This window comes from Tinamus guttatus, unplaced genomic scaffold (genome assembly GCF_059628265.1).
Source record: "Tinamus guttatus ecotype Peru unplaced genomic scaffold, ASM5962826v1 Tinamus_guttatus_pri_ptg000004l, whole genome shotgun sequence".
NCBI lineage: Eukaryota > Metazoa > Chordata > Aves > Tinamiformes > Tinamidae > Tinamus > Tinamus guttatus.
This window is the reverse complement of record NW_028288538.1, coordinates 10,860,074-11,004,252: the sequence shown is the minus strand read 5'-3', so window position 1 is coordinate 11,004,252 and position 144,179 is coordinate 10,860,074. Positions and strand designations below refer to the sequence as shown.

Sequence of the window (144,179 nt, the reverse complement as noted above, 5' to 3'; positions counted from 1 at the left end):
TCTTCCTTCTTCGTTTTTCTTTGCCTACAGCTACAGCTAAATTTGACATGCCGTATTATTATGTTGTCCTAGTTCACTGTAAGTTTATAATGTTACCTGAAACTGCAGTCTTTATTTGAAACTGCTGGCAAAAGTGATTGTGCATCATGCATTTCACTCCAGTGAGACAGTGATGCACAAAATGCACCCAGTCATTTGAAAAATAAGTTGATAACAAATATATTTTATCGTATTTATTTCTAATGCTGTTGCAACTGTGAGTTTTCAACTAACCAGGATGGGCCAGTCAAATTCCATTTCAAAGACTGCTGCAGCATTGTGAACATGACCAAAACAAAGATATAATGCTAATTTTAACTATCAAATGGTCGCTCTTGTTCAAAAGATTGAGCAGTGTTTATGCAAATTCAGTCCTCACTTATGCTCCTTGACAGGTTACTGGTTGCAGATGTTCAATCAAAGCAAAATTTTCACTCTTACTGATACATCTGTGAGCCTGGCTCCATAACTCCAAATTATTTGAATTATAAGATACCCAAGTCCTGCACAATCGTCCCAGTATCTTCACAGAAAAGGTTGTAAGAGTTCATCCTTTTGAAATTCTTTTGTTTTCATGTCATTGTCGAATCATAGCTCAAATTGAGTTTATAAAAATGTTCTCCTGAGGCTTGGGGAAAATGGATGTAAAATTTGCAGTGTTTTACTCCATTTTTTTTTCCACTTGTGTTTTTTTTGTTTTGAGCCTGATTTCCCAAGCACAACTGAATCAAAGAAGGGCAGGCAAAAATGAAACATCCTGTGGACCCCATGAAATATCTGACCTCCAATGGATCCAAACTGCCAGATTTCCCCATGTGAGCTGTAATGCAGCTGCGCAGAATCAAAGGTGAAATCTGCAACAACTGGAGAAGTTTAGAGGGTGCAAATAATGTAGTATTTCTGCATGTGATCAGCTAATTGCCTTCCCAAAAAGGGAAAAAAAAGCTACAAAACGTGGATCTTTGTGCGCGGCTGGGCGTTGCGCCCCGGTGTTACCTCAGTGGTGGCGGCTGCAGGCGCCGCCCCGGGAGTCCCCTGGCCCGGCCCTGCTGTGAGGCGGCCGCCCGAGGCGCTGCTCGCGCCAGCGCCCAGGGCTGTGCTGGGCCAGCGGCACCCACTGCCAGCCAGGGACCTGCCGTGGTCAAACCACGCTCCCTTGGAATGCGCCAATTAGGGCCATTTCAGTCTTTCAAGTGACAGAAAGTGTTTTCAAAATGATGGTTCTTAAATCTGAAACTCTTTTTTGGAACCCCCAAAAGCTTTAACAAAGCATAGGCCAAATATGTAGGATTCACCCTAACCCGTTCACAGGGGTAGATGAGGAGGTGAGCAGTGCAGATGTAAACAGTGCACCCAGGGACAGAGGAGCTGCTTCATCTTCCTGCTCTTCTGTGCTGCGCTCAGGCACGGGGTCCTTTGGTGCTACTGCCATATACTGGGTAAATACTAATGGAAATAGCAATATTGTGCTTCATTGTCCATGTAGAAATGGAGGATTCTGTACTTGCTTAAAGAAATATATACCGAAATAGATCTTAGAGGCAATCTTATTGTATGGTTGAAGGGCTAAATACCTCCCTCTTTGGTATTTTTCTAGAGTATTTTCTGTGAAGGCAATAGAGATGTTACTACTGTAGCTAGGGGACCACTTGACTTGGACATTGCAGGCATCCAGGCATGGAATGAATGGAAGCATTATGACTCTGAGCTCAATTAGCGGAGTATTTTAGTATCCTTATGTCTAATTAAGAGTCCAAGTAACACACAGAGCTGATTGAACTTCTCTGTTTCAAAATGCAGAAAAACTAATTAAACTAAAGAAAATGTCAACTTTTTTTATTAACACTTCTCTTGCCCCCCATTATGTTAATAAGCACTTCCCTTTTTCAAATTTGAAGGATCAAAACAACCAAAGAATGAGCTGTTTCACAATTTCATAGTTTTTCATTCTTTTAAATGCAGAACTCTAGATCTCTAGAAATGAACTTACACTTCCAATCATAATTTAAGTTCTTCTGCCCAAGGCATAGGAAGGTAAGAATCAATAGTGATTGCAAACCATAACTTGGGTCATCTTGGCTTCAGCAGCTCCTTTCAGCTCTTCCTGCTAGAGAAAATCTTTGGTACTCAAAGATCACATAATGAAATCCTATCCAATAAAGTCAGGTGCACTTACTAGAAACAGGATTTAGCATCTATATTTAGCATGTATTTAGCCCTGTTTCTAGTAAATGCATCCTGTATCTGTGGGGGTCTGTTTGTAAACTTTGTTTTTGATTTTAATCTAACTTGCTGGAGACAGTGTCCAAGTTGTAAAGAACCTGTTAAGCATTGCCAATCCTGTTAGCGTCCTTGTGATGGGCACAGGCGCAGCAAGAGCCATCAGACAACAGGCAGCAAGGCAAGCTCTAGTCTTCCTAAGTAATTCTGCCTACAAAAGTGTTGGCCAATCTTTTCATCCTCGCTTTGCAAGTGCTGTGGTACCTTTGTCTTCAGAAACATGTTAACTGTCACTGCCTGAAACATCACGCTGAGCCTTGTCATGTCCGTTTATATGAGACTGATTGTGTAGTACTAATCTACAGGCTTTGAAACTGATTCACTTCCTAAATTCAGTTGGAGACTGAAAAGTGCTTGATAAATCCCTAGAGTGCTTTAACTTAGAGGAATTCTTTTGCAACCGAAGCAAACAGGATTAGTACACAGGGCCTCCTGTAAGGGAGCTCTAGATCCCTCTTGCACTGGCAGAACCCTTGTCATTTTTCCTTCCATTGGCACCTCTTGATCTGAAAGGTAAAGAGATCAATAGGTTTCTAATAGCATCTTTTAACCTGGCCCTAATAAAATATCTGTTGATCTGTGTGTATTACAAGACCGTGCTTCAGGGCCTTCCACTTCAGCTGTAAAACATGTTCTGGACAACATTTTCTGATAGGAAAATGTGCTGAAGTCAGGGGAAGGCTTTTTGATCAACTCCAGCAGCTTTGGATCAGCTTGTAAAATGTACTCCCTTGTGTTTTCTTCCTTTTTCTTGTTTTTGTTTGTCCAGATTCTAGGTCCTTCACTAATATTCTACTATTAAAAAGTTATGGATAAGTCAAATCTCAGATGATCACTCCAATTATGGATTTTCACATAGTCTGACTCTTGTAAATATTTTAAATGACTACTTTAAAGATGAAACTCTATAAACTGTTAAAGGTTAAATAATCTAAATAAGCTTTTGGTCCTTAGGCAGGTATTTCACTTGCATGCATATGAGGGGTTCCTATGTCTAAGCATAGCACAAAAAAGGGTAAAGGAAGGGGTATGTCTAGGCAGAACACTAATCATGCCGAGAATGGCTCAGGGGCAAAAGTAGCTTAGGAGAGACGCTTCTCAGCAGAGCTCCTTAGCTCAGGTGCAGCAATATCCTCCCAAAGACCCACCAGCAGTGAGCTCAGGTGGTCCTCCATGGTACTGCCCTGTGGGGGGAAGATACGCCTAGAGAGCGCCAGGAATTCAGAGGCAGTTCTGCCCTGAGCCTTCCCTGCTCCTTCGCCGAGGTGTCTGGCCCCTCGCTTAGTGCTCTGCCTCCAGCAAACTCAGTGGGTTCTGGCAGCAGAGCGGAGCATTCGTGTCTGGGCCTTAGGCTTCCTCCTACCGGTATCGTCTGAGTGCTTTGCAAGTGAGAGCAAATGCTTTGGCTTCCAATGTTTTTCAAATCATGTTTAGCACGGAGCAAAAGCATCTTTGACAACTCTACAGAGTCAATTTTGAGATACAATGGACTCTAACATTGCTGTAGTTTACAGAGTATGTTGTTGAAGAACTGCCTGCCTGGATGTTAACGTGGCAGATTTTAAGAGGCTATAAACCTCTCAAATACAAACAGTACTAATGAAAAAAATAGTTATTTTGAGCTTTTTCCTGTTTTTGTAAGGGGAAACCCTGCAAAGATGGCAAATGTGTATGTTTAATTTTTCCGTCACTTCATAGAAAGGCAGCAAAACATACAGAAGAGAAACCTTTCTCTCTGCCTGATATCCCAAATGTACTTTGAGTTACCAATCCCATTTAAGAGGCTGCTGGAACTGCTTTGTACAGTGAGAAAGTGCTGAAACAGAAGAGCATTGAGCAGAATATGCAATGACTTTGTCACGATTATAAGCATCAAACACAGGGTTTTCAGACACAATCCTTTATCCTGCAGATGCTTCAGCTCAGTGTGTTCATCAGCACATTGCCCCAGGAAATTGCCTTCCTGATCAAAAGTGTCTATGTGTGCTCCCCTTCCATGTAGCCTATGCAGTCTTTCCAAGACAACTACTAGTTTGACTATACGGGAGCCAGCAGAATTGCGAAGAGCAGCTGAAACGTGGCAGTAGTGCACCTTGACTCGTTAGAGATGCTGCATCTATAATAAGCAAAAATTTTCCTTGTTTCAAGTAACATTAAGCACTGATGATGTGTGTAAGAATGAAACCTGTGCCTCTTCGTTTAATGCTCTCCCTTGGGAAACCAGTGCCTTTTGAGATATTGGGTTATTCTCAAATAGTCATGGTAGCATTTATTTTTTCCTTTCAATTTGCTGAATATAAAATCAGTCAGTGAGTAATAATTCTCTCAGTACTATAGACATGGGGCCAAATTCTCTTCTGGCATTCTGTCTTTCACTTCAGTGAAATCATCACGGAAGAAAATTTATTGTCTGTATTGTCTCTTTTGCTAGAACAAACTGTGACCACTGTGTAAAGCTGGCTGTGTCGTTTGTTTCTTTCTTTACTAGACTAGACTAGACTAGACTAGAAAGAAACTTCCTTCTTCTCTGAAGTAATTAGTGAATTTGTACCTTTTCTTTTTCAGATGATCACCATTTTGAGTTTTGAAGATAATGAGCATCAGCAGCTCCTGTGGGCTTCAGCGACAGCAGGGAGGACTTGTCACTACGAATCTGTCGGTGAGTGAGTACTCAAAAACGGAGTTTCAAAATATCTGTGTTCTAAGGAGCTGTTTAGCCTTTCTTGTGCACCCATCTTCTAGATACAGACTGTTTCCCCTGAATCTGATGGTTAAGAACTGAACAGTTGGGCCTGGGCTCACCCCCTTAGCTCTGGGCATTTACCTGAGACATCAGGTTCATCGTTCAGTGGCACCCCAGATTAGTGCAACATCAGTGAAATGACTTTACTTTCATTCTGTGTCAGGGAAAATGGATTTATAGCAAGGAAACACAAGGAGGTGCACAGGCTGGACCAGTGCGTCCGTAGCTTCTGCAGAGAGTGCAGTGGAAATGCAGGATGATTGAGTCCTCCCAAGTGTCCTCATATAACGTTCTTCCAACCCAGCTAAGCAACCTGAGGGAAAATTAAGGAAGCAGAGTATTTCTTTGTCTTGCCAGAGGGAAAGGAGGGCTATTGTGTGATTTGCCAGCCTGATGTTTCCTAGAGCAGCTACATGTGGCCATAATTCAATCTAGTGCTCACTCATTAGTTCTACAAAGCATTTGCACTTTTATTCTGAAATTGGATTTGGTAAATCTGACATGTTCTACTGTGGACCAGAAGGGAAGTTCATTACAGAAATTGCAAGAGTAAGGCATTTTGAGCTCGTAACAAACCTTTGGATTTTGTTAATCAGGTACATTTGTCATTAACGCTGATGATAAACATTTGACAAGTAATCAGGGAGGAATATGATTTACTGCTGCAATCTGGGCTTGTGCTGTTAATAACAATAATAGTATTTGGCACTGGTGTATCCAGTGTGAGCAAAGGACAGGACAGGCTTCCCAAGCACTAGCTGGGTCAGTGTGATTTTTGAGCCCTGTTGAGGAGGGTTTGCCAGGGACAGGCCTGCTGGGATCAATAGGGCATGGAAAAACATGAGCAGAGACTTGGTGCAAGTTTGTCATTGTGTTTGAGGATGGATTACTGGGCTTGATAGGATTTCTCCCATTTTATTTCTCTCAGATGGATTTAATTTAAGATTTTGAGCTTTTCAATGCCGTGCTGTTAAGGGATTTATTTTTTGAAGAGAAATTTGAGTAGAATTCTGTCTAAACCACGTTGGAAATTTTATCTTCATCTTCTCACTAGCAGAATCGTACACATATAAGGTAGCACTTTCCTTTTTTTTTTTCTTATCACCAAAGTTACCTGTTTTCTTTTAAAAGTAACGAAGGTTTTTCGTTATAAGAACAAAAACCCACAAACCTGAAACATTTGTTTTGCTTGTGGATCCCACTCCCTCCTGTAGTAATTGAAGTTTAGCTGTTCAAACTTGCACTATTTTCAGAGGTGGGAAGGGAGAATCAGGAGAGAGGCATTTCCAAAACCTGTGCCCTTTTCAAGACTCTACTGTCTTGGACATTTATATGTGAGACTTTATTGCAGACCTATCTTTGGTCCAGATATGTAGCTATTTGCAGTGAAAATAATTCCCATGAGGTCTTTTTCTGTACTTCTGTGTGGTTGTTTCTTTTCCTATAGTTAATCTACCAAGAATCAATACGGGTTCCTTTCTAACTCAGGCATGCGAAGGGCCAGACAAGGTTAAGACCAGTCCAACTGGCAGCAGAGCAGCTTTCCCGTTAAACAGATGTGAATCCCTCCCACACAGGAGGGTCCTCCCGGACAGAAGTGAATATTCCCTGCCTGCTGCCTTGGTGCAGTGTTTGTTTTTATGGGTGGTTGCTTAACTGCTGAGGCTGAGACCCGCGTGTCCTGCTGGGGAAACGGGATGGGGCTCTGAGGAGAGCAGAGGTTAAGTGCCATTTTGGTGTTTTTATTCAATTTGATTCTTAGCTTTTCAAAACTGCTGCCCAGCCCTTTTCTGGAATCTTTCCAATAGCTACATCATTGCAAAGAACTATCTCCAGCATTTTATTCATATTTTTACTACTTTAAAATTTGTTTTCTTTTCAAATATACCTGTCTGGAATGAAAATCCTATTTCTGTAATGTGTTTGAGTGTTTTTCATTTTGTGTGGATACAAGGCTTAGGCTCTCTTTTCATCCATTCTATTACAAGTTTATAAAATATTTGATTGATAGATTTTATTACTGTGGTTACTCCTGTTTTATACTGTAGATTTACTTGTGAGAGTTGTATCAAGCTCTGTCCTCATTCAGCCTACTTTGTTTATTACTGTTTATTGTTTCTGTTTTTCCCACCGCTTGCTTTAAAAACAAGCGTGCCACAACTAAGGAGCTTCTCATGTCTGTAAATCCACTCCGTTCAGTCCTGCCACCTGACAGAGTGAAGAACCTTGTGTACTGGAACACTGAGAAATTTTATTGCCTATAAGAGTTCAGAAATTAAAATTAAGGAGAAAGGTTCCGTCTTATGACAGGGCTTTTTTTTTCCCCCCCATAATTTTCAAAACTCTTTATTTAAAAAGAAAAAAAAAAACACTCTTACAGGGCGAGTCACAGTGATTTGCTTGCGTGCTGCAGGCTGATTTCAGATGCTTATTCGATCAGTCTGCTTCTAATGACACTAGAAATGCTGTAATGGATGGAACATTCCTGGCCAGCTCTAAATTGGATTAGATGGTTTACTAATGTAATACAGGCAAGCCAAATCAGCCTGTGATGCTGTGGGGATGAATCTGTAGGGAATATTTGATCTCTAATGCCCATGTGCTAGTTGAAGTGCAGTCATATCTTTTGATTTAATAAACCATTTTTCTATTTCCCAGTGGTATATGTGTGTTTGAGCTGGATGAGCTAATTGGTAGAATTACCCATTTTAACAGAAACTTCGTAACTTACTGCTAAATGGAAGGATCCCAAATACTTCAGTCTTAAAAGATTTGGCTGTTGTTCACATGTTCTTTCTTTGATAGTGTAAGTGCTAAGGACCATACTAGGATTTGGTCTTCTCTGTTAAGAGAACAAATTAGTGATGCTGGTGTATATTGTGAAGCATTTCTTCAGTACTGAACTGAGAATGCCTATCTGTGCAAGCCCAGTATATTAGATCTGATCCATCATGTGATTCCATGAAAAATTAGGCCTTGCTATGCAGACATTACAAATTAAAGCTAAAATAATGATATCCTTATATATGGGAAAAGGATTTTAGATCTTTTTCATGGATTTAAAGATTTTGCTATTACTATTATTTCTGTCATTCCATGTCCTCTTTGTAGTATTCAGATCTATTTTTGAGAAGTTCTTTGAAAAGAAATACCATAAAAACAGTAAGTCTCCTACAATTTTTTCCGAAAGCCTTTTCCAAGAAGCAGCATAGACAAAAAGCATGAGAGTATTTGTTGGTCTGCCAGATGTTTTGCATGACTTCTGCAGTCTCCATGTATCTGCTATCCTCCTACTGTGCACCACTCTGCATCACAGCTCGATTCTTGGTTTGCTGGTTTGGTTAGCATGGGTTTTCAGGTACTTTGCTTCAAATGACAATCTATCAAATATATAAAACAACAAAAATCATGCCATGTCTTTAGATTCCCAACTGCCAAGGTGGCTAGAGAAGTTTGATTTTCTGACTGCTACCTCGAAAATTGTACTTCCCACCAAATCACTGAGCATTGCTATGTTGGCCAGGAGGGAGCTTGGCATTTTATGTTACGTCCAAAGTGTTCTTGCTTGCTAGAGTTACTGTGTTCTTCATTAGACCAAGCATCTTCAGCTCACAGGTTTAAAACAGAATATTTTTCCCTGGTATTAAGATGTGTAGATCTTTCCTTTAGGTTCCTTTGAAAGTCTTGTCACACTTGTAGTGGGCCTCATAATGTACCTTGCAATGTTAGATCTTTATGTACCTTGCAATGTTAGATAGCTCTACTCCTCACTTTGGCCTGGTATAGCCACTCCACGATGGTCAGGGCACACAAGGAGACCGAACAGCAGGGAAACCCTGAAAGAAATCATTTCCTTGGCTAGTTTGGTGAGTAGTGACATTTTTTTTCATCAGGGAACTTTCTGATAGACACGACCAGCTGTCCCTCAACTTCTGCTACTAGCTATAAAACTTGCCCAGCTCTAGTAAGACACTTGTGATGATAAATCAAGCTGGGGGGGTGCTGGGTGCGTTGCTTGTTGTGCTTGTGCTGGTAGGAGGGGACTCCTTTCTCAGTACAACAGTGTGAGCTGTACCCAAGTGCTTTCGTGCGAGGCCACAGAGCGAGTGTCGTGTCTGAGCAGAGCTTTGCGTTGGTTCGTGCCCGTGCCTGGAGCAATGCCAGCCGCTCCGTCCCGAGGAAGTGCAGCCGAGCTGCTGAGTGCTGGGAATTTGACACTGAAGGGCATAAATCCTGCAGCGTTGCGACTGTGCTGTGAATTTTAGTATTAGAGTTAGTCAATTTAGAAGAGGAATATAGTTAGAAGATGTATAATCTCTGGAAACTTTAGGAAAATTGAACTGTGTGCAAATGGTACTTGCCTGCTGAAACTAAACTTTTAATAACTCCTGTATTGTTGATTATTAGTTAACATTTACACAGCATTATTAGATACAGTCCTGAAATAACTATGTTCGACTTTTAAATAATGAAGAATAACCAAAGTATTAAAAAAGGAGTAATGTTATGGGGTAAGAGTATATTAATATAATTTGGTCTGTTGACATATCTCTATGTAGAGCCAACATTCCTGGTACTGTGGAAGAAAAGAGGCTACAACACTGTGGGACCTTTGTGCCCCGGCTGTATGAAGCTCCAGGGGTCTGACTAGCTCTTGGCACTTAGGATCTGCTGAAGAGATCCTTCATAACATGTCCATCCAATTCATAAACATGTCCATCCAATTATTTATCCCATGTGCAGTGTTGATAAGCATATGATGAATATATTTGCTTAGCTTGATATGTAGCAATTTGCAAATTGTAACCACTCGGAGTGGAAGTGAAAAGAACCACAGGAGAGGAAGTGTTAAAGTAACTCCAAGTGCCCCAACAATACCTAGACCTTGTGTAGTCACCTCAGACTTGGACACTTTGATCTGTCTCTTATGTTTCCAGCAAGATGTTATTTGGAGGACACATTTAGCTTGTGAGCATCTGGGTTATCCCAGGCTCAAAAAGAAAGATTGTTTATTTTGGACAGAGATAGAGATGTACTAGATTTCCAGTGTGAAATAAAAGTAGTAGTATTGAAAATGTACCTGCATACACAGGTGTATGTGTATAAAAGATATTAACTTCAAATTTGGGGATAATTTCCCCATTTTCTGTTCAGCTGTCCAAACTCCTGGCATACTCCGTGCCTTCTAAAGACCCTGCATATAAACTCACCCTGCCTTTTCCTACAACTGCAGCAAGTCATGCGAAATTGGGCAGTGAGACTGCTGCTCACTGGTGCAAGCACACAGGCTACTGGAAATCTAACTTTTCTCTGTTCAAACCTTGCAACTTCTCCCAAAGACACTTGGCTGCACTGATGAAGAGCTACAACAAATAGTTTCAAAAACGTTTCCAGAGATTTTCTGATGTCATTTAGAGCCACGTAAAGGTAGAGTCAGTAAAGAGCAGCAAATAAGCAGTCTGTCACTACAGCTCCAGTGCCAGGAGCATCTGCACAGCACTCCTGAGAGCACTACAACATGCATTACCAAGCCCACCCTGTGTTGCGCCAGAGAGAAGGGATAACTGTAGCATGATGATGATGACTTGAAACAGCACAAAAATAATGTTCTGGTTTTGTATTCCACCACTTTCCTTGACTTTCAGAAGCAACCATTTCATAAAAGTCATATTTGCTTTCCTGTGATTTACAATTATTGAAATTTTAATAAGGATTGTGCAGTGACTCCAGACATCACACACTGTCAGTGAGGAATTATAACTTTATTGCAGCACACACTGACAGCCAACTCATAAAAATGAATGACATTCTATATCATAACATCTCGTAGGCTGTTCAGCATGTTAATAGCTCACTTCATCTTTCTTTAGCATAATGAGGCAGACAGTGTACCAATATTCAACATGAAAATGAAGATTAAGAAAATTTGAATTGAAGCAAGAAAGTAACATTTAGAAGAGATTCAGACAACATTCAGATAAAAAGTTTCAATTAAAGTACTGTTAGGGAGTCTTTTATCACTGAAGCAAAGCTTTGTTCCTAAAGACCAACTCTTACTACAAAAAATGTCTGTTTCCAGCTGTACTTGGCTTTTGAAATGCTACTTCTGACAGGATCTATTGTCTTTATCTTATCCCTGATGATAATACTTTCTTTATAGGTTCAATTGTATCAAGTTAGATTGATTTATAATAAGATATTATTTAATGGTAGATCAAATTAACAATGGAAGCAATATTTAGGAAAGAGGGAGGACATTTTTCAGAGTATCTCACAGCTGACTTTTATTTATGTTATTCTGTAAATAGACAAAAACATTTGGTACCCAATCTACAAACTCTTGCAATGTAAAGCATTGATTAGAAGTATAAATGTCTCTGAAAGCGGTACTCATAGATCTACTTCTGCTCCAAGAGATGCAGTTACAATAGGAATATTATCATCCAGAAATACTACTTAAACATAAACTTAAGTATAAAACAAAACCTCATGGCTGATCATCTGTCAGTTTGTATTGCAGATTTTGTTTATCATTTATTGGCAGCTCTCTCTATACACCTACCTAAACATGGGCAAAACTGTCCATACACTGCCCCAAATCCAAGTATTATTGTTAATTTATAGGAGCCCTTGTTTAGATACCGCTGCAGACTCGCTATAGTCAAGTATGAAGGTCTCTCTCCACCTTGACCTCAAATCAGCCAAATGCAACGCCTTACATGAGTAAAATAATGCAGTAAAATTATGCACTTAAAGGTGCTGCCGGCTTTACTTTTGATGATGATTGACTACAAACTCTCAGTTCAGTTTCGTAAAGGTTTCTGTCTCCAGCTCCAAAAGAGTCAATATTAAAGCCAAGTTTTGGAAAATTCCTAAAACAAAATGTTTACTGTTACATTTTCAAAATATATATACTTTTGAAACCAAGTTTTATGAGTTATCTATTGCAGCTTCAGAGCTAAATACAGCATCCCTGTTGCAGAAATATCTGTTGGAGTGGAATTGTGTCCAGCCACCTGGATAGAGAACAGTAGGTTGATAGCCCTTTCCGCAGCAGGACAGTGGATTTGGTCATTTATCACTCTGGAGGAGGCTTTGCAGTGGATTCTCCATGCGAGAAATGCCAGATGAGAACAGCCCTCATTCATCCTAGAATAGCAGGTGACTAACCACCTGCTTTGGGGCCAGCAGTGACCTGTGGTGAAGGTTGGTGGTGCCCCAAGGCACCAGGCTCACCCAGCTGGGCTGTCGCTACAAAGAGCCCTCTGCTGTTAAGTGGCCCCAGACCCAGGATAAAGCTTTTTTTTTTTTTTTTTTTTTTTTTGTCCTCCAAATCCCAATGTTAAAAAGCACTATTCAATCCTTAGTCTTCAGGCTTCTTTTTTCCCAATATTCAAAGCAAAAAAAGGATTTCTTCTGAGCACTCCCATAATTTGTGACACCCGGAGCGTTGTCAGCAGGCACTGGGATGCACAACGTAATCGTCCCCTCCTGGAGACACTACTTCTGACACATCCACATTTCAGCTTATTTAATTGAATGCTTTGTACCTGTTCCAAGTGCAGAGAAATCAGCACCATATGTTCCAGCTAAAGGAGACTCTCTTCGTGATCTGTGCTCTCTGCGGAGCCCTGAGTGCCCATATTTAATCATGCTCCTTTGTTTGTCTGAACTGCTTTGGCCACGGCTTTTTTCAACCTTTTGCTTTTTTGTTCCTCCTTCAGCCTCCTCCTCAGTTTCTGCCATTTGGGGTTTCTATCACCAACCAACCATTCATTCTGATTTGTTAAGTAATGGCCTAAGCTGATCCCTGATTTGATTCTTCACTCATTAAGACTTTTCATTATGGGCGATTCTGAAATTTATGCTGATGCTTTGGAACATTCACTCTTACAAAGGTTTAATGATTTGTTGAATCTCCTTAGTTTATCACATTATGTTAATTTTCTTTCTTGCAAAATGGGCCATACATTAGATTTGGGTATGTTACTTAATCTTCATTGTTGTAATATACTGCTTTTTTTTCCCCTTCTCATTCATTTCCTCATTATGGACTAACTGAAGGTTTCTCTCCCTTTCCCTGCTTCTCCTGGGGCTCAGCTGTGCTGCAGGTTCTTGCTCCGGGCACACGAGACCTTTGAAATCGATGAGGCTCCGTGAAGCCGGTTCTCACTGAGCCGGAGCCTGGGAGCTGTCCCTGCCCAGGAGCATCCCCTGCCGCTCCTCTGCTCCGCGCCGCCTCCTGCCCCCAGCCCCAGGGCTTTCTGCCTGCAGTCCCTTGCCCTTTAGTCACTTGTGTCACTGCACTGTCAAGTACAAAGTGGCTGTGTTGATACTGTATTTTTCCATGAAATACTGAACTCACTTCTCTGTATTTAACAAATAGAAAAGCTTAGACTACATCACTCTCTTCTGATGGTTTTTACCACACTTCCAATCTTTCTTTTTTGTTTCCACAGGCAACTTTGTTCACTGATCTCATTATGATGAGATTAAAGTTATGATTCAGAAAAATACTTCTCTTCAATTCTTTACCCTTGTTTGCCTTGTTTTAAGTAGGCTGCATCAACTCCTAAGGCAAATCATCCTTCTGCTGAATGCTTCTTTTCACTGAAGGTCAGCTCCTAACTTGCTAGAATATACCAGCAATTACTTTTAGAATTAAGAAAACTTGGATAGTCTGACTAAGCGCAGTGAGTTTTAATCCAGTCTCTAGCATTCCTTTTATTTCCCTGGCAGTTGAGAAGGTGGTGGTGAAATAGCATTTGCGGCTGCTTCATGTATTTGATTTTATCAGTAAGTTTCAGTTCCAGATCCGATCACTCACTGGAAAAGCTCAGAAGTAGTTCCCTGCTGGACTGGCGAGTCTCATTTATTCCTATGTCATAAATGAGTTTCCCATAGGATGGGAGGTCTGATGTGGATAAGAACTCCCTTAAAGTTGTCTGTCTCTCTATAGGGTTTAGGTAATGGCGTCTCGTGCCCACAGTGCAGACCTGCTCTACAGCAGAAATTATTTGGGTGAAACCAATGCCCGTGGGATGGATCCAAGCACCAGTTGCGTCATTTGAGGACTGCTGTGAACTCGCAAGTGGTAAAAATAGTAAATGCAGGGCAGTAGGGATAAAATTGCACAGTTTGATCCATTTGCACCAATTCATAGAGTTTTAAACTTCTAAACTGGTAGTTTGTGGCCACAGAATTTCTTTACCTGGTGTTTCTTTTTACCGGTTTATAAAATCCCTTTCCTTTGTGATCCAGATGTCTGACATTCTTTTTCTGCTTACTGGGGTTTTGCTCTGGCTTATGGAGTTTTGTTCATCTGTCTTCTGCTATTATTTAGCTAATGTCATTTGTGTGAGGATTTACTATTGTAAACTGCTGAATGCCATTTGTGGTCCCTTTTTATTTTGCATTTCCAGACTTCCCCCAGGTAACATTATTCATATGCATTGTTTGTGGTGTCATTGCTATGCAGAAATGCTCAAATACGCTTTACAGCCTTCACAGATCTTGAGAAGCCATTGATGTTTTTCATAATTATCTAAGGGATACTTAGTAATAGATGGCTTCAAATTCCTTTATACCTACTGGGTAAAGTACAGTCAAGCTGTTACTGAATTTCTGGATTTCCAAGAGTATTTAGGGTGAGAATGGCAGCTTTCTCCACCTTTTTTTTTTTTTTCTCTCTCTCTTTTAAATACTGTACTTGTTACTAACAGTATCTTCAGGTAATCTGGACTTTTTAGCCTGATCTTATATCTCAATGTACAAGAACCTTGTTTATATTTTTTGTATAATCTTTTTTAATAAGAAAATTCTCCTGCTTTGTATGTGTGTGTGTTTTTTATATATGTATATATGTATAATATATGTCTTTATATGTTTGTGTATATATATTTATGTGTGTGTGTATACATTTATATATAGAAAGCAGAAGGAGAATTTATATATGAATGAAATCCCTAGGAAATGTCTGAATTCTTGTATGATTGATGTAGTCTGTTCATGATTACTTTGGTTTAGTGCTGAGCTATTTCCAGGTTGTTTTTCCATTGTTTCTACTTCTCAGAGGATTGGAGATCCACAAAGAACAGGAGAAATTAAACAAGCTTATCATTAATAAAGCTTTTCAAACGCTAAAGCTGCTCTCAGCAGTACAGCTCAACATACAGAGGCAGAGAGTAAGAGATGGTGTCCCACAGACATCTCCCATGCCTCTTTTAAAGAACCAGTGCCTTCACAAGCTTCTGAAAAATCATCTGCAAAGCAGGAGGAATTTGGAGACAACATTAGTAGTGTATTTCCTTACTACTGGCTTTGATGGGGAGGAAGTGGTTGTGCCATCTCGGATCCGCTCTTCCAGTGGCAGCTAGGTAGAGAAGAGCAGGAGTTTTCAGGCAGTAATTAGTACTCAAGCACTGGGGTGTAGCGGTACCTTTTATGGAGGAGAAAAAGGACTGATGAATTTACAAGGAATTTGAGCTCATGCTGCCAATACTTGTGATTGATGCTACACTTGTGATCGTGTACACGATGCGCTCAGCACTGGGGTATATTGGCCAGGAGGACATGGGAGCTCCAGCATCGGAGGTTTCCAAGAACAGGTGAGACAGGAACTTGCCAGTGGTTGTTTATTTAGGTCAAATGCATCTTGCCTTCCAGATGCAGCTGAGATAGGTGACCTCAGAAAGTCATTTCTAGCACCACCTTCTGAATTCCTATGGCTGTGTTTGTTAAAGTATGAAACTGGCTTTGAGGATCAGGAGGGATTATCGTTGCATTTCCTATCAGTTAGAGATGCTGTACTTTCACGATAGGAGAGTTCTTCTTAATCCAAAACTCAGCTGTATCTTTTGCTACCTAGTTTATAAAATCTGCTGTTTCACCTGTGTGAGCACCATGAAAGGTTTTCCAGGCTACTCAGGACAGCATCTAGGAATATCTCAAATTAGCTAGCCCCTTACATTTTAATTATTTTTAGTGATGTGCCAGGTAATTGCATTCATGGTTGAAGTGTGTATAAGGACAGTGAATGATTTATACTGTCAGAGTAATGGCATTGAAACATTAGCAAGGATAATGTATGATGTTGTAGGTCACTTATTTTAACTCTCATAAAAAAAAAAAAGGGAGAATCTGATACGACTGTCTGACAAACCCTCCTTCACTGTGTCTGTACCTTTCCTTGGAACCGTTCAAGGATACCTAAGTCTTATTTTAGGCTCTTCATTTAATATCATGTTGTCATCTTCAAAAACATTGGATAAGACTTCAACTGCCTGCCTTCCCATTGCCTTCTCTTTTTCCTTCTCTTTCCTGGGAGGTCAAAGCTCTCCATGTTTCCATTAAAAAGAACATTTAAGTACAGAGGAAAGAGGGTCTTATATTTATTTTAAAGACACAATTTTCTTTAGAAAGCTAACCCAAAAGCATTTGGCATGGGTAAGGGCCGATCAGATGTGCTTTAATGAGGAATATCTAAGAACAGAAAGGGAGGGCCAGATAATTACATCAAGTCAGTTATAGATATCTAAACTGCATGTACTGCCTGAAAGAACTTCAGACTAATTTTCCCAGTTTTAAAAGGATGAATGTCCGTGTCTGTCCATGTCTCTCTTCTCATGTGTGAAACAGAAGTAATAGTATTTTCTTTCCCAACATGGTGTTGCGAATCCCAATTAAATGCTTTGATTGTATCAGCATTCATGTTCCGTTCTGCTGGTCTAGTTCCAGTGTAAAATCGACACTTCTGCAACAGCAGATTTGGACTCCGTGGCGTTATGAGACTCCTAATAGCCATAAGTCAAATCATAGTTAATCTCGCTTAGGGATTTGTGCTTAGAAAATGTGACTTTGTGCGGCTTCTGAGATCTAAAGCCACTGTTGTCCACAGTCTAAGATGGGAGACATGTGAGACTAAACACCTGCTGAATTATTGTTGATTAACAAGTGCAAACTCTGTTGTGCTGACAAAGCATTAGAATAGCCTGGAACTGAAAATGGTTTATAGACGGACAAAAAAGGCTTTTGTGGGTTGATGCAAGGGAGTCTTATGCTGCCCTTTTTAAGCTAGACACAGTAAGTCTGCAGTAAGGAGTGTTGTTATGAGTCTTGTACTGTAAAATATGTCTTTTTGATTCAGGGCACATATTCAATGTTTTGTTCATATATTTCTTCAACTACTTTGGTTTAAATCATTCTTACCTGAATGGAACACATCCTACAAACCAGAACACAATGGGTGTTAAATATTGACTTTTCAATGAGAAAGACATATTCATTATCCAACTGCAATTACTCCATCTTAAATGTACATAAGGAAACAGAATCTAAATGCTAGAGAATTCCTCTAGAAAAGTAAGTTTTATAGATCAGTAAGATGAGTAATGCTCTTCTGACTCTGCTTGCTCTTGCTTCTGCTGCTGTCAATTATCTGAAGTTAGTTACCACCTTTCCATTATAGCTTAAATAACTTTATAATCTAATTTATAATTGTTGTGCACAACAAACTGTTCTAAAAGCCACTATTACAGGTTTTCTAGAGCTGGCATTACATTTTCTAATTTCCTTATACCAGGTGAAGTCATCAAATAAATAGTAAAAGCGGGCCTTGAAAAGAATTTTTCCTCCTCTTTATTTAGAAGTTCAGAAATTACATGGAACATGTATTACTTCAGTACTGAAAGTGCTGATTTATATTTCTTCCTTTTTAAGGGAAATTTTAATATAGGACAATTTCAAAACTTGTTGGGCTAATTCTTTATTAAATTCCCACTAGGCAAATCAGCCTGGAGAGCAGACAACCTCTAAGCCAGTGTTAGGACTCCTCACATCCTGAGCTGTCTGAAGCCTAAAGTAGGACAAAAGCCACAGACCTAATTTATAGCAGCAGAAATATCCTGCTAGGCTGAACTGAGGTCTCCGAGGTACCGCGTGTGCTGCCGCCCTCGCTGCCGCCCGGTGCCCATTTGTGGGTGCTGAACTCGGCTATCGCAGCTTCACGTGGCCAGCTGAGTCTGCAGCTGGCACAGGGGACTCCCCCAAGACCGAGCATCGTGTCAGTTCCATATATTCTGAGCCAAATCTGGACGTGTTTTAGTTTAGCTTCAGTTATGGTTCATCTCCAACTGGAGCTGTTCTGTTTCAACATCATGGTTCAGATGTAGTCCTGACTAGAGAAAGAAGTAATCATTGAGACCAGTTTTGGCTTGGGCTTGGTTTGATTCTCACACTCACACAGATCTGCTCTAGCTCCCAAATGTTTGTGTCCATCCTGCCTTCTTGCAACTAATAAATATTCATTGCATCATGTCCCATGCTTCTGGCTAGGGCATTTACCTGGAATATTGCCCCTGTTCTGCCTAATCCAAAGCAGAGACATCGCCTGGGTCTCATCTGAGTATCTCGGCCACTGACCAGTTGACTACTCAGATGTTTCCTGCTGGTTTTTTCTGGAACAGATGGTCCACACCCAACTTTAGAAACCTTTCAAATGACAAAATAACCTAGCAAATATCCTTTACCATGTTAAACCTTCAGCCACACCAGTGACTCGATATTCAGAACCCCCTCTACCCTTGCAGACCGCTGAGAGGAGGACAAGCGTGTCTCGCATCACGAGAATAATTGCTACCCTTGGATCCCTCCAGAAGCGCTTTCCTTAAGATCATTATTTCCACCCTATTTTAAGTGGGCCTGAGGCTGTGACCTTCTGTTGAGAATCCTTTCTGGGATAAATTAGCAACGGAAAAATCTAGGTTTGATTAAAAGATACAGAGCTGAGTCACTTCAGGAAAGTGGCAATGCTCGTGTTTTGCAGTCGTCTCCTTTGGCATCCTACCGGCAGTAGTCAAGTTGGTGGGGGGGAAAGGGAGAAGAGGCCTTTGGGAGGATGAGCTTTTTAGTTATGTGAAGCAGCAGTTATATTTCTGATGCTTTAGATACCAGTTTTCAGCTTAGTGGAGCTGAAAGTTTTTATTTTTACAGCTTTCCACTCTACTTAGCCTCTTGCCAAGTCATAAAACCTAAGGTACTGCAATATTTAGCCTACTCATGTCTATACACAGGGCTTACATCTGCAATATCCAATATGAAGGTGGCTTTGCCTGACTCCTACTTAAGCAGACACTTGAAGATCCCTGCAATAAGGGAATATAAGGAGAATCAGTCATTGTGTAGCTGCTTGAGAAGCTGTAACACATTTCTGCTACATCCAGGCATCCTTAAATGCTGATTATTCCTGACTGCCAGCGTGGCCTTTTGTAGCCACAGGTATCAGATATAATTGAGAACATCCATCAGAGATCTCTGAATTCTGCCACAGCACTAAGCCACGCAGATCCATATTAACCCTGATAGAAAAGAAAAAAGTGATGGAACAGTTTTCTACTGGAAAATGCAGATTTAATTTAATCAAAACCTTTCAGAGGAATTTATTTGCTTTATCAATATTTTTTTGTGATAGTACAATTTGGACTGAAACAGGAGGCAAGCCATTTCATTTTGATTTCATGTAATAGCATATAGTCATTTAAAAGTAAGAACAAAATGGTATTGAAATTAAATGAAAGGTATTACTGAGACAAACTGTTTTGCCAAAGTTATTTGATGTTTTTCTAAAACATTCCTTCAGAAATTTTAATTCATAGGAAGATCCACATTTTTGCCATGTCATTTTGATTCAGGACGAAAGAAAATTTCAGAGTGGTGCTAGGTGTTTGCAGAAGTTCTACATTTTAAAATTGGTAGTAAAGAGCTCTGTAATATATTCTGAATTTCAGTGAAAATTGTGACAAAACTATCCCCAAAGAGTCAAGCTTTTCAGCGTGTTTGATGTGTTTTTTTAGTGCGAGTGCCGCACATTACGGACGGGCTCGCTTTCCGCAGGGATTCCGCAGCTCGGGCGGTAGGTGCAGGTTAGCGGCAGCAACGGCCGGGCCGCGCCAGGCCGAGGCAGGGGCCGCGGCGGCTCCCAGGAGCCCTCATTCTGCCGCCGTCGGGACATGGGCGCTGTGGGCGCTGTGGGAGCTGCCGTGGCCAGAGCCAGGAGGCTCCTGCACGGCGACAGGCTCCGCGTTCGCTCCCCGCTCCCAGGACGTCCCTGCAGCGGAGCGGGAGCCTGCAGGGGCAAAGGCGGCCCCGGGCTTGGTGGTGTGCTGTAGCAGTCGTGTATCTAAAAGACCCCTCGGTGGCATTAACCGTAGGTGGCATTAAATGCTTTTTCACCTCATGGATCACCAAAAAAAATGGACATTGGGTCAACCTTGGAAGTCTCAATTCAATTTCCCTCTGATTATATGGCTGCTCTCCTTGTTATGCTGCAAGTGAAGAGAGTATCAGCTGGTACTTGAAATCAGGAAGATAATGATTAACATGTCAATATTTTTTTCTACAGTATGGATTTTAATATGGGCATATTAACCAACATACAGGCAGAGGCTTTGCTCGCATATGCTATTCTGATCAGACACAACATCTAAGAACAACAAAGCAAGGGTTTTCAGTCCAAGAATGGAGTCGGTCAGAAGAGGCAAGCTCTATTTTACAGCAATCACTACATCTCAATAATAGTAAAGGTCAGCTCTATAAAAGTCCATCCAATCCAAGCCTTGCAAAAATGTATCAGTCACGACCATAACTGTTCCGTTGTAAATAAAGCTAAAATAAAATTTGTATATTCACCATATAGACTTTCAGTTTTAAAAACTGAATAATAATTCTCATGTCTCTTATGTCTGCATTTTTAAGCTAGCACCTCTAAATCTAGGGAGGTGCTAATCCACCTGATTTAACTTATGGAAAATTAGGTCTTTTTATTCTTTTGCTGCAAGTGAATCACTAGCCACTTTTTAGGAAATGTCCTTGCATTACAAGCTGTGATACACAGGAAATAAATCAAGGGAGCAGTAGGCAAAGTTCCTGCGTTATGCTGTTCTTGATCGCTGAGAGGAAGGGGACGAGTTTCAATTCCAGCAGTAGCGAAATATGCTGGAAATAAATTTTAAATAATACTGTGGTCAGCAGCAGCATTAAAAAGCCCTGAAAGGTGAATGTCACCTGCACCAAAAAGCACCATTAAAAAAGCAATAATTTCCGTTTGTGAATATCACAAATGCAAGCAGCAAGGGAAGGAGTGGTTCAAGATAAGCGCATCCCTCCAAATACTTGGAAAATGGCAAAAGACTGTCCCAAAACTATTCATTTTTGAGGATTCTGTGTCTTTCCAAGATTCAAAGGGTTTAAAAGGTCAGGAAAAGATAGTCATTAATGTGAACTGCTTTGTTTAGGTTTCTATATTTTTACTGATATTTCTCCCTAAATGCTTGGGTGCTATTGCTAAAATAAACAGGACTTCGAAAAGATATCATCTCTCTGCATCCCACCAGTCACAGAGCTCCGAACAGAATTACAGCACATTTTAGTTCAGATCAGATTATATGTGGAACTGCATAACCCAGGTTATATCTTCCTTCCCTGGAGCACTCACATCTGCACAGCTGGAAAGGGGACATCTACGGGAAAAAAAAAGGCTGCATTTCAGTCCCTGCAAAGCAGCAGACTTTTTATTCAAAGTAGTTGCTGAAACTTTAATCTTGACTTGATTGTGTCAAGGTATCTTTTATTTGTGAATATTCCAACATTCAGCCTTTGATGTTACCTTTGAGCAAAGCCTTATCAGTTCCTGAAAATAGCTTCAGAGAATATATTTTTTCTATTGTATTAGCCCTGCTTGAAAAGAAACTAATTGACCTACTGTAATAATAGGTTTGACTTTAAAGTTTGATCCTAACTTACAGGGATTTGCATCTCTTAGTTCTGTCTTTTGAACACTTAATCAAGGTATATTTTTCAACCTCTAAAAAGCTTTTAGCTCGTGTGTGTGTGTGTGTGGACAGTCCTAATGCACCCTGTCATTTTATTCACTAGGCTCCACAGCTGTGAAATGTGATTCCTTCATGTTTTACAACCTCAAAATGCTTTCTATTTTTAGGTGAAAATGAAAAATCCATTTGTCTTATTTAGCTTTTAAAATATTTATTTTATAGTATTTTGTATTCTTTGTGCTTTTGCCCTGGGGCATTTGTACAAAACATGCTTTAAAATGTGCACGTGATTGATTTAATTTTTGAGGCTCCCTCTTAAACAGCAGGGAAGCGATAGGGCTGTATTAGAGAAATAAAATATTTGCCTTGCAAAGAAGAAGAAAGGTGATATTGAAAAGAAGAACATGATGGGACTTCAAAAAGGACGTGTAAGATTCTTGTCTGGAGCTCGGCCAGCTCTTCCAGGGGAGAATCTCATCCAATATTTTTCTGTATTCTGTAACCTGCATGAGCTATAAAAAGTCAGGCCAACAGCATTTTATTGCCCATACATCTGACTGCCTAACTGGAGAAATATGATGATTTATATGACCAGGATGCAGAAACAGATTCTCTATTTGCAGTATCTCCCAGACTTCCACTCTATAGGCCAGCGTAGTGCAACATGTCAAGTCAAAGGATGGAAAACTTCCCTCCCAGAGGAAGACGCTGGCTGCGCTTTTGAAGGCTGGTTGGGCTCCTCGGGCTCCCGCTCACACGAGCAGGTCTCACGCGGGAATGGGAGCGCTGCGCTCTGCAGCCGCAGGCCAGAGCAACCTCGCTCCGTTTTTGCACAGTCAAAATTCTCCCTTCAGTTAAGGGGCCTTGTGTGTGAACAGCGTCTGAGCCAGCAGCGAGGATGGCTGGATTTGGAGCTCTCCCAGGCGCCTTCCTGCCCTTTCTGTTAGAAGTTGGGTGTTGTGAAGCAGCCAGCGATGCCAAGAGGGTTGGCAAGTGAGCAAGACCAAAATAATAGAATTAAAGGGGGGAAGGACTTTTTGCAAATGAAATTGCATGTCCTGGCATTTCTAGTGTGTGGCAGAGATCCTGCACATTTTACTCCTGAGGAACAAAGCACAGAGCTGTGTATGTCACCATGGAAATGTAAATGGAGCTCCTGTGACAAACGGGGAAATGTGCGCGGCTCCTGTGTGCTCAGCTGAGCTCCTTGTAGTGGGATGTGAGGGAAGAAGGGGGTGCCTGTTACGGAAGGGATATGAGCAAGTGACTGCAGTACGTTATTCTTAGTTCCGTGTTATATTTTTAAAGGGAATTTGCAAAATGCAGGACAAAACAAAGTGTTTTTTTGTTTGTTTGTTTGGTAATTCATTAATCAGTATTTATAGCAACCAGTATAAAAAAACAGTGATCAAGCATAAGGGAAAGGGTCTGGAGGAAAACTCATGGCAGTGCATGCAGTGCTGCTCGTACCTGGGCTCTCCACCTGCCCACCTCCTGGAGTGGGAGCAGCGGGAAGGGTGAATGGACATTTCAGGAAGGAATGGACTGCTGGGTTACAGCATTAGCAAGTTAATTGGAGGGATTGTTTGTTTAGTTGTTGTAATCAACAGATGTTTAGTGATTTCTGCTCTAATCCTGACTGCATTGCTTTTTGCTTTCTTGGGGCATGCTTGTGCATTGAATACGTGGAGAAAATGATCAACAGCAACTTCTGTCGAGACCTCAAGAATTTGTAACTTTTCTAATATTCTGCAGAAAGCTGTTCAGATTTCACTGCATGACTTTTGGGACAAAGAGTTAGGTAAATAGCATCAAGTATTTTCTGTTTTCTGTATTGCTGCTTTAACGTAGGTTTGTGTTTTCCATGTGTTTGATCCCAGCAAATACTCCCAGGTTCTGCTCCCTCGGTGACAGTGAGAAGTGAGTGTCCAGCGTGAGTGTTTGCGTGTTTGAACTGGAAGCGTTTGGGGAGAAAAGCAAGAGAGAAGAGTTGCCAAGTCATTTGCTGTAGCATTAAAGCACAAAGACAGTAAAAACAGAAAAAGATTTAAGTCCAAAGTCTGCATTTACCCTTTTTACCCCATGGAGTTATGTTTTATGATTGTCATAAGATGAAATAAGTTTAAACTCTCCACCAAGCCAATAAACTTTACAGTATCCTATTTTCCTGTTAGAAACAAGGCCTTGGAAAAGGTTTCTGCAGCACAGAAAGGAAAAGCCTTAGGTTACCTGTTATTCACTTAATCTTGCATATTTTCTTTATAACAGAAGCAGCCCAGTAGCTTCTTCAAGCCATCGGCCTGATTTATTCAAACCCATTCAGGAAGCAGCAATGATGCTCCACCCAGCTCATGTTTTGAATATCAAATCTTAGATTTTTCTCATCAGGAGGTTTCTCATCAAGATAGAGGGTGCGTTTTGTAACTTGCAGAAGTGATTTTTTGAGTAAAGCTGATAGACAAATCAATGGAAATCATGAGCTATGTGAAGATTTTCTAATAACAGAAAATGGTACTAAATTAGTAACTGCCCCTCAAGTATAACCATGAAGACTACCTAGTCACTAAACTGACTTAGTAAAATGTGCTCAGGAGTGACCATTACTATATTCTTTATACTTTATGAATTCTTTTTTTTTTTTTTTTTTTTTTTTTTTTACTTTGGAAGAAACTTAGATTTAAGAAGATTCAGGAAAATATAGTAATGCAAGCATAATGATAATGACATAATTTGTGTAGATTTTTTTCCCCACACAGACTGAGTTAAATTTGTTTCTTTGGCGCTAAAATGCGGCTGATTTTGGTATGAAATATGGCAAGTGTTTGATACCAGACTGCAACACTTTGCCATAACTGGGGACAGTGAGTACCCCACTGCCAGCACAGCCTCCCTTTAGGGAAACAAAACATCATATGGGCAGTGCAGAAAGGGCTGGGAAGAGAGTCATGACAGCTGGTGTCATCACATTTCACACAGAATCTATTTCTTTATTTCTTTTAATAGTTGGCACTCCACAGCGAGGATAGCAGTTCTTTGGGATAATTTCAAGGTAGTTGTTCCCTAAGTACCTTCTGATGGATGCAGTGCTACTGCCTAGTCACCGTATCTCAGAACCCAGATTTTGCCTTGCGCCCTTGTACGTAGCAGGTTTTGGTACAGCTTGATGTGACGACAGGTTGCAGCATCCCCTTCCCCCTGCTCTGCCATATTTATGTACTTCCTACTGCTTGGTGTTCTCCTATGGCCTTGCCTTGATGGAGAAGGCAAACGAGGTTGCTCTGATACCTCTCCATGCAGTGCTTAGCTCTACAGGAGCCGACATCCCATGCCTCCTTATCCGACTTAATTAGCTTTATTGCTCATTGGTGCAAAGTTCTGCGCTTGCTCTTGGTGCCCGGGAAGTGTCTCACGATCATCCAGCATTTTGCTGCTCTGCTCCATGTCCTGTATTCTGGGGCAGGGGTGGTTTCTGACAGGACATACTGGCGTATGCTTGTGAGGAAGAAGAGAAATTCTAGGGTGGAGTGGAGCTAACAAGCGGTTTCCTTCGTGACATTCAGAGGAGTTTTCGCTGCTGGCTGCGAGCAGCACCACGACCACGATCGTGAGAACGGCGCTCAGAGCAGCTGTGGGCTGGGCTGCAACTTTGTAGGGATTAGGATGCTGGGGATGTGGCTATAGCAGGAAAAGGAAGAGCAGGTAAATAAATTTGAAGAGATGCAATTGCAGGCCGCTATCTGAAGCAGTTATAATCAGCTTTTAGAGTAAGTACACCCCAGTTATCCTGGCATCCCAAGGGAGCTGCTTTGCCTTGCAGAATGCGTGCCAAAGTAAAGTAAGCTCTTCGTCTCGGGTTCTCTTTTATGACACCTACAGTTCAGCATAAAGCGTGCTACAAAATTAATAGCATTCTGCAGTAATTGTTCTGAGCCCGAGGGGTTCAAGCAACCCGGAATGCATATATAACACCTTAAAATCTCCATGCATTTTGAAATGTCTCTGTAGCCTAATTTGGGCTACTTACCTCATAAAACCTCATCTTCACCCAAAGCTGAGCAAATTAGTGAAACTGAAAGCCAGTTTTACAGTTGCTTTTCCTATATTCACAGCTGCAGTAAACATTTGTTTTGCAGTATTGTTGAATTTTTCACCCATCTTCCCTCTCAGGAGGAAGGGGCATGAACAGGGACCAGGCTTGGGAAGCAGCTCAGGAGGGCCGTATAGGCAGCAAGGATGCCCGGTGCTTTGGGGATTTGTTATTGCAGGGGCATAAAACTTCATAGCATTAGGTTTACGACACTTTTATGCTATATTGACTTAAGAAGGAGAGGATTAAAAGACAACAAGCAGAAAGAGAGCTTTAGCTTCTAATTCTTCCCAAAATGGTAATGAAGAACCAGACTCAGAGAAATTAGATTTAAAGCCCTCCCTGTACAGGTTATCAGATAATGCAGTTCATTATATTTAATAGTACATCTCCTTCTGTTCTATAGATTTTCACACAAGGATTGATGAAACACGTGAACCTGCTGTATTGTACAGTGCCTGAGGGCGAGAAAGGCCTCCTCTTTGCCCGGCCCGGGGCGCAGGAGCTGCAGGGTGTCCCGGGGCGGCCGTCCCCTCCGCAGGCAGCTCCCATGCGGGTGGTGGTCGGCCAGGGCTCTCCTGTCCTCTGCTGCTGGTGGCTCAGGCTGCCACTTCCAAGCGGTTTCCTGTGGTGAGGAGCAGTTTTAGCTCAGTTGCTCTTGTCTTCAGCTGTTTTTTGCCAGAGCTCTTCTGCATTGGCTCACTGCTAAGGTCAGGTCTTGAGAGACTGAATTTCATTTAAGTCTACTGAATCTCATAGGTGCCTTTACTCTTTGGCAAGGGCTTGTTGTTTAGTTCACCAAAGAGATAAATCAAATGAAGGGCCTTTAGCACACACAGGTACCATAAAAACACCGGTTTTGAAGAGGATGTGATGCTTGTTGTGTGAGCACAATTCTGCCTGGAGTCTGAAAAGGGCTTTGAGAGCCTGATAGCCTTTGAGGAGAGACAGGATAGTGGGTCCACACAAGTCCACGAGTGCTGTGGGTGCCCAGAGGCAGATTTCAGTGCAATGTAGTGAGGGGATCATCAGGAATACTGTAGGAATGTGTGTGCTCGATCCCTAGGACAAAGAAGTGTTAAACGATGTTCCTCCTGTTCCAGGAGAGCCACTGGTTGAGATAAAAGATGCCAAAGATAGGACTTTGATCAAAGAGTTTTAAGGACAGCAAAGAAAGATCCATCCCAAGTTGATGTGAAATAAACATACAGTTACAATATAGTTCTTCAAATTTTGGAGACACATAGCAAAAAAAAGAATGGAATTCATACTTATTGGGCTTCAGTTGCCAGATTCACGAGCGCTCGAGTCACACGCAGGCTCCTTGAGTGCCTGATGTGACGTGGGGAGCTCTGCTGAGCCCGTGTGGGCATCGTGCACAGGGCTCTTCGGGCAATCTCGTGCCGCAGACTTTGGCTGTGAATTTGCTCTCTGTACAAAGAAACACGGAGCTTTTGAGGCTGTCAGTCAGGCACCACTCACAAGGAAAGACTTCATTTCAGCAAACAAAAAAAAGAACCCGTGCAGAAAAGACGGGTTTGGAGAGACAAGAAGAGCCGCCAGTTTTGTACATTGTCTGGCAGGAAAGGATGTAATGAATGAATGAGCGGCTTGGCTTTCTGTTAATTGTGGGGAAGGCAGCGCTGTGACATGTGTCTTAGCACGTCTTTTTTGGAAGTGAATTCCAGTAATGATGGAATTCAAAAGAAAGAGCAAAATCATTTCCTATATTTGAAAACACCTTTTTTGTTTTTTTAAACACGATTCTCCTCTGTGCAGTGTAGGAAGGGACACAGTGGAAATTAGAGAGATAGAAGAACTCGAGCTGGCTCAAAAACCTTACATAGTGAGTATCAAAATGGGAAAGGTGTCTGTGTTGTTTTTGGTTACATGGCTGTCATGGACCTCTGAATCTCACAGCAGGAGACAGTATCAAATGTATAAGCTGGTTCCAGTGTATAGGCAGAGACAGCCCAAATATATGAAATATATGAGGTTCCAGAAGAGTGATATCCAGGAGAAAAACTACACAGATTATTTCCTTAGCAAAAAAAATAAATTAAAAAAAAGGGAAAATTCTCACATTTTTTCTAACTTTGTAAAGATTACAGTTTTCGCCATCTTGGTAAACTGAGGAGCTATATTTACAAGAGACCTGCTGTGTTGCTCTACTTACTATTATCATTAATAGGTACTAGGCATCAGTTACAGATATGAATTAACATTGCTACTGAAACTAGACCAAAAAGAAGCTATATTACAATGAACAATGTTTTATCTCATATTTTCTATAATCTTAGAACAGGCTCTTGGGTGAGATAAAAGATGTAAATTTTCAAAATATCTTGTTCCTTAAAAAATGGTGCACAAGCAATTTTCTCTTTGGTCTGTTTTCCTTATGGGAATGCCCTGCATACATTGAGTGCCCATCAGCAAGAAAACACGCAGGACAGAGCACAAGGCTCATTTCCCAACTTATTCTTTCTTGGTGTCAAAAACATAATGTTGTGTGCAAGGTTTGCAGGTGTGGACACATCTGTGAATGACGAGCTGGCCTACATTAGGAAGGCTGGAAAATGCGCGGTGAGATAGACAGCTAGAGAGCTTTTCAAAGAATAGTTTTATGAACAGGTCCCAATTCACTGAATCTTTTCTCCCATATGCTTGCACATCTGGAATAAGAAGAATCTTTCCATATACATACATATGTAGATAGAACGACACTACTGACTTCTACCTCTCAGAAGCTGGTATCTCATTTTTTCGATTGGAATGACCTAGAGATACGCTGCAGCCTGAAGCAGACAGATACCTACCAAGTTTTGGAGACAGGAGTTGAACAAATGCTTGAGAATAGTGGAACGAGAGAGAGATAAGAACAAACTTGGAAGAGCTGCATTGTTCCCATGAAGCCAAGTTAAGAGACATTGCATTGGGAGTATTTTGTTCTACTAATGAGAAATAATAAGGTCTAGTTTACATTGGTGTGTATTTGGGGTAATTGCATGGTAAACTCAGCACCTTTAACCAGAATCTTTTTTTTCATTTATTTTTAACTAACCTTCTGGTCTAAAAAGACTAGTGCACTGTTTCATAAAAATCAGTAATAAAATAAAAAATACAGCACAGTTATACTAGTTATACAGTTATACTACTATACTTTCAGAAAAGTCTATTACCATTTTTGGTGCCACAAGTGCATAGCACTGCTCTTCACAAGAAGGTGTTCTTACCTGATAAAAGATTCCACGACAAAATTCATTCATAAAATGAAGATAAAGCAGTTTTCTTGTTATCTTCTTTCTGGAAGGTGGATCATGAAAGCACTAATGAAGGTTAAGTAGAGTGGGGAAAGCTCTGTAGAATAACTGTGGGGGATCTCAGATAGATGTATCTTACAGAAAAAGCACTGTAGCACCTACCACGTCATGTGTCATGTCAAATGAGAAAAGCCTTTCTTCAGTTCCCCAGGCATTTGAAACATAATTGCTCTAAATACAATGGGTGAAGGATCATCTTAGTTATGAGTCAAGTGTTCCAGCTCAGCTTTTTCTTTCCCTCTGTTTCATTACCCATGGCTGTCTTTTTCCTCATCACTTCAAGCATTACAATTATTTTGAAGACTCTGTTCAAATACTTCCTGAAACCAAAGCCATAGGAAAATGTGAGAGACTCAACAGTACAACAAGTCAGGAGGACAGCGGGCAAGGAGCCTTCTCTGCAAGGCTCGTGATCCGGGCCCTATCTGCATCCTTCTGTGCCAAGTTCAAGGCAGTTCCAGGGCTCTGTTAGCAGATAAAGGCAAGGAGAATAAAGCTTTGGGTTACCTCTGTATCCAGTGGTGGACTTGTCCAAACGTGGGGCTGGGAAAGCACATACAGGGTTGGTTGTTTTATGAGTGTAGTTTTTGTAGTGTGTGCTAAGACCTCGTCTTGAGGTTGTGTCTTCAACCGCAAAATGGTAAGGGTTGGCTAGTTCTGCTATTCATTAAATTTCATTCAAATTAAAGAAAAACAAATGCTCTTTTGGTCCAAACTAGGACTGTTTTAGCAGTGGGCCCAAACGTGTAAGAGGCTGATTCATTTCTGTTCTTTTCACGTTTGGAAGGAAAGCTTGCAATGATAGAGCCTACTGCAACTGATGTAGCCTACAAGTAATAGACACTATACAAGTATCACCCATTAGATCCGTTTTGTCAGTGGACAAAACCTGGCAAAAACAGGAGTCCAGCAAGCCAAAATCACTGATGCTAAAGCAAAGTCCTTCATGCCCAGATGCCAGGCAAAATCATCACATTAGAAGGCAGTGTACCTCAATAAGATCATAAAGCACTCCTAGCCAACACACAATTCAAGAAAGGATTGTATTAAAAATAAGAAAGATATTTGTGGCAGAAAATAGGAATGTAGCAGAATATAGAAATGAAAGCCATGTAGTACCGGAACAAAAGTGTGAGTTTTAAACGCAAATGCAGTCTCTATGCTAACATATGGCTGAGAACTGGAGCTACCCCAAGTGTAAAATCAGACACCCTCAAAAACAAACGTCTATAAAAGATTGTGATCCTGGATAAAAATACCTATAACTGACATGGAGAGATGAGAAATCCCAGTCACCAGGCAGCCGTTACCCCCATGGGGATGCGGAGCGCGAGGAGCCCGTGCGGAGCGTGTACGTCAGGCGCCAGCGCCCGCACCCCAGGGCTGTCAGGCCCAAGGGGGCTGCTGTGAGGGGGGCAGGGGGCCAAGAAAAGGCCTTGAGGGAGCCATCAGCAAGCAGGACACACGACCAAGACAGCCACAGCGCTGCGGAGCAGCAGCGAACCGCACAGTGAAGGGGGGAAGGCGAGTTTCTGATCTAGTCAGCTGTGTTGGCCAGCAGTTGGTAAGCCAAATAATGCTATTACTAAAAGTGACCACATCCTTAGTTCAAGAGAGTCCTATTTTTGTTTTTATTCAGGCAAGCACAGTCTTTTGCTAAAACTTTGAATTCTCTAGCTCTGTCAGCTAATCAAGAATATCTAATTAAACATTTGCATCATTTGACTAATTACTTTTGCACAGAAAATAGAGCATGGTTTAGCAGTCTGTTTACTGCATGTGCTGTGAAATGCATCCTCCCTAGGGCTCTGAGGGACCAAGCAATCCATATCAAAAATAAGAGACCCAGTCGTCCCCTTTCCTGCTTGGCAGTCAGCATGAGAAGTCTATAAAGGTACCAGTGCCAGACTGTTGTTTTTAGAGCTGTGCAGTTCTGCTTTGGAAGAATTTATTCCGTGCAGTAAATAAATAAATAAACCCAACAAACTTCTTTTTCAAAACTCCGCAGAACTGCGCAGCGCCTGCTGGCCCTGCTGAATTTAGAGTGCTGCATATCGAATTGTTTCTGCTCTCCTGTATTTTGCTTCCCTTTCAAAAGCTTTTCTACTGCAATTTGTAAAACATCTTGTGGGCAATTCCTCTGCTTGCAGCCCTGCCTGTCACATTGCTTTTCCTTCACAAACAGCAGAAAGAAATAGAGCCTGACTCTTCGGGATGATATAGGTTCTTTTGTTGCTATTACATATGGACGGGCTTGTGTTGGAAAATGGGTACCACCTGTTTTCTTCAGAAAATAGGAAAAGCAGTTTTCTTCCTTGTTATGAAATACATGAAACACCTCATTAATTTTGCTCATATCCTCTCATTTGCATAATAAATCCTCCTAGGACCACATGCTGAAATCTTAGGCAAAATTCTCAGTAATCTATTAAGACTTTGCATGTGCTTAATAGCAACACCTGATGATTTGGCCAGTTGTAGGAGGGGCAGAGGGGAGCGGGTTCAGCTGAGGATTCGGCTTCTGTCAGCGAAGCTGAGAACCCCGCGCAGTTTTGGCGCTCCCTCTCTGAGCGCCACCGCCGCGGTGTGTTAACGCGGTGTGTGTTCCCGCTCTCACAAATCTGGCTTGCTTGGCATTGCCGAGCTGATGCCCTCGCCGTGCTGCCCCGTGGCAGTTCCTGAGCCCTGGCTCCGCATGCGGCACCTAAGAAGTTGGGACTTTTAATTAAGACCTTTTAAAACTTCCATTCCAGCCCAAATCCTTGGCTTTTCCTTCAGCCCTATCAGGCAGGCAGCGCTTTGGCAGGTGCGTTCGATTGCCCAGCGTCTTGTCATTTAGATAATAAAATACACAGTCTCAAAGCTGCCTGGAGGAGGTTTGAAATAAATCTCGGCACGTTTATAAATTCAGATGAATGTGTAATTGTTAAAATCCTGCATGTTTACGTGATAAATAGTTGTCATTTACTCCCCTCATTTTTTATTTCAGTGACAAAAAACTTGTTGCCAAACATCTGAATAACAGAAAGAAATATAAGGCACAGCAGAATACAGGGGTTTTTGAATATTGAATATGGAATAAATTTTTATAGCTTTGCTAAGAGCTTTTCTCCATGGACTGTTTAAGGGGAAAATGAGCTATAATTGTGTAAATCGTGGGGTTTAATTATTCTGTGTGGCCGTGGGTGTGCTGGGAACGTGGGTCTGAGGAGCGGGGGGCAGGTCGCGCTGCCGGAGGGAGCTCCGAGGAGCGGGGCCGTCCCCAGCGGCCGGCCCTGCCCTCGCTCCCGCCGGGCTCCTGGGGCGGGAAGGGGCCTCCCCGGAACGGCAGCGCTGCCGAGGGAGCGGCAGGGCCTGGCGCCTGACGGACCGCGCGGAACCCTGCCAGGGGAGGCAGGGTGGGGGCTCCTGGTCATAAGTAGGGAAAGAAACACGGCAGAAAAGCAGCGTGGTATTCAGGCCGAGCACGGTACGTGGAGCTCACCCGTTTGACGCTTTGTGGTGCTCTATGTGGCTATTGAGTTGACTTCAGCAAACCAAAATTATCTGCAGCAGAATGCGACTTTTAGTTGAAAATTAGTTTGTTTTAACCTAAAGCATTCAAAAATTTTCAGATAAAGCAAGTGGGAAAAGAACTGTCAGTTTTAGAACAAAAAGCTGCTTTTTTCACAGAAAGTTACCACCTCCTGCATTATTCTCCAATTAAAAGGATGGTTAAAAATAAAAAAGCAGTATAATCTAAGTATTATGCCAACGTTTCCTGCTCATTTGAGCTGTGAGTGCTGCAGTACTGTGATGACTGGGAGCGAGTTGAACCTCTTCAAAAAACTGCTTTGCAAAGAGCCGATAGAAGTAGCTTGGTAAGAGCTTGGTGCTTGGCAAGTGGATGTTGTTTTCACCCAACGTTACCCCTTTCTGGGGATAAAAGCGATTGTGGATTTTAGCATTTCCAGCTCTAATGACTAATTCTGTGGGTTCTTCCCCTTGGAGAGATGCTGTGTGTCTCAGCGTTCACTGGAGTGAGTTAATATTATTTATACTGATATTACTAATATCGAATGCAACTCTGAAGAGGAATCAGGGCTGCCGCCCCCTCTCAGACCACACTGACTTCACACATGGACGAATTGCTGCCCTGCACCCCGGGCGCTCTGCGTCCTGCCAAGAGGCTCCGCGCAGATAATGATTTTGGCCGACATCTTCTAAATTAGTAAGAAAATTATGAAACGGATGTTATCTGTGGTGTCTGAGTGCAAGGAAGGGCATTAATACCCCATGATAGGTAGCTATCCTAAATTAATTCCAGCAAGGTAACTGGTTAATTACATATTTCTAACTAAATACTTGTGTAATTTTAAAGGAGTATTTTTCCCAAGGTGGTCATAAATTGGAAAGATAGATTGCACCAGGCAATTACCATTTTGAAGAATAGATGTTGTCACCATTAAAAGTGGGTACTTAGGACATATAATAGCAGTGTCACATTCGTCACAGCGTCTAAGAGACAGGATGCTTAAATGCAGTGAGAAGGCTATTAATGCAGAAAGGCTTTAAAACTGCCATCAGGCCTCCTGTAGTCAATACTGGTACTTTACATAAAAATTGCCTGCGCTGATGATAAGGTAACTTGCCGGAGCTGGAATCATTGGAGAACAATCAGATATGATAAATGATTGCCAGGTGCTGCCATTTCCAAAGCGGAGACACAAACTTAGGATAATAGAGCTGAGACAAATCACGGCAACTTCCGGGGGGTGACCCCTCGAGCAGCGTGTGGTTCCTGGCACTCAGGCTGTGTAGATGACGCCTGATTTTTGGGGACAATCACAGGTGGGTTTTCAGTACGTGCGCAAACATCTAGCTACGTGCACAACGCACTGGCTACGCTGAACAGAAGCACTATATATCAAATTGCTCACTTTTTGTTATTGAAAATTGCTATACTGGCATTATAGAGACTCATATAAAGTGCTATCAGACCATGTGAGGAGATTTTTCTGACAGGTTGAGCAATTGTGGTGGTTGTTAACTTTGTTCACAGTTGAGAGTGTGCAGCACAGCCAAAAATGAGGCCTAAATGCAGCTCAAATTCAATGCATCAGCAGAGTAGGCATTTTAAGTGAAGTATCATTTTGATTTTATAATACAAAATTGTTATAAATATTGTATACTTTTATGTTTAGCAAAATTCCCAGCAATCACGTGCAGCAGGGTGAAAATGTACCTAATTTTTTCAAAAAGAAAGGAAACACCTGTTTGGGGACCAATTATGAACTTCACAGAACTATCAGCCCTAATTGCTAAATAGCTACAGGATTCTCATTTAAGCAAAATCAACCATACTTGAAAACTAAACTTAGAATGTAAATGATGCAATCATTCATAATTCACTCTGCCACGGTTCACAAAAGCAGAGCTACAGTAGGCTCTTTTAAATTTTTTTGTGCATACATTTTAAAAAATGTTAAGGAGAGACATACCTTTTAAGGATAGTATTTCTTGCCACCGTTTGAAAACTGATCTTAAATTCAGATGTATGTGCTTTAAAAACAGATTTATAAAGGAGTAGATTGTATTTTTTTTCTTTGAGGAAAGCGATCTCTGTTTGCTTTTCCACAGAAATACTAGCTGCTCATGAAAGAATGTGGTTCCATTACTATTTGCAAGACTCAGACTTACTTGCAGCTGGTAAGTAAGTTAAATCTGGCAGTAGATTTTATACTGCCCATACATTAGTGGAATCAATGATCCAAGGTGTTCCAAGGATAATATCTCAGGCAAAATAACTGAAGGCGAGACCTCAAGATCTCAAATGTGGCTACAGCTCTCCTGGGGAATGAGAGAGGACTCTCAGCATCAGTCCTTGATTTGCAGGTCTCAGCCTCTTTGCAGGCTAGAACAAGTGTGGAAATTCGTTGTCCAACAGCTTGCTGCTGTTATCGTTATCCATGGAAACTCATTATAACAACTGAATTCATGTTATTTGTCATTTTAATGCAGAATTGCTTTCTACATTCAGATAAATACTACCCTATGCACACACAAATATTAACCCCACTGAAAATTGATTATTTAGTGCAAAGCAGCATTTCTGTGGTTTATAGTGTTATTTACTTATGTTGTGCAAAGTTTAGCTTGGAGCTGAGCAGTTTAATGTCTACAGCATTTCTGTGTACCAGTACTAAATACTGCGTAAGCCGTTATTAATCCTGTGAACAGCTTGGGAAAGAATTTGCAGGAAAAATAGATGAATCAAATTTACTCTCTTTTCCTGTTTGCAAATTGCTCGAACAGATTATGAGATCTACTTATTTGTTTGCTATCAGTTATTCTTTACCAAATATTTTAGTGAGAAAAATTAAGTCTGCTGGTTGATCAGGATTTGTTTGCTGTAAATATCCTACCTATATAATGAATTCTTATATATATGTAATGATATGCCATCTGTGTGATTAGTCACTTCAGAAGATGTTTTTCTATTCTATGTGGCTTAACCTTTTTTCAGTACAAAATGATGCATTTCTCCAAAAGCACTTTCCACCACCATGTAACTAGCAATGTAACTGTGTCTCGTGTGGCCTCTCCACTACCTGACCCGGGAGGTCTGCCCAGCTATTTTGTAATCTAGTGCCCATGTGTCCCATGCAGGATTGTCCGTATGGCATTAACAAGGATGAGCAATAATGGAGTCCCAGCAAAGGTGCTCAGACTTCCTTCCCCAGCAGTGACTGGAGAAACACCTGCTCTGCTGGAGCTCCTTGTCAGGCAAGCTGAACTAGCAGCTTCTTACAGAGGAGCCTCCTAGGTTGAACCAGGATTTGTTTTGCTGTGAACGGAAGCGATGGCATCGTCTTTTGGTTGTCGTTCTATTTTAAAAAAGACACAGAATTGAATTAAAGGTTATGGAATTTGTTCTTGGAATTCCTAAAGTGCATTAAATCTCATGGGTCTCTTGACTTCAGTTTTTATCAAGTCTTTGCTTTTAGGACGTAAAGCCTTATAGAGGTAGTGCCCTTGTATCCTCAGTGCAGTGGGCACTTAAAGGCACCATGGGCTAGTGTGTAAGAAGCGTGTGAACTGTTTGCTTCTGTTTGCTCCCGGCTGCACCACAGCAATCCTGGCCATACCAGCTATTGCCTCGTTTTAATCTCACAGACAAATCGGAGAAAATGGACCTCCTTGCAGACCTCCCTGTATGAGCACATCTTTGGATGAGGACAGGAAGCTGGGGGTGCCTGCCCTTCCTCAGATGCAGAATGCCTATATATGCACCCGAGCTTTTGAAATAAGGTGTGGGAAGAGTTAAATTCCCTCAAGGATCTGATCAGATTTTTAAATTAATTCTGATTAATTGAACAAGTACAACGCATTTGTATTTTTGCATGCATGTAGTAGGGCAGAAAAATAAATGAAATTGAAATTTAACCCTGTATTTTGAAAGTCTTCAATCGATTTCAAATCTGATACTGCTCACTTTAGATTATGTTAAAGATTAATTATATGAAAAATAGCAAGCCAGAGCATTTCTTCATAGTATATCTTCAAACAGAGTATTTCTTCCTTATATACTATATATACTATGTGGAAAAATCATAGTATTTCTTGAAATATCGCATTACTAATAATTGAATGTTAATTGGCTAGAGGTCCAAGCAAGTGTTCTATATAGGATAATTTACATAGGCAAAAAGCAAACCCTATTGTCCTCTCAGTAGGATGTTAAAGGTGTGGAAGTGGGAACATGCAGTCTGCTGTGCAGTCTGACACGGGGCGTACTGGCATTTGTATGTGTTTTGAGCAAAAAGCACATAAAATGATGTGCTTTAAAGGTAGTATTTGCTTTAAAGAAATGTTCTTTCTGCACATGCATTAATAAATGCAAAAGGAAAATGTAAAAAGAAAATGTAAAAGTTCTGTCGCTCAGTATGTTTAACCATTTATGAGCTATTTATTAATATTTTATTAACCAGTGCTTAAGAGAACAGGAAAAATGTTGCTCACAATTTAGAGAAAGTAAATGATCTTTAGCTTAATGATTCAACAGATAAGGTTTATGAAATTATGAAACATGATTGTTGCTGTGTTACACATGCATTTCTCTGACAGAAGGTAGAGAAAGGTAACACCATACACATTGCTTTCGCTTGTGTAGGGATACCCTGCTCCTTTACCCTGCTCCTTTTATGTCTGTCTGATTTCTTTCCTCCTGCAGATCTCATGACCTGTCTTTACTCTTTCTTACTGTACAGCAGTCCTTGCTCGTGGTAAGAATGTCCCCGGCCATTGAATTACCCATTTTGTACTCATAATTTTGTAGATACGACTCGGTATCTGCCAGAGATGCCTGGTGAATGATGGATTCTTTCTGTTTGCTTATTAGGCTTCCTTAAGGTTCTGCAGCAGCTCATCTCTTGCTCTAGGCATGAAACACCATTTTCATCTGCAGAAAACTTTGCATAAGGCCTGCAATTTGTAGTAGGACTGTGGCTAATTACTGTTTTCTCTGTGTATTTATCCCTTTCCTTTATACATAAAAACAAGTCTGCATGCAGGTACAGAAAAGGCTAACTTTTATCCATGTAGCCTGAAATATCTTTGCTCCTGTGTCCCCAAGCCATGCATGTGCTTGGAGTAGGGCTGTGGCCTTCATTGCAAATGCTGGCACCCAGGGTCCCCCCGGGGCTCCTGTCCCCCGACTTGTCAAGTCGCTTCTAGCCTGGGGCGTCTCTTTGTTCCCAGTTCTTCACTGCCCCTTCTTTGGTGGTTTTCAGCAGATAATATTAATGCTTTGTGGCTTTATTCAGATCGCATGGATCAGTTCTTATCTGTGCTTATTTGGATTTGCAATTGCACTCATAGAATGAAACCTGCCCGTTGGCCAGTTTGCTCTTTACGTAGCTCACAGTTCTTCTGTTTATCAAATTCTTTTTGAAATCTATTTCCTAAGGATTTTTTAAAATGGCATCTAGTCCACTAGAGTTACTGATTCATGTTATGGAAATGGAGTATTATCCTTTAAAAGGTTTGAGACTAGAAAAAGTTTGAAGTTCCTCTTAACTCTGTACATTTTGCACTATCCTTTGGAAATTTAGTAAGCACCTTTTTAGAACTAACTTCATGTCTAGGCAGGTTTTATCAAAAAACTGGACATATAACAATTTACTTTTTGGAATATTATGAAGTGACATGGAAATTGAAAACAAGACATAAAAGTTGCTTGTCCTTTTACTGGTATTTTATGCCCTGAATATGAAATAAGTTTTGACTTCCTCTTTAATACCCTTTTAATCGGAAATGTTAGCACCAGGATAACACGCCATTGTGTCATTATGGGCTTTGGAACAATTGTGCTGTTAACGTCTGGTTGTGCTCTGCAGGCTAAAGCAATTTGCTGTGCATTCTTGGGGCCTCGTTCTGCAAGAGCTCGAGCTCGGTGTCATCAGGACAGTATTCCGTATGAGCTTCGCGTAAGGGTAAATGATGATAATTAAAGGTAAATAAAATATACATTAGGAAAGATCAGACCTTTCTGCTTTGCAATTTGCTTCACAAAAATGTGCTATGTGCCCTTTTGAAGAGACATTCCGTCTTGCTTCACATATTTGGGCTAACATTGCAGCTTGAAGAGTGGAACAGTTGGAATTCTTTATATGAAAGCTGAAATTCCCAAGCGTTATTCTGTAACAAGAGTCAAATTCTTTTGGATTCCAGGATATCTGAGCATGGAGAAATTAGATTCACTTACATGTTGCCCATTCTAGATTAGCATGTTTTAAACACGTATTATGTCTGATCATGACAAAGAATGATATTAGAAACACTGAAATGGCTAATGTATTTAGAAAATTTGAGAGAATATTGTTTCCTGACACCAAGAAGCAAAACTAATAAAGGAATAAATATTAAATTACAGACATAGGAATTCTGCCACCCCCACTTAAAACTTTGGAGATTTTCTTCTTAAAGATGAGATATCTGTGAGATGCCTGATTGCAGGTTGAAGAAGAGGAGATTTTAGTTGGTTTGTCTTGTTTGGGAGAGGAATACGTAGATTCTAGCATAATGAGGCAAAGAATCACATCAGAAACAACCACCACACAGAAAAAATACAGGGCCATGCAAAGCAATTCAGATAGCAGTTCAGGGACAGGCTGAAACTTAAGCCTATGCATTTGCAATTGAAGGAAGAAAAAAAATGGTTATAAGAGATGAAGAGTTGGGGGGCAAAATAACCACCTCGTGTTGTGCTGCAATAGCTATCCAGAAGAGGAAGGCACCTCCCGCCTTTGAGGATATTGTGAATTCCTGGGAGCAAGAGGATGTCTGTGATATGACCTCAGCTGCTCTACAAACTCTTGATTTAAATGCTCTATAGAAAAAAGGCTGCTATATTTGCAATTGAGCTATTAGATCAGCAACGAATTCAATTCCAGCTGAATCATGGGACCAGCTGCAATATGAGCCTCAGAAATATTGATAATATCACAAATATTACACAAGAGTAATGTAGTTGAGTGCTGCTGATATACCGTATGTGTACACGGAGTCCTGTAAGCAAAAACAAGCTGTTAATAAGAAATCTGTGAAACAAGCAACATTATCTGGTGGAGTCTGTAACAGCTGACAGGCAGGAATACCTTGCCGAGCAACAGCCTAGCATGAAAAAGAGCAATTTGCTCACCAAGCACCATCAAAAATACTGCTAACTGAGGGAGGGAGGACAACAGCATCCTGGAGGATGGAGCCCCTCCACTGCTTCAGCAGCCCTTAAAAAACAGCTGAAAAAGGACTTGGCAAGTCTCCAAAGAAAAGGTGTCATCACCTCTTCTGAAACGAGCACAGTGTGGATCTGCCCCCAAGCACTGGGGACAGGGGCTTTGGGAAACCAGAAATCAGCATCGACTCAGAAGCTCTTCATCGCAAGGAGCGGCTTTCCCTGTAGCAGCCCCCGAGGAGCTCCTGCCTGCTGCACTGCTGTTCAGGAGCCACAGGTTCGTGATCAACTAGACAAGCCCTCGACTGAGCCAGCAAAGTTTTCCTTGTCTGTGGTAAGTACCTCCCAAAACACATACCCGCCGATGGACTGGCCCTCTCAGAAGTATTCTCATTTGAACTTTAGTGTAAACTGAAAGAGGTAACACCTCCCAAGTGTTACGATTAGAGCATATGACAGTTTTATGATATGGAAAGGGCAAAGAAGAAGTAATTCTGGCTCTCATACCACATATATTGACTCCTAATCAGTAACAAAAAGAAGAAATTGGGCTGAGTGGATGGCTGACAGTACAGCACTCTGCTTTGTCCAGCTGTTCATTTCTCTGTAAGTCCATCCAATTCCTAAGAAACCGGGAGTAAGTACTACCACAGAAGTGAAAAGAATTTAGAATTTGACATAACCTGGAAAATCTTCCTGGTTTCTACGCATCCACTGAAAAAGTAACTGGTTTCCACGTGTCCACTGAAAAAGTAACAGCCAACGATGTAATTCTTTATGGTCACATCTCTAGGAGAAAGCTCCATAGTGTACTCCCGACTACGAGTTTGGTGTGCAGACCAAGAGCTAATTGGTACTGATTTTACAGATCGTTCTTTTGGGGTGTTTTCTGGTTAACATCAGGTGTCCCAGAACATTATTCCACACTCAGCAAGAGATGTCATTTGATTGGCAAGTCAGTATTTCACTTGATAGGCACCTGTAAAAAAAAAAAAAAAAAAAGAAATGGAGGGTGAAATTCAGGAAGGAGCAAGTAGTGCTCCCAGCTTGAACAGGAGCTGTGCTGTTCGAATGCTTGTCGAGGGTGGCTGAATGCTCTGGTGCAGCTCAGCGGCCTCTGAGCGATTTCCATGGCCAGTGTCACCCACCTGCGGCTGCGAGGAGGGTTTCTCCAGGTCTCCCTGCTGGAGCCCTGCTGGCCTCCACGTGGAATAAATGCTGAAAGATGAGCAGGGCTCTGTGATGTCCTGCTGCTCACCAGAGACTGAAGAATCTGATCTCATTCCTGCTCCAGTTAATGTTATTTGTACATATTCGTACATCCCTGGGTAACTGATAACTTAGCAGATTCACTCAGGCAGAGAACAGAGCTCGACCTGGATCTCCTACATGCTTGAGAAGTGCCCAAGCCCCTAAGATACTGTAAAAGAGATGATTGATGAAGACCATTCTGCCATGTTTGTAAATATTGTCATGAAAATACAGTATTTTTCCCCCACTAAAACTATTCAGCACAGATAATCCAAATCTGGAAGTAGGCTAAGTGAAACTGCATTTTTGTTGAATATACTATTTCAAAAGTAAAAAAAAAAAAAAAAAAAAAGAACTCAGCAAGCTTTTTTTCCCACAATTTTGTTTAAAGGAAGCTCAGCAGAAATCCTGGGTAATTTAATCTCTAATTTTATTAGACAGACACATGCTTCACAACTTGAAAGAGAGGCATTATTAAGAAGAAGCTGAGGGGGTGCATTATTTTTTCCAGTAATGTGTGTGCAACTGTGATCATTTATTGGACACTAAGGGAAGTGCAGAGGCGATAGCCATTCACCGTGAAAGGAGATTTCTGCCCCATGTGCTCACAGTGTAATTCTGTAAAAAGGACTGTAGGACAAAGCTGCCCTGACTGTGGGACATTCAGACAAAAATTATAATTGGCAAACTAAAGGTCTATAGCCTCCTGCAATGCTCTGTTCAGACAGTGGTACACTGCACTGAAATGCCAAGAATTCCTTGCCAAATGGGAATTTGAGCGACAGGTACTTCCCGTAGGTCCCTGCCAAGCCCCGGCAGCGCCAGCGGGAACGGCGGCCGTGAGTCCCGCGCCCACGGGTGCTCTGGGCTCCAGTCAGCCCCGAGCACCAACCGAGTGGGGCCACTGCCCGGCCGTGGAACCGCATGGTCACCAGCTGGGTCTTGTTTCACGACAGCAGCGACAAACCAGCAAATGTGATTGCAAAACAGTGGAAATGGTGAGCCCATCCTCAATCCTGAAACAGAACAGGGGCTCCTAAAGACCTGTGGAAGAGCAGGAAGAAGTGGGGTTTGGAAACATGTGAGATGCGGCTCAACAAGGCAGCAGCAGCATTGAAGCAAGTCTCCCGCTGCAGCAGTGACTGAGCAGCAGGTTCAATGAGCGCACGCGGATGCCAAGGGCTGTGGAGAGACTGCCCGTCCGGAGGGCTCCGGGCCAGCCCGCAGCTCACGGGACCGCTAGCAAAGGACACGGCAGGGGCCCTGTGTGAAGCCTGGGTGGGAATGGAAGGAGAGATGGCTTTGGAGGAGATGGGAGCAAGTCAGTCCCACGGCGCATGGCTTGAGCCAAGCTGCAGTTGCAGAACCTGAGGAACATTTGCTTGTTACCAGCAAACTTTCAGGAGAAGGCGTTGCCTATTCGTTTGCGTTTGCATACTCATCCCTGTGCAAGTGGTACTTTTTCTCACCAGCAACCCCTGTCCATGTTTACAGTGGGATTGTACCTGCAGAAGGGTCTGATTATGGCTTTAATAGCTTATGATTAATGTAAGTAAACTACAAAATAATTTCCCTTACATGCTTCTTTAGCTCCCATTGTTTCTGAAGAAAACACATCTTAATTCAAGTTCAAACCTTCCAAATAATCAATTTTGTGGTTTTTTTATCCAGTAGAAACAATAAAACAAGGACATCCAGATTAGGCATTATGCTGTGATCCCCCAAAGGTGACATTTTAATGAACAAGAGCAACAGATCAGAAGCTGTAAAGAACGAGCTTGCATTTGTATTTCAAGCTTAAAGTTTAAAGCCACTCATTGCTGATGTATAGCTGAGTATTTGTTTGGAAAGTCATGTGGCAAAATCGGCCGTGCTACGAGGAAACATTGATTCCTGTCTTGGTGTAGGGGCAGGACGGACTCCCGTGGGTGGACGTGGCCCCCCGGAGAGCCAGGCTGGTTGGGTTGCTGCAAGTCTATTGTGGGCCTTGGAAAAGGTGCGGCAGCCCCTTCCAACTGGGCTTGCTCCAGCGGCACCAGCGCGGCGTTCTCCGGGATTGGGGCGAGCCCCGGGAAGCGGCGCGGTTCCACAGGAGCCGGGAAGTTCAGCGGGAGGCCGAGCGGGAGGAGTGGAGCGCTTCCCTCCTCGGGGGAGAGCCGCTGCCGGCAGCCTCCGCGCGCAGCCCGGGCGGGCGACTCGCTGATCGATCGCGGAGGGCGTCGCGAGGCGGGGGCGGCTGCCGGCCCCGCGCCGCGCGTGGATAAAACCCGCGCCCAGGGCGGCCGGCGGCGACACACAAAGGAAGGGGCAGCGCCTCGGGGCAGCGCGGCGGGAGGCGGCGGACACGGTACCGGGCGGGCGGCGACGCGGACAATGGCGCGGGGGGCGCAGGTGCGGGGCGGGCCGGGCCGGGGCGGGCGGCGCGCGGGGCGGGCTGGGCCGGGCCGGGCCGGGCCGGCGGGTGTGAAGCGCGGCCGCGCGGGGCGGGCCGGGCCGCCAGCCGAGCAGAGCCGCGGAGTTTGCGGCGCCGCGAGCCGAGCCCGGAGCCGCAGAGCCCAGTAAGTGCGACCTTCCTCGCGCTCCTCTTCCTCCCGCCGCCGCCCTGGCCCTGGCCGCGGCGAGGCGGCCGCGGGCGCGGTACGTGTCTCCCGGCGGGGCTCCGCGCGGCTGCTGGAGCTTTGAAGCTCCACTTTCCAATTATCCTCGCAGCTGGAGGCGCCGCAGCCGCTCCGCGGTGGGCTGAGGAAATCATTTATATATATAGGTGTGTGTGTGTGTTTGTGCGTGTATAGATATATATTAACGTATATATGTTTTTAAGTGGCACCGCACGTCTCGGAGCCGCGCCGCCCCCGGCTCCGCTCCTCGCCCGGGCCCCGCGCGGAGCAGCGCGGAGCGGCGCCGCTCGAGGCCGCGTGCGGGGCGCTCCGGGGCTCCGCGCCGCTCCGCGGGGCGGGCTCGTTCCCCGGCGCCTCCCGACGCGGCCGGGCCGGGGTCGGGAGCGGTGCTGGTGCCGGTACCGGGCTGCCTGCACCGCCCCGCTGCTCAGCGGGGCCTCGCGGGCTTCCCGAGCGCCCCCGGCCGCTGCAGCCCGAGGAGAAACGCGCCCGGGAGCGCTCCGGTTTCGCGTGGAGTTTGGCTTCAAAGGGAAAACGCGTCCACGGACCTGCGGGTGCGACTGTGAGGAGTGAGGTGTAATTTAATGGAAAAAGAGGAAATTCAGGAGTGACTTACAAAATGCCTTTTAATAATGAACTTTTATAGTAAGCTCTTCTCTCTCTCTCTCTCTCTTTTTTTTTCCTGTATGTGTGTTTGCGTTATCTATCATCAGTATAGTCATCTGCTCCCTTTCTGCGCTTGTAGCAATTTGTTTTCATTTTCCATTTTTATTGCCCTTTCCACATTGATTTTTCTACTGACTAAATTCCTTTTCTTTCCTATTGCTGTAGATGCTGGTCACTAATCCAACCTCTAACAGCATTTGTAACTAAGGTTTATAGCCACGTTCTGAGGAAAAAGGCATAAAAAGCTGCACCCGCCTTAATTTCGCGGCTCTGGATTTATAGGATTGCGCTCAGTATTGATCCCTTTATTGTCCATTTGTGTTGTCTTTCAAATGTTAATATAACTTGGCCCATTTCAGGCAGGCTTGATTAAGAGAGAAGGTAAAATATAAATGAAATTGGCTACCTCTAATGACCCTTTTAGCTAATTCCATTGTCTCTTCTCCAGTTATGAGATGAAGGGAGTCGAAAGTCTGTGTATCTCAAGGCATTTTTCTTCCTTTGGTTGTATTTCTTTTTTCTTTTCCCCCTTGTGAAAAATGTTTAGTAGTCAGCAAGCCTGTGTTGCACAAAATCAAAATGTAGTTAAACATGGTGCTAAAATATGCAGGACTTGCATGATATTTTTTCCCCCTTCCTTAAGAAAAAAGGGATGAGTTTAGATGGATATAAGTAGATTTAATAGACTGTGGAGAAGCAGAGATTTCTTTCTTTTGCAGAAGAACCCTTACCAATGTTTATTGAATTTGCTGCTCTGCATGAAGAAAAGAACTGTTGTTTTGTTATCTAGCAGCTGTAGGAAGATTGACAGCTACAAATTGCAAATCTATGAAGGATCTGTCCGTGACACAATTTTTAGTTCATTTAGATAGTTACCCTACACATCTTGTCATTTGCAAAATTATATAAACAAGATCAGTAAGTTTGTGCAGATGACATAAATGCAATGAATATACTGTAAAGATTTTGCAGCTCTTTTGAGATAATTAGCAGAGCTTGGTCTTGCTAAAATAAGCGATTAATACATCTAAAATATGAACACACCATTGTAAACACTGTACTGTAGAAAAGAAATACATGTTTTTAAACATGCTGGCTTTGTTAGAAGAACATTAAGTGTAATAGTCTTTTTGTTAAGATAAAGAGAACATCACTGATGTCAAGGCGTGCTTTGCATTTTTAAACAGAATCTAATGAATTGCAAACATTCATTATGCTGGAAGCAGTTGCTGAAACTTCTCAGGACCCCAATATAGGGATTTATTTGTATACAGATACTTGCATGTTTTCAGATTATGATTTGACTGTAAAAACAGAAATCAATTTCAAAAAAGCCATTGTTCTGAAATAAACTTACAAAATAGAAGTAGACTGACAAAAGATTTGGACCTAGCAGGAAATGGACATTGGAATATGTTGTTGGGTTCAGGTTATAGATATTCGCCCGGGAAGTCTCGGAAACCTGCGGGAGCAGCCTTGATGGAGCTTGTAAGAGTTAAGAGCATAAAGGGCACCAAAGAAGGTCGGGTGTATTAAATGTCTGAGGACGCAGGTAGCTGAAACTTCCAAAGGTCAAAAGGAGCCATGTGCTAGTATTAAAGGACATCTCGTATAAATTGTGCTTGTATTCACGTGTCAGGATGTGAAAAATAGAGCTGTGATATTTTGGGGGCTGTGTTTTGATCTAAATGTTCAGTTCACTTATTTGCGTACAGGTGTCTGTAACACCGTCACCGTTCTGGTAATGCCATTTTGTTTGCTCTGCACCTCCAGACTAAGTTGGTGAGTGAGCTGTGTTTTTCCTAAACCTAAAACTTTTGAATATCTCAGTTCTGACCGTTCTTGGTCCCCCATACCATCGCTTTCCAAAAATGAACTGCTTTGAAGTATGTGGCTCAGATTCATTTTCCCTTCTAGTGAGTCCCTGGCATGGAGAGGAGGCAGGTGACAGGGAGCTCGTCACATTCTCTGCCTTGACCACCAGTGCTGCAAGTTGACAGGTTGACGGTCCAAAAAATTGTGTGGCTGGATAGCAGCCTTGGTCAGCATGGGCAAAATGAGGTGGTTGTCTCCTTAGGAAGTGTGCAGGATAGGAGGCTGACATCCTTCCCGTTCATTGCCCATGACCTTGGCAGATTGTTACTGTATTTTGCAACAATTTACAACTCATGTTTGAATTTAACTGTTGTCTTAATCCTTTGTCTTCAGACTGAATTCCTGTTCTGGCACTATACTCCAAAATTAACTCAAACTTGAGTGGCTTCATAATGCAGAAGACCGTTTTGTCAGTGATTCTCAGTGTTGATGGTAGATCACAAACTGCAGCGTTTGGAGGACGTGCGCTAGTTTAGCCATTGGCTTGTAAGGGAAGTATAAGACTTACAAAGACTGTAACTTGTGAGGTTCCCAGTGGCATGGGGTCTGACTGATGTTCTCCCCATGCCATCCTGCAGCTACAGCAGGTGGTTCTCCTTGGCTGAATGCAGTGGGTCCTGCAACAGAGGGTACACCTGTAGAAGCAAGCTCTAAACCGAGTTCCTGGATCACTTCAGATGAAACAGTATTGTCGGTCTCGAGGACACTCCCTAATGCCCGTGTCTGTATTTTCCAGGAGAGAGAGCATCATTACGAATGAACGTCTGATACACAGGGAGTGAGGTTTTGTTGGAGAACAGTCTGTGTTTTGAATTAAGATGGATTTTTTTGTAGATGATTTAATTGTGAAGTAATGTAAGTGGTGTCTAGAAATGCAGACAGATTTTCAAAACGCAGTTATAAATAAAAAGAAAGATGCAGCATTTTTGGAGGTTGATAACCTGGCAGTGTTTCAGGACAAGGAGCAAGTGTGGCTGCATGAGAGCACCAAGGAGCTCTTTTTTTCAAACGCTGTAAACCCCTGTTTCTTTCTATGTGTAGTAAGTGACCTTCAGGCTGCAGTTCATATGCTTGAGACAGACTTTCTTTGTCACGGAGCAGTCGTTGTACCTCTGGCTGTGTTCTGCTCCAGGGCTGGCCTGCACGTAGAGCAGTGCTAAGGGATTGTACCTTTAGCTCAAGTAGGAACCATCTCCGCTTGGAAAAAGGGGCTTAAAACCCATCTTTCCAGAGTGGGAGAACTGTCTTACCAGTTTTGCTCATTAAAAACCTTCCATTACATATTCTTCACTCTATTTTACTGATGGGAGCTCTCCGTTTATCTCTGATGTTTCTCTGGCAACTTAAGTTTCCACTGAAGCTCTCCTGCCTGTTCTGTTATAGCTGTAAATCCCCTTACACAGTCAACTCTTGCCTTTCTCTACTCTGTCACTTCTGTCTCGTTCATCATCCTTCTTCTGTTCTCAGAAATATTTCAGATTTATTAATTCTGAGTTTCTCCTACTGTTGGGCTGTTTCTGTATTCCTTATTATATCTAAGGAAGCTCCCAATTTTTTCTACTTGTCCAACAGGTTTGCTCACCATCTCTGAAAAGATCCATTCTACCTACAATTTCTTCTCCCATTTTAAGGCTTGTTATGACAGTGTGACAGAACACTTTCTTTAACTGTCGCATTTCTCTATAATTTTAATTTTTTGAATTTGTATTTGCATACTGCTGGCACTGCACACCATATGTTGTTCACGGTGAGAAGAGTTCACCCCAATAGATAGGATTATAGTGGAATCCGTCTGTCTTGAAAGCCTGCAGGCTTGCTGCTAAGGACTTGCGTTGTGTGTATGAAAGAGCAGAACCATAACACAGATCATCTAAGAGAAGTATGCAAGACTGAATTTCTTTGTCAGTTAAATATTTAACATAAACTACTGGAGTCTGTCTGCTCCTAGAACAGCAACAACAACAAAAAGCAGCGTTCCTAGGTTAACAGCCTGTGCTCTTCTTTGCTAGCCTTTGAAGGCCAAGAGCTCAACTCTTGAACAACCCCCTTCTACAGGGGTTAATTTCTTCTACAGAATGTGCTCTAAGCTCTTTGAGCCTAAAGGGCAGAATTCCATTTTACTGAGACTGCCCTAGAAAGGAGGCAGCACTGAATTTGCTTTCTGGGTGGCAGCTGCTTGCTGGGTCATCCCAGGAAATACTGTGGTAGTTCCAACGTTAGCCAAAGTTATAAAATCAGCTAAGGTCTAATACTTTTTGGAGTAATTTATTTGGGGATGGAGGAGAGAGTTCTTTGTATCTAATGGAAGTGCCCACTGCTGGATCAGACTTAGCCAACCTGAAAATGTCAGATCGTAAAGTTCAGCATTTTTGAATTGGGGTTGAGGTGGGGAAGACCTTATACCTGCTTGGAATGACAAAACTATTACTTTTTCACTCTCCCGTATTTCAAAGAACCAGGTGATTGAACTGGTCACAGGTTGTAAAATTGAAAAGTCATCTTTAGAAGGAAAGGAAACCAAGCCTTTTGCAATGCAAAAGATCAAGATGAGGCGTTTAGTCTGTAAATAAAAATTTTCACAAACATTAGCTTGAGAATGAGGATTTATACTCCAAAGCCTAATGAAGAGGTAAGTACATTCTTACTGTTCTGTACACCATATAAAAAAGGAAAAATCCTAGGATATTAACATTAAAGTCACAAATTCAGTATCCAGAATTCCCAGAACAGAAATGAGTGGAACTCAAGTTTTCTAGGAAGTCTTCACCTGTGTCTCTGAGTTACATGGGGACAGTTGTTTTTCCCCTAAGCTCGTTATTAAGTGCTCAGACTGCAAGACATGAGTCTTCCAATATCCTGTTCAGCACATGGCTCTATTTACTGCATATTAGGAAGTCAAGAGTATTATTAATCAAATTTGTGTTCCTGTTGCCCTTCACAGCTACTAATGATTTTTTTTTCAGAGTAGCAGCACTGTCTGGACTGCCACTGTTACCCTGTTTGCGGGTACAAGTATAAAAATTTTTGCAAATTGGATTCTGGACTGCTCACTGAACACATGAGAAATATGCAATTACAACTGCTAAGGTAGAAAGAAGAGCTGCTCTTTGCATCTCCTTTGTAGGGTTATGAATCGCATTCTCCAGGGCAGCTTCTAGTTACATGCATTTACTGATGGAAATGGATGAAGATTTACTGTCTTCTCCCTCATTCAGTGCAAACCCAAATTTTACTACAGTAGCATAAGGATCATCTGTAAAAACTCCCTGTGTGTTCGGTGCGTTGCTGTGTGGCTCCTGGTTATGTTCAGACAAGAGGAAGGTGCCTCAAACTCTCAGCAGACTGGTCACAGTTGTGAATGCAGAACATTACCCTGCTGTAATGTTGCTTTATGTTGCTTTGTGTTTGTGCCTTCCTGTTGAGAGGAAGAGGGAGAGAAAATAAGCTGCCTGCTTCCTTGGGATGTGAGGAGGGTTTGACCCTTTGGATCACTGGGCAGGTCTGACCAACCTAAGGTAAGGAAGTGTTAAGTAAAACAGCTGATTCTGTTTGAGCTAAGCTAGTGGAGAACATGGCACAGGCTTTGCCAGACCTACCATTATTCTACCGTTTATCCCAGTGCTCTTGGATCTAGTTCAGATTTAGAAGAAAACTTCAATTCATTCATCTGGATTCACATCCTGGCAATTGGGCATCTCTTTATCCACAGCCACGTGTTCCGGTCTCCAGTGCCCCATATAAACCTGACCTGGTTTCTCATTCCAGATTTTCCCACTGCTCACCCTCATCCTCACAATTTAGTTTTCCATTCCCAGGCAGCTTTTTCAGATATCTTGCCCAGTCACTAGTTCTCCCCCTCCCCATTCCCACTTCCCTACTGGTGCACTCGTTGCAGTTTCTCTTTCTTTAGTACCCTCGTTTTTGCTTCCCACGCACTCCCAGTTGTTGTCTGCTCTGTAGCTTCCTTATTCTGATCCTATTCCGGTAATGAGTCAGCTCCTATTCCCATTTCAAACAAACAAAGTCTTCCTCCAAATTGCTTGGGAGGAAAGATGCTCGAGCTGCTCCTTGCCTGGCTCGCTAAGTCTATGCTGGCTCCAGCAGAAGAGGATGAGCTTCGGGGTGGGTTTGGCCATCCCTCCAAACCTTGGAGTTAAATTATGTGGAAAATGTGCTGGATTTCAAGATAAGGTGGCTGTTATTCTCTGCAGAGATCCAGAGTTTTTCATACACTTGTGAAACAAACGTCCCTTCTTCAAGATGAGGAATTAAACTCTGTCATTAGGGTAGTCCATCTGTTGCATGGCAGGTCTCTCCACCAGTGCAGAAAAGTCTGAGTTCATCAGTAAAACCCTTTGTCTGTGTTACAGCAAGGTGGCTTTTGATGAAGCTCCTACTGAAAAAGGAAAAGAAATCACAGAATCACAGAATGGTTGAGGTTGGAAGGGACCAAAAGAAAGAGTGTGTTCCCTTTCCTCCCCCTCGCTAAACCTTCAGCAAAATGTTGTTATGAGGCAGCTGTACCCGGCGGTACCCGCCATGCCCACGGGAGCAGCTTCCAGCCTCTCTGCCACACAGTGGGGAATCCTCTCCTGGGACAAGCAACTGGTTTGTGTGTAGGTGTTGATCTGCTTGGGAATAGGAGTAAGGATAAAATGTACTTAAAACAAAAAAGCTCAGAAAAGTGACACTGTTAGGTAATGATTTTGCCCTGTAGAAAGATTCATATACATAGTTCAGCTCATTACATGGTGGATAGGGTTTTCAAAGATTGCAATTAACTGCCAAATTGGGATTTACTTTGTTAGACTTTGAATTTTAAAAATTGCCTTACCACTTAATTTCGTATATGATGACAGCCAGTCTATAACTTCCATGGGGGCTTTTTTGTTTTATTTGACTTATAAAGGTAGAATTCTTTCTTTTACCTATGTGTTATTTCAGTGTGCTCCGAGCCTTTAACAGACATTCATTAAGAAATTGATGAAGAAGTTGTTACCACATGCCCTTCCTGGATTATAGTGTGTCTTCCAGTTGCTGTCAAATGAATTTTCTTGATTGCCTTGCAGCATATGTGAAACAATTAAATGTCATAATTACCTCACTGAAGACTGGGGGGGAGTAGGAGGGAAAGAACACACAAGAGAAGAAAGGGAGGCGAAAATTCAGTTATCGATAAGTGTGGAGCTTGATAGGCATTGATGCCTCTTCATATCGAGAGCTATTGGTGTTGGGGGGTGCTTGCCACCAGCAAAATCTGTCCAAGATGGAAAGCTGTGGATGTGAGCCAGGATAGAGTGGAGTGGGTACCTGTTCCCAGGATTTGATAGCTCCAGGATCGCTTCCCTGGCGATACGAGAGCTCGTGGATGCTCACCCAGGGCTGCGTTGAGGGTGGTCGGTGTTGGTAGTTGCTGGGGTGCATGAGCAGCAAAAGCTCTAAGATGGAGACCTCTAGGTGCCCGTTGGGATCAAGAACCATGGGCACCTCTTCCTAGGGCCTGAGGATACCTGTGGTGTTGATACCTCTTGGTACCCACCCTCTCAACAGGCAAAGGAGTGGACGGGCCTCGATGGTGGTTTGTAGGACATCTGTAAAACGAGGATAGCTGTAATTTTTGTCAGCAGGTATTGTTATTAAAAATGCTTATTTGATAACATAGTGAATGATTAGAGGAGTATCAGCATGGATAAGTTTTGAATGCTAACGTTGCTTCGAGCAGGATTTCTAGCAAGTGGAAAATTATGATTTAAAAAAACAGTCATGATCGCAGTAGGACTGGTAAGCTGAAAATTTTTGTCTGAGCTGCTTTTCAGGGGAAAATGCTGCTGCTTTCAAAAAGAACTTTTTTTCTTCCCAGAAGACCCTTTTTCCAGTTAAGAGAAGAAAAAAAAAAAAAAAAAAGGCACCCTGAAAGTAATTGTGTTGAAAAACTGAAAGATTTGTGGAAAGTGGAAATGGGTAATGAAAAGGCACTCTGAATATTTCTGTAACTTGGTGAAGAAGGGAGAGGGTAAGGAAAGAAAGACTTTAACAGTAGTAGTATATATGATAATATTCTTGTGTACGTCAGTTTGGGCACTCGTCATGAGTTGTATACAGAAGACGCATATATAGAAGAAGGCTGTCAGACTGAAAGGATCACAAGCCTCATTTATATAAATGAGTATAACGCCAGTAAACAAAGTATTTGTAATACTGTCACTTGTAAACCTGGTCAGAAAACATCTGTTTGTTCACACTGAGCTGCGTTGGGATTGAGGGACTTGTGGTTTTGTTAGTTGTTAGACTTGTGTGTGTGTGATCCATGGTCGCTCACTGGGGGGTTCCTTTCAGGTTCCTACCTCTTGAACAAGTATTCCCAGGAACAAGGACAGGAAAAAAGTCTCTTTTGTGCGTGCAGTGCATGTTTGGGAGATCACAATTGATGTGCTGACATCAGGTTGGTTAAAATAAGCCATGAAATGACTATTAGAGAGATTATCAGCTTTAAAAGATTATATACATCTCTCATCTTAGGCGCTGCCGCACCATAGACACAATAACAATAATCTGCTTGCTTAAGTTCAGGCAGGGGGTCTGAAGGGAAAAGGCACTTTTCCCTCCTTCCCTCCCTAACGGCCAGGGCATTCTGCTTTCCTCAAATTGTTCAGTGTCCACATTTCTTGGAAATAAACTGCTTCAGTGGCTGTTTATAGTGTTAAATGTATATGTCATGTTCTTAAGTTCTTAAAATGTTTTCATTCCTGAAAATAACTGTAAAGCTGTAGAGGAAAATGGAACTGTATGATTACTCCTGGGGATCCAGGAGCTGAATTAGTAATTTTTGGTGTTTCATTATAGGCCTTAATTACAAAGTTTGGGAAGCTATTAATATCACGAACAATTTGCAGTATAGTGTATTGTGCTCACTTAGTAAAAATCCTTGTGACCAAGAAATTGTCTGCAATCATTTCTGTTGTCATTTAAAATACATATTCCTTCCTGCAGTATTCCTTTGGGTATTTTCCAGGAGTGGTGTAACACTAGGATGGCATTAATTTTGTCAATAGATACTGCTATTAAAAAATACTTACGACAAAGCTGTAATGAATGACTAGAAAAGTAGTAATGGGAATGAGGCACAGTTTAAGGTTTTTGAATAAAGATATAAGAGTTATGGTTAACTGGAGATTTTCTTAGAGTCATTGGGTATGTGTGGGTGTCTTTTTTTTTTTTTTTTTTTTTTTAACTACAATTTAAACATGGCTTAAAAAATTACATGGAAATCCCTTGACCTACAGATATAAAAATAAAAGGCATGAGATATGGTAATAAGTTGTGCTTGAATAAGTATGATTAGTGCCGGGGTGGGAAGCAGGGGAAGGAGCTGGGAAGAGAAGAGAGCCTGAAAAACATTTGCACCATCTTTGGTCAAGGTGGTCTTTTCCCTGCTAAAAATCCTATTTTGTTCTTTTTGCATTCCTCTTCCCCCCACTCCCCATCTGCTCGTAGGAAAGCTTATGCAATTTGCATTTCCTGAATGCTCATTCGTCCTAATTCATGTCCAGACTTTGTTTCTACATTACGTGGCTCTGTTTGGAACGATGCTTAGAAGAATGTTCACGAATGAGCGCAGGAAAGCAGCGTACTCTGCAAAGTGGATTTCAGAGCCGGAACCCCCAAGAATGGATGGTCTATTAGATAAAGCTCCTCCTTGTGCTTGAAGGCCAAATAGTGCGACGGGATTTATTGCAATCCTATGAGCTGTTTGGCTGAGTAAGAAGGGTGATGCAGCTCCTCTGGCTGGCGTGGAAATGGGTATTCAAGCCAGTGCCTTTTCAGCCCGCACTGTGACCTTGGTTGCAGCTGTTCCTCCCCTGTCCAGATTGTCCAGAGAGGTGTCCACCAGAAGTACCTTGCAGAGACACAATATTGAAGAAACGTGAGGGAGGTGGGGGGAATCCTTTGTGTTTTCAGGCTGTTCCATAAACAAACTGCAAACAGAACAAGCAAGAGACCGATTCCTCTTGAACTGTGGATAAAGGGGAGTTCTTCCGTCTCTCTTAAAATCCACTTTGTTTGGGGAACTGAGCTGCTGTTTCCTTGCATAAAAATCCGAACCCGCTTGCCCCAGGTTATGCTCGTGGGAGCTCAGGACGTGCCGCCTACCTGGCTACAGATGGATCTCCTTGGAATAAGGTGGAAACGTGCATTAGTGAGACAAGGTAAAGACTTCACACTTCTGTTTGTTCCTGAGTTTGAGGTAAATGTCAGATTTCAGGACATGGGTTCTCCTCTTCATTTACGCTCTTCCCAGACACTGAGAAAGAGATTCAGGAGCCTAAAGATAGACATCTCATACTGTTTTAGATGCTTTGGGTACCTAAGGCAGCTGTCAGAACTACCAGGTGTGACAGACAGCTTAATGCCTTGGAAAGCAGCATTTGAAAGCCCAGGTGGGATACCCTGAGGCATCTGAAATAGTGCTAGATGTCTATGTTTAGGCACCAGAGTTGCTCCCTTGTGCTCTGTTGTAATGAAGCAAATCAGGTAAAGATGACTTAAACAATTCTATAGATATGTTTTTATGTGTTGGAGACATTACGTTGGGTGTTCAAATTTGATACTGGAAGATATGGTGAAAGGAATCAGCTTTAGGGTAAAAGCCTTTTTATATCAGTTTAAGTGGCTTTAGAAACTGCTTTTCAGCATAGCCTCTACATGCTTGCAGTTTCCCACCCAGTAAGGTAGAGGCTTTTCTTTTATAAATCCTCAGTCTTAAAAATGTTTACATCATCCCTCACACTAAATCTGGTTTGTATTGTTTTAGTCTGAGCTACTGGATGTTTATAAGATAACCCGTGTCACATTCGCATGACTGGATGCAGGGAGACTTCCATCAGTTTGTTTAGGAAATGGCTGTTTCTGTGTAAGTGGTGCCATTGGGAGATAAGGGTAGGTGCAGGGCTGGGATTAGGCAGAGGCTGCGCCGGCGGGAGCCGGTGGCCGCGGGTGCCCTCGGTGGCAGTGCTCCTGCTTTGCTACTGGAGTGCGTCATGTCCCCACGGCGCCCGGCACTGCTGTTACCTCCCAGCCGTTATCGCGGGGATAACGCGGGGGCTGGGGGGATGGAGGTCCACGGTCTCTCCGGCTGTACATGGGCTTCCCATTGCACGTCTGCCTCCGCGAAGGCTGTGCCCGGACCCGCCGTGAGTTGGGCAGTCCCGGCAGCGCTCTTGCTCCGAGGCGTTCGGGAGGCAGGTCGTGTTGGTTCACTGCGTGCAGTCAACGGGGGTGTGGAGGTGGTAGCTCTGCACTTGCTGTCTGTGGTCAAAAAGCAGTGTTGAGTGTTCCACTGTTAGGTATTTGTCTTCTCTGCACGCAGTGTACACGTAAACAATCAGGCACAGCCTGGAATAGGTTCCAAGGGGATTAATGCACGTGTCAGGTACCAGGATGGGGCTGAAGAGTAAGTTACTGCAGCCACCTGAATGGGACCGTAATTGCCTATAAATTCATTACCTGGGGGCATGAATTGCCTCATTGCTATTATGAAATGGTGATTAAAAAAATCACTTTTAGTCATTGCTCTTTGATTAACGAGAGATTTTAACAAAAGTTTGGCATTGCTGATAGCTGGTAAGGAAGTTGCAGTTTCGCACTGTGTTCTGGAGCATTTGCTGCATTTGTCTGGAGCACAGCACATGCCCTTTGGAGCTCCTGCAACCCCCAAGCACGCACACCGCTGTAGTCAGTACTCCCAGTAAGTATTTTGTAAATGGGATCCATTAATTATTCCTGCCTTTGTGTGGAATAAGTAACGGGTTGTAAAGCAGCTAAACTGGCTGAAGCCAGCACGAGTCCAATATCTTACTGGAAAGACCAAAAGCAAGTTGCAGGTAAAAATTTCTTTTTAATAGCCCTTGATGCTTCCTAGGATGGAGCATCTACTTAACCAGGACATTATTGCAACATATAGGAGGGGCAAGCACACAGGAGCTGGCTTCTTGTTTCTTTTTTGCTTAATATGCAGTCATAGTTAGTATGGGACTTCTCTATTTAAAAATATGGAAATGTATATATTCATAGATTTTAACATCTGTTCTTTTCCAATTGTTTTCTTAACCAGCTACTCTTCAGTATTTCAGAAAAAAACCCAAGGGCTTTTTAAAGCTTTAGTAAGAAAACTTTTTCTCTTTTTTCTTTTTTTTTCAGGGCACACAAGATGTTAGCTTTAAAAAAAAATGGTGAATTACTCCTTTCTTTGGACTGCTTTTATATTTATACATTGGCAGAAAGAGAATCTACACAAGTCTGTTGTTTTTCTTTCTTTTTTTTTTGGGGGGGAGGGAGGTATAAGCCAATCTTACCCTGGGATGTGGGCAGATGGGAATAAGCATCATAAGCATTAGTCTCTATGGCTTCTGTGCATTTTTTTTTTTTTTAATGTTTGTTTCTAAGCTTGGTTAAGCACCACATTGCACCTTGTTTTCATCTTTCCCTCTGTATGGTGATAACTGGAGAACCAGCTGCAGAAAGCCAGAAGTGGTGGTTGCATAGATGCCCTGGGCAGCAGCGCGCTGTGCTGTGGATGCGCTGCGGTGCAGAGGTGCAGGAGTGCAGTGTTGCAGTAGGTGTGCGTATCGCTGTGGGGTAGCCCAGCCCCAATTTGGGCTCGGAAAGAGAAGCTCTTCTGTCAGGTTGGCCAAGACTGTTAGGGTCTTTCTGTTGTAGTCTTCATCGTGGGATGTTTCCAGCACTGCCTGGAATAGTTCATCCAACTTATTCTGTCCATTCACATGAATATAAATACCGATAAAGCCTTTGGTTTCTTCTGTTTGTTGGTGTTTCTGGTGCTTTGGCTTTCGGCATTAAGAAAGTATCAGGTTTTGTCTAAGGATTGAGTTAGCTGTCAATTATTTTGAGGCAGTCGAAGAAGACTGGGAGTCCTCGTGGAACCTGCTCAGTAAATGCCGGGTGCAGGCCGTGTGATCCCGTGAGCCCACTGCTGTTTCTAGTTCTGCATCTGCACAAGGGTTTACATGTTGTCCTTAAAATTACTTATTTAAGCTTAACTAGACTGGCTTGCTGTCTATCTGTTTATCTAATCCTCTCTGAATCCTATTAAGCTCTTGCCTGCAAGTTTCTCTTGTGGCAAATAAGCTCTGCCAGTTAGTCATGCACTGTGCAAACCTACTTGCTCCTCCGTTTTAAATTTTTGCCTACCAGTTTTGTTGAACCTTTGTTCACTTTATGAGAAATAGTAAGACAAAATGTTTGGTTCAGCCTCTCTGCACAGTTTTGTGTGGCTCTATTACATCAGATCTTATATACTCGTCTCATAGGGAAATGAGTTCCTAGTCTTTTAAAGCCTTCTTCCATGCCGCTAATCATTTTCATTGCCTATTTCTGGTGCTCCTCAATGTCGCTAGTGTTGACTTGTGTAATTGCATTATCGTATTTTCAATATAAGCTTCCTTGCATGCACTAGTAGTGTGGCTGCTGTTACACTGAACAGAGCTTTTAATGGACTGTCCACAGCGATGCCCAGAGCTTTTCCCTGAATGTCTGCAGTTGAGGCTGAGGCGGATGCATAAGCAGGTCTTTTTAGGAGATGGTTTGGTTCCATTCAATAAAACCTCTTCGGGGGAAAAAAAATGATTTTAAAACAATAGACAACAGTTGGCTGTTGGAGCTTGCGTGTGTTTTCCAGCTGCGCCCAAAGAGCAGTCCACATGCCACCTTCTGGAGTGAATTGCCCTGCGTCTGTCTATAATGACTTTTTAATTTGCCGAACTGCTTTGCCTACCAATCTTACTAGGGCTTCTGTAGAGGCAGGGCAGTTCATTAGGTCACGCTGCATCTCTTTTGTCTTGGAAACCAGGTCCCCCTAAGAAATAGGGCCGAGATGTAGTAGCGCGTTTGCCGAGCGTCTGGAAACCCGGCCAGGTGCCGGCTTTGGTGGTCGCTGAGTTCTGCCCGCGTTCCCCAGCAGGCTCGTTTCCTTGGTGGTGGTCTTGTGCCTCCTGCCTCTTTGCCATGGGTGAGGCCTTTCAGCTCTCAGCTGCACAAGTAACAGGTGTTTGTAAGACCTGTAGACTAGGTAAGGGGGGGCTTTTATTACAGACTCTACCTGAGACCTGAGCTATCCAAATCTGTGACAACAGAAACTCTTTCAGAGCAAGTAAGCTGTCAAAAACAATTCTATCTGAGCCTTAAAAACCACATTTCACCAAAAAAGGTTACTTTTTTGTAGCTTTTGTGTGTGAAGTGAGTTCAATGTAATTACGAAGAAGGCCACTATAGCTTATATAATGACGCATGTCAAATTAATCCTTTAAACTGATTGAGGGCTATTAAAATTGTTTTATGCTTTCCAAATCAGACATTTCTTTCTGTGGGGAAAAAAACATAAAGGGCTGAAACTTGTTGAATGTAATGAGCCCTGGCCTGCCGTGCTGGTTATTTGCTGCTCCTCAGCCAGCTCTAATTCAGTTACCCCACACCTCGGGATTTTGCAGAGGCTGAAGCGGCTTATGAGGAACTTGCATTTTGCTACGTGTTTGAGTGGCAGGAGGTTTCTCAAACGTTTTTAAACAGAAAATGGAAGGAAAAAAACTCAAGAGATTCAACAAAGATGTGGGTATGGGTGTCCTGTGCAATCCACTTGCAGCGTTTCTGTGCTGTTCAGTTGTAGAATGAATAACCTGGCATATCTCCCAGAAGACATGAGAGGTCTTAAGAAGAAGTAATTCTTACGATTTTTGTCTGATGTCTTTAAAAAAAAAAAAGAAAAAAAAATCAGATACTAGTGGCTGTTCTTGCTGTAAATGTAAAATTAGTAACAGTTGGAGCTTCAGATCTTTCTGTTTTGACAGGAGTACTATTATTAAACTGTTGCTTTGTGTTAAGCATGTACAAGTGTATATACAAATAAGGATAATCATGGAATAATAATTGCAAATCACATTAATGTTTTTCTTTTGTGCATGTCACTGAAATACTGAAGGGCATGACATACAAAAGCATTTCCAGCCTTTGAGAATGAGTCTTCATACTGCCAGTATTTCAGTTTGATCTGTGCTTCATTTTATGCATATATGCATTGACATATTAGTCTTAGGGGTGAATGGCTCTTACTTTAAACACAGAACAGTCTTCTGTTGAATTTGACAAGGGAGGATGCTAAGGGTGGAGGGGAAGGGAACTGCATCTGGAGGAGGCAAATAAACATTCCTTTCCTCTAGTACAGTGTGTGGGACTGACCTTTCTCATGACTGTGTAAGTCTCTGCAGAAGTGGCTTATGTAGCCTATGGGCCCTCCATGATGCGTGCACTCTGGGAAGCAAGGATGGAAGTGCAAACGCTTGCAGCCAACATCATGGACTATTTAGAAAAATGCAGGGATAACTTTTGCCTGTCCAAGTTTTGAGCTTGTGCTTCCATAGTACTTATTGGTCTGTGAAAGGATTAATAAAAAAACAACTTAGATCGTACAGTAAAATACTGCAACTGTGGTCACACACTTTGCAAATAGTGAATAGGCCTCTTAACACTTGTGCTCTTGCTGAAGCAAGCAAGCAATGTGACAGTTCTAGCTTCTCTGCTTCGAGGTTGCGCTGAGCACAGCCTGGTGAGGAAGCACATTTATAAAGGAGGAAGCGAGCGGAATGCAGAAAGGCCCTGGTCAGGAGGTCGGGGTTATCAGCGCAGAGCAGGGCATAGCGTCTAGAATCCTGCACGCCGTGTCCTGCTCGGGAGGAAATTGTGCCGTAAACATTTAGGTAACGCCTGAAGACAGCAGGTCAAATTCATTATTGACGTCAGCAGGTACCATCCCACCGGCACATCCGTTGTCATCGGCGCTTTCAAGGCTCAGTGTTAACTCAGAAAGGAGCCAGCAATGCTGGATGAGGGGGGAGCCGGATGGCACCAGGAATTGATTTCTGACAAATGAAAAACTGCTCACACTGGAGGAACTTCATGTGCACATTGCTCCTTCCTCGCCAGCCTCACGTACCGCAGTGCTCTACATTAGCTCACTTTCAGGTGATAAATCATTTTTTTTGGGCCTCATCCACTTACTGACTTCTGCTGCCTGTGGAATAAGGTAGCAGAATCCATCCTTAGTAAACCCAATTACGTCCCTCTCTGACTGTGAGAAATCACAGAATCATCCCATTCTTTCAGAAAAGATTACCTGACTCTAAGACAACCCTATGAAGCACCAGAAAACCCAAAACGAAAACAACAAACTTGATTGCCAAAACATAAGGCTGCCATTTCAGGGAATTTGCCCAGCCACTCGGGGAGGAACAGGAGAAACGGTGGTGGGTCTCAAAAGCTTTATCTCTAGTGCTCCTTGCTCTCAGCATGACTTGGACTCATCTGGATACTCTCAGCTGTTTTCCTTGCTGTAAGCAGCCCACGACAAGGCGAGCCTCCCTTCCAGAGGCATGCTCAAGCAGCGTGGATTTGGGGAAACACTTTACCTGCATTGGGAAAAAGAGAGAAAACCACCCCGTTGTTGGAGTTTGTGTTTGTTTTAACAGTTGCTGGAACTCCTTGATATGTTTTCTTCTGTGTTTTCTAGAGGAATTCTTTCCATTTTTGTTTATCTTCCAAGTGGTTGCTGAATTGGTGACAGTAATCTGAATGAATTGCCTGATTTTTCATGCTCACTTTTTGACTGAAATTAATGCTGAGAAAACAGTGACACCATTTAAAACATAGTAGCATTATTAGCAGAATGGACTCTTTTTTGTCTTCCATCAAGAGGTAGTTTTATCTCTATTAAACCTCTCACATGTCTGTCATTTATCCTTATGCTCTGCCTGTCCATCATCACTTGCACATTCTTTGGTCTAATATTGAAGCAAATTGTTACATTCAAATGGACCAGCACATATTGTCAAAACACCTGTCAGTTTTTCACATTAGTTGCAAATTAAAAGAAATATTTTGCTAAGCTTAGCTTCTATTAGGAGCTATATTAATAATGAAAGATAATTTAACAGCACGACTACTCAAGAAGAAAAGCCTTTGAAAAGGTCCGAAGTTATGACTGACTGAATAAACCCATTAATTCCTGACACATTTCTGTTCTCGTTCCAGGCAATCAAAATGAAACTGTGCAATCCTTTATGATACAGACAGAAAATGCACTCTGTTCAGGATATCACTGTACATACATGGCAGCTTATTCTCTTTTTTTAAAAAAAAAAAAAAAAAAACTGCCAACTGGGAACTGTGGCTGTGTGCTGGAGTTTATTTCTGCTGTTTAACAAATCAGAGTAAGCAATTAAAAGTGAAGAAAAATCCACTAGCTTGGTGCTCTCTCATGGGTGATGGGGGGAAAAGAAAGGAAATTGTTGAAGCATTAAAGTTTCTGTTCTGCTGTTGATCAAACTACATTTGCATGTTTTTGAATGTACCCTTATAACATTGGAGAGGTTATTAGCAAATGTATGAATTCATACTTGAGATGCATTGCTGTGATATGTTGATCTGTCACTGTAGGAAAGTCTGTGTAGAAAAGCTCTGTCATTGGGCAGTAGACCAGAAAGGATGAATATTGCGTAAAAACAAAAGAACAAGTTGCTGGGACTGGATTTCCTAGGCAAGAGCATGTGAAGGGCCCACAGGATGTTCCCTGATCCCTCACTGGCCGTCTCTGATCTGCTTTGACTAACCCAAGGTCCTAAACAACTTCAGTTGGTCTGCGTTGCTGTCTTCTCCCCGCTGCTTTCTCTTCAGCAGAACAGGCAGAAGCTCCAGTCCAGCTCTCCTGTATTGCCACTTCCAAGAATTCCACCAGGGACTGGGAATTCTGTGCTCGAGCTTCCCTGAGCTCCAGCATGGGAGCGAGGGTGTTGGTCCCGCCTTACTCTGGAGTTGTCCGAGTGCTTGGTAGACGTGAGTACATCTGATGTGCTAGGGAAACACGGGGAAGGAAGTGCAGAGCGGGAAGGAGTCTTTAAGGGGAGAAACAAAGTACAGGGGAGCAAAGGGAGGCGTAAGGAAAGAATGAAGTTATAACTGAGGAAGAGAAAAGGAGGTGGTAATGTGAGGAGATGGGATATTAAGGCAGGTACAGAGAGAATTTTCGACTGAAATGTGCAAAGAGGAGGAAGGCGACAGAAAAGGAGAAGCAGAAAGAGGGTGGTCACTTCGGTCTCTTCAGCTAATAATTTCTCAACCTGTTCCTTTGAAGCTTCTTTTAAAGTCAATAAAATTAAATAAGAGAAGACACGCAAAAGACTTGCTGTGAAAGTGGCTGACAGAAATCAGGAAACTCTGCATTAATGCTAGCACTATCTTTACTAGCTATTGTGCTGCCGTGTTATTGGGCTGCTTTGCACTATTGTCCTAATCTTTAGTACAACACGGTTTATTGTGCTTCCTATCAGAAACAGGACATGGGTCCCGAATTGCTACACCAATTATTTCCCTTATCATTCCCTGTTTAGACCTTGCTTCGGGTACTTTTAAATGAGAGTTTCTGAATTCTTGAAATGAAACCTCCAGTTATTAGACATGATTCTTCCCACCTTGCGCAGGGAGCAGCGCCTTTGCGGCCTGCCTTTGATAGACACTTCCTTGCATAAATAATAGAACTGCCCTGGATGAATCACACAAGTTTTTGCCTTGGGCAGAACAACAAGCTTAGGTAGATGACTGAGTATGATCCTTTGTCTGCTGACATTATTTTTAAACTCTTCTTCCTTCGGGCCATGGCAGCATGTGTTAAATAAATGATAAACACCACACCTGACAAGCAGGCTGCAGCGGGTGTTTCCTTGGGTCATTGGGAGGTTTAGATCACTGAATTATTTGTTTCTTCTAAGGGGTCATTTTCTTTCCCCAGTTTTCTTGAGCAACTGGTGCTCACCAGTGGAGATGGGTAGTATCCAGCAGCACTGTTACTGGAGCGTAGAAAAATCACTGCTGTGATTCACTAATTATTACATTGTGTCTGAACAACCAGCTTAGTGGCTTCATCCAAAAATGGGGAAAACTGCTGTTTTCCCAAATGGCTGAATTGCGAGCCCTCTAAGTTCTGTCACAGCAATTTGTCCTGGCAAAACAAAAAAGGTTGGAATGGTAAAAGTGTTGATTTGTTCTCTGATAAGCCAGATGTGCTAACTGCTGAAAAACTCAGTGAGCCTCTTTTTCTATTCATCAAAAGCAAGCAATAAATGATTTGTTGGGGACACAACCATGTCTTGCAAGCGGCTCTAAAGAGTGGAAAAAGTGGCTTGATTCCACCTTCAGCCATAATGAGAATGTCTGTACTCCGGATGTGGGTGTCCTTAGTTTTCTTTGGCCACCAAAACAATTAAGGTAATATACGTAATATGCTCACTTACCGCCCTCGGAGCGGAACAGAAGCTCCAGCTGAAACGATGACAACCGCGTTGTTATCAGCCTGGCACAGATCCGCCGAGCGGAGGCGCTGGGGGACACCCGGGCGGGAAGGGAGCGCCTGGATCCGCTCAGCCTCCCGGGAGATCGGGAGCAGAGATGGAGCCATCTATCAGAGCTGAGATAATACCTGGGTCTAAGATTATTCCACAGCCTATTCTTCGTGTTTTACATTTTCTGCTGTAAACATTTATTGCCTGCTTATTTTGTGTGTTGTTTGTAAAGGGAGGGAGTTTGCAGAAACGTAAGCAGCCTCCCGCTCCCCTAGCCCAAGAGAGGGATGAGGCAGGAGAAGCCCAGCCTGCCTCTGATGTGACACTTCAGCTCATACGCTGCCATGTTATTCCTGCAGAAGTTCGTTAATTAGTCGTTAAGCTGATGTTACCCCTACGATCATGTCCAAAATGTCACATGAGTAACAGTCATTTGGAAGCAGCAGCTTAAGATTATGGTTTTTTTCACGCTATCTGCATAATGTTGCACTACCTATGTGGTACCTTTCCATCTGGTGCTAAAAAGGGCACCTGCTGTGCACAGGGGCTTGTAATTGGGGAAAGCAGTCTTAGGACTTAATGTAACAACGTGTGGGTCCCTCACTCTGGTATGGAGCCACCAAGGCTTCCAGGGTCTCCACGGGCCTCTATCCAGCTCGCACCAGGCTGGATGCAAACACAGGGGTGGGTGGGCTGCCTGGGACAATATTCTTGGCTGCGAAAAAACTCTACCCTGGGCATACTTGGGTTAGGAAGAAATGTGTATTTCCATGGCTTCTCTTTTAAGCTGTGCTTTGTCTTACAAAAAATGTTATTTTATGCAGTGCTGTAAATGAGGAGGGTGAGCGCAGCAGTGGCTTCGGTGGCTGTGGAGCAGTCCGGGGGCACAGGTCTGCCTGCCACCGATTGTCTGCACTTAATGGAATTTCTCTCTTTGCTTTTAACACCGTTTATAATTGAATTAATAACCAGTTAGCTAGCTGCAAGCTGCAAACATTTGTAGCATGCCCTAATGGACAGGCATTTGGAGAGTACCCAGCCTAACCTTCACAGAGGTGTTAACTACTCCTAATGGTTTGGCTGTTGCTTAGAGAGGTGAGAGCTGCTAGGGCTGAGAGCCACCCGCCTGGGCAGACAGGTGCTCCTGTGGGCAGCCACGAGGGTCTTGCCTCGGGTTTGTTTCCAGATCACCTCTCTTGGCTAGTTCTGCTCTTGCCAACTTGTCAAAGAGCAGTGAACTTCTCTGGTCAGCTCAGCAAAGCCTTAATTTGGGCGACAACTTTTTGTACTTTTCTGTGGAAAAAATGAGACTGAAGCTGGTGTCTGTGAATGGCAAGCTCACCTCTTCTCTCCCTTGTGCCTTTGCAGGGCTTGGTTGGGTTGCTCCTTAAGCCGGATCACTAAAGCGAGCCAAGCTCTAAAAGAAAAGAATCTTTGTTAGTGACGTGCACGTTTCATGGGGTGAGTACGGAATGATTCCCAGCTTGGAAAACATTGTTTGTGTGAAACTGTCACCAGTTGAGATAATCCCTAATTGGGGTTCCATATCGTGTAACAGCAAGTGGTTAATGTGTATGTATCACTGCCCCCCACCCTCCTTAGGGAATGTTGTAAAATGTTAAGTCATGTGGGAAGGACCACATACGTGTGGGTGTGTATGTTTGAGGAGTGGAAATATCTCCAGGGAAAAATCCATTGAGCCAAACCAGTCTATTTTATCAAAAGTTGAGTAGGAGATGACTTGATTAATGTTCATAAGTACTTCTTAGGCAGAAAGGGATTTTTAATTCAGTGGAAGAGGATTAAAAAAAAATCTAAAGAATTGTTCATGTCTGAAAGAGGATGCTTTTTTAATAGTGTCTGTGATTAGCTATTAAAAGAAACCATTGATGGATGCAGTGATTTTGTATGTAGTGATGACTTCAATTTGGGAGCATATGCCTGAGAAATTTCCCAATCTTTAAATTGTTAAACTGCTGATAATTTGTCATATTTACCAGGGATGACCCTTTCCTCAAACGTGGAAATACTGAGAGGGTGTTAAAATTAGAGAGAGAATTCTAGGCTTTGTAGGTTCCCTAGGAGTCATTTTGTCATGGTCTCAGGCCCCAGCAGAAGAACGATTGTTTTACCGCAAGAAGGAAAGAATTTAATCAGTGACGATTTTGGTTAACAGACTTACAACTGCACTAACTAGTGAGGTCAGATTTAGGTTTTTAGATTTGAATGGTCTTTCTGACTTTATACTCCTCTTAAATCAAAAAAAAAAAAAAAGGCACGAGAATATCAAAGTTTGGGAGCCCAGGAAGGTGTGAGTGATGGTGGAGTAACGCTAGGAACCAGTTAATATTCTGTTGGCCTTAGTTACCCAAGCAATGGAGTGAGGTAGCGCTGGCGGTTGGGCATCTCTTGCAGCAGAACAGATGCAGCTGCAAGCTTGAAACATCCAGCAGCAAAGGTGCAGAAGTTGTCCCCTTCACACCTTTTCAGTTGGAACCTCAGCTATTGTCTGAGGTGTAGGAGTAGTTGGGTTTTCCTGGGAGATGTTCCCTTGAGGGGCATTCTGTTTTATTGTAATATTCTGTGAAGATGGTTCCGCAAAACTTCCAGGAGGGAGAAGCATCATTTCTCTCTTCCTCTTCGTCTTTCAGCGGGAGGAAACAAGGCATTGCTCTCACCAGTCTGCCCGGGTGCCTGACAGTCCTTTAAAATCCCTACCCGGTCTGCAGGCAGCGCGCCGGGTGCAGGCACGGCCTGCGCTCCACGTCCTCCCCACGGCTGCGCCGCGCCGGACGATGGCTCCCTTCCCTGCCCCTTGTTTCCAGGAGAGCTTTGGTCCAGCAGCTCAGGGAAAAAGGAAAACTTTGGTGGCTGAATTGTATTCACTTTAAAAGGGAGCCGCTCAAGTCTCCTAATTTCTCCAAGAAAATGGAAGCCAAAATTGTTTTCTAACCTAATTTATTCTTTCATTTTTGTTTGACCTATATTCGGATGCGATGCTAGCCTATTCATTGAATTGACTTGAGGAAAAAAGCTGAGGACAGCTGTAACTCACTTTTAACACAAACTGGATCTTTAAAAACTGTTGCTGTGGTAGGCAGAGTCTTGATTAAAGATTTTGAGATCTACTATTGGGAAAAAACGGTGAGAATTTGAAGAATGATAATGCCAGCTGATACTTCTCAGTGCTCTCGACTCTAAAAATACTGCGTCTGGTAGATGCATTTTAGGCTGTATCTTCCTTTTTTGAAGTCTCACCATCCCTTTTAATGAGAGCAGGATTAGGCTCTTTGCACAAAATCATTTCACTATTTATCAAAAGGTTTTAGCGATCATGTGGGCATCTGGCCTCAGCTAACAGTTATGAAATGAGAAGCTCATGGTGCATTCCCAATGTTTCATTCAGAGGAGGAGTCAATTTATCCATAAGTGACGTACTGTGCTCTTTGGGCAATTGCTTTTGGGCCTCAACCAACAGCCATTAAGTAGAAAAGCTCCCATTGACTTTAATTAGAGCTGGCTTAGTTGCACATTGAGAAAGACTTAATTGCTGTCTGAAGCTAAGACATAATGCTGAGAGGTACTTTATAACTACCAGAGATAAACAGATACTATTAGATTGATTTTATTTGTATGTAAGGAGGAAGTACAATTGACCATATAATTCTTTTTGCTATTTCTATTGTTAGATGTTATTTACTAATAAATAAAACAAATGAACTTGCATTTAAGCTGTAGAGTGACTATACCATGACTCTACTTTAGTATAGCATCAGGGACTGCAGCTGTAATGCTGCTTGATTTTAATTTTCACAGATGGAACCCCAAGGCATCCTTTTCTTTTGTTGTTGACTGTCTTTGTATTAAATTAAAAAAAAACTTATAACTCCAGACACTGTTAAACATGAACTTTTCATTACTTGCATTATTGCTTTTACTGCCACTTATTTTATATTTTTACATAAATGTCAAGGAATGGCAATGACTTGTGGTGAAACGGAAGAGACTGGTAATCCAGAGGGGTTGTCTGAGTACTCAGAATTAGGTGTGGGATTTACCTGCATCACGAGGCCTTACTCAATTAACCGTTGCGAAGAGGAGACTTCTTTGCCCGCAGCACATGACAACCAAAGAGACTGTGAGGCCTTGTTGTGTGTAAAATTCCTGTTAATGTTAATCAGAATTACAGGTGCATATCATAAAATGAATAAATTAGCTGCCACTGACTCAGTTTATTTCCACCTTTTTCACTCCTGCAGAAATGCCTCAAACTTCTGCAGATAGTGCACATTTTCTCCAAAATTTGTATTCATACTGAACTGGGTATGGTAGAGAAAGGGAAACAAGTTACTGAACAGAAGGGATAGGGGGGCATGTCCAAAGCAAAAAGCAAGCAAAATGATTTTTCTAGCAGTATTATTAATGAGTAAGGTCAGAGCAAATCAATTCACTAGAAAGAGAAATGATGTAAAATGAGAGCTCAAGTGAGGATTTTAGATGGATGGATGACAAACGCCAAATATTAGAAACAGCATTAGAAAAATGCAGGACTTGTGCCTGGGGCTTAGGGAGAGTTTCTGGTGGGTACTAAGGGCCGGGGTCTGTGGCTGGAGCCAGCAGAGGCCGGAGTCGCCATCTTGGTGGTCGTGAGGGAGGGAAGGAGCGAGGGGGCTGTGAGGGCAGCAGGCCGGGGGCTCCGTGCAGCTGCAGGGGGTCAGGTCCTGGCACAGGGACGTTGGCGGCTCATCCGTGTGACAGCTCCACCCCGGAGCGCAGAGCTGGAGGCGACTGTTCAGGGGCACGGTACAGGAGCAGAGACATGCGAAGGCTGAGCTGTGAGGATCTTAAGAACAGCCATATGGGAAGGAAATCTGAAAGGTAGGTAGTGAATCACCAGAAGCCAAGGATGGGAGGGCAATTGAGAAGTGTGGGGTCAGTGCGTTTAAGACGGGTATAGGGGTGAAGTAGGAATATTGGCTGTTTCTAGGCTTTTTGTCTGGGATGTATGTGTTATATTTTTGGGGTAAGCTGGGTGTGTTTAGAGGAGAAGGAGTGTGAGCTATTGGGGAGATGTTAGAAGCTGACAGGGAGCTGGAGATAATGAGAGAGGAAAGGATTACTGGAGAAAATGGGGGATGAAGTACAAATTAAAATCAAGAACTTCAGTCCCATTAAAAGGAAGGGTTGGAATGGAAAACGGAAGGGATGACATAGAGGAAATCTGATTATATTTTGCCTGTACTCTCTGTAGAAATCATTAGGTGTCATACAGATAAAAGGGAGAGAAAGTTTCAAGAGGAGAAAAAGGCAAAACAGCATAAAGAAGGTCAGGATTACAAGCAGTACATTCTGTCAGGATGGAGAAGTAGAGTGTTTTAGCTAAGACGATGTCGGAGCTGAAAGGGAGAAAACATTTATAGAAAGAGATGTCAGCTTGGTGCCTCTTCTCCTGCCGGGAATGCCCACAGCAGGCACAGGGCAGCAGAGCGAGCGGCCGCTGAGGGGGAAGTGGAGCCGCAGGTTGGCGTTGCCTTCGGAGGGAGGGACGCGAGCATTGCAGTCTGGAGTACAGCCTGGAGGAAACCCCGCGCTCACAAAGAAGTCCTGAAGCAAAGGAGGAAGGAGAATTTTCGGAGCAGAAGTCAACATTGTGCGTACCCTGGAAGTCATTGCATGTTCTATGTGGGGCAGGGGAGAGTGCTCTGGTGTTCAGACTAGCTGGTACTTCAGCAGAGCCCTTCCAATTTTAGGACATGTTGCATGTTAAGGAAAAAAAAAGAAGAAAAATGAAATGTAAACTTGAAGCCCAGTTTTATGGGACCAAAAATACAGTTGTGTGTTATAGTGAGGGTATATTTATTTAGTACCTATTGGCTGTATAAAATTGCTTTTGGACTGTTTTTATGATTCTTCATAAAACAAAGACTTATTAAATTTACTTGGCAACTGTAGGGTAAGGTAAAAATGAAATAAGCTGTACTTTTTTTTTTTTTTTAACAGCCTTTGGCAGTTCTCTGTCTTTATTTTAAGCTGATGAGGCTTGAGCAGAGATTACATATAACACCTATAGAAATTTTTAAGCATCATATTTAGCTATCATAAATTGTAGTGGGAAGCATCCTGGAGTCCAGTGTGTGCCCTAGTTCCGTGTAGTTTTAGAGAATGAGACCTGGGCAAGGAGGACAGCAGGCTGTGCTGAGGAGCGCTGAGGAGAAGGGCATCACCCCGACCAAATGACTGCTCTTGTGCCTTGCAAACTAAAATGGCAGAACCTTAAATAGCAGTTAACTTACCAAATATTGCTGTCACATCCTGCCTGGGAAATTTAAACATGAATAGCTGTATTGGCAGGGCAAAAGTATTTATCAGTTCTTTTTGTTTTTCTCTGATAGATCTCAGGATTTCTATATTCAGCCTCAAGGGAGTCTTATCCAATTTCCCTTTTTCTTCCCCTGTCCCATTTCAAGTCATTGCAGGCTCTTTGTCTTCACTCAAGGCAGCTCACAAGTCTATAAGCCATGGTTTACGCACCGGGAACATGCCACTATTTTTTTCGTTTAAAAAAAAATATTGATTTTCTTTCATTTGTTTCGACCATTCCTTAATTCTGTTCAGCTCTCGCTGGCAGGAGCTCTGCTGTCACGGCTCAGCGCTGCAGACCTGCCGGTGACCTGTGCCGTGACACCGGGCCCGGCGTGGGTGCGCGCAGCACCCGCCCGAGCGGCGCCTGGGCCGGGTTCCTCCTGCTCCTCCCTGCTTTGAGAGGCCGCCTCTTCCCATGCCCCGCCGCTCGCTCCAGCTTCTCGCCTCGCGAGTGTGTTTGGGCTCGGTGGTGTTTTTTTGTCCTGATGCAGTAGGTTCAATATCATCTAGCTGCTGATGTTGGACAGTACTTAATGGATCAGATTATTTATGTGGTTGACGTTACTATAGAGGCAGTGGCAGGTTCTTCTGCTGAACCAACTTTCAGAACTGATTACTTGTTTCTATTCAGACAGAATCATTTCAATAAAGAAGATATGATTGATAGAATTTTCATTCAATAGCTTGCGCTGGCAAAGCATCTCCAATATATGGTATTAAAACTAAATCTAGTGACCATTTTCAGTAGGCAGCCTCTGAAAACTATTTGTGCTTTCGTTTTTTCCCTGTGGGGTCGGCTCCTTGCTCTGCCTGTAAGTCTTACTATTGATTTCAACCCCTCTTTGGAAAAGTTTTGGTTATTGCAGTAGGATAAATTTTAGTCATAGGCCTGTTTTTGCTTGTTGCTTCGTTTTAGGAGAATTTATTTGCTTACTTACAGAAGACCAGCTACAAATTCATTTACAGCAAAGAAAATAAACAGAGCACTTGAGATGTATTTGCCAATGATCAGTGATTAAGTAGAGTTTTGTCAAAATTGTTTCAGTTGGAACTTAAAAATGATTGTTTGGTTATTGCTTATTTGGGCTAATTGAAAAGCTGGCTGCTAAAAGAAACTTGATAAAACAGGGGTTAACAGAGCTCTACAGCACTGAACTGCTGTTCCATTAGAAGTCTTTGCTATTCTGTTCATTATGCCTGAACCTTTTACTTTTTATGCAAAGGAGCAAAGCCGCTTCTATTTATGCGGAGTACACAACTTGCCATTTGCAAGTACACTGGCAAGAAGAGCTGCGTAAACATTAGAACAACTTTACAGAACTATGGTGCAGGTCTCATTACCTTCCTCTAAAATTTGGGTTGTCTGGTAGGAACTCAGTCAACATGTGCTAATTGACTTCTGGGTTCTTGCAATTTTAAGGGTTAATCTCTTCCAGTTATGGGAGAACACTGCTGTGGACAAGATTTGTTACAAGACGGGTCCAAAACTTTCTAACTCAAACTTCCATTCTACATCCTTGGCTGTTTTGTTCATGTCTGTAAAAGACAAGGGGCAAATGCACCCATTGGGCTCACCGAATAATGGTTTCCAGCTCCTGAGAAAAATGATTTTCAGGACTAGTTGACCTAAACAGCAATGGGATTTTAGGACAGAGTGACCTGTTCGTGCAGGCAAGATGTAACTTAAAATAGGTTGGTGTGAGGAAGGAACAGATGTCAGGAAAAGGGGACAGAAAGAAACCAAGGAGTGGAAGGAACGAGCCCGTGAGGAGCTGAGAGGATGCAAAGTGCTTGATTATAACTGAAACGTTTGAAGATCGAGCTGTATCTTCAAATAGAGCGTAATGTCTCTATATATATGCAGGCTTCATAGCAAGTATTATGTATGACCTATTAAAAGAGAGAGAGCTTACAGACTGCCCAGCAGAAAGCCATTGAGAAATTCAGGCAGTGAAGAAACAATCATCTGGAAATTGCCTGATCTAACAGATATTAAAGAAAAATGTTTTTTTCAAAGGAGACGAGACTTGTTTTTTTCTCCACATAGGTCCATTATGCAGGAAAGGAGGCAGAAACTAGTTCCAATAAAGAGCAATTTCCAAGCAGGCTGCACTAGGGCTCCTTCCCCCTCCCTGCCTGGGGACTGACTGTAGCCAGCCGAGCTATGGGTGCGTAGCCAGCAAAAATGCTGCTGTCCTGGGACTGTGAACATGCAGAAAGATTGTCTGTCACATGTATTTAAAGATGTAGAAAAACATCACCGGACAGTGGGATTCTAGTTGTGTCATTTGGGGATGGGGCAGCTGCTTCATCTTGCTAAGGGCCCTGAGGGCTTGCAGGATCTCCCAATAGGACTGGAAGGGGCTGATTTGGCTTCCCTGGTTTAAGCTTCATTTTGGGGGCTTAGAAATAGCAGAAGCGGGCAGGAAGAAGCTCACCTTGTTAAATACTTGTATTTTTTTTTTGGACAGGAGGCTACTGTTGGCATGTATAAACCCAGATTTCCTCAGACTGTTGCTTTGTTTGTAATTTGTGTGTTTTTTTTTTTTCTATTAGCCATAATAAACTAAGCTAGAAGCAGTGGCAGAAATGGAAGGTAGAGAATCCCATACAGTGTCCGTGCGGAAAGCTGACGTCGTGACTGGTACGTGCCCCTTAGGAGATTTGATGCTTGAAATGCAGCTTTACTGCATTAAGGTGGTTTGTGTATTGAACTCTAGAAAGAATGGGAAAATGTTGGCCATGTACGTATTAATGTAAATATTAACTGTTCACCCTTTGAATGGTGGCAGAAGCGTAGCATGTTCTTCTTAGCTTTTCCATGAAAGCTGCTGGTGGATGAGGGAGGCATCTGTTTGAGACACTGTGAGCTTGCAAACCAAGTATGCAAGCACAGAGCAAGCCCTGCCGAATTCCCTTTCTTTGCAGCACTGAGCAGCCCAGAGTTTCACACCCCAAGCTCCCTTGGTGGCAGCGGGTTTTCCTGGGTTAATGTGTGCAGGGCCAAGTCCTATCGCTCAAGACAAAAATGTCTGTTGTAACGTTAACAGTCTGGCACTAATGCGTGCAAAAATAAAAGACTGAATACAAGTTTTTCTTTGCATTTTAGGATTATGCCTTAATTCTTTTATATCTTACCAGCATGTCCTGTGACTTCATTGCTTTTTCCTAATGTATTGAAGCTGATAGTCAGCATCTGTCTTGCTTCTTTTACTGCTAATTAAGTTTGATTTATAATGGCTTTATTTATAATAGCCCATTTATAATGTAAAGCTTCGGTCAGCTCTGAATGGGGTCTTACACTTTCAAGAGGAAGTGTTCTCTGAACAGAAAGTTAAATGTGTGTAGGCTTCTAGGTATGCATTAAAACCAAGTGTGATTCCAAGAAAACTTTCTTTTTATAGCTTAGCCTAGTAGCTGCATAGCTACCTAGTGCTTATTTGAAGTGTAATTTGTTGAAACTTGAGTAGGTGAAATAGAAAATAAACTGAGAGAAAATGTTAATTGAAAAAGAATTTATGTGCCCCTATATAGTTTACAGCAACATATGAAATCCAGAGCTGCGTTCAGTATTTTAATGAGTATGTCCTTTTAGAACAGAATAATATATTGCTGTGGTAGTATTTTATCAAAATGCAAGACTTATGAGAGCAAATGCTCCCTTTTGTTTAACAGATGAGTAAATAGTGCAATAAATATCTACACAAACTGTCATCAGGTGTAATTTATAAACCTGTGGCAGACAATTATCCTTACAGTTCTTAACACCTGCATTTTTCTATTAATACATATGAGTCTAGTATATTATAAAGAAGTTGAGCCATGAGGAATGGGGAGAAGGCTGAAAATATGAATGTGTATATATATATATATATATATATATATATTTTCTCCTAAGAGGGTATGAGAAATCTAATAAATAATAACTAGCTGTATTAAGTAGGGGACACTGCTCTTTTAGTCAAGCTTCACAACTTAAGAGTTATCATCTCGAGCTCATATTGATAGAAATCTACTGTATTATCCAAAACATTTCCAAGTATTCTCAAAAATATTTTTAAAGGGATTTTAACATGTTAGGGGACCGTTGAGATTTCTGCTGTGTGTATGGGGCAGGAGTGGAAGAGCAGCCTTGTTCCCTGCCAGTCTTGTGCTGGTTGCTTCCGTCCATGTGACTGTGGCCAGTGGAAGTCACCTGGTGATGGGCAAGGCCTCCTAAGACCAGAGCTCCTGCATGAAGGGATATGTCTCCTTCGGGGTCTTCGTAAGCCATCCGGAGACGTGTTAACTCCTGGCAAGCCGAATCCTCCGTGGCGTAGGCACAGCGGGTGCTGGGCTGGGACCTGGCGTGGGCGGCTTCCTGCCCTGCCAAGATCTTGGCTTTCCAGCCCAATTGAGCTCATAGGTAAGTGCAGCCTAAGAAGAAATATTTGGCCATGGTGGAAACTTGTACTGGTGATAACAGTTCGTGTTGTCGTCTTTGCACGGAGAGAATCATTGCAGATATTGGTATCCTGCATTAAGATTTCCAGCTAAATAACATTCATAAATAGAGTTGGAATTGGTTCAGGGGAAGAATTGGTTGAGCAGTCAACAGTGAGAGGGGAGCCCTGTACCTTGAACCATGAGGGACAAAACTAAATGGAAGTGCTCCCTCTGGTCTGCAGCGCATGAGCTGAATTACAGAAGTCACAAACCAATATTTTTTTGTTTTCAACATAATTATTTTATTTACTTCCAAGGCACAGATTTCTAAACACAACTGAGTTGAGACCAAATTATTTTTTCCTTACTGTGGAAGGAAATCTGTATTTTAATTTCCAAGAAAAATGGATATATACTGGTATTGTGGAAACTTAAAAACTGCTTTCATAGAACTGATTACCACTAACACATGAGTATGTAACCTTTGAAAGCTGCATTTACCTAAATTAAAGAGCAAATGATGCACATCCTAATTTCTATGCAGTGCAGTTTTGATTGCTTTGGAATATTTATCCTAGACAATAAGAGTAGAGTTGATCGGCACAGTCGGGAAACAAAAGGTTTTTCAGTTTTATCAGCTAAGCTTCGCTGTGAACGATGGCTTTAAAAATATCTCGGGAGGTAGGAGTAATCTGGTGAAATGAGCTAGATAAACTGAGATTTAATGAGGCTCAGGTAAATCGGAAGCAAAATTATTTTATTCTTTCAGATTATATAGCAGTTTCGTTCTCATGAGATAGAAATGGGAAGAAACATACGACCCCGTGTTTGAATAACCTTGTGTTCTCCAAAAAGGTCTGCCTTTATATTGTGACGTATTAGTTAACAAAAGCAATCATGCAAAAAATAGAGTGCATTAATGCTAGCCAGATAACTCTTCATTGTGCACAGCTGTACAGGAAACTCGTACAAAGTTAACGTTTAAATTTATCAGATATTTTCCATTAACTCGCTATTTAACAAATGATCAGCTATTGTATGTAATATCCAATCTCCTAAAGTCTTAATGATCATGGATGTGCACAGTAAGAGATTAGCATAAAATTAGCACTGATGCAGCTATTAAAGAATCTTGAAAGATTTTGTCATCCTGCTAAATAAATTTGGCTGCAGCCCATCTCAGAGCTGTGCCAAGCCCCAGGCTCGCCGAGCGAGGCATGCTTTATGTTCCCCTGGGGTGTATTCCCCAGCCTCCTACCCCCTGTTTATTACTTTGTACTAATCTTGAGATTCAACAAAATAATTTATAAAGCTGTAGGAGACAAGCTACCAGCTGATGCCTCTTGCAGGCTAAAACCTACAAAAGGATGCAAGAAGCTGAGTGAGTCCTGGGGTCGCTAGGAGTTTTCACATCCATGTTGGCTTTTCCAGTCCAGGGCTAAAGTGTGGGGCCTCTTTTTTTTTTTTTTTTTTTTTTTTTTTTTTCCTCCCCTTCTCTAAAGTTTAGACCTTGCAAAGTTGCATTTTATAACATGCTAGGGTGTCTTCTTTCGAGACATACTATGGCCTGGTGTTATCTGGAAGCACTGATCTATTTACATTGATCTTTTTAATGTAAGAAGTAAATTATATATTTTGTGATAATGTCCTTTTTTAAATGATTTCTCTCAAACCTGTCTTGGGAACACTCTAAATAGTGGCTTTTTCCCCAATTTCCTCAGTCTACTGAATGCCTCAATTCTTAAGGTCTTTAACAGCACTCCCTGGGAGCCACACATAGTTTTAAAGGAATCCATTAGCCCTGTGGGAACATTGTCACCAAAATGAAATATTTCCAAGATGAAGGAAACTCTTTAAATAGTCTGAAATTAATTCTGAATGTTTTCGGGATGGAGTTGGAGACGATGTTTTCTTTCATACTCCTCCCGCAGCTCTTCAGAGCGGCTTGCCAGTCCCTACTGGATATAACTTCCTGCTACTTGCAAAGCAGTAATTATCCTAATTACACTCCCGCATTTGAAGCCATCTTCTGGAAGATGATTTACAAGAATTACATAAAAGAGATCTATATACAATGACACACTTGCTTGTTTGGCCTGAAGCATTTTATGTTTTCCAGTGTAATCAGGATTCATGTGATAAGTTCTAATGGATTTCTGCATGCGCCTGGGCCTGACAATGTGTTCAGAGCTTCTCTAGCTTAGTTATTTCTCCAAGAGCAGCTGAGGTGGTCAAGGAATCCTTATCACTCATCAGCATTTATTGTGAACCCGTGAGATCACAATTGCTGTTTTCCACTAGTTGAAAAGGTTAAAAATGAGAAAATACTTGGGGGAAGCTTAGAATGCTCTCAAAAATAACAGGCAGATTGACCATACGTGCCAAAATGTGTTCTCCCCTCGGGAGCGTTCAAAGAAAATGAGGTGACGTGTGTGACACACTGAGGGATTTCCACCTCTGGGAGCTGCAGCCTGGGGCCCTGTGTGGCCCTTTCTGGAGCATGTGAGAGGATCAGCTGTCTGGTTGGAGTAAAGACGCTAGGGCACCATTTGGCTCTCACTTTATCTATTTATCAGATACTTATCAAACAGCTGAACATGAGTGCAAGAAATGGCAGCAATTTGATTTATGCCCCTTTGGAATTTCATAGTCATTCCTAAGAAGTCAGCCTTGTTCCTCATGTATCCTTTGGAAACTTGGCCACGGACACATAGCACACGTGCATACACATAAGCTCAGCTTCCACGATAACGCAGTGATGAGAGACATGAGTCCTAGTGCTTGAATCACCCCTGAAAAGCCCATGTGAACAAGACTGTGCCTCTAGGCTTCAGGGAGGGGAATTTGGAGGACGGGACTGGCTCGGCTCCCAAGCTGCAGTTCTTTGTTTCTGATGCCCAGTGTCTGCGGTGATAACAGCGCTAGGAGAGCAGCGTGGCCTTACACACTGGTTACTCCTGGCCCTTCCCAAGGCTCCTATGTGTTGCCGTTCAAGGTTTAGAACGTGATATTCCAATGCCATTTTACTTACTATGTCTCAATATACATTATATGTTATGAAGCATTAATACTAATTTACAGTAGCTGATGTACATTCAGATCCAAATATAGAATTGTTCAGGAGCTTTGTTTTTGCAGTTGCCTTTAGAGCAACAACTGGAAAGTGTTTTCAGTGCAGGAAAACTGGTGGCTTCTTGTGGCAGGACTATTATAACTGAAATGGTTGTAATGAAGGGGAAAGTACCCAAATCATCAACCTTAACATATTCTACTTTCAAAATATTGAGGTTGTAATGATATGCAATCTAGTCCTATAAAAGTTAAGCACTTTCTGTAGATGAAACAGGCTAAGCCGAAGCTGTTACATTAAGTGAAATGCCCTCCTCAGAGGCCCTGCTGTAAGTTACTGCTAGCACTGGGGAATGGCTCATAAGAAATAAAAGATTAGTTGATGCTTTCTTAAAATGCAACTTTTTTCAAGCATATAGTATTCCATTTTTTTTTATCACTGACTTCTTTAATAGTGGAAGGACATTGCATGTAGTTTTTCAAGTGGTGCTCATCACCATCAGTTATTGAAGTTATCTTATGGAGCAGATTCTCCAACAGACATTTAGATGAATGTACAGAGTTATGTTAATACCTCAGCTGCTCACCCAGCAACCCAAACCTTTCCCCCATGTTTTGGCATTGGTTGAAATCCTGCTCGTCTTGGCAGTGACCTGGAGTTACTGGGTGGGGAGAGTGGTGACACTTGGGCAGCCCTTACCGCAGTCGTGATCTTGATCCAGTTCCTCCATGGTCTTGATCCAGTTTAATCATCCACCATGTTGGGGTGGATGATGAAATGAATAGTTCTCTAATTATTTTGCTGTCTATTAATGAAAAGTGAGCAAAGCGACTGAGCTAGGAGAGGGCAGACACATCTTGTGGATGTGTGTTCCATGCGGACTGAAAGGTGGACTTCTGTTTACAGAATGGATTTATTTTGAACACTTCATTGGCCTGGGAATGAATTAAGCCTTCTGATCATTAGTGTGAAATATTTTTCAAGCTAAGTACAGCATCGGAAATGTGGCCATCAAATTGCTTTCCAATTCCTTACTCTTTAGCTTGCTTTGCTCGTGCAAACTATTTGCATACAATGGGTCAGAGAGCCCTGTACTGTGGGGGAAAAATGGGCAGAGAGTAATGAATTTGCAGATTATGCATTTCTTTAAGAAAATTAAGACTGAACAAGACTGTGTGGCTTAAAGCTTAGCTAGTGATGGGAATAATGGAAGGTGAAATGTGATATTGACTAATGGAAAGTAATGCACATTAGAATAATTTAAAGTGTTATTGGAGATTACAGGCACGTAATGAACTGTAATCACTCAAGAAAAAGGCTGAGGTATTTTGGTAGAAAGGTTAAATAGATATTCCTCTGAAGTAGAATATGGTAGTCAGGAAAGTTCATAAAGCTGGGTAAGCCTTGAAAATAAGAGTTTAAAATAATCTGAAAATATTGTAATTCTCTCTTTGGAATCAATATTTTGCCGCCATTTAAAATGTTGTATTAGGCTCTATGCTAACAATGATATTGCAAGGATGATAAAGATAAGAACTGCTGGATTTGCTATTCAGTGCTATAGGGATATCATTATGCAAAAAGCTTAGTAGGTTTCAAGAACGGATTAGGCATTTCCTTTTAAAAATGAAAACTCCCCTATTTGCAATAAATAAGATAAAACTTATATAATAAATGTGCCCTGAAGCTGAAAGGTTTAGAAGTCAGCCACTGAGCAGAGGTGGATAGAAAGCAGTTTCTCTATAGGACAGTTGCTCCATTATGGGATTTTTTTGTATATTCACTGGGGCTCCTTTGGGAAGTAGCATTGCGGACAGACAAAATATTAGTGCTGTTCAGTATGGCAAAGGTTGGTTGTAACTGTCTTCTGCAAGTACACAAAAAATACACTGATGTAAATACTGATGTGGCAGTATGCACTGCGACGAAAACTGCATTACATTGTTGATATTATATGTTTACATTAGAACATATGTGAAAAGGTAGTCAAATTCAAGCACACGTTCTTCATTGCAGGGATTATCAGCACAGAGAAGTGCACAAAGCAGCTCGTATTTCCCAGTGGGTTTTTAGGTCCCTTGCTAAGGGTTTTAGTGTTACTAGCGCTGATGGAGATAAATTTTAGCAACAAAAATTCAAAGAAAAATAGCATCAACAGGAAATCATCCAGCCTAGATCTTAGTAGGATGAAAATTCACACCTTTCTTTTCTGTAAAGTTTCCCAGTAAACCTTTCTCCTTGTTTGCGTGCTTTGCCAGCCGATTTAATTACATATATATATATTTGAAATTTTTAAACTCAAAAACATCTTGATTTAAGCAGCAGCAAGAGGTAAATCAAGAGATGTGCTATGTAGGCGTGCATTTTTTTTTTTTTTTTTTTTTTTTTTAAGTAGGGACTTTAAGTGTGTTAATTTATGCCTACTGTGCAAATTAAGGAGAGAAGGCTTTAACACTTTTTTTCCCGTTTCCCCCTCGGCAGCCCACGGCTGTTGAAGGGAGTCGGGGTTGCAGACCCGGCCACGCTCGCCCTGGCGGCGCCGCGGGGCCCTGCCCCACGCGGCCCTGTCATCGCGGGCCCGGTTGCGCTGTGGGCGCCCGCGCGCCCCGTCGGCCGGCGCCCTCTGCTCCCGCGGGCCCGGCCCCGCTGCGCGAGGCGGCGAGTTCCCTCGTACAGCAGCTCTGGCCGCCTCTGCGGCTGGAAGGCCCAAGCAGCCGCAGCCACCAGGCCCTGCTTGCGGCCGGGCCCACGCATCCGTGGTGGCTTGGGCCTCTCAGGAGAAGAACGTGGAGCTACCAAATGTGCTTCTGCTCTTCCTGTTGGCATCCTGTGGCAAACAAAGAGGAGATTTTGTCAGTTACCGTTGCACACCAGTCAGGGAAGACGACTGCTTCAGCGATGGCACGGCGGTTTTGTTTATCGTCATCGTTCCTAGTCAGCGAGACATGGGCTTTGCTGACTTGGCTTTCCTGGAAGCAATAACCTGCTCGCTGTCAGTCATTGGCAGGAGGTGTTGTTTCCAGGAGTGCTGATGAAGCAACACAGGAAACCTACAGAATCGCTTAAAACACCTTCCGTAAGAACATTTTATGGAAATACTTCTGGTAGTCATGCGTTTTTAAATGAGACTGATAGCGGGGGCGGGGGAAAAAAAAAAAAAAAAAAAAAAAAGGCAGGAAAGATGGGAAAACATGAAAGCATGAAGAAAACAAGTAATGAAATAAGTTACAACAAGTCCTGGAAAGGGGCAGCTGCAAACACTACCCAGGTACTGTCTTCCTGAGACTTCTCTCTTCCAGAAATCTCAGTTCCCACCACAAAGTTCTGAGGAATTATTTCCAAATATAGAAAATAACACAGAATAAACTCTATCTGCTGCCCCTCTCTTAATGTCCTTAAATAAGGAAACAAAAGTAGTAATTCATCTTTCTCTAAAGACTAAACACTTGCTCGCACTGTAGAAGAACTCAGAGCTGTGTCTAATAGCAGTTTGTAATTCCTGAAGACTGAGATGCTGCTTAATGCTACGTAACCTAAGGACAGCTGTACAGAACTCTGTCAGGAAATTGCATCTACATTATTCAGGACCGTAGCCATGTTTATCATGTTTCAAAGCGACAGGTAAGGTCCTGAGCCTACAAATTGCTATTACTTTGTGCCAAGTACCTTCAGCTCCTTACCTTTAAGGACAGATCCATGTGTTTTCATGCTGCCCTCAAGTTACGCTCCGCAGACGTACATCCACCCAGTGTATTTTACCGCTTGTGTTTTGGCTTTGGGCCATAGCTGCTCACGTCATTTGAAGGGTTGCTCGGTGCTGGTGCTGGCCTGTAATCAAGCAAGCCCTCGAAGGGAGCGCAAAGCCCAAATTCCCTGGTGGGAGGGAGCATGTGGCTGTGCCCAGGCAGGAGGGCTGAGGTGGTGGTGAAAGGTCCAGGGGGAAGGAGGTATATGTGGAGATAGGGCCGTCCTCAGCAGGTGGAGGCCATTGGATGCAGCACCAGGAGATAGCCTGTTCATGCAGCTCCCTGTTCTCAATATGTAGGTGGTTTTAATTCCACAGGAGCCGAGTGGCTGGAGCTAAGGAGGCTGTAATTTCTGTAGGGTGAGTAGGCTAAGAGCTGGTCATGGTCTAGACTGCATGTGTAGCTCTTCTGCAGCTCCGTGGAGTCGTGTAGCACATGAGGCTGCTGGAGAGGAATGCGAAAACGAACTGTTTTCTCTTTAGCATAGTGCTGAAGTGGGTTGTTGCATAAGAAAAATGATGGGCTCGTGATATTGCTTAAGTGAGGTAAGAGCTTTTCTGTAGAATAAGAGTCTGGAAAATGCCAGATCTGCAAAGACTGGATTTGTATGTGGAAAGTCTTTGCTAAGTGGAGCCTTTGATAGCAGGAGGGTTGGTTCTGGAGAACTGCTGAATGCAGCACACCTGGAGCTGACCTGAGAAGCAGCTTTTGGGAACTGATGAATTCAAGCACCTGTTCTGCAGCATTTGGACCCTAATTCATGAAGTGTTGTGTAGCAGAACTCTTTTTTTTTTGACGTTCCTACAAATGTAGTGACTTTTCCAGATTTAAATTTGCAGTATCAAAAAAGTTGGAATTGCGAGAAGTCCAAGCTGTAAAAAAGTGCTCCATAAAATCCTATAAAATTATTAGAGCAAATATCTTTTTTTTTATCATGTTTTTAATGACTGTATTATTTACCTTTGCATGGAGAGACTTGTTTTGTATAGATTTTTTTTCCTTTGGGGAGAAGAAAATAGATATTGTTTTTTCAATGGGGAAAAAAGGCAGAAGTATTTCTGAGCTCTTCAGCAGCAAACAGCTGATGCCAATTTTGTGACAGGTTTTTGCCTTAAGTGGATAAGGACCCTTGTCTTTTTATTGGGAAGTGAGGGAGCCTAGAGTGAGCCTCCAAACCAGGTCCTGGTAGTGGGTGATAGATGATTCTGTCTGAAGGGCCTGCGGCTTCTCCTGCACTTTCCCTGCAGCTACAGAGAGAACATTAATTTTCTGTAAGTGTATTGCTGCAAATATGACTTTAATATAATTCTCTAATGTTTGAGTAAAACTGTAATGTCTTCCAGTAATTTCCTTTTATAATCCCGTGTCACTGATGATTTCAGACAGTGACAAATGGCAGGCTCTGTCTGATTGCTTTTTTCCTTGTCTCCTGCCTCCAGTTACCCTACTGGTTTGGTTAATGCAATATTCCTTGTTAGGCTGTGCTAAACTTATTATTCTTGTGTAAAATGGCTGTGGGCTCTTGATGGATGGGCATGTCCCACCATAGATGTAAACCCTGCTAGCCACAAGGGAAGGGCAGACGTGAAGCTGGAGGCGAAAACTGCTGCGGCTGGAGGCGCAAAGGGAGGTGCACTCGAGGCTGAGGTATGGCATAGTCCTCCCAAAGCACTGCTTTGCAGAAGCCAACCTGTTTCTCTGTTACTTTCTCTTTTGCATATATCCTGCATAGATATCTTGATATTGCTCTTCTGCTGCAGCATTGGGCTTTGTTACCTGTGCTTACATTTTTGTTACTGAAATCTAAATCATGATCCACGTGCATTTCTAGAGTCTTGATGTCCTTCTGGTATTCAACATTTCCCTTGCAGTTGTGTTCTCTCTTATATAGGCATTTCGGCCTATGCCTTGCCTCCCTTTTATTTAGCATCTCTTGCTAGTAAAGTAAATCTAGAGGAGGGAGAGTTTTGCGTTGAGGAAGATTTGTCTGCTGCAATTCTGCTATTTTTTAGCATCCCTGCTGGAGAAAAGTACTTGAAAGTGCCGCATTTGCAGCTTTAAACAGCATCCCAGATACCAAGAGAACACTGTTCTAGTCACTGATTAGTGTCTACTAGTGTAATTGAATTTGGATTTGTAGGAAATTTTGAGGCTTTCAAGAATCATAGTTGGCACTAAATTACTTTGAACATTAGGAATCTAAGCAAATGCAGCTGCCCATTTGCCATTATGAGAAACCTGTATAAGCAGTACAGGAGTGGAGATGCACTACTTTATGGGGAAAGAAACATTAAAGGAAACTGATTTTCAAATGCAATTGCTGCTAATTTCTTAGCTGCTGGGCAAAAAAAAGAAAAAAAAAAAGGGAAAAAAAGAGAGGAAAAAAAAAAACCTAGCTAGAACTAAATTGCTATGCAGTCAGCAGCTACTCCAAGAATATTGCCTTAGAGAGTTTAATAATAAATGCTATTTTGATTTTGACCAAAGAAAATAATTTATCTGGCTTAATAAAGAATGCTGTATGTTTTGCTCTCTCTGAAGAGGAAATAAATACTGTTTAATTTGAAACAAAAAATTACTGGCTTGTTAAGACTGTCTGGGTTCCTTTAATTATTAAAATAGTTTTGCTGCTGGGCTGTAGTGTTGCCCACATCCTGTGTGCACGTTGAGCTATCTAAATCAAATCTTCTACGCCTTTGTCCATGTTGAGGAGGGCTTAATGAGCATGTCTAAGTGTATTGAACTTCTTTTCTTTTTTTTTAATGGATATTATTAGAACAGCCGTGTTTTTTGCTGAATGGGCATGCGTGTAGCCCACCCTTCTATTTACTGTATTTGGGCAATGATAAGGGAGGGTGGGGAAGTGCATTGCCCAACACTCAGTCAGGTGTGTGGTACAAGGGTGGTAAATACCTTAATCTCATGAAGTTAAGGGAAAGCAATTGGCCTTCCAAAGCCACTCAGAAACAGTCCTGTTAGGGTGTTTATTATGTCCTCTGTGGGTTCTAAAAGCATTTGATGAGCTTAAGGAAGGCAGCCTGAGCAGAGGAGCTGCAACGCTGCACTCGTAGGTACAGTTCCCCAGTGAGGTTGTTCCTCGTGTTTGCACCTTGCCCCCTCCCTGATGCTGCTGCTTTCCCTCCCGAGTGGAGGTGAGATAGAGGGAGCTGGGAGCAACGTTGCCACCAAAGGCACGGCTGTGAGGCCAGAAAAGAGATGGTAGGAAGGGAGCATAAAAATATATAGAGAGCGAGATGCTGTCTGACAATATTCAAAACACTCCATTACTGAGAATGCTTGTGCTGGTTGGAGATGTGCATGTGGCTTCTTTCCTCTTAGTGGAAAGCTACCTCTCTCTCTCTCTTTTTCTCTCTCTCTTTATTTTTATTTTTTAATTGTCTCCTTTTATCCATGCCTTGGGCAAAAAGGCTTTCTGCTCTCTGCTGCTAAAATTACTTTGGAGGTAGAGTCAGTAGAAACCAACATATGTAGGTCCTGGCACGCAGAAGCCACGGAGCAGCTCTGGGTGCCGACATATGTCACATGTTGCCTTAAAGTCTAAACCTGTTTATTATTAACACTAAAGACAGTGGTTCATTAAGAAAATAAATGGAAAAAAAAATGAAACAGCTAATGCAGTTACTAGTAAGGAAGGGGCATTCCCTCGCTACCCTCTAGCCCTGACAAAAGGGGGTGGATGCTGTTTCCTTTCCAGTAGTCCCATGGACACTTCCATGCGAGACCATGAACTTGGAAGGGGTAGGTGGGTCTCTGCAGATAGTGTGTGCAGCTTTCAGTGGGAGCAGGAGTATTGCAGCTTCTGTATTGCTGCAAAAGGGCAATGTCTTCCTTTCCCGAGATGTTTTTCTTGTCGCTGCGTTAGTTTTTCATAGCAGATCGTCATGAGATTAAGTAAGGCCATTACTTTGCTGTTTGCTGTATCCTGACGCTGGCCTCAGTGTTCCAGGCCACTGTTTTCTTGGCGTAAGGTTGTTCGCTGGGGCGCAGGGCAGTCGTGCCCCTGGCTGAGCACAGGTTTCAGTCCCGTGGGTTAAATGTCCACGAGCTGGCAAGCAATAGCCCTTTGCAGATCCAGATGCATGCCTCAATTCAAAACTGTCTCGCAGAATTCAAGTGCCCTGTGTAAGTTTGCAGCTGATAATCTTTAGGAAGAGCATTGCACTCACTCTGTGGATGCCTTTATTAATGCTTTCACCATTCTTCTACTGAATAGTGTCAGTTTGTGCATGCAGTCCTTCTGTTTTAATTGAATTATCTGATGAATAGGGAGAAGAGCTTTCTTCAGCGGGCTGGGCATGGTGGAGTGAAACACATGGATTAAGCAGTCGTGCTTCAGGGAGGAGCATTAGAACTTAATAGTCGTGATATTGCCACCAAGATAATATCTGAAGCTAAATTCTCAAAGGTTTGCAAATGGTTTAACCACATGTGCCATTCAAATCGAGAGGAGTCAGAGAACTAAAACCCCATGTAATGTTTTGAAAATGTATCTCTTGGGTGTTAATTTCATCATCTAAAATATATAGTATAATGGGTAGTTGCTGCATGAATTCAAAGTTTTAAGTTCCTCTAGGGGCTCCGCTAACAGCACAAACCATGAGAGTGTATCCAAGTTGTTTATGAACAGAAGCAGAGTCCCAAGAGTGAGATACAGCTATAAATTCACTCCAACCTCTGCCTATCTATTGTTATGTGCAATAACAGAGCAGTTTTGCACTAAAACTACTTCCTTGAAGACCTTTAACTGAGGAGCTTTGCCTGAAAATCAGTCCTGATAGCTGTGGAGAGAGGACTCCATTTTCTCTATGAGCATTTGTGTGTTTTATCACATTTTCATTTTGTACTTAACACAGTTATTTAGTGAATTCAAAGGGACGTGCCAGGTATTTGCAAAATTTTGTTTGCTTACTGGAGTCTGTTTGATAATAGATGTTCTAGTGCACTAATGATACGATTTCTTAAAACGTACTGCTAGCACATAGGCTGTAACGACTCACTTGAGATCTCTTTACACACCCAAAATGTTGTGGAGTTTTTCCCTATCTAAGAATGACGAGGTGAGAAGCCTAATGAACTTGGGGAGCCTTCAGTTGTTTTCAGTTGTAGAAGAGCTGCCTCCTTTTCCCGTCAGCGAGGCCACCCTCGGCCCTGCCAAGCAAAGCCTGATGTACCGCAGGGGACATGTTCGTTCCTAACCTCAGGATAAGCTTTTGATGACTTCTTATAAACACAGAATTTTGCATAAAATCTCACTGGGATGAAAGCAATAAAATATTGCTTTAACTGTCATTATAGCGACCTGAATAGCAGCCTATTATTTGAATTGTATTGCGGTTGCATCTAGACCTTTTAAAATGCATATTGTACTTACGCGGTGTGACGGAACGCTAGGCTCGCCAGAGGGAGCCCCCGCAGGCCTTGAGGGGACCTGAGTACCTTCCAGAGTACCCGTGATAACAAGTATCCCACCATCCTTCAGCCGGGGTGCTTGAGGGTTTGGACTGAAGCACAGTCAGAGCCCCGTCTGCCACAGGTGCAGCACAGGAGGTGTGCCTGGTTTGGGGTCAGCTGCACTAAGAAAGCAGTGTGTTTGAGACCAGGCGTGATGGTGGCTGCGCTTGAGCCTGCTGTTGAACTGCTTCGGTAAAATACATCGGTGCAGTAATTTTTGAACTTCTTGTATGTGGTGATTCTGCAAAGTTGCTGGTTACCAAAGCAAGTGCTACTGTTGGCATGAAGCTGCCTTGGAGGCTCATGGTCATCCCCTTCTGTTGATGTTTTGAAAATTATCTGGAGAGGGTGTGTGGTGTTCCTGCTGTTTCTCTAAGAAATGTTTTATTGAGTTAAGAAGGTGAGCCTAAAATATGACCTTTTCAAAGCCTTATTTTGGACTGCTGTGCTTAGTTTGATGGAGAGAGATTTTCCTAAAGAGGCTTCTTTGGTAGCACCACAGTTGAGCGGTGTGTAGGTTGCAGCTCTTTTAAGTGGGTGACTTTTTGTGCACACAGCAGTCTTTTCTTTTTTTCTCTTTTTTTTTTTTTTTTTTTTTCCTGGAAGGAACAGAGAGTGGAGAAAGTATAAAAAGAGTAACATAAAAGAAAGGTGAATAACACAAGCATTGCAATCAAAAGTATGTGCAACAAAGTTTCATATCTATCAAGATATTAAGACTGTGCAAATTCAGTAAGGTGAAAAACGTGGCAATGTTTTTCTTTTTGTTTTATTCAGACCTAAATCCTTCTCTGCAAACTCAGACTGCCTAAGCAACCAGGACAGGAGCTATTCTTTCCTTCTTGGCTACGCCTTGGCTAGGATGCCTTACTTTTAAGAATCCAAGTTATTCAAAGGAGCAGCTCAGACCATTCCAGCACCAAAAAGGCAGTCAGTAGGAAAAGACTTGCCAGCTGAAGTCTTCCCGTTCACTTCAGTGCTCGTTAGATGGGTCTGCATAGCACTTGGCTTCTTGCCTTTATCAGACCCCAACTGCAAGTAAATTTCAAGAACTTGCGGAAGTCACACAGGCTTTAAAGATAATACTTGGTTTCAGCAGTGTAGTCTATCTCAGAAACTACTCATAACCTCAGTGCTCTGTTACTGTGTTATTGCCTGCCTGCTGCTGTAGAGGAAGCTTCCTTTAGATATATCTCAGCCAACTCGGAATATTTAAAACACGTATGGTTTGCATAGCTTTCCACCAGTCAAGTCCATTCCCCTCGTTATTAAGAAACTTGCCCGCAGTATTTCTGAGGGTAAAAATGTCACAATGTGGCATCAGAAGCATCAAACATAAAAGCAAAGTTAGCGACATAATGCATGGATCATAGCTGCAAGCTTTGCAAGGTGATCTTGAGGAAAATTGAGTTTCCCTTATGAAACAGGTTCTGGCAGTTGATACCGACTGGCAACTGTCTCATGGAGGAAGCCCCGTGGGGCGGTGGGGACACAGAGGTGGGAAGGGTGTTGAGTCTTGGATCCTCTGGGATGCGAAGGAGGAGATGTCTGCTGAGCTCCTGTGAAGTTTGGGAAGGGAGCAAAGCGACTGGATCTGGGGGCTGGTGGCTCGAAGACCCTTGAAGCCACCACCGTGCAATTCCTGTGTGACTCGGGGAGCCCGTCGCTGAGCCGTGGCGTTCAGATTTACTTGTCCTAAGTCAAGCCGTTAGCATGGTGGGAAAGGTTAAGTTGACTGTTCCGAGTAGCAAAGCTCAAGAACATGTGTTTCAAAGGCTCTTTGAAAGCCCACAAAATGTGGCCCAAAGGAGCCAATTCGTGAAATATTATTTGGTCTGTTTCCATGGGATTCTTGAAGAATTTCCCACTGATAACCGTCCTTTGTGCACAGTTTCCAAGACAGTTCTCACTTTCTTGGAGTTCTTCCACAGGCCTTTGTGCTCCTATTTTTAAATAAGCCTCCCCCTGCCCCTGTTTTTTTTTTTTTTCAGAAAAACTCCTTTTGAAACTCTGAGGAGGAAAGGTTTGCATCTCCCTACATACAGTGACTTGTGACCTTAAAAGAAGGTCACAAGTACTTTTAATTATGTTTTTTCCCAACTTTCCTGGGTGTTGCATGATAACCTTTATTTTGTGCAAACAATTTACTGTGGGGTTTGTTAATGAAAGCTTCCAGCAGCGTTCCGGGCAGTGACAGGGTAGGGATTGGCGTGAAGCAGGAAATGAGATTGTACAGCAGAACTAAGAAGTGGCACAGCTTTTGCCAATATTCAATCTTGTGGTTCATCAGACATGGAAAAAAATATTGTTCTGCTCTACTGCTCACTTCTTTTGCTGCCTTTAAGACTTTAGTGTTGTGTGAATAACTTCCCATGCGTTTTTCTTTTTTTTTTTTTTTTTGTTTTGTTTTGAATAGGCATAGTCGCCCCAGGCTTGTAAATGAATAGAAAAGTTACGATGAAGAAAATTACAGATTGTTTATAACGTGACATGTAGCATTCTCTGATCTCTGCCTAGGACTTCATCTCTGCTGAAACACTTTCTTATTCTAAAGAAAATATTTCATATGCAGTTATGCGTTTGAAAGACCTCTCTTTGCCTTTTTTCCTTATTTTTGTCTAAAAAGATATTAAAAGATCTACCCCAAATATGTTATTTCCTGCTTAAGTGTTAGCCATTAGGACTTAATGCTATTTACCCAGGAGATGTCTTGTATGGTTGTCATCTGAGATAAAGGCAGACAGTAGTTATGGTTAAAAATGGCTGCTTGCCATTCTGTTTAAAGGGAAGAACTTGTGTGATTTTTTTCAAAAGGGTTTAAAATCCACATTGAACTTCCAAAGCTGGCAGCATCAGTATAGAAAAGAGAAACCAAGTAGGCTTATTTAACAGTTTAATCTGCCTAAAATGTGTGTGTCCAATTGCCTGTCCCCATGGAATGAAAATGCTCAGAGAACAGGTTCTGAATTCATGCCGCGTTTATCGTCAGAATTCTGCACATCCCTTAAAACCTATTTAAGCTATGAAATAGCAGGAAAGAAAGCAAAGTCTGCTCTGATCAAGGATGGCAAAGGTTTAGGTTTTCCCGGGAATGGTACTGAGTCTGCTCTGGCTTTCGAAGTAGTGCTCTATGTATTCCTCTTAAATACAGAAAAGATCTTCCATCAAATATGCATAAGAAGTGATAACAAGGAAGCTTGTGACAAGCACGTAGACGTTTGGAGAGGACAAAATCTAGAGGTTTATAGTATTAATATTCATACAGAATTAAATCTCCCTTGCAATTTCTATCAATTTCAAGATTTATTGCGCTCTTCCCCTCACCCCTCCTCGTTCTTCTGGAACAAAAGGAAAATCACTCTATTTGCCAGTGATAGTTTTCCCACATTGAACAGTAACTTGCTCTGTGAATTGTCATATTGAAATTAGCATCTCAGCTGAAAAATATGCAGTGAGAGCAAGCCTTGGAAAAAGCTATTTTTATATATATTCCAATTACTTAAAGAAGTATGACTTAATCTGTGATCTACTGATCATAGGCAGTCCAGTCCGTAAGCAATGAGGAGAGTGTCTGCTCTGTTAATGTACTTAAGAAATTAACCCCATTTCTGCATTATGCAAGCTGTGGTGAAAATGAAAGTAATTAATGAACATGCAAAGCTTATAGAGCTTATGGTTAATTTTGACTTGGCTGTAATTGAAGACCATTGTATAAAATGTTCCAAGTTGTGTTTTTTTTTTTTTTTTTTTTTTTTTTCATAGTAGGCTATAAAAACAGTTATTTTTAGTATGTTTACTGTTGATGTGTCCTCACATTGCAGTAGCATTTGAGAATGAGAAAGAAAAGTCATAAACTTAGGAAAAGTAAAAAGGCCTTATAAATGTCTTACAGGGCAGTATTTTGCTAACTGCTGTGTTTTGGGGGGTTTTGTTTTGTTTTTCTGGTTTTCCACCAAAGGAATTTCGAGCTGTGAATTTTGCTGCGGTGCCTGGTTGATTTGGTAGCTGGGATGTGCCAGGACACCCCTCTGTCACTACTAGCATTTGGACCAGACCCGAAGTTCTGGAGCGGATCCGCGCGTCGTTCCTGGCATGCGCTCGTGCAGTGCGAACTGGGTTTTGTCCGCATGGAGCCAAGCGGCAGACGGCTTCACGAGGGTGCCCGAGGTGTCCCGAGAAGCATGTGGGGCAGATGCCCCATCCTCACCTCATCCCTTCCCTTGGCAGACCTGCCTGCCGTGGTCCGCGTTGCTCCTTAACGAGGAGACGTTGGACAGCGTGGCTGGTGCCTTGGGTCTTTGCTATGGGCTATGGCTCCGGTCTGATGATGCCTCTTCTCTCTTCCACGACCCCTTGTGTATCATAGGACTGTTCCATGGTTTTGTTCCCGCCTGTAAAATGCAGACCACCAGGAAAGCTGTGCCAAGAAAATAAGTAAATTCGCATAGCAGTGGAGAACTGTGACTTGCAAACTTTGCAGTTCCCTTTTCCTCTGTAGATTAAAGGAGGTGGAGGGGAACAGCAGAAAGTAGGCTCTTATCAGTACAAATTTTATTTTGATAAAAATTCAACTTAATCCTAGTAAACTGTTTTGGTGGATCTTTTTTTAGCAATCCAGCCAATTATGTGTCAAGTTAGATGATACTCAGATGCTGTAGTTCAAAATACACTGTCTGCTGCCCTAGCAGTAAGGGGAAGCCTGGAAGTTGTGTTGAGTTTCCTTCTGTCTGAGTCTTCCTGTGGAGACAGTGATTTGCATGAATTGTCCTGATTTAGTCAGCTCCCTGACTCTCATAACAGGGGCATATTTGGTTGCTTGGTTACCCATTTCAGATCATTGTATTTTAGATAACCATTGATGGAAATCTTACTCAGAAGGTGGCTGAATAGAATGATGCAGATTTTCAAGGGGCTTCACGCAAAAATATATCTATGCCAAAAAATTGTAAGAGATATTTGCAGTTTACATATTTGCTCACGCTTGCTGAACACGTTCCCACACCATTTGTATAAGCCGTTTTTGTGGTTGTTGTATCCTTAAGTGAAAAGAAAGTGGAAATTACAGAATGGTGTGGTTTCGGTCAACAGGATGGTGATAATATGCATCCTGTAATGAGTTAAGAGAGGAGAATCAGGTGCTTGGAGGTGGTCAGAAACCTGTTTTTTCCAGGGTCTGCAACAACTCAATCAACCTGTATGTTGCAAGAAAACTTTAATTTGTTTATAAAGTGTGAGAATTTTGATCCTGAGTACAAGAAATAAAAAAATTTATGAAAACGTTTCCAATTAAGTGTCAGCTGTCTGACATGACACAGGGCAGCAGTTAAGATTCAGCTTTCTTAGAAGTTAACTCATGCTATATGATAGTACAGTGACACAGAGTATTTTAATGACTCACATCTGTCTACTTTTTTATTCTTTCAAAAAAAGAGAAGATTTATTTCCAAATCTATAAAGACAGCTGCTGATTTTTCTGTTATGATAGAATTTCTACTGGGATGACTTTTAAGAGAATTAAGGAAAATGGCATCATATACATGTGGCAGGTGAGCATTTTAAACTGCCTCTGCTCCCGTATATCCCAAAGCATCAGTGTGGTCGATGCTTTTGATAGTATTTTTCCTAAGGTTTAGCTACTGAAACCTTTACATTAAGTATAGGTCTCAGTGTACATTAAAAAGCAAAGTAAGCTCCTCTCTCTATATTGACTGAATAGAATTGCTTGAAAACACAAAGCAAGCATGACATGAAGATGGAAAACTGAGAAGCAAGGAGAATGAACTCAGAATAAATATGACTGATTTAAAGGCAATCTCAAATTTTAGAGAGATCTTCAGAGCTTTTGTGAGCTCAAGGGCCCATTAAATGCTCATTAATATTAAAGTTTAGATTATTTGAATCTCATTTTATACCCAAAACATGCAAGATGTGATGCAGGTGTCACTGAATTACCCAGGAATACTGCTCATGGGTAACTGGAGAGCCAGAACAGCAATACCCACAGTTGTTGTGAGGGCTGGTGGTTTCTAGTAGCACCTCTTAACGTTTTCCATGCAGATCCGAGTCTTGCTTTGGAAGCACTGTGCCAAGCATTATCTACTGTAAGATACTCTCCATTGAAGATTTTGCTGTCTGGTGAAGACTAAAGGCAATCTATAAGTATAATAACATTGGTGTAGAAGGGAGATTGGGATGAAAATATTTTTAATATCTGGAAAGGGGAGTCATTACAGGGGGGAGCCTAACCATAACTCAGCATTAATGTTCTGCAGTATTTCTGGAAGGTTAAGTTGAAAGAAGAGTGTTTTTGCAATTCTGAGGCATCAGAGCACGTGTTATTCACCAAATAGTGAGCCTCATGCTCGCTGGAGCCAGGTAGTTTCTTTTCAGGTGAGTTTGGCTGGTTCATATCCGCGCTGCTCCCGGGAAGGGCAGACAGAGGAGGTGGCAGGAGCTCGTGGATGGAGCTTGGGCAATTCGCCATCTTCAAATAAGTTTGGATCTTTGATATCTACATCTGTTAACACTATTTCTTGTTTAAAAACACAACAGTCTTCCCCTCTGCTTTGGCATGGGGAGCTTGTTACCACATTCCTTTCATTTGCTCCCAAGGTAGGAAGAGGTTTCTGTTAAAAATATGTCTGGTTGTAGTTGCTAGAAGCCCTACTGCCATTTGGCAGCTATTTAGTGTTTTAGCTACAATAGTGCTTCTGCCTTGTGGGTCTTTGTATTGATCTTCCTTGCAGGAAATTTAACCCCATCATTCAAGGGTAAGTAGTGTAACCAGCTGTTTGCTGAGCAAAAAGACTTTTCTGGCATCAGAAATGGCAGCACAAAAATAACGTGGCAGCCTCCTGCTGGCCACACTCATCCGAGTTTGAAGAGCAGCACCTGAGGAGTCGTGTACGGTTCATGTTAAAATGTGCGTGTGGTTGGCAGGGCCAAAGCGCCAGGCACGTTGCCTCCCTGCCCCCCGGGGCAGCTCTGCTGGTGAGAGCAGCAAGGCTGCGGCTGCCGCCGCGTGCGGGGCGGAGAGCGGGGCCTGCGGCCGCCATCACACCTGCCGCGTGCGGGGCGGAGAGCGGGGCCTGCGGCCGCCATCACATCGGCCGCGTGCGGGGCGGAGAGCGGGGCCTGCGGCCGCCGCGTCTCACCCACGCAGCAGTTCTGGGTGGGGAAGCACCTGCGGTTGTAGGCGGGCAACTTCCAGCTGATTTTGATAGAGCGGCATCTTGGTGGCCTTTCGTGGAACTGGGTTGCTCTTAATTTGGTGCCAGTCGCTAGGAGATTGTGTCTATTTGCAGACTTCCAAATTTTAAATATTTTGCCTTTTATATTGCAGCAAAACACTTAACAGATGTCATTTGTTTTTCATACCAATGTATGCCTTGGATTTTTAGCAAAGGAGTATTAGTGTATTCTATATATGTGTGATTTTAGATGGAACAGTTCTGTTTTAGCAAAAGCACATTTCTTTCTTGCCTTAAACTCTTATCTGGTTTTAAAGTCTGAATTTACCGATCATTCAAGTCATCCTGGAAGGGACTTTACCTGGGATTTGAGTCATTTGGGCCATATAAAATAGGATTATAGAACATCTGGCTGCACAGTAGGAATATTTCACTCTAAAGTACAAAAATAAAACTACAAAGGATCAAGAAAAAAGCATTCCAGGCAAGAAATTATCCTTTCTTTATGCTCCTTATATCCATCAAGTACCAGCATCTTAGAGATAGAAGGGAAGGAGACAACAAAAGAAAAATAGAGAGAATTAGAGAGCTGCACCGTATCATTAATACTCTGGCAGTTTTGACAGCCGTAAGTAGCATTGAAAAACACTGCTGTTTCCAAGCCTGTGATGAACAGGGAACTCAGCAGGCTCCCAGAATCCGGCCCTCGGTTCAAATTGGTGGAAACGAGCATCCCACCCTGCTGCTGCGTGGTGATGTGGGGAAAAGCAGAGAATTAAAATGATCAGATGTGTTTATGAAATAATCCCTAAAGAATGGATTTCTGAAAGTCTATGACAAGCACTGAGGAGTTCTAAAAATAAGTAAATATTACAGGTAATTTAAAAAAAAAAAAAAAAGTCTTATTTTCAAGAGTCGTTTGCTCACATCTTGTTTGGTAGTCTTCTGTGCCTCTTAGTTAAATACCCAAAGGGAGCACTTGCTGGAGCTGAGGAAATGTTTTTATTCTCTCACTGCTCCTTTCACTAATCATTGATATTGCTAATTATAAAGGTATCGCGAAGATACATGGTCTGTTGTATTTTCATTAACACCTTGTCAACACAAGAGTAACTTGTCACTGACAGTTGTTGATGAAGTAAAATAGTAGCTAATGTTTTGGATATTAACTTAAATATTAGTTATGTGGCCACAAAGCAAAGAATCATGTTCATCATTCCAATAATCATTGCTTAATTGCAAGGCAAAAAGCACTGTATAAAAGTGAAATATTTTAAAACTTTAATTAAAGTCAGGAAATACTCATGTAAATTAATTGAGTAGTATTTTTACATTGTGAATAAAAATTATTTATGGGTAGGTGATTAGATATACAAAGACATAGCTGGATAATTTATTTCATATTTATGTATGTATCTTGTGCCTGGCACTGGTCAGGAATGACTAGGAAGATGAACTGCAAATGAGATGTACTGAGATAATGCAGCCTGGCAATACCGTGTAATGAAACCATGGAGTGTTTACAGTGATTTAAGAAAATGGGGCAATCCAGATAAAACCACCTTTGTTCTGGTTTATTAGTGAGCCTGAGCTAAACAGCCCAGGCTGACGACGTGTTGTCTCAAGAGCAGAGCAGGGTTTGTCTCCCCTGTGAGTGCTTTCTGGCAGATACCTGATGTATTTCCTGGTATCTTGCCTGTTGGGGTGACACTCACCATTTTCAGCCAATACATGCAGTAAACTTCATGTTCTGAAGCTTTGCCTGCAGCCAGGCTGCCAATGGTGGTGTTGCTCTCTGGGTTTTCCTGCTGCATCTACTGTGTATGTAGTGAAGAGAAGGAAATGTTGTTGCTCAGTGTGATAGCACATGGTGACTCTTCTGTAGAAGTCAGTATTATTTTTGGTGTTAAGGTACTGCAACAGTATAATTGCTGGATAATGCTTTGCGTTGTGTTCATTAATGCCCCAGGGACGGTGATGATTATTGATATTATTTCTGTTCCTAAAGCAGTCCTCCCAGGATCGGTTCCTCACTGTGGCCCTACAGAGCTCGCTGGTCCTGCGCGTTGTCTCCACTGGAGGGAGGTGGGAAGCTGTCAGCAGGCACCGCAGGGTCGTCCTCAGGGCTTTCGTGGAGGGGAAGCTGGAGCTGGCATCTGTCACCTTCCTCTGTTTAATGTTTCCTGCCCTCAGGGGAGAAGGAATGTGTTTCGTCACTTTACGCTGACAGCACTGACATGTATTTAACGTTTCACGCAAATGCAGCGCTGCCTCAACACTGTTTATCTCTTGCATGGTTGATGGCAAGCACATGGCTTCCATTTGACACTGAGACACGTTCCCAGGAACAGGACCTTGCTTGAGGTTCGTCTTTCTTCAGCCCCGCTCTTGTGGCACTGACTGCGTGTGCAGGGACACGATGCAGCCTCGTGGGCAGGTAGAGCCTGCAGAGGACTTGGGCAGGTGCCCCCCTTGTCCTCTGCCCACAGTGGCGCTTCAGGAGAGCAAAGGGAGATGTGAAGTGTCCTCTGCTGATGGTAACAACCACCCTGGATCCTTACATACGTGGACTCCTGCAGCAGTCAGAGGAGTTCCGTGTAATTTCTTTCCCATTGTTTGACACCTTTTAAATGTTTTAAAGATTTGCTGTGCAGAGGCAGTAATGATTTGTAAGAGATGTAATATCTTCTTAGCAAATTTCTTTGCCATATATTTTAATTTTCCCTGATGTTTCACCCACACTACTTGGAGAACAAAATCCCAAACTGCTGTTGTGATTTTAAATTCTTTTCAATCGGAGATGAAAAGGTGGATTTTTCTTCTCTCCTAAGAGATGGCAATTATCTTGAAACGAGGTTCATACTTGCTGATTATTTCAGTGATCGCTGACTGCATTTTAATGCTAGTATAAAACTTAGAACATTAGAATACTTTTTGAATTTTATGTCTTACAAACATTGAATAAATAACAGAAAGAAGGAAGTGTCATTTTAAGATGGACACTTTTATTAAGTTTTAAGCCTTTTTTGTGAAAGGCAGTAAAACTCTTAAATATTTAGTTATTGTGCTTGTCTGGATGTGTATGTAGATATGTGTCACACAAAAGGATTTATGCTACATAAGTGACGAAAAATATTTTGCTGTATTTTTTACTTTCTGTATTAAATATCATTATAATCCTCCCTGTTTCAACGTTAAGGAGTTGTCTGCCAGGGAAGGTTGTATGGAATAGGTGAGGGTGTGATTTAACAGCACAGCCGTTCTCCATCCAAAAGCTCTTGGTAAGCCACCCTATTAAGAAAGGCATTTACTGGAGACAAAGATTGATCTGGGATTTTCATGCAAGTTGTTATTTTATGGTGCATGAAAAAAGTATTTATTTCACATTAACTATTAACTGATGTTGGGAAGCCTTGGATTATTTGTAATGATTTATATTACAGCATTTCATGAGGTCCTGCTGAGGTAGCATCCAAATGTCCTAGATCCTGTGTGGTGATCCTCGCTCATGATAGCAAAAAGGCTAAACAAGTCACATAGCTAGATGGGATAGAAGGTACTAGGTTGCCTGTTTGAGTTGCATTAGAAGCACGTGGAAGATGCAGTGACGAGTTTACAGTTCCTGCAGGGCAGCCTAGTGCTGTGCCCGGGCTGGGCTTTGCCCTAGATGCAGGCAGCCTGCATAGCCCTGGTTTGTGCTGCGTGCCCACGGCTCTCTGCAGTGCCCTCCCGAGGAAAGGAGACTTGTGAAAGCACCGTCTGCTCCGTCTGTCTCTCCTCTTACCCTCGTAACTTCTGATCCCATTCCGGTGAAATTAAGCAAGAGGTGGAGAACTTGAAGAAAGGTTGTTCTCAGTTTATCAAATGGGTAAAAGATTCTGCTTCAGTGGCACTGAGTGAAAAGCTGTAGAAGAAATTCCTACTTAAGACAGAGATCTTAGTTTCATAAAAGCTGTGCCCTAATTTACACAAAAGATCAGTTAGCGTTTTTGCCTTGCTAGTCAAAAAAAAAAAAAAAAAAAAAGCCAAAAACACAAATCTGTGGAAAACCAAATTTCCTTACATGAAATGCTCAAAACATTGCTTGTTTTTTTGAGAGAGTGGATTATAAGTGACTGGTTCAGTCAGCTCCTTTAGCAGCAGGAGAAAAGCAGCCCCTGGAATGGCTTCTCCCGGGTGATGTGGGCACTGCCCGGGGTGCAGGCTGTGCCCAGCAGCGCTGCATGGCAAGGGCGGGGGGACCCATCCTTAGAAGGTAGTTGTTCATGACGACTCCAAGGAGAGAAATGTGTGGAATCATGTTACATGGAAAATGGTAAATGGATTTAGAGTACATTTTTAAGATAAATCCTGGTAATGCATTCAAGGTGCATTACCACTCCTGAAGCTCCACTGAAGCGCACAAATACTGAGGGAGGATCTGCCCTGTTATTTAGGGAACTATAGATTGGAATTTCTCACTGAATTATCCCTGGGGGACTATTAATGCCCACTCATGTTCCTATATTCATATTGCTTGTTTCTGTATTAATCTAGATATGTGTATCCTGAAGACCTATTTTACCTGCTTATAGAAGTAATGCTAATCAGGAAGATGTTTGGCCAATTGTAATAAAAATACGGGCTCTGAAGTAGTTTTTCCAAGACAAGCATCTAAATTATCATTAACAACTCCATCATCTCTGCTTTAAGTGTTTGTCAAGAAAGGTTTTAGCATCATATATATCTATGTTCAATTTATTTTTAATCTCTTTTTCTATTGCAATTCAGTTCTAAAGAGATCAGGCATTACTGCTCAAGGGCTGAGTGCTAGTCTCGTATTTTAAAAATGTGAGTTTTTTTGTTTTGTTTTGTTTTCCTCCTCACTCCCTTAGGGAACCGAGCAGGCCCAACCAGATTTAGGATGCTGTAAAATCTTCAGAGCATCTTTTCTGTTCTGTATCATAATTCTTGTACAACTTTACTCTTATGGTTTTCAAACTTAGAAATTGCATGTTTTTGGCATTAAAGAAATCAGAGTTCAGCGATATTTAAAATGCTAAAAATAACTTGCTGTCAAGTTGGCTATGTGTTACAGACCTGTTACCACGTCTGCTTAAGTGATGGGAAGGATCTCTTGAGCTATGAAGTGAACAAGGAGCCTCAGCCAGTTGTGCTGTTCTTTACAGTCCCTGTGTCATCCAACCTTGCTGTAGTCGTAGCCATGCAGTATGAACAGCCTGGCTGCAGTGAAGAGTGGTCTCTCTTATCACAACACGGCTCTCATGTCTCACAGTGGTTGTGTCAGAGCCAGTTTACGGATAGAGTCACTCCAGCCTTCCCTCCTCCCTGCTCTGCACAGACACTGCTGTTATTTCTGTGGTTGTAATTATGCTAGGTCTGTTCCAGTTCAGTTGGAGTATCACTGACAGAAATTCTTCAAACTGTCTAAAATCCTGTATACAAGATGAATCATTCCTTCCAGCAGCCCCTCTTTATTTATGGACTTTTTACCTAACATGGACCTGGGTGGAAAATTTTGAGGGAATGAAATCACTGCCAAGAACCGGTGCTTTTGTGACCCCCATTTCTAACCAACTTAGATCTGATAATTTTAGAAGCTTTCTGTGGTATTTATGTCTGTCTCTTTCTTGAGGCTTTGGCTCTGCAGGGAGTTGCTCAATAACAGCCATTTCTGAAGGCTGATTGCAGTCTAAACATTTTGGTTAACTCGGGGCATCTGAACAGAGGAGAAGAGGCTGCAGGCATCACTTAGTGAGGGGACAGAGGTGTCAGCTTCATTCTCTGCAGCAGAGAGGAACAGCGGCCTGCTAGTCTAGAAGTGGAAATGGTCACTTTTGGGGTTCAGCCTCCGACTTAGTGACTTGAAATGTTTTGCAGGGAATCAGGACAGGAGAGAAAAAAACCTCCATTCCTCGTGGGTGTGTTGTGGTTGTGTGTGTGTGTGTTGTTTTGTCTAACATGGGGACTTCAGCTTCAGTGACATGTCTCCACTTCCAGCAGCGGTTTTATTTTCTTTCTCTTTGCACTGGTGTATTGTGAGAACAACCGGAGCAGTCCCTGGGCTGCCCTGGGCTCGCTTCCCGTCTGCAGGTGACCAGGAGGAGCTGGGACACGGCTTGTGCTGACCCTGCTGCCAGCAAGGCCTCGAGGAAGGCCGAGGGCTCGTCCGCAGCACGGCGCCTTGCAAACCGCCCCCGGCGTGGTCAGGGCAACGCTCTGCCTGGCACAGATGGGCACCCAGGGCCACAGCTTGGCTGGCAGCTCTTCTTGCACCGCTGCTAGGAGCTAAGCAGTGCAAAGGAATTCAGTGCTTATACCCAAAGAGCTGACAGGAAAACGAACTTCAAAGAATTGACCTGTATTATAAATACTCTCATATGATTCATGAACATTGGAATAACTGTAGGTTTTGCAGGTGTCCGTGGGAGCAGCTTAGGCCCTCAGCCGTGTTTAGGTTGCAAGCAAGCTTTCGTCCTGAGCGAGGTGGGAGATGCGGCAAGCCTGTTGTTCCCGAAGTGACGCTGGATCCCTGATAACGTCTGCGCGTGTGAAACGCGAGATACAGCCGAGCAGGATAACAACAAAGTGCTGCAGAGATAAAAACTGATGTGGCTTGAAAGGGGTATCCAGCATCATTTTCTAAAAGACTAGATAACATTAGCTTCAAGCCAAACACAGAAGATAGAAGTTTTATTTATTTATTTATTTATTGTTTAAAAAAGAGGTGACTGTTTAACAGCTGATCAACTCGCTTGCAATACTAGGAGTTAGTAGTAGGCAATTAGAAAAGGCAGAGAAGCTTTGGTTGGCTAAGATGTTCTTTTCATGTGCCTTAGTAATTCAGATACTCGCTTTTGTATCGATCTTTATTCTCTTTTTGCTGCTCTTTACTTTGCTGCTACCTTTATTTGAATATCATTAATTCAGTTTGATCCTGAGCACAGTTGGTTGCAAACAGCTGTAATCTCTGTTACAAATTGACTTGTCCTTTAAAAAAGAGGCGGAGAGGAAGAGACAGACAGAAATGTCAAACTTGTTTCACAGCGGAAATGCTGAACATCAGAGCTGGCTCCAACACAGTGTCCACCCAGTGGTGCTATGAATAAGCGTTTATAGATTATACCAAGCTTTCTAGACAACTCCTAGTGTCTCCTAAAATTACTACTGTAGGAAACAAAAATGTTAATCTGAAAAACCAAAGCCTTCATTTGAGATATGTAAAGCTATTATTCTACTCTGTGTAGCTTGATATTGTTTTTAAATAATACAGAAACACAAGACTGATTCCCTGCACGTTTGCTTCTGACTCCAGTGATAATTGGCAGTAATGTTCTGGTTTGCTAGACCTTTTTTTAGTTCTTTTTTTTTTTTTTTTTTTTTGGTATTTTTTCCCAAATATCTCTGGTAGTATTGTGAGCTTTGGGTTTTTTGTTTGTTTGGTTGGTTGGTTTTTTTAAATGATCTGGGCTTTCTGGTGAAGTTGGTAAAATTGTGTTTTTGAGTTGATTGTAGTCACGCTTCTTGTACTGTCCTCATACCCACATGTATGTGCATTCTTTCCACTTTCTCCCATTGGCTGAGAAGATGGAGGACACAAGTGAAATGAAAACAAATAATTTTAAAGTTTGTCAAAATGTTGGCGAAAGTAAACATTTGCAGAGGGTCAAGTAGCTTGAGTAAAAGCTAGAAAAGCTCTAAAAGGCCTGAGGAGAACGTGCAAAAGCACATACCTGTATTTACCATCCAGGGACTGTGCAAGAGATGAAGTCTTTCTGCCATTCCTATTAAGTAGCTGTAGATGAACTGATTGGTACTGTTTTGACTCAGTGTTATCAGTAGGAGCCCTTTGAATGTATTAAAATGGAACACATGCTAAATCTTTCAGTAACAGTTTTAAGTGTAACAGTCACTAAAAGGTATGCAGGCAAGAGTCATTAGAAGTGCTGAAATACGGGCTGTTGAAGCTGGCGTTCTTCTACGGTGCCACTCTGCTGCTGCTTTTTAAATAGGACGGGTCATATATAGACACACAAAATGCTATACAGTAAAATGAAAAAAATGAGGAAGAATTCTGTACCACCTGCTGATGTGTGAATTGGATGGCTACACAGGAAACGACATGTGTTAAATTACTCTGATGATAGAGGAAGAAAAGTTAGAAAGTAAATGATTTATTTTAAAACACTGAATTAGAACATAGCATGTGTTCAATTTGAAATACAAAAGCTGAATTCAATATAATATTGGCTACTGACATTTGAAGTTTGAACAAATGTAATGGTTCTAAAATTTAGACATGAAATAATACTCGGTGCTTACTGCTATAATGTATGCGAAGGATTAAAGATTATATGTTATGAAGCTTGAATCACAAGTCTGCAAGCTTTTCAGGTTTAAAGTCCATTCATGTAGGAGTACATGTGCATGTTAGAGTATGCTTGTGCGTGTGAAATAATCAATTTACAAAAGCTCTGTGGACTGCTGCACCTGCAGGTTCCTATGCACGTTGTCAGGTATAGGTTTTTGCACTGTAATTTGTCCTACGTGCTGGGAAAGTAGGTTTATAACTTTATTGTTTGTATGTGCTTTTCAGCATAAATAGTGCCAGGAGAATTCCAGAAACAAAGGTATTGGTTCATTTAATGTGATTCCCTCTATTTATGTGATCCCTTAATTGAAACACATGACTGTGCATTTGAAATGTCAAACTCATATTTTTTATTAAAGTATTAATTACGAGACTTGGCAGCTTCTGCTATCACATATTACTCAGGCAGTTGTCTTACAAAAACTCTTCATCAATGAAAATCTTTGCTAAGAGTTTATTATGGTGAATTTGTGAGGGAGATAAAAATGAAAGTTTAACCCAGGACTGACTTGGGAAGAAGGAATCTGGTAACCAGGAAGCCCTCTCTTACAAATGAGTTTTGGCTTAAAGGGAGTTCTGACTGGGGTCTGAACTGAAGAGTGGAATGATACGAAATGAGTATGAAATGGGGAACAAAATTGCAATGGGGTAAGAAATGATAGTAAAGTGTATTGACCAGAAGTAACAAAACAGGGGGAAAAAAGTGGAAATGTAGACCTATCGGGAGAGAAGGTATTATTGATACAATCACAAAAAAATAAATGGGGTAAATTAAGGACAGAACGCATCCTAGCTGAGGTTTTGACCTCTTAAGACAAGGGTGGAAAGAGCATTAACAAAATGGCAGAGAGGAGACTGCCAGTGCTCATTTCTTACGTGTTTTCTGTGATGAGAAGGATGCAGGATAATGTGCCTTGATTACATGAAGCAAATGACTAGTCTTTTTATAAGCAAGGAAAGTATTAGCCACCATTTAGGTACAAACAATTCCTAAACATTGTGTTTCTGCTTCTTGAATGTTCTACACAGTTTAGAGGTTCTTATTCTCAAGTGGTACTGATAAATAGGAAGGTGCTGAAAAGAGAAATGAAGCTCTTAAGCTGTTGTTTTTCTGTGAGCAAGACCCTTCCTTATTTTGTATAGCTCTTGTCTAGGAAGCAGGATTGTATGGAAAATCATCAGGTGGAAATTGAAACAAAATAAATTCAAATGAGAAAACCAACAAACTGAGCTGTGGCGCTGGTTAACCTTGCACAACACTTTGAGCTTTTCCACGTCTTGATGGGGTGGTCAAGATTAGGTGCCTTTTCAGAAGTCTCACAGAAGATTTTAAACTCAATGGTAGAGTAATTAATGAAATGTAGTGATGTATGGAATGAAGGAGCTGTCATGACTGCTCCTGTCTTAACACAACTACCAATAAGCAGTTAGCTGCATCATGTGCATCTGCATCTCAGTGCACATGAGTGTTTTCCTCTTTTCTTTTGAAAGGATTTTAATGATAATGTATATAAACACTTTTGTTGGTATTAAAACTTACCTTGATAAAAGAAAAGGAAACAACAAAAATGATAGGAGACCCTAACAACCCTATTAGAGGAGGTGTCCAACACAGAAAAAACAGGACTAGTGAAGAAGCTATATGGTACAAAAGTCTGCTGTCACAAAATTAAATCATCAGTCAGTAGTGTAATGTTACTTGAAAGAAAAAAAAAAAAAAAAACAGGAAAGAGAGAAACAAACACTGAGAGAGAAACGAAGAGAGAAACAAGGAATTCCAGGAGGAATTGTACTGGGTTACAGTTTAGTCTAGGCCAGTGGAAATCAAAAAAAAAAATCAGTTTTTCTCCACGTCAACTTTAGTTGTCCACAACTATAAGAAAGAAACAGTCTCTTAGCAAAGAAAAATTAGGTTGGATATCAGCAAAGCGCTTTCTAAATGCATTCAGATCCTCTGGATGCTTTTAAAGACAATTGTCAGTGAGGAGTTAGGTATAACTAATGATCTAGTCTATGATAGCAGTTCATGTTTAGCCATTCTGATTTAATTTACAACTCAGCTACAATATAATTATTTTCTGATTATACTTCAGATTTTGTGAAAGAAGAAAGATTATTTTTGAAGTTTTTAAGTAGAGAGAGTAATAATTTCATATAGTCAGCATTTATTTCAAGAAAGCCGATTTTTCTGTAAATGCAGAATAGGTGATGAATTCCTGAGTTGTGTTTAGTCCAAAGTGAGAATTGATCCCAAGCTAAAGATAGGTAAGGGTTAATGGATTTCTCTATTAGAGTCTTAGATGTGTTAATACATTCACAGCAGAGTTCAATTAATTTGTACCAATGACTGAGAGATTTGCAACTCTGCTAATAAATAAGGTTAGAAGAAGCATGAAGCTATACATCATATAATGCAATGCATTAATTCTGACAGACGCTGCATAACGTTTGGATATTCATTAAAATGCTTCATGCTATACTAGAAAACATAGAAAATAAAGGCTTAGGAGACCTTAGTTTATTTAGCACTCTGTTTCTGCTTTCCAAGTGTTTGACAGTATGCATGCACCTTTAGTAGTGTGTATGTGGTTCTTCTCTTGGTGCCTGGCCAGCAGCATCCCGAGGGGCACGCTCAGGACCTCAGCGTGGCTCCTCTGTGCTGGTGGCTCTCCCTTGTCTCCTAGGTCCAATCTTTCACTGTCTGCATCAGATCTTGGAAAACGTAAGCACTCTGATAGATATAGAGATCTATATTTAATTTTGGGAGGCAAAAGTTCTTTTAGAAAAATCATCATTGATTTTAAAACACCCAGTTTGTCTAGTTTCTTTTTCTCTTTGTAACGCTCATTAGGCTTAGGGTAGTATTAGGGTAGCATAGTCACGGGTGTTGTCCTTTTGAGATGGTCATACTGTAAGCATCTTGGGAGAAATGAATATCCTTGGAGCAGCCCATCTATCTATGGGACAGGAGGCATCACCCACAACACCAGAACTCCCCAATGGTTTCTTGGGAGCCTTTAGGCCAAGCCCAGGCTTATTAGCTCCTGGAAAGCCTCGTCTGCTCTTGGCATACCCTCTATCGATACTGCCTAGAAATCTTTATCAGAGAAGGTAAAGAGCAGATGGGTCTTCAGATAGGGATCCTTCTGAAGTGCTCCTCTGCCAGGGGAAGGTTTCTCTCCTTCACCCTCTGATCCTACTGCCATGTCTCTGTCCCAAATCACTGCTGATGGCTGGTGCACACTGCAGTGCTGGGAGCTGTCACCTCAGCTCCTGCTCTGAAGCAGTAACCTCCACTGGCACAAAATTGTGAGCTAGCATAGACTCTGGATGAGTTAATTCATCACTGCAATCATATGCCACATGTTAGCCTGCAGAAATGAGAAATCACAACACTCTCAGACATTTTCCCCATTCAGAAACCTGGTTTTGTGCTGCTCTTCCAGCTTAGTCTCATCTCTGGTGGCAGAGTTGCATGTTGTGAGCTAGCAGATTCATTCTTGACAGAGGAATTGATGGTGCTTCCCCAACCTTGTGTGCCCTCTCTCTCCGCTTCCCCTAGCACAGCTGTCCTAAAGTCTCCCTTGTGGACCAAGAGCAATGAATTTGCTGCTGCATTTCTAAATGTGCAGATTTTGGTAGCTGTGACATTGACAGGAAAGATGGAGCGATTGCTGCAATGTAGCTTTATGGTGTTTTTTGTTTGTTTTTGTTTTGTTTTTCATTTAACAGATTCACCTGCTGTATTTATTGACAGAATCACAGTATACTGGACAAGAGCATGATGAAAGAGTAACAGCTCCTTTTAAATGTTTAAGCAGGGAAAAGAGATGTTCAGTTTGGGGGTGGAGAGAGACATGGTTTGTTTTTAATAACAGTTAATATATGATGCTGGAGGTACAAGTTCCTATGTTCTGGGTAGTAATTGGAAGAAATTTTTATTATCCTACCTTTGAAGATTTAAAATATTCCATGTTTGCATCAAAATAGTGCATCCTTGGTGTTTGCATGTTATGATTTCGTTTGAAACGCACAAGAGGAACATGGATGTCGTAAGGAAATTCTTGCGATGATGAACCTATTAGGAGTAAGGGATCACACACAGCTGCTGCCTGGCTAGGGGAGCTGCAGGTTCCAGGAAGAGCGGCTCTGTCATACTGGCTGCAGTGCTTGGTCATTCACTCTGCCTGAGTCCAGGTACTGGATCCTGGCGCTGTTAAAGAACCGCGTTTGTCCCTCGGGAACTGGCACTGGGGGTGGCTTGCAAGACATGTTGATGGCAACTTCCAGCACTTGGACCAGCTGGGTTCTCTGCTTGTGCTTCCCTGCAGCAGCCAGGTGCAGAAGCTGAGGGCAGTTGTAGTCACAAGAGTGAAATTTGCACCTGTGCAGCACCCATGTGGGATTTGAGGCCTCTCTTTGCAGTGCTGATCTTCCCCCTGAAGGGGGTAACTTCTCCATAGAAAATGCCCAACTTTTGTGATTTTTTTCAGACTACAGAGTTGTAATAGTGAAGCAATTAGAAACAGGGAGTAAAACCTGCAGACTGGGGGTATGGCCATTATATAAACAAGTACTCAAGAGCATTGCTGTATACATGATTCCCCTTCCTAGCAGCTCAATAATATATAATCCTATAATTAATAAATGATTTTTAAAAATATTACAGAGTTGTTCATGAGTTATATAGTCTTGTAGTAACTCTGTAGGCACTGGAGAGTTAATTAGATGAGCAGATCTCCCTCAGCTGGCCCTGAGCTCACATTAGTGCTAGCAGTTGCGTGCTGCAGATGCAACATGTGCAATTCTCATCTGTGCTGGGGAGGGAAATCCCAGCCTGCATGTGCTTCCAATCAGTTTGCGTGAAAAATGAAAGGTTTATAGAGCAAACTTTGATGGAAATACTTAACTTTACCATTAGCCTCTTACCAAAGCATCTTGAATCCTTTAATTTATGTATTTTGTGTAGATAAACCTGATTAAAATTTGCTGTGTAGGACTTTGAATCATATAAACAAGCTGATTTATTAAGTGCATATTTAAATATTTTACAAAATTAATGTCAATGGATAAAAAAAATTAGCACTTACATTTGAATTTGTTACCCTTTTAAAGTAAGGTTAATCTTTGGAAAAGGAGTGGAGGAAGAAGAGATATGATATTAGGCATCAGTAGTAGGTGCTAGAATACCTTTCAGTTCACTAATGATAGCTTTTTTTTTTTTCCTTCTTCCCTGTTCCAGTATTTAAAATGATGAAATTACATTACTAGTGTCCCTCAAAGGATACTTAAACTAATCAGGAAGTATCTGAAAGAGCTTCTGTCCTCCCAGAAGAACCTGATAGCATTGTCCCATCTGCCATATATTATTTACAATAGCAAAAAAGCTTCTGGGTTCCCTTAATGAGAAAGGGAAATGGAATCATGTCTGTTAATGGTCAAAACCTTAGTAAGAGCTAATGCCCTTAAAAGAAGTGCTGAATATGTCCATTGGGAAACGTTAGGTTTAAACATAGGTTTATGTATTTGTTTAATATAAGAGAGAAAATATACCAGGCAAAATCATTTCCAAGATTCACATGCCCTGGTCAGGGCCAAATCCTGAGCCCTGGTCTTACACCTTGCAGCTCGTTGCAGCTTCATTCGAGGCAGGAGGTTTAATTCAAGCTGGATAATCTGATCAAACCGCCTATATCACAACACAGTATTTTCCATGGTTACAGCTGTGTGAGTTTTAATAACTTTCTTCAACTAAAACAAATTTCAGGCCATGCCCAGCCTAATCTGCTAGTCAGCTCACCACTCCTCCTTACGCTCTGTAAAGGTTAATCCTCAATTTAAGAAAAAAAGGAACTGTGCTGTTAACTTCAAACTTTATTCTTTAAGCTTCCAGACATTAGTTCTTGTTATTTCTGTTTTCCTTTATATTAAAGGAGACATTCAGAATGAGCATTCTCTCCTAAATGCTACTCCCCAATAGTTCTTTGGATAAGTTTAACAGATGGATCTCTTGAAATATTTGAGCCCTCAGACGTTTTCCATCTTCCAAACGTTTCTTTGGTTCTTTTTCACACTCTTGTTGAATTAGGACTTATCAACAGTGGAATTCTTCCTCTTGAAGAGGAAAACCTGTCTCAGTTGGCGAAGGCATATTTTGAAAGCAGTCACCTCAGCCTCCCACAGTGGTCTTTACCGAGACTGAATACCACTTATGTTGACTAAGCATAAACAGCTTTCACTAGGGAATAACGCATCTAAATCAACAATACTCATTTTCATAGCTGATATTTTGTAATATTTATTACATTCCTTTGAAATACAAACAGCAGAAGAAAATTAGGATTGCAAGATGAAGCACTCGAAAGGTAGGAGGTGTGCAAGCAGAGGTTGCCATATCCCGCTCCTCCGCTTCTCCTCTCCTCCTGCACACTTGGATCCTGCTCTTTTGCCTTTTGACACTGGCTGTGAGCACTACCCTGACCTGGCACCCAGGGTCACCCAGGCCCCTTGGAAGTCCTTTCAAGGTACGCTCAGTGTATGCGTTTTTAAGCTATTTGCCCAAGGCTAATAAGCCTCCCATATTCTTATGCAAATAAGATCTTTCAGACTTCTCTTGTAGCCAAATTTACATTTTCTTAGAAGCAACAAAAGGTATGTGCTTCCGCATGGCTGAAATCTTGTGTTCCCTGCACCAAAGCCCTCACTTAAACAATTGAAAATGTGTTTCTGTTGTGACCTATTGAAGCAATGTGTTTTCCCTGATGTCAGTTTAAGAAAAGGCTAACTCTTTGATTCACACTTTCAGAAAAAAATCAGCTCTAGGCATGAAACCAGCCTAGAAAAATTGGGAGAAATTTTCAAGCTTAAGGAGGAGCTAGGCAGAGACCTAGACTGCTTTGCCTTCCTGAACGAAGGATTAGCTGCATATTGAAGCTGCAGAACCATAGGCACCAAGGGAAATTTAAAACCTGTAAAATTTAGGTGTTTTCCAAGTGAACTGGCAGCTAAATGAGAATTTGTAGGCTTATATTTTAGATGTAGGTATCTGTGTCCTGTACTGATTTTTGTCATATGCATTCTGAAAAATCTCCAAATTTCATGGAATCAGCCTTGCAATAAAATCCTAGCTGATAAAGTATGGATATTTGAAGCTTTTATGAACCACTTGGCTTCTCACAGCCCTGTAGTCATTCATTGTAATTTCATTGGACAGAAAAAGAATATTCTTCACAAGGGAAGCAGCTGATGGCATCCCAGATGAAATACACAATTAGAGCAGCCGTACCATACACAGTCTGCTGCTCCTTCACCGTTTGTCTACTTCCAAATTACAATAGGTTAGTAACTTACTGGCATTTTTAAAACATGTTCTTTCTGCATTCTGTGGCAGCTGATTTGTTCTTTCTCCCTTATTTTCCAGCAGATTTTTTTTCTACTGAATTTGTAAGACCAGATTTCATGTACGATATCAAAAATTGTGCAAAAAGTCCCACTGAAGTTTTAGGCGGGTATATATTTTTATTAATTCTATCAGTAATTAATTAGGTGGATTACTTTAAAAATAGGTCTTTAAATAAAGAATTAAGAAGAAGTAATAAATCTGAAAATTGCTGGCTAAAATATTTTATGAAGACTTTTGTAAAGTACGCATTTCATTTTCCTATTGTAAAGGCATGCAGCAAATGAGTAGTAGTTGTCTTTGCTCTCTGTTGGATACAGGAGGTGAATGTGCTTTTGCAGAGGCAGACGGGGAGAAGCGATGCTGCGTGTAGGAAGCCTCGGTTCAACGGGGCAGGCCAGGACGCTTGCGCTCCGTGAACACCCCGTGGTATCCGTGTACGGCAGCCTGGCCCTGTGCAGAAAGTGCTGTGCTGTTCCACGTAGCTATTGGACGTGTCCAAGAGCATCCTGCTGCCGTCCCGCTGCCGAGGTTTGGGTGCACAGCTGGTCTTCCAGCAATGGGCAAGGTGAGATGTGGCCAGCCTTGGTTTTTTCAAGTTTCCCAGGCTGGCATTTGCCTCTCCATTTTCATGGGCTTGCAAATGTCACATACCTCTGTTCCTCTGGGTAGGACATCTCAAGATTTACATAAGTAAATAACCTTCAGCATTCTCCAAGCGACAACAATGCTTGTGTCTGTGTTGGAAACGGATGGATTAAAATTTATATAACTGGCCTGAAGTGAATAAAGGCTTCAAAAATTAAAAATACTCTTAATGATTTTAGTGCAGTATTTTTTATATTGAGATTACTAAAATAGCAGTTTTAGCTGCTATATTAAAGTTTTGGTTCTGAAGAAGTTTGATTTAAGAAGAGCAGATTAGGATAGAGATGTACTTTTCCTGCTGAATTTACTTAGCAAATAGTTCAAAGATTTTTTTGGGAGTAGATTTGAAAATGTATAGAGATAAGACAAGATAAAAGCTTTTATTTAGAGCAAAATATCTGTGTCAGCAGAGTTTTAGAACTCTGTGTGTCTCTTCACGTCATTTTTTTTTTTCCAAGACTGGCCTCCTTCTGTACAGTTGCCATGAACTGTGTTGTCTGTTGGTAAGAAAGGTGCCTTGCACAGTGCTTGCTGTTTATAGTCTTGTTGCGTGTCCCCAGCCTGGGGGTAACTAATCCCCCTCTTTGGGGAAGGGCTGTTTGTGGTAAATTATGCTTGCAAATATGCCAGGTCTTGGGGTCTAGCTTAGCTTTGTCTTGGGAGAATTGTAAATGTGGAAGTTCTTTATGCCCCCGGTTCCTGAAGCAAAGCTGAGGTCTATTTTGGTCATTTGGTCACTGGGTGAAGATGCATATAAAAACTGAATGAAAACCTAAGAGTTTTGCTCCAGAGATGTATGAATTTGGTTCTTAAAATATAACTTGAGTACCAATGTATTTGACAGTTGGAATACACTTAAATGCACTAATGAAGCAGCATAAAAACCACGTCATTAGTTTTGTTTACTACAGTGGAGCCTTGATGTACAACAACGTTCTTCATTTGTTACTGTAATTACATTGATCAAGTATAGCACAATTTAATAACACTAGCAATATTTTACAATATTTAAAAGGACAAGACTTCTTCCTTAAAATAAGTAACCTTGGATATGAAACCATTGTTTTCATTGATCTGTTGAAGTTTCCCAGCCAGGCCCCAGATGGCTAGAAAAAATCTAGTTAGAATTGGTTTCAGGGTGCTCAGTCAGTTCTACTTAAAACATATGTGTAAAATTACCACGTAGCAGCTGTTAAAGCTGCTTTTTGTTGGGCAGTAGCCACTACTGTCGGGTCTTGGTATTTCTCTGCTGTTCTCCTACCTTTCCTGTGTGTATCTGTTGCTCTGTTGTGTGTCCTTTAGAGGGTTAATTTAAGAGATGATGCCTTTAATGGTGCTCAGAAGGCACCTGTCACACATGGGAGGCTACGGGATGTAACATGTTACGGTGCTAATCAGCCCCAGAGCTGGAGGTGATATGGCAGCAGATGTGAAGCCTGTGGATTCCCAGTGCCTCCAGAGCCTGTCAGTTACCTTTAATCCTTAAATAAAAGAACTGAACTGTGGAAAGAACTTCCATGAGGAAGCTGCAGAAGGGATCTGAATGCCCAGCTATTAAAATGAATAGTAGTTTAATGCCCAAAATATTTCAGGGACAGAAAATCTGGGACACTGTTTACAAGACCATTTTAGCAAGACTTTCTTTCTTTTTTAGACTCTTGTGACAATTTTATCAATGTCTTCTATAGAAAAAGACAAAAACTTGCAAACTTGGCTTCCGTTATGATTTTGCTAGTAATTATTATTTTCATCTACCTCTTAATTAAATACAGCCCTTCATGAAAGGTCGTTGTAAATGAGATCTTTGAAAAACCTGGAATGGCATCAGAAGGAATAAACGTGTTGTTCTGCAAGTTCACTCTTGAGCTTAATGTGCAGACCATTGGATTGAAGTCGGGAGGTACCATAGGTCAACTGCACTCGCTAATCACGGCCTCCACAAAAGAGATTGACTTTGTTGCTGGCTGGCTGCAGTAAGAATAGTAAATCACTCCATGGACTCTATATTTATTCAGTTCACAGCTTGATCACTATGCTTTCACCTTTCCTCTGAAAAATGGTCATGTTCTTTGCTTTGTCCAGGAAATGGAAATTGCTCCTGGAGTCTCCTAACTATTTGTTTTAAGTGAATGAGCAATGCAGCTTATGCCCACTGGTTTCTGAAATGAAGCACTGTTGTAGCATGGTGGTGGCATTCAGTATTTATATGGAAGTTAAAAACAAGTTTGGGGTTTTTTTTTGAGGCTGCTTCTGACAGATGATTGCTCTTCTCTGCGTCACTGTTTCTGTGAGTTGCTATCTGGGCAGGCTGCCCTAATACAACTTTGCAGGTAGGACTGCGGGCAGGATGAGCCTCCTGGGACAGCGACTGCATTACCATGCTAAACAAAATTGCTGTAACAAAAGTGTTTAGCCAAATCTCCATGGAAAAGGATAGCATTCATCCAAAAGCATTTTCAAAGGGAGTCTTCTGATATGGAGTAAATACCTAAATATGCCTTTGAAATAACTAAGTGTGCAGAGTAAAGATGAAGAATAATTTTTTATTGATATAACATTTCATTTCCAAGCTATGAAGTAGAATTTTAATTTTATTAGGAATGAAGTGAAGGCCTAAATACTTATTGACACTGATACTTATCTGTGCCAAAAAGAAGAGCCTTTTGGTCTAGAGCCAGGCTTGGAAGGAGATCGGAGCAAGAGCTGGGCCCGCAGCAAAGCACCGCTCTGCGGGGCTGAGGGCCAGCGCTCTGCAGGACAGACACAGAGCCCCAGGAATCTGCTCCTGCTGGCACAGATGTTCTATCCCGTTGCCTTCAGTGATTCAGGCTCGTGCTCCTGTCTTGCAAAACTCAGATGCCTCAAGCCCGTGAGCTCCCAGGTCCAACCGGTTGTAACTGTAACGCCAAGGTTTGTAGCCTGCCAGTACCTCGTTTTGCAGGCTATGACTAGATGAAATCAAGTTTAAATGCTCGTTTTTGCCTTTCGTTATTTCATCTCTAGCTCTTAACTAAACAATTTCTGTTCAATTGAGTTATTTTGAATGTGATTGTTTAGTTATGTGGTCAGACTCCCTTGCAAGGAAGAAGTGGCTTTAATACAGAGATATTCCATCTCACGAAATGAGTTTTGAAAGGTGCTGAATCCTTGCCTGTATAAATATTTCAGATCCCGATTAAGAGTAGCGTGATGCTATTAAGCAACAAAATCAAAAGATTGTGGTAGTTCTTTTAAAATTGGTGGCAAGAAAAATCAAAGTCCAAGTCCAAATTGGTCCAAGCGAGATTTCCAAAACTGTTAGCAAGTCGCACACATACAGTTGTGCATAAATGATTGCGTGGTAGACATGCAATTAATTTGGCCATGGTGCAGCTAATGAAATACAGGCATTATTTTTCACATGCGTCTTTTCAAGTGGTCATGCCTTTGTATGTTAGTGTGCTCTAAGGAAGGTTCTTGATTCAGAAGGAAAATAAAAAGATGTGATTTCCTATTAGGCACAAAAGTAGGAAAGCATAATATTCCTGTAAAAGTTAAGGGCATGTTGATGCAGAGGTGATAAAAGAAAAGCTGTTCTATTAACTGTCACTTGAAATGATAAATAATGACACAGAGCTTTTCCACAAGTAATACCTGTTTGTAAAAAGTGTCATGTGTTGCTGTTACAGGGTTTTCCAGCCTTTGTGTTAATCAGCATACCCTTTGCAATTAAGTCTCTAAACATTTTTTCAGAGCGTGTTGTGGCCCACCCCTTCAAAGTTAAAGTCACTGATTTTGATGCTCTGAGGCACCTTATTATGCATTTTACTTTGGGAGAGTTTTTTCTGCTTTGGTGCCTTTAGGTCCTTCTAGGGTTGTAACTCATTGGTGTCTGAGTCAAGTGGAATTCGAGTAGTTGTTAGGGGGAAGATCTCAGCTGCCTCCTTTAGGACTAGGAGCTGGGTAGAGATGATGGTTAAGGATGCTGTGTTTTATTGCCAAGGGCAAATTCTTAGGGAAAGAGGGGATGGGTCTGTTAGAGAAGGCGCTAATACCTGGACAGGGAAGAATCCAGTGGGGCCATGCGAGGCTCGAGGCATCAGCTGCTGGTGGGGAGCGTGGTCGTTTCCCCGCTACCGCCTGCAGCAGAGGAACCAGATGCTGCGGCCACAGTATGTGGCAGTGCACACGCACGCATACGTAGGTAGATATTCAGGCTTGTACTGAATTAGCTTTTGAGAAAAGCATGGGGCACAAGTGCCAAGAACAGAAGCAGGTGGTGTGTAGCGAGTTGGTGCCGCGGTTCCTACGATCCTTAGAGAGCGTGAGCGACCCCAGCCTGGTAAATGGATGTCCTAGGTAAGGAAGGGGGCCTTGGCAGACCGAGCCCAACCCTCGGCTCCTCGGCCGGAGCGGCGCTGGCAGCAGAGCAGCCGCTGCCTGCAGGACGAACCCTGGGGACGTGGGGATTAACGGGGATCTCGGGTTCTTCTTGAAGCTCTCACCCTGGAAGGCCCCCTTCTCCCAAGGGCTATGAGAGCTGTAGTCAATAAAATACTTCATCTAATGGGCACGGAAGCACTGCTTCCTCTCTGGGTAGGAAGAAAAAGTCCTCTGGGACCTGTTTCCATGGTGGTGACTTCCTATGCCTGTGCCAGGCTTCAGGTTATTCCAGTTTAGGACTACCTATTATCTGCTCCTGCTTCTGCATTTCTTCAGTTAATGTGCATTGAAAATGTTCCCTTATCCACCTAGGCTCAGTGGAGCTTTATGCACCATATGTATTTCTGTTAAAGGCAGAAGTTACTTTTATATTGCTTTAGGTTTTCAATTAACCATGCTTCCATATATTTCACAGCATTAAGAGCAGTTCAGTGTTAAACATAACTCACTTCTCATCTCCCCCCAATCCCACGTGGAACTTTAAAATGCAGCTTTTCTCTGCTGTATGCAACTTTCTGATAGGCGAGTTATGTAACCAATTCAATATTGGATTTCCATTATTTCTAGCAAATAACACGAGCAATAATTTTCCAGTGTATTACACCACTTTCAGATGTTCTAGCAGGCGTCGCTCTACTGCGCTGTGTTCGCTCTTAGGAAGCGTGGCCATCAATTTTTATGTCAAGGTAGATAGGCACATGCAGCTTCTTAGCATGCGTATACATTTAAAGAGGAAAAAACATAATTATTATTATTTTGGAAAAATTCATTAAATGCAAAGAGATGAAGTCTAGATTCATAAAGGAGAGGAAAAGCGGCTAGAAACTCCATTCTAAAATGCTATATTTGGAGCTTATGGTTTTTTTGTTGTTGTTGTTTTTCCCCTTGTGTCACGCAAGTATTTTATTCACATTAATCTAATATATGTGCAAATTAATGAGTATTTTATGGTAACCTGTTCAGACAAGTTGATTACATTAAGATGTAAAATTAAGCATTGTTATGAATCCTCCATCAGCACATTGTAGTGTTAGCTCTTTAACCATTTGCTGCTGTTTCTCATCTCTAAATTTTTGAAAGTACTTGTCAATATTTAGTCAAGAATAATGTATCTCTTTTTAAGCCCTTTCTCTTTGTTGTGCTTGATACTGTTACCTGTGACACAGAACCGCATGAGCTGAAGTCCAAGGTGGCATCACAGGTGCTTCTGTTTTGTGGTACAAATTTCATCTTCAGCGAACTGTCCTTTCTGTCCTTTCAACTATTTGTTCCCATCTGAATGCACACTTGGATGTCACTTGTGAAGATTGTGCTTAAAAAGCTTTTCACTAACATTTTTTTCCCCTCCTTATTCTCACTGTGTTAGTTGCAATTCCTGGCTCTGCCAAAACAGCATTACATTTCTAATCATTAATAAGAAAATATCATATCTTTGTCCAAAAATCCATTCTCAGTGTCTTAAAATGACTTACTTTCACTAAGCTTTCTGGAGCATAAGTATTCCTAATATCCCCAAGCTCGCTCCTTCTTCCCTGGACTGTAAAGTTGCCTTGTATAAGTCATAGCATCCTCTTTCCTCGGACGCTGTATCAGCCATACATCAGCCAAAGCTTGGAGGGGCTGTTACCTCTGTTCAAAACTATCATACATGTGCTGAAATCCTTCCGTGTTACCAAAAGTGTGGTAAGATTGCAAGCACACATCTGTATAGCCCTAAAATGGACCTTACCATGAAGAAAATGGAAGATTTCAGCCCAAGTCATCAAGTATTCCTGTCTTCCCTTTGAAATACAGTTATACCCCATGAATATGAAATATTTCATGCATTTTCCATTGAAGTACAAATCATAGAAGTTTTCAAAGTTTAAAAAGTATTCTGGGGCTAAATATGCCTGTCTTTTTAGCTAGTTCAGGGATCTGAATGTAAACCAGATATTCAGGGACCTTGTCTGGTTTTGCAATCATTTTTGTAGTGCTGTAGCTCCATGGTAAATTAAACTCATCCACATGTCAAATTCTTTTCATCTGTTACAGATACCATGAGACTCTTAAATAAAGACCCGCTTATGGCTCGGTCTAGCACGGGTGGCAAATGTCCAGTGAGTTTCTTGTCCCTCCTCCCCGTGGTCTCCTCGCACAAAGGAAGCGATGTTCCTGAACTGATCGAGTTCAGACTCGGCCTCCGCTGTGAATCTCTCAACGCCATCGTGACCACAGTTCTTATAGATGCTTCCTCTGCTTGTTGTTTCATGCAACAAAGCATTTCTGGCAGAAATCCTGTGACCAAGCTGACTTGCTCCACTGCAGTTATTCTTTCTATTCTTCTGTTAGCTGAGAGGAAACTCTCCATTCAGTCAAATGCCCGTCAGCTATAACTGAGATTTACACCCACAATCTTCATCTCCTCTTGGCCACCTTTGACCTGTTCCTTAAACCTTCTTTTCCTACCACAGTTTCTTACTCTGAAAAGGTTTTTGATAGTTTCTTCCTAGTGAAAACTGATGGATATGAAAGGATCTTCATCAGTCCTCTTTCCACTTACTGCTTCCTTCCTGAAAGAGCTCCCTGGCCTCCAGCAAATTATGGAATTCTCCATCCACTGTCTTCCCCTGCTTTTCCACTTTATCTGGGAGACCCATTCTATTCTTTTTCCTTTTTCTCTTAAGTCACCCTCTTCCTTTCTCCCCCTCGCATTTCAGTCATGCTTTGATGTCCCATGTCTTACCCCATGTAACCTTGTAATGATACTTCACAGTTGCTCCTGTCTAATTTCTATCCTTTGCACTCAGTGGAAAATGCTCAAAGCAGCCTCTGATACCTTTCTGCAGTCCAATCAGAGGATCAGCAATCTGCCTTGACCACCTCAACCTAACAGGTTTTTCAGGCTATACTCTACCTTGATATGCTTATTGTCATCCTCTCTTCTTTGGGCTTCCATGACTCCATCCTTTGCATTGTGCACCCTCTGGTGAATGTGCCTTATGCCTTCTCCAGCTGTGAGAATTTATAGCGAAATCAGGTTTTGACTCTTGTCTTTTCCTCCTTCCTAATTTATCTAGGAGGATAAATTGGCAAGCACAGATTCAACTACCATGTTAATGAGGTTGCTTAAAAAGTGTGGTGTATCTGTCTGCTTCAAGCCTGCCTTGTTCTACCCAAACTGAAGTCTCAGTCTTTGCCTGTGTAAATACTGAAGTGGTATCTTCAGTCAAATGGTTAGAACGTGGGTCCTCACCCCTCCTCTAGAAGTCCTCTCCATTACTCTTTCTCACAGTGGCTATAAACATCTTTACCATCTCATTTATCACCTAGACTAAAAACTTGAGCATCGCAGTCAACTGAGATTTCTCTTTACCACCTCAAATCCAGCTGATGTCTGAAGCCTGATATGTAGGCTTTCCAGGCCATCCCCCTTGCCTCTTGGATTTCTCCTACTGTAAATTTTGTTTCTCAAATCTTGACAAACATAATCTTACCCAGGTGAAATAGTGTTTTCAGAAAGCCCCTTTTCCTAGCTTCATTTCTTCAGCCATATCCTGTTTTGACCATATCACTTATATATGAGATGCAACTTTCCCTACACTCTCTCAGGCAGCTTATTTTCCCCTTCTCCTCTCTGTGTCACTGCTTACTCAGTATGAAAACAGCTCCAGGCTCAGTTGGAGTCATGGAGCTCATTTCCACCTCAGCTTTGCCTCTCCAGCCAGCACCTTCCTGCTTTCTCCCTTCAAAACTCTTCAGGCACTTCTGCAAAACCAGTTCTTGAAATCCCTCTTCAAAATCCTTTGCCAGGATGCCTACAAAAAACCACTGCCTGTCATAATGACTGATGGTGCCTTCTTTTTCTCTCTTACCCCGTGCTGAGCTGGTGCCTTGTGTCCTAAATCTGTTGTATAAGTTCTTAAAGGTTTCTTTCCACTGTGCATTTGGACAGGGGCTCGTGCAGTGAGGTCCTGGACCACGACTAGGCCTTGGAGGTGCTGTGGTAAAATAAACAGCACTGAAGGGAACAGGAAAGGCTAGGGGCAGCTGAAGTCATGGCTATATCCCTCAGAATGGGCCTGGCGCACTGTTCTAACAGTTAATATTGTTGGCGAGAACACAGATATGGAAACTATGTCCATGGCCAGATGTGCACACGGAGAGCTGCCAAGACAGAGCAGTGCACGCTGTAAGATACGCTGTTTTCCCCAATAACGTTGCAGCCGTTCTAGTCCTTACCTTGGAAAATGTGAAGCACAGGAGAAACTCGGGATCTGCTAATGGGTCTGGGGTGATTTAGTGTTGCAAACTGATGCTTAAGCAGCAGAGTCATTCCCTGCAGCACCCTTTGTTGTAATCTCCCTCCGAAGATATTAAAAATACAGAAACCTTGGCCAGGTTGTAGTTGATCTAATTTATAAAGCGTTTTCTGGATATTAAAAGCTAGAGCAATGTGTACTAGTAGTTTTAAAATTGTGTCAAATACACTGTAAACTCCCAGGAAGATCCTTTCATTGAAGATTATTGTATGAAGATTTGAAGATTAAAGTGTCTAGATTAAAGATTAATGTGAAGTACACTGGGAAATGGTTTGATGCATAAGGAGCTATATTATATATTAATCGTGCACTTTTCAAAACTGCCTGAGGGAATTAGACACCCAGTTCTCTTGCATGCCTTTGAAAACCTCTCAGTAAGGGATTTGTTGCTATAAAGTGAAAATGGCAATATTTTCATTAAGAGCTTGAGGAAAAGTGGAAGGGCTGTAGAGGCGTTCAGTACTCATCTGGAGCTCCACTTCTGCTCCTTGCAGTTTTTTCCCAGTTTTGAATTGCTCTGTAGATTTTGGAGCTTTTTAGATCGTCTGTTATTGCAGAGAGGCAACTTGCGTTTGAGTAGTGCAAAGTTAATAAAACTGGTCTGACCCTAGCGCACTGCTCCACCTGCCTCTATTTTTTTGTCATCAAATCCTGTTTTTTTTTTTTTTTTTTTTTTTCTTCCTTTCACTAAGATAGCTCTTCTAAACATAAGTAATGTAAATAACTTGAGAAATCAACCGTGTAAAGCTCGGTGAAATAAATTTATACATATACATATTTATATGTACAATATAATATACATTAATTAAAGATAATTAGAACTGATTGTGGCAAAAAATAATTATAATTATAGATAGCAAAGTAATCCTCTTGCAAGAATTTCTCTTGGTAATGCTTTTTTTGTGTAAAAATTTGAATAGTATGATGAAAGAAATGTTCCACATATGGTAGAAATCACAAGTTTGCTATCCCTGAAGTGCTGCAATACAAATAAGCTGTTAAATGCCAGCTCTGAATGTTATTTTTTAGATGCTAAAAGAGATAATCTCGTACTAAAACTATTAGTAGGCAAATTTATTTGAACTTCAAAACATCTTTGATCTGGAATGAAAATGAACTGTGTATGAGTGTATACTCCATTAATCTAGGGTTGGCCACTTGTGTGCATTTTTGTTTGTTTGTTTTTCCATCCTCCATCTTTCTAATGCAGTTTATTAAAGCTAATCATGCAATACAGTGTTATTTTTCCTGGTAGAATCTGTTGCATTGCCTTCATGAAAGAACAGTTTTCCTATAGAAAGTACCCTGTGGGAATCAATATTCAGGTTCACAGTCACTCGAAAAGTCAGCGTGCAGGTGTGTTGCATTCAGATCTATTCTCGTGGTCTTATCGTTAAAGCTGCAGTAAACCCCCATGTAAAAAGCAAGGCTTCCAGGGGTACTGCGAAAGTGTGATTAAAAATAATCATCCGTCTGATGAATATTTTCCTCTGACTTTTGGCAGGATCACCCATCTGAATTTGTGCCAACCTCTACAGGAACACTGATGCCAGCAATTTAAGGATCTTCACATTTGCTCTCAGTGGTAAGATCTAAAGATGTCATAGTAAAGAACGTTAGAATATTACTGTTTTCTGTCAAGTTGTACTAAAAATGAATCCGTATGAAAAATGAACTCTCTCTCCTTGACCATTACAAGGATGCTGAGGTGTAAGAACTTACTGATCCACAAGAGATGGAGCTAAGGACATTCATTCCAAGCAATTTTCATCAGAGTAATCCCATAAAGACCATTGTTGTTTTCCTCTCTACTAAGGTGACTCCTCTTGAGAGGTTTGACATTGTACATTTTGAAGAACACAACCATTTATAAAAGGACAGTAGACAGTATCTAACAAGGAGGTAGAATACGCAAAAAGCAAATTTCAATAATTTCCTTTTGTAGCAAACTCAGCAACTAAGTTGCAAAATTGCAAATAATTTCCCCCTCTAATGCTCAGCTGGTGGTAATTTATCTGACTGTCCAAACCTTGAGTCAGATTCTCAGGTACTGTTGCATTTGTAAGCTTAAAATTTCTTTTGCAGAGATATATTGTCCACTGTAATAGTGAAAAGGAGGAGGGAACAGCTGAGTCCCACCATAGCTATGTTTCAAGTTGGAATATGTTTTCTAGAAAACTGTGTCTGGATCATGTGAGATAATTCTTAAACTATAGGAGAAAATCATGCGCTGTGGAAATGTTCAGCTTTTGGGGTTAGGAAGGATCTAATTCTTAGATTTTAATATTGTGTGTGACAATATTTTGGTCAAACTGATTCTCACTTTTATGCCAACTACTTGCATTAAATATTTTTATTTCAGTGGTTGCTCAACATATGAAATGCTGGCAGAAGTAGAAACCTTAATGTGGCGCATAATCACCATTTTCCAAATACTCACGACAGATATCCCCCCACATGTTGTTCACTCGCAGGTTATCTAATTCTTAGCAAATATACTTAATTCATCTTAATAGCCCTTGTCCCTGAAACAGATGGCCACAGAAGGAATAGTTACTAAATAATACCCTAATTTGTGCAACACTTTTTAGAAACAAAACAAAAAAAAAAAACACACATATATATATATATATTATATAGATCAACTCTCACATCTCTCTTTGGGTATCATTAAGAAATGTTTATCGGATTATTCCATTTCAGTAGAACGCTGCATAATGTGTTTTCCTGGGACCAGTCCTGGGAGATGCTGCTTTTCGACACTTCTGCTACTCACTTGTTCATCCCCCGTCGGATGTGCGGAGTGCTGTTTTCACACGCAGCAGTGAGCGCGTGGGCACCGTGTCAGTGCAGACAGTGCTTAGGCAATCCTGGCACCCAGGCTAGAGTTGACCCTGTGATTGAGTCCCTACGTCTTGGAGTAAGGCAGTCCAAAAAGCAACACTGGGGAAGAAAACGGCCTAAGTGTCTGCATGGGAAACAACCCCCCTGCCCAGGGCATGGCTCTGCCTTTGCTCTTTAAGCCCATTCCAGGCTACTGACAAATGTGTTTTAAATTTGATTACAACGCAAAATCTGGGGCTCTTCTGATGTGGAAACACTGTTCATATTCAGCATTTTCCTAGCAGTTTATTCTCATTAATCTGATAGTTGAATGAAACCTCTGCTTCAATTCAAAGGCAGGCTCAACTACAGTAGCTCTGTAGCTCCCATCTGTAAGCTTTCCTTAAAAAAAAAAAAAAAAAAAAATCATGATAATGTGTTATCATGAATCTGAAGAGAGATTACGTGTTGTTATTACTGGCTAACTTATACTGGCTAACTTAAGTACAGTGGGAATATGCCCCTAATAAAGGATGGTATCTCTCCCAGAGTATACTGCTCTGGTATTGCTCCTTGTGCAAGACTACATCATAATTATCATATTACTTGATTGTGTAGTCAAGGTACAAAGCAATGAATGTCAAGGCAATTTTGCAGGGAAATAATATGATCCAAATAACAATTCTTTTTTCAATATTTTTTTTAACAATGCTGAATTCTGAATGCACGGTAACCTGGAGAGCTGAAAGTCAATAATGTTGTTTGTGACGATAGACAGAGTCTGTAAACACTGGAAGTCCCTGCTACTGAACTGCTAGACCTTTTTCCCCTGAAAACAAGACACTAATGATCTAGGAAAGGAAGGCAGAAGACCCTCATTTGTTGCTTCTTAACTAAGGCAAATGAAAATCCATTACAAGTCATCAAAGGCCTAGTCCTGTGATAAAGCTCCCATTAACTTCACTAGGAGCAACCCAAGTATCACTTAAATTCAGGAAACAAACATTTAAGCACTAGCAAATATAACTGCATTTAGACGAAGTTCCCTAGTCTCAGGTAGTAATAGTTGACAACCGTGTGTACATACAGAAACACCTGTGCACCCTGTTCCGTGTTGCTGCTTTCAGTAAATGCATAGCAGATGTTTCATAAGGGTTAAGGACTGTCAGGGTGTATGGATGACCAATTCAGTTCTTCCATTGTTACTGGATCAAAATATAATTCAATATTCTGCACATTTAAAATAAAAATACGTGTGTATGTGTGTTAAAACGGGAGTTAAAAGAGAGACTTACTTCTGATTGCATTTCTGTATTTGACCATGGCTTCACACTTCATTTCAGCCTTTATATGGGTTTTGTGTTCAGTTTATTATATTTTCTTGAGGCAAGAAAGTCTTTCAATGAGAACTTGATGAATGTCCATATTAAATTGGATCCCCTTTTTTTAATTAAGTTCATCTAAATTTAATTTTGCAATTTTACTTCAGTAAACGCATCTGACTCCAGATGTTGAATGTGCTTTTTCTATTGCTGTTTCTATATAATTGTACCTGTAAAAGATTTATGACTTAGAGAGGCATTTCTGAACACTTTAGAGTGTTTTCAGCATATGCTTCATGGATGACTAGTAACATGAACAGTTAGCATCCTAAAATACTGTTCTGCATGCAGGATTCCTTTTAATAGGATGTTACTTTTATTAGCTTGAACTTTAAGCAAACAATCAGTTTATGAGAAACACTGTTATCAAAGGAAATCAAATGATATTGAGATATTACCCTCTAAAAGAAACTTTGAAAATGAAAGAGAAGATTGCAGAAACTTAAAGATGTGATAAGAAAAATCATATCAAGAAATATAAGTTACTCCCTTTGATTAAAGAAAGCCCCAAGCAATCTTTGGTTTTGCAGTCTCTTCTGTTCACTAAAATTGTGCACGTGAGCTGTTTTGTGGTGCTGTGTTGCGTTAGCTGAGCTTTGTGAACAAGGGAAATGCATGTTCAAGTGCTTACAGGTTCTGCTTACTGGAGATTTTAAACTACTTTTGCTTATTTGTTGAAGTCAGCAAAGATGTGGCAAATTAACTTTGCTTCCTTTTCATATTCTGTTATGACTTCTCAATCGTCGTAAATGGCTCCTACTATAAAAATTACCTGGAGTTATCTAATTATTCTGGTTCTGCCTCTTCACTCCTTGAATCTGGAGATATTCGAAAACATGATATATGACACATATGGAATATTTAATGAAGGTCCTTGTCCTCACTAGGGAAACTTATACCATTCTTCTGGTAAAGAAGCATGTAATTGTAAAACAAAAAGCTGTCTGCCTTCTTTTTTACTCAAAAACAAACCAATCCATGAGATTTTTTTTATTTATTTATTGTGCTGTTGTAAGTATTTGTTGTGTATTGGTCTGAAGTATTTATCGGTTTGATAACAAACCAAATGAGGTTATTTGTGGAAATTGGAGGCTCACGGGATGCCAAGTGCTCCGGCCGCCTGGCAGCGCGCGGCCTCAGGCGCAGGTAGCGCTGCGTGTGCCGAGCCTCTGTAACGCCCCTAGGCACCCAGCGCTCCGTGTTCCTCTTTGTATCTCCCTGCCAAGTTTCCCTGTTGCTGTTCGGCGCTCGGTGGTGGCTTCCAGAGGTGCCGTTACCTCACGGTGTGGGGCTGTGGGTGGACGCGTCGCGGCGGGTCCTGCGCATGGGAGAGCTGTGGGAGCCCTGGCGCTCCCGCACAACAGGCTGCAGAGCGGCTCCCCTACGGCCCGCGCCTGTCCTGGGCCAGAGCAGCGGTGCGCTCCCTTTGGCCCTTATTTCCTGCCTAGGTCACATCATCTTAGGGACGTGCACCGAGCTGGACTAGGCTGCTTTCTCATAGTGCATTTTGCCATCTTCATTCTAGATCTTTTCTGAACTAGACTTCTTTTCATTCTTAAGTAGCTGGGAGTGTTTTTGCCTTGTTCCCCCACCTGACTTCTCGGTGATGCTGGATTCAGTGAGCAAATACACACTTTAAAAGTTGCAGCAAGGAAACTCAAGTGGCTCCTTTAATTTCCAGCAGAAGAAAGAACCATAGCTCTGCTCCTCCGTTGGGTGAAAGCATTCAGAGTCTTAAAGACTTCATGTGGGAGTCTGGATGGCACCCAAAGAAGGAACCACTTAAAAATTACAAAATGACACAGTTTGTGTTTTTCTTAAATTGTCAGGATTTGCTATATATTTTCTGGTATGGTAACTGTACAGGATGTTTTCAAAGATACTAGAGAAGGGTATGTTAAGGCTCCAAAGACTTAAGAATGCCTAATAACTGCCTGCCAATACAGCCAAACCCTGCTGAGTAATGGGGGAATGCCTACCATGTAAATATAAAGGGGGTTATTTAGGATACCCAGTGAGCTGTGAATTATTGCCTAGGTTGTCACACACCCAAAAAAAAAAAAAAAAAAAAAAAGGAAAATGAGTTGTGAACAGGAAAGAACGTGCACTGAGTCCTGAATAGCTTTCTGAGACTTTTTGAGATAGACAGGGAAATGTATATGCACTCCCTGCAAAGAGAGATATCTGTTTTGTCAGATTGCAAACATACCAGCTAGATTAAAACCCAGTGCCCAAACAGAACTGGGTTATTTTTGTGCCTGACAAATGCATAAATCGGAGAAAAATAATATTTGTCCAATAACTGAATTTAACATCTGTATTGATCTGGCTTCCACTGAGCTCAGTGGGAACCTTTCCCCTGCCTTTAATGGCTGCTGGGCTGGACTGGGGCATGAGCAGGAGCTCTAAGGGGCAGCCTGGGGAAGACGGAGCAGGCAGGGGCTGCCAAGCCCGGCTGTGCTGGGCATCCTTAGCACAAACCAGCTGAAATGATAAACTTGGAAATACTTAAAAAATAATTTGTCGCTTCACATGCCAAAACTCATTTGCTGAATCTCAAGTACGTCTGGAAATACGTACCGTGTACTTGCATACAGTTGCGTATGCAAACCAGTCTTTAAAAATGGGAAGGATTTCACCTAGACTGTGCAGTTCATCTTCCTGCTTCCTTCAGGTGCTCCCCTGAGATGGATGCACAGCATAGCAGGCGCGTTTGAGGCGGGTGTCCTGGGTTATAATTTCCTCAAAACTCCAGTAAATTTAGACCCGGTTACACCAGCGTACTAGGGTTTAAATCAAACGGGTTTTTTTGCTGTTACAGTAAATTAATACAGTCTCTGTGTTTTCTGTGCCATTATATAGCAAGAGAGATGTACAGCTCTAGAGGAGGGATTCCTCTCTTGAGAGGGGGTGTCAGTTCGTAAGTATGGTCACAGGAAGAAACATGGAACATGAACACAGCCTGTGTCAGCTGTGTTGGAAGCTTTTGGTAAAACCACTTCCTTTCAACTGATTTGGGTGGAAGTGTCCCCTTTTCTTTTTAAATGGTAAATGGCTTTTCAACTTGAAACTTTTTTCTTGAAATCCTGCTTTCAACAGAATACGTAATATTCCATAGAAGCAAAAACTGAAGAAAAGGCACATTCAATTTTGTTGCTGTTAACTGCTGAAAGCAGTATTTTTCTTGAGGGTCAGCTTCATTTTTTCAATAAAAACCTGTTGCAGTTTTATTGCTGAAAATGAACAGCCGAAATTAGCAGGAATATAAGTGTTTTTCATCCACGTTTGGAGGTGGAGTAGAGTTCTTCTGATGGTCTCTCAATATTGTTGGTAAGGTCTTTTGCAACGGATCTCAGTGATTCTAAATTAAATGATTCACTTTTCAATATGAATAAGATTTTCTTATCAGTCCGCTTACATGTAATCAACTTAAATGCAGTTTTAGAAGGAGCTGAACCGTGTCAGTGTAATTCCCAAGATGAGAAATGAATACCTGATGAAGCTCTTTCCTCTGAGATTTTTTTTTTTTAAAAAAAAAAAAGGTGCCGTGGCATTTATTTTTACTGTGATTTTTTTTGTTAAGCAGTAGTTGTATGATGAGTTCTTGTTACACAGAGAATATTCTCTGTATGATATATACAGAGTTACTCTTTTTGTACCATAATCCAATTATTAGTGAAATATCTTAGTGAAATATGGTGCTTCATGAGTATACTACACGTGCAGGAAGATACGCTTCCAAAACAACTCCCCTTTTTACTAAGATCCATGTTAATGGCCCACTGGATCTCTGTGTTATGGGGTGATGGGATCTTATTGTATCCCATAGAAGTATGATAATTCTTAGTTCATGAGAATTAATGCATAGTACAATAAACTCATTAACTTTTTTTAATTCCTTTTTGTACTAAATCATCTTTGTCAAAGTACAAACAACAGTTAAAGAAAAAATCTGAATGCTGTTGTATCTGTTACATGCTAGTGCAGAATTACTAATGAGAACATATTTATGTATAAATAAATCTTTTATCCTCATTATAATTCCACTGTGTTCCTACAATGAAGTCATCTACCCAGAGCTTCTTATGGGTTGAAAGCCTCAATAGCCTCTTTTATTTATAATAAATATTGCATACTAATGTTAACAATGTCATTGTGTGATGTCTCAATAGAGGATTATGACTTCATGTAATTTTAGCTTGATGTCTCTTCTCTCCGGTAGTGGATCCGATTTCTCCTTAAAAAGGAGATGAGAATCATTTATTCGCAAACCTTTTACCAAATACTCTATGTACAAACTATGTTAACAGAATAATAAGTCAGTGCAATGACGCTCAAAGGCTGGAAAATAGAGCTAAACTTTAGTGCCTAATCTTAACTTAGCCCTACTGTGTGCATTAAAGTACACTTTAAAGTTAGAAATACTTATTTCCCCCCAAATAGTATTTAAAGCGTGAATTACTGCATTTTCAGATGTCATTCCAGATACAGTTTTGTGGAATATTACTGAAATGTGAATGTCTGTAAGTAACAATCATAAAAATGGTTTTGTGGCACCTAGCTAGTGCAAAGAGAGTGTAAAATGTATTTGTATTAATGAGCAAAGAGTAAAGTAATTTTCCATCATCTATCAGAGATGAACTACACGTTGGGGAATAGGGGCCCATCTCAAACAGCACTTACGCACATGCTTAACCTCAATTATTGCATCAACGGGATTTCAGTACAATCTTAAAGTTAAAACACCAAGGGGAAAAGGAGCTAATGCATTGCCATGAAGACTCATTTATATAATAATACAAAATATTAAGTAAACTATAGCGCATCCTTTTGTGATGTGTGAATATAGATATCTTGTAATATTAACATAATACAATTGGATGTTTAGCTCCTAAACACGTTCAAAATAATTTATATGAATGCTCAAGAGAGAAGTACAGGCTAAGATGAAAAGCATAAATCTACCTAACAGCTACACAAATAATTCACATAACTGTCTGAAGACAGGTTCAGAATACAAGATTTTATGATAATCAAAGAGCAGAATAGTCCAACTCTAGTGAAAATAGTAAGTCTTCAATAGCACAGTTGTGCCTCAGAACTCAGTTTGAGGACTCGAGCAGTAGTGCTAAAACAAAACTCGAATGGAAACAGTCCTCTCTGGCAAAGAATGGAACAGCTCTGGTAAATTGTTTTGGAGGTGACACTGTGATGCTGCTTACATCTGTATGAAAAACTGCTGTCGCGTATGGACTAGCACAGGTACTGAAAATACACAGATGATTCACATGGGGAAAAGAAGGTGCGATGCTGCAGGAAGAACTTTCTCACCTAAGCCAAGCTCGTGTCTCTCTCTCCCTTAACACTGCAGTTGGCAGCACTGTTCTGTCCTGCCTGAGGTAGCTGGAGATTTGCAGTGTGCTGATATTTTTATCTAATGTGCAAACATTTTACTTAAGAGGTGGTATTTCATTTAGGTCATGCAGACCTGTTAGCTTAGATGGGGCAGATTTGGCGCTGCGCCGCCTCTGGCAGCGGCAGCTTCGTCTTTCCACCACCCAAACTGTAGTTTTGTGGCTGAAAACCTGGACAAAGCTTTTGCCCTCTAGTCTGTGTTTTCAGAAGGTTTCATTTTCTAAGCTTAGCTGCATATTCTTAGCTTAATAGCATAGTTCTGTTGGCCTGTCTTTTTATTTTCATTGGAGCATGGACTGGGTAGGAATAATTTTAACCTACAGAATGGTACGGAGCGAACTGGCCTGGCCAGCGTAGAGGGTGCAGGCCGGGCACCCCAGGTGACAGAGGTGACGGGCTCCCATGTGCCCTCATGGTAATGTGCCTTGGACGTGGCACTTGCTACCTCCATGGCCACGGTTGAGCTGCAAAGCCCTCGACCTGGGGCAGGTACGTGTGGTGAGCCAGGCCTTGGAGCCACACGAGACTTGCAACTGGGCTCGGCGAATTTTAGGTTGCAGGTGACTAAAAGCAAATTTTCTCTTGCCATCGATTTGGCTTTCTTTTACTTGACTTCTGGGGGGCTGTTCAGTGGCGCAGAGGAGAGCGTGTTGCGTGTTTGCAGGATGAGAGCGTTGAACGAGCGTGGGCTCTTCAGGGCGCTGCGCGGGGCGCAGTGCTGGCCTGGCCTTGCTGTCACGTTTTAGCCTAGTGTAAATAGTGAAGTGACACGTGGGGCTCTAAGCTTCAGCCAGGTTGTTGAGAAGCTTTTCTCAACTCTCAGGGTTTGTGCTGGTTGGTTTGCGCTGGTTCCCTTGTGCGGGGAGAGTCTCCGGCCGTGCCGGGCTGGGCTGGGTGCCTGTCACAGCTTCTCCCAGTGAAAGCCGTAGAGCAACAGAGCCTTTGTGAAGGGGTCATTAAGTGGTGTGCTTAATTTACAAGTCCTCAAATTGTCTGAGAGTGGAAGTTAAGTATTCAGATTTTTTTCACCACTCTCATTAGAATAATTCTCCCCCCAAAAAATAATCTCTGGAATCAATATTCTCTATTTACATGAATAAAGAAGCCATATTTAGACTCCAGTTCCACAAAGTTTGGCAATTTGAATGTTTTCAGATCCATTCAGTATGTTTTGCAAGAATAACATCAGCATAAAGGTTTCTTGTGAACTTTCTTTAAATTTCTTTAAAAGTGTAATGGATGAAGAAGAAAGTTGGCATAAATAGAGGAAGGCAGCACTTTAAATAGTGAGAGCAGCGATAAGGCAGAGAGTTTCTAAATAAATATGAGGTGTGAATTTTTTTTTTTTCCCCTCTAGATGAAAACCATATATTCACCAGAGCAGTTTTAAATTTTGTGAAATGGGACAGTAATCTTTTATAGTTTCCAGCAAGGAAACAAGAGTGTTGCTGTCACAACATGTGTGTGTACTAAAACCCACCAAACAGGACAAATAACAACAATATCTAAAAAGCTTTCACCTTGACCAAAGTGGTTGTGTAAGCTAACAGTAATTTTGATTTTACCACAATAAAGGAACATCAGAATTTGGACTTTGATAAAACTGTTCTGCTGGCTGGGAAGTTTGCCTTTCAACTGTGTTTGATGTGATACTTGATTCATTTTGCCAAAATATTTTTATGCCAAGTGTTGCTATTAAATCTTTCATGTTGCAGAGGATTTTGTCAACAGACGCACAAGGATAAGGTTTTAAGTGGAGTTAATCATTGAACTTGGAGAAGAGAAACACTGGGGGAGTACTTCACTTACACAAACAAACCACCACGCAAGCTTCAGCCATTTCTATAATTATTACCTTGTTTTCAGAGTAGTGTAGGTAAAATATAAAATCTGGCTCCCCATCTGATCTCTATTCATGTTTATATCTTGTAGGACCTATTAGAAGAAAGCATTAATTAAAGTAGAAAAAGCCATGTCTTTGCTGCAGCTGCTGGTGTATCAAATCTTTTGAAGTCTGCGGTAAGCAATTATATCTGAGTGCTTCTTTTTGGAAGCCTAAGAATAATGTAGAACTCTTAAAGATATCATTGTTTTTGAACTCTTTCTATTCTTTGTAAATACTATATGTCATTATAGTGATAGATTAAACATTAATCCTTTTAGCCTTCAAAAACAAACCCTGAAAGAAAAAGGATCTATAAAAAGGATCCATAGAACAAAGTAATGCCTGTCTTTTCCCCATACCCTCCAGCATGTCCCAAACAATCACATTTTAAAATAATATTTTTAATTGTTTGTGGTGTCATTGTACTATTTGATTTACATTGTAAATTCAATGTGGTGCTGTCTCTTTTCCCTATTCCCTCCAGCGTGTCCAAAACAGTCACGTTTTGAGCTAATACTGAATTGGCGCTCGCGGTTTCGCGGTGCTATTTGATTTGCACAGCCAATGGCAGCCGCCCTCCCGTGTGGGCAGTGAGCGCGCAGGGCTCGGCGTGCTCGGGGCCGCGCGTGGGCGCCGCTTGGCACCGCGGGCCTGCGGAGAGCGGCCCCTTCCCGCACGGCCGAGGGGAGCTGAGGGCACGCGTGTGGGGAGAGCGCTGGGCCCTGTTTAGCAAATCTGGCTCTGGTATTGCTGCAACTCACAATTCTTAAAGCAAGCCCTGCCCTCCGTCACCCCGAGCAGTGAGGTGTGGTACCAGACTGCGATTGGGATGTGGGAGAGAAGATAGGTGGTGTGATTCAAGATAAGAAATAAATAGCAGCCTGACAAGAAGGTGGTTATTGCTGCCTAATGAAGCCCTGGTCCCTAACGAGCTTGTCCTCCTGCACCGTAGAGGATAACGGATCTGTGTAATTCTGAGCTCCTGTCTCCCATCACAGCTCCCGGGTCCAATGGGAGGCACTACCCTGTAAAGGGATGACCGCAGGCCTTTCTGTTAAATTTGTCCTTGTGTTTCTTGTTTTCTATAGTAATCACTGCCGTAACTCTGTGTCCAACAGCACCTGGCTGTGACAGTGCCACCCTCACGTGGGAGTACAGCCCGAAAGGCAGCAGAGGCAGGGCAGGCATAGCTACAGCAGCATCGTTCCTGGTGGCCTTGTGGCGTTGTTCCGCCTGGAGGTAGGAACCCTCACACGGAGCACAGGGTGCACGCTTTGGGCCCGGTGGTGGCTGGCCGGCCTGCAGGCCATGTCCCCGTGGGGGCAGCGGCGAGGAGGGCGCGGAGCACCCTGGAGTCCCAGGTGCCGTGGAGCAGTTGGCAACTGCGTAGAGCAAAGGACACTGCTGTTTGTGATGCACCCTTTGTCGTGCTAATGGTGCCCTTGTTCGAGCTGGCATGGGTTAGAGGTGGCATGACAACATGACGAGAAAAATACCCATATGGATATTCATCCGGCTTCCCAGATGCTGAGCCCTTTACAGGAACAGCCCTACTCTGTCCTGGCAACACCCTGAAATACTACTTTTTCTCACTGCTTCTCCTGCTCTTTGGCTGTTGCTGTTCCTGCCTCAGCCATGAGGCAGCAGCGAGTGGGCACCTCGCACCCGTGGGCTCCCTACGCAGCCACAAAGAGGAGTCAGGCAAAAAGCAGTCCCAATGGGGCACTGATTAGAAACCCCTGTGCCACTCGTAGAGCAACCTTGAGATGGTAAAAAAGGCATAGCAGAAAAGAGAAAAAAAAAAAAAAAGATTCTGTTCTTCAATGTTTTTAAGTGAAAGTGGTGTGACTACCTTAAACTTTGAGAGCGTGTAAAAAGGTTTAAAAAAAAAAAAAAAAAAAAACTGTTTAAGTGTTCTAAACATAGTGGTCATCATGATGGAGGCTTTTGTAAAGAAGGAGAAAAAAAAAAAAAGGCAACTGTCAGGAAGAGTATGTCTGTCTTAAGTATTTAAAAGCAGATCCCTAAACTGAAATTTCCAAATGGAACATCTGGAATGCGTTTGGGGTGTGTGGCTGTGCTAGCTGCGGTGGCAGCGGCAGTGCGTGGCGGGGCAGGTGGATCGCCCGGCCGTGCTCGCACGGAGCAGTCGGTGAGTCCAGGAGATGGAGCTGAAGAGCAGCAGGATGAAGGGAAGGACCCCGACTCGGGTGCCCACCGCAGAGTGCAGCGTGGCTTGCGCCAGCCAGGGACTGCTGTTCCGGGAGCTTTTCTTTTGGGGGTGCCCTAAAGCCACCCCCTGCTCTACGCCCTTGTGAGCTGGATGGCTGTTTGTGTGGCCTCTGTTAACATATTTTTAAAATAATGCAGGAAAAAGAGTTCAGTCCCACAACTATCTCTTTGCGTAGGGGGGCAGTACAGGGGCAGAAATGAGGAGGACAATGCAGAAAAAAATCGTGTTGTTTTTCACCCCAGAACGTACCTCCTGTGGCCCGCTGAACACTTGTGCTAGCACAGCTGGCGTAGGGGATCCTGGGCTGCAGAGCCGCAGAGTGGGGACAAGGCTTCTTCAGCTCTCACTGCTGTGGAAAGAGGCTCGTGTAGATACGTGCCTGGATTCAAGTCCTGAGAAGCCCAAATGAGCCAGGAATGGCTGGGTCTTGCACCCTTGTGAGTCCAAGTTTCCCCATTTTTCAGTCTTTTTTCCGGAGTAGATGTCCAGCAGATACAGCAATGCTATGCTGGCTGTACCCTGGTAAGGAATATTTTTCCATACAAAAGTGGAAACAGGTGCTCAATGATAGCTCTGAGTTGCATTGAAATGAAAGTCAGAAAAATTCAATGTGTCCCTTGTCTGTAGAGTCCCTCTGAGTCTTTAACTTGGTGCAAATCAAAAGGTTGCACTCTCAAAAAAATTGCTTCTCAGTTAAGAAGAGGAAAGATGCCCTTTGCTATGTTTGCCTAGAGCCCAATATCTTCTCCCCCTGAAGTGCAGCTGTGGCAATGCTCTGCTTAATGCAGAGAACATCTGGGCTGCTGCAATTCTGGGAGAGAGGTGTCAAAAGTGTCATAGACATCCTTGAGCAAAGAAGGATCTTCACTTTTATTACACAGAAGTGTCAGAAACAGATTATTGAACATCAGGTTCCAATTTGGCATGCAGAATGTAATTCTGAATAGATGTGACAAAACCCCTTCTAGGAAATTGCTACTTAACATTATTTTTTCATAGTTTCAAATTAGCATTTAAAGAAAAAGAACAAAATGGGGAGCGCCTAGGTAATTGTGACAATGAAAGTTGCAATCATTCAGTTTTGGTGCTAACTCCCCAACCTCGTTGCTATCCAGTGAGCGACTCAGATTGATTAAGTCATTGTCATCGCTGATGAAATGTGCTGCATTGATCCGGCCTCTATCACCAAACCCGTCTGTGCGGTGCAGCAAATCTGCCGTAATTGAAAGTTCCCACTCCAGAAGGTCACTGGACTGACCTCTTGCCTAGATAGGACACGAGTTATCATTTTATCCTTGAAGCAGGGTCTGTTCTCCTGAGCAAATATGAAAGCTTTGGTGTCACATTCTTAATTGCTTTTTCATGGCTCATGTAGGGTAAGCCCAGGTTTTCATATTTTGATTGAATTTTTATGAAGGATGGGAAATAATTATCACCTCTTTATGCTTCCTTATTTATTTATTTATTTTTCTTCTACTAACCTAATACTTGGGCCTGAGCTTTTGTTTCCTACTGAAGTACAGCTTTGATAGAAAAGCTTCAGGTCAGGGCAGCCAGTGTCCTTAGCTGGGGACAGCGGTGTGGCACACGTCATCGTGTAGTCGATGTTAAAAAGGAAAATACTGCACTCGTTAGAACTTGCTGTTGTGGTGTTGAAAGAAAGGTGCCTCTCTCCTCTTCTCTTATCTTTTTTGTCTCCCGCTTTCTGCCTCCTCTTTTGTTTCCAGCCCTGCTCCTTGGGGAGCTCTCAAAGTCAACCAAGCCGCAAGGTCCTGGGGTTAAGTAAACGCGGAGGTCGCGCAGCCCACGGTCAGGGGGTTGCATGAGGGTGTGGGGGCAGGAACCAAGGTGCCTTTGCCAAGTTTCTGGCAATGCTACGTGCTTCGTTTGCAACCCCCCCATTTCCCAAGGAAGAGCTGGACAGTGAGTGTGTGGCCCTCTGGCCCTTGGCCTCGTGCCTCTGGAGGGACACCAAAATGACACGTGCTTTAGGAACAGGCGGGTTATGGGAACACACCTATGTAGAACAGGTGCTCAAGAAAGCCAGCGAGACACTGGTGGCTTTTACTGGTACCTAGGAGAGCCTGGAAAAATGGCTTATTGGCGCAGTATTGATTGGGCAGCACTAGGGATTGCAGTAGGTTTTGAATGCTGCATAATTCCTTCACGGGCCCTTGGCATATGTGAAAATTAGCACTGTATCTGTGTTGCCTTCCCTGTATTTGCTGTTTAAAAAAAAAAAAAAAAAACAGCACGTCCCAGTAGTTACCACTGCTTCCCATTGCAGGTGTCAAAATAGCAGCTTTCTAATGGTGAATGTCATGTATAATTTATCATAGAAAAAGTACATGATAAAATCTCTGCAGTAGCTTCTTGTGGCTTTGTTACTCAGATAATATTTTTTTTGAAGAGTTCCTACTATCAGCTCCCCAGATGAAAAAAAGAAAAAAGAAGAGTCACTGAAATGAAAATGGGCTGGTAAATGAGATAAAGGACAGGTTGTGGTGCTCTTGTCAGGACGCTGGCTTGGCTTTATCTTTTTGTAATAGAATAGTATAATTTAGTATCTGACTTGGCCAAAATTGATTGCTGGGGAAGGATTTTCATAAAACAACTTTTTATGATGGTGAACAAAATAGTGAGTCAAGACAGTTGACTTATTGAGTGAGTATAAGCTAAATTTAAAATGCAAGTAAATTGTGGTTTTTTTTTTTTTAATTAGGACCTGCAGATATAGGAAGTAGGCTTGTATCAAATATGTAAATTCTGCTTTATAAAATAAAGGTCTAATCTAGGCCAAAGGGTTTTATGTTTTGTAAGTCTTTCAAAAGTTTAATCCGAACAGCTTTTAAAACAAAACTTGCAATTGACAAATCCCACTGGGCTCCTATTTATAGTATCATAATTTTCAAAGAAAGCAAATCAGGCAACAGTTTTTAACATGAATAATATTGCTCCCAGCATTCTGCCTGCAGCCCACACATTGTGTTTTTTGGCATGATCATGGCAATTAAAAAAAATAAACAGTTCTTTTTAATTTTTTTATACTTAAGCTATTACAGTCAGCGCTGACACAGCTGGCAAAGAAATTCAGTGAAAGGTAAACATTCTGCTCAAAATGTAATGTAACATATTGTTGTGTTTGGTTGTTAAAACGTAATCCTCCTGAAAGAATATTTTAGAAGTAAGTTTATTTTGTTTGTTTCTCTCCAGAATTTCAAGTATATTGGTATCTCATAATAATAATAAAAAAAAATATAGCCCTTTAAAGAAATGACATTTATGGCACTGGATATTCCAGTCAAAAACTTATTGAATTTGTTAAAATATTCCTACCAAAAATCAAGAAAGTAAATGAGGGATGATGTTTTATCCTTCAGCAAAATATAATAGTCTGAGCTAGTAAAATCAATTTCTTTTAATAAAATTCTGTCAAAAGCAGGAAGTTCAATAATAAGTGTCTTCAGCTATTTTTAAAGAAAGAATTTTAAAGAAAGAATACGTCCGCGCCGCCGTCTCCGTGGGCCCGCGCGGCGATGCCCCCGCCGCACGCAGGGCCCGTCCCCGCGCCTGTCACACTCGCTGCGTTTCAAGCCTTGCTTGGAGCGGGGCTGCTGTTCTGGCTGCTGCTCAGAAGTCCATCCTGGGCTTTGGAGTCTTCCAACTCCCAACTGTTGTTCTTCTGCTCAGACTGAGTTATAAAAATGGCAAATGTGCTGCAACAGAGAGGTGTGCCCTTTTATAATCTGGTAAATAGATCTCTGGTTATGGACTTGGAGTATGTATGGGTTTGAGGTTGTAAAAGGAAATGAACAGTTTAATGTGTTCTTAATAACATGAGATGAGGAGAAGCATCTAAAGCTTAGAGCAACCTTCAAGCAAGAAAACTCTTGCGAATTCTAGTGTTAATCTTGGAATGTGCTTCAGATGTTAGAATATGAGTTTTGGGGAGCATCCCACATCATTATCTATGGGTTCCTTGTCCCAGTGGATGTGCCCTACGCAGCTGGCCCGACCCCAGCGTGCTGGTGGCTCTGAGAAGAGCCGTGCGCTCCTGACCTGTGGCCAGTGTCCTGCTGCTCCTGCTGAGTTTCAGAGCAAGCTCTTTGCCAAATGCAAATCCCACATACGATAATCAGGAGGTCAAATAAAGTTAACAGCATGCTATCAATTACGTTAGCGACCATGTAGGATCAGAGAAAATGCATTTTTAAGTGTTGTCATCTACTATTGGCAGCGTGTTTGGTTTGAGCTTTCGGGTCGCTGGTTGGTTTTTGGGTGCTCTTTGCTTGCGTGCTAGGCCCGCCTGGGCACGGGAAAGCTGGTGTAGCCCTGGCGAGGCCACCCGTGCCCTTCCTGCCATGGAGTTGTGCAGGAGCTGAAGGCAAGGCCGTGGGGCTCCCCGTGGGGCTGCTGGGCAGCGCTGCCCGTGCCGGAGGGCACCCCAAAGTGCCGGCCAGGGAGCAGCCTGCGCTGCGAAAGAACCGGGGCCTTCCGTGATGCACAGCGGCACGGTGCCCGTTACAGACCCTGGATTAGGCCCGTGTGAAATGAAGCTGTTGATGTTAAACACAAAAATATCCAAAACAATTTTATGTCCGCTCAAAACAAGGGGTGGGGGGAAGAAAAGAGGCAAAATGCAGGGGATCAATACTTTCTTAATAGAAAAAGACAGCATCTGTAGGGAGAAAATTATACTTCCAAGGTTTTTAAGACCATTACAAAGAATAGAGAATAAAAATAGAGGTGGAAAAAGCAATAAAATCTATAAACATTAATTCATAGCGTGCTTTTTTTGAAGTATATGACATTTTTTTTCCACAAACCCACTAATAGAGTTCTAAATATGAGTGAGAATAGTGGATTGCTTTTTCCATTTCTGGGATCTATATCTTCACCTTTATATTTGAACAAAAACATTAGCTAAGAGACAGATATGTATTTCTTTTGTTTATACTCAGCCTCAGGAATTTTTCAGCTGAAATCAATAATTAAAATGTTTATTAGCCATTGTAGTGTTTCAAATGCAACTTTGTAACATACAAAGAGGTGTATATATTGAGGATAAGTGAGATATTTATGTCCATTTTTTTAGCAAATATAGAGAGGAAAAAAGAGAGGCAATATATAATATCATATTTACTCAGTAGGCGTTGTATTCACTAAAGAGATTCAAACAATTTCTTCATTTTCTTTACAGGTCAGAAAGCAATAGTCTGTTCTTAAGAAAAAACAAATTCTCACCAGGTTTATTTTAAAACTTCTAGAGCAAGCATGAGGTGTAATATAAAAGCTTCTAAAAATTCATAGAAGATCCTGGTACAACTAGAATTTCAAACACTATCCTAAATGAATATAAGGATCTGATTAATCAAAAATACTTAAAGTATATACCTGGGGTTACATATGTATTTTTATATATGCATATGGAGCAAGTTAAGTTGGGTGTATGTCTGAAAAGATAAAAAGAGACCTTAGTGTTAACATACATCTCTCAGTGGCATTGGCACGGATACAGAAGAGAAGTTTGGGTACAGAATAAAAGGTCTCCATCCATAGGGATACTGCAGAGTCGCCAGGACAGGGCCCGGGGCACCTGCCCTAGGTGGCTGCTGGAGCCACCAGTTGGTGGTCGAGGCTAGATGATCTCCCAAGGGTTCTTCCAACCTCAACCATTCTCTAATTCTGTGAAATTTCATAATGAATTGGCTGAACAAAATCTGCTTCAGCTGTGCGAGCTCTCACCACGTGGACTGGCAGCCTGGCTGTGTGAGTGCATGTCTTGGGTAGGTCGCGGATCGCGTTCCCATCCACGGCCCTCTGCCGTAGGGAGGCAAAGGTTAAACCAAGCCGCCCTTCTGCTCCTCCTCTTGCTTTGGCACTCTGGCCAGGAATGGTTTTATTGCTAAGGAATGAAGACATAGTTCTTGCTTGCTGGGCTCCTGGGACTGTAACGCTGAATATAGTGAAATAAGCCTAAAGCTTTCGGGAGCCAGGAAGCTTTTCCTCAGATACGCACAGAAGCAGAAATGTAAAATTGTTTGTGTTTATGTTTCTTTTAGAATTTCCCTTAACGATTCCATGATACGAGTTACTTTGCATAGCTGAACAAAGCGTGGTTTCCTCCGCGCGCTCCCTCCGAGCCTCTCGTGCCGTGGAGCAGAGCCGCGTACCCGGCTGGCGAGGCGCCGGCACGGGAGAGCCGGGGGAGCAGCGGAGCGGGAGCAGCAGAGCGGGAGCGGGAGCGCCGCCGGGTCCTGCCTCCCCGCCGCACGGCTCAGCCCATGAGGCACAACAGTCACCCCGGTTCTTATGCCAGGGGCTCCAGCCTGGACTGCTTCATTCTCACCTGTCTCCGTTTTTCCCTCCAAGGCTTTTGGTTTGGAATGCTGTAGTTTAATGAACACGTCAAATGCTTTTCTCTGAATCCTTCCTCAAAGCAACGTCTGCTGTGATAGCTCAGGAAGTCGCTCGTACCCAAGGACAGTGGGGGTTCTGTGATAGACACAATGAAGAGTGGAGATTTTGTTAAAAACTTTCAGATGATTTTGGAATCATTAAACTGTGAAATAGCTGTTTCTTTAGCTTACTTTTTCTTCTGCACATATTGTTTTTTCCTCCTCCTCATTCCCTCCCTTTGCTTTGCACAGCTGTTTGTTGCATGTAGCTTCAGATGAAAGTGTAAATTCTGAATAAGCTTCCTATCTTCTTGCTCACTGACCTTGCGCAGCGAAGCCAGTGGCAGCCTGCCCATCCCTGCAGATAACAGGCAGCCCCGCGAAGGACGCGTGGGTAAGCAATGCCTTTCTCGGTGTAAATAACCACCACGTGTAAATGTGGTTCATGCTGTAGTCCAGCGTGTTTCTTGGGTGTTACATGCTCTGTAGTCTTATATGCATATCTTAAGATTAAGTTATTATCATATAGGCCAAATTAATATGCCCATATTTTAAAAGAAAACTAATCATTTGGATTTGAATGCTGTCTTGTGTTTGCAAGAGTGGAGAAAAATGAGTCTAACAGGAAGTTTATGTTTCTGTATCTACTGTAATAAACACAACAAATTTCTAAGGGCTACCCAGAATTATTTGGTTCTCAACTATTGCAGCAGTAATGCAAAAAAGCAAAAATCCATTTGGTATGGGCTTATTCTGCATTGCAATCAGAACCAGACCCTTTGCTGGTATTGATATTAATCTGCCAAAGTTTCTGTCTGACAAGATGCTTCTTCATTCAAGTTTTGCAAAATACTGGAGGAGTGAAAGGCTGCTCTACTGCTGTCCTCAAAGGCACTTTTTAGTCAATGGCTCCCTGTAATGAGAAGCTACTGCTTGAACATTGCATCCCAAAACTGGCTTCTGGTTAGATTTCTGTAAAGCTCTAGAAGGATAAGTTTTAAATTACGTGTATTTTGTTAGAAGCTGAGCATGCTAAAATGTGCCCTTCTCTTAGCTTCATTCAGTGTTGCAAATCGGAGATAAGTAGCTTGGCTAAAAACATGGGCTATTTTGAGCTGATAAAGGAAAGTCTCATGGAAGAGCAAGGTTATTATTTCTGGATGCTTGCATTTAATTGCCAAAAAATTTAGCCAGAATGAAGAAAAACCATTCATGCAATATAGAGGCTGAGATGAGCATCATTTTAAGTACTCATCCCCTCTTTTCATCTCTCTCAACCATAAAGGGCAGGTTACCACAGCAAAGGGAAAGTACAAGCCTAGTAAACTCAACTATAATTTAAGAAGCCTGGATATTTGGTACACAGGCTGGCAGATTAGCAAAATATTGGGGAAAAAAAAAAGTAAACAGTCGTTCTAATGATAATTAATAACTGTAGGCTAAAGCAAGAAAGCATAGCTGGTAAAACTATAAGGCGGAAAGGTCTCTGGCCTCCTGCTTTGCCAGATGGAGAGAAGATGGGTTCTGGGTCTACCATGGCTTTCCATGCCCTGCAAAACACAGGTGCATTCCCATGCCAGAACTTTCTCCGAATCCTGCTCAAAAAGGCAGACGTGCATACTTAAGAAAGAGTAGGAAGCTAATCCAAATATATCATAAACGTTGTAGGAACTCGGTAGGACAGGAAAGCTCTTTCTGGTCTGCCTTTGTGTAGACCCTAGGGAAGGTTAATACTGAATGTCGATGGTCAGTTTTGAGGGCATGCAGTTACATCCCGGCGAGTTTTTCCCCTAGCAGGGCCAGTTAGCCTGCAAGGGCATCTGCACTCGCAGCGGGGCTGCTGCTGGGCCGGCACGGCTGTCCCACACCCGGGAAGGTGCTTCCCATGGGACTGCGCAGGCCTGGGAGCCTCCAGCATTGCAGCAGCACAAACGGAACGTCCTGCCAGGAGGTGTTGAAAGAGCAACGTCTGGCTGTATGGAGCAAGTGGTGGTGTTCAATGTGCCTTCGAGGTGGCGGTCGGTGGGTGAGCCCTGCACAGCTCTCAGCAAAGCGCTGTCTGGTGAACGGCGCCTTTGTTTCTGTGCGCCTCCGCCTTGGGTTTTGCTTTGATGTAGGAATGAATCCAGAGCTTCAAAATGAACCTCAAGCTGGAGAAGCAGGGGGAGAGAGGAAAGAAGGGAAGAAGTCAAATGTAGCCTTGAATATTCCCATTAATAAATCCAGTGAAATGATCTGTGTGTCTGTAGGACACCTGTGCATTTGCTGTCTGCAACTATGTGGGGCCGTTAAGGCTTGTGCGTGTACTTGAGGTTGTGTGCGGCTTTGCTGCTTACTAGCACCTATATGTGTGCAGGCAGTGGCAATGTAATAACGAGGATGGTCTGTAAGAAACTTTAAATTGATTGATTACCCCAGGCAGGAAGCAGAAAGAGGGGAGGTTGTGGCTTATGGCACCTGTCCGTAGCTATCGCGAGGGTCGGGGTGGCCGGGCCAGGCCGCGCTCCCCTTCGTGGCCTGTGCTGCGGGCCGGGGCCCAGCTGGACGGGCCGCACGCCGTCTGCCGAGGCTGCGTGCTACGAACCAGCAGCCAGCCCGGGCGGGAGCCGCCGTCCTCCGAACCAGCAGCCAGCCCAGGCGGGAGCCGCCGTCCCCCGGGAGCCTTTCAGCAAATCTGGTCCGAGTTTCGGGTTGCAGTGAAACCCGAGTCGAGGCTTCATGTGGCTTCAGGTTTTGTTGAAAACCTTTCAAGCGGCTCTAGTCAGTAGCTGTTGCTTTTTCTGCTTCCTCCCTGGCTCCCTCTGCTCTGTCTCAGGTTTTTCTTGACGAAAGCGCCTTGAATTAAGGGCGGTCAGGAGCAGGGGTGGAAATAACAGCCCTGAAACGTGACTCAACATACTGGGATTGAAGGAAGAGGGAGTTGCTCCTTCTCCCTGGAGTTGCTGCTCCCAGCACCCCTCCTGGAGGGCCATTCCATAACGCCATTCCCACCTGGAGACTGGGGAGGCTTCGTGGTGCAGCCGGTGTTCCCCATCCCGTGCTCGCGGGCCGGGTGGGAAGGGAGCGCGGCGGGCAGCACGGCCAGCCTGGCAGCGAGGCAGCGCGCAGCTCCAGCCCCACGCAAAAACCCGGCTCTCCCTTTGGCTTCGCCACTTGAGCAGGAGGCCAGGAACCGAGGTTCGGTTCCCATTAGCCTGTCTGGTGCCTGATTTGCTTCCTTGGTTAAAAGAGGCAGAGAATACGGAGGTGGCTTTGCCAGGGACGGGATTGAAGCTGAGTGGCACAGAAGAATAGAGGCTTAAATGAGCACAGCTCGCTGTCTCCACTCCCTTTTGTCAGTTCATGCAACAACCTCGCTGCCAGAAACCTTTCTCACTGAGCGGAGGGAAAAACAGGGGTCACCGGGAGGTGATTGCGCAGCTCTGCATTTCGTATTTGGGGTGGGTTTAAATGATTGCAGAGCATTTATAGCACCCCTTGTCAGGCCATGCAGTGCCTTAACAGCTTAAGTATTTAGGAAAGGGTTAGCATTCAGTGATTCCTTTCCCAGTTTGACTACTAGGAGGTTATTTAAATATATCACAGCTATTTTGTGTGACAGACAATTCTAGCTTCCTCTGCCCTGTGAGCATACTTGTAGTGTATTAATTTTTTAAGTGTGCAGTAGTTACGAACAGGACAACAGTAGATCATGAGTTAATGTGCGCTAGCTCCATTGTAAAACCTGATTGTATTTTTTCCATTGCCTGTAGTTATTCCTTTGGAATTCATGGCCTTCTTAAAAAAAATCATTCCTGATTTCCGTGCCAGTCTTTACTGGAGATTGTAATAACACACCATAATTTAGGCAGCTCTCTGAAGTCCCATGTGTAAAGTTATTGGTGTAGCGCCTGCCTGAGCAGAATCCAAGTCGGCCTCATTTGCAGCTACTATTAACATTTTTAATGACTTCAGGTCCATGATCCAGATGAAGCCAGGGAACTGAAGCTGAGCACCGTGCACAGCAGCAGTAGCACATCTGTTACCTAGCCGGTGTCCAGGGCTAGGGGCCACGGTAGCACACACGCGGGCTGAGAAGCACCCGAAGGCGCTGAAGCTCCATGGCCTGGGCCAAAGCCTGTGCCGACGCGGCTCCCCGTCGGATCCAGGCTGGCAAGCACGCGCCTCGCCTGGTGCGTTTGCAGGTGCCATTTTTAGTGTGCTTCTGGGCCCGGTGTGGGCGCCGCCACGGCTGCTTCTGAGGGCCCAGCCGGATTTGGGCAGGTAGCATCCATACAGAGACGCAGCCAGGGCCGTCTCTGTGGCTCCCTCTGGTAACGGGGGTACTTTGCAAAACTGCCACCTAATCACGTCACGGAGAATCTGGGGCTGCAGGTGGATGCACGAATGCGGTGATTCAGAGGGCCTTCTGAATTCATCAGCACATCCTGGGGAACCGCGTGCGTCTAAGGGCCTCTTCAAAGAGCAGGACTCGGTTTTGTGGAAGTACTCCAAGCTAGCTGAGGTGCCTGGGCGGTCTGATCACAAAGGCCCACTTGCAATGATAAAATAGTTTAAAATAGGTGCTCTTGTGCATTCGCCAAAGCTCACCAGACTATTCTAATTGAAACACACGCAGCTGCCTGCGCAAAAACACACAACATCCCAGGGGAATGTATTCTCCAGGCTCCACCTTGGCACCCCAGGCTGCACTCCCCCATTCGAGTGGGGGAGTGCAGCACAGTCTTGGCACACCACTCACCCACATAAAGAAATATGCAATTGGCCTGCCTTTATTGCTGCATAATTCCTTTTCTTTTTCCCCATAAGCATAGTTTT

General features: G+C 42.3%; 1 long non-coding RNA gene across 1 annotated transcript; it reads left to right on the top strand.

The window, feature by feature from the left end:
* Nucleotides 1–82,642: 82,642 nt before the first annotated feature.
* On the top strand, nt 82,643–120,943 carry LOC148596390 (uncharacterized). Its single transcript, XR_015913500.1, has 2 exons — nt 82,643–82,693; nt 120,730–120,943. It is a non-coding gene; the product is annotated as an uncharacterized LOC148596390 (long non-coding RNA).
* Nucleotides 120,944–144,179: the final 23,236 nt, after the last annotated feature.